Source organism: Ictalurus punctatus, chromosome 5, assembly GCF_001660625.3.
Source record: "Ictalurus punctatus breed USDA103 chromosome 5, Coco_2.0, whole genome shotgun sequence".
NCBI classification, from domain to species: domain Eukaryota; kingdom Metazoa; phylum Chordata; class Actinopteri; order Siluriformes; family Ictaluridae; genus Ictalurus; species Ictalurus punctatus.
In genome coordinates this window covers 23,631,613-23,775,791 of record NC_030420.2, presented here as the reverse complement: position 1 = coordinate 23,775,791, position 144,179 = coordinate 23,631,613, and the positions used below count along the sequence as shown (strand labels likewise).

The window sequence follows — 144,179 nt, the reverse complement described above, 5'->3', positions numbered from 1 at the left end:
GATTCTCCTCCATCAAAAAATGTTTAAAAACACACTTCTAAATAAACTGTTTCCATGCATTTTTTCTTGCATGTGATGGCTAATTGCTTTAAAAAAATGTGAAAACTGGAGCAGGAAGGAAGGGTTTGGATTTGATTTACCATTTAATTCACATAAATAATCCAACCATCTGCATGTCTCAAACCATGGTCATATATAAAGGGTCAGATACGTACTACCATTATTACTAGGCCTACATGATGGAAAATCCTCAAAACCCATAATACAATGGCAATTTCATGAATGAGAGCTGAAAATGGCTAACTCCTCAAAGTGACTGAGTTCATTTGCTTAATCTGGTAGCAAAATCATTGCTGATGGACCTACTTGATAATATTAAATATAAAATGAAGACAATCACTGAATTCTGTCTTTTGAAAATTATATTATCTGGTTAATTTAGCCTACTTCAGAATCGTTACAACCCAACTTGTCCAGGCTGCAATATGAGAAGGGAAACCGACATAAAGGTTCAAATTAAATTAAATGACTGGATTTTTTTGCAATTTGAATGCCCCTGGTTACAGCAAGGCAGCATTGTAATTATCTGCTAAGATCAACAGAATATGTTGTGTACTTCAGGCTGTATTTTGTGCACTTCAAAACATTAGTATTTGAAAAAGATAAAGTAATTAATTATTAAACACAACTTCCTGATCAGGGGTGCATATGGAGCCAATTCCAGGAATACTGGATACAAGGCAGGAATACACCCTGGAAGAAACACCAGTCCATTGCAGGGCACCAAACATACAGTTGTATGCTCATTCACACCACTGACCTTAAAGGAAGCCAATGTAGACATGGGGAGAACAGACAAATCTCCATACAGACAGTAACTGGCATGTAGGTTTGAGCCCCAGACCCTATAGCTGTGAGGTGGCAGTGCTGTCTGCTGCACCAACATGCCACACAAATTGCCGACTTACAATAATGTTAACCTGCCCATGTATACAGTATTTTTTATGACTTCATTGGGGTAGTTATGAATAGGATATACTACATATATTTTCTAAAGTACTGTGCCATTTTAATTAAAGTTATCATAATGAAAAACAATTAATAAATGGTTTACATGTAGTATTTTGTACATGTCAGTGCATTTAGGCTTAACAAATTATGATACAAAAGCATCACCTTGTTCTTGTTCTTGTAACCCTCTCTGGATGGAACAGTAATTAATCCTGCATGCAGAACAAAAGAACAATTCTGTTCACTCTAAGTCTCACCAATGATGTCCCAAAACTGATCAGTTTGTGCTTTATGGAAGCAAAACATTGTATGGCATCCTCGTAAACACACCCATGAGTTGCAGCAGGTTAACACATTTTATATGAAGCAAAATTTCTACATTTCTTTATCCTGTTGTGTGACTACATGCTGATGAGAGTGACATTCATTTACAGTACACTGAAAACAACAATCAAGGGGCCTCATCACTATGCATCAGCTCTAGTTCCAAAACTGCTGTATGAATAATGAGCTAATTAGGCTGATCATGCATTACACACTCGTTCAACATCTGTTAGGGATTTCATATTTTGATTTTTAAAAAACTAAAATAATGCAAGACCTCAAGAACATATGGGAGCGACATAGCTGTACAGACTAGATTAACATGCAGTGCTCAGTCAACATGTTTTACAAACACATTTATTTTTGGACTGCTTAGGATTTAATATGAGCAGAGGTTCACATTCGTGGTGTTATTTTTACCCTTGTTGGGCCAGACAGATTTTAAATTTAGTATTATTTGTGCATGGAATGGACTGCTTCATGGCAGAGCTCTTTTTTTTTTTCTTCCATAAATGTAGTGATTAGCATACCAATCAACTTACATACAATTTATCTGTAGTTATAAAAACACGCTAATTATGACTAAAACCCGAAAGATACATTACTGATTGTAAGCTTTATCTGTCCTGTTTCACCCTTGATTTACTCCTGCTCCGCAATAAAGCATTAAAATGAGCCTTAGGAATAAAATTGTATTGCTGTAGTACACAACTGTTGAATTCACTGCAGGGATACTTAGACCACACTATGATCTCACGCTCTTGAGCTGTAATAATTCATTAGCTAGTAAAAATCCTTGCCTTAGTAACCTCTTCTAGGAGCCTCTCTTTACTACTGTGCAGTAAACGCATTGGAACATGTCATTGCTTTGGGATAAAATACTATGTGGGTGGCTATAAATGGTGGGAGAATGTCCTGAGGTTTTCTCAGTCTCCTCTGTCTCTAGATCTTATTTTTAATTAAAGAAAATGTAGCCCACTGCAGACATCCTTCACCAGCTTACATCGATAGACATTTTTATATTTTGGCCACTATTAGGCTGTAAAACTGGAGCTTATATCTAGCCAGAAAATGGGAACATACAGCACAGTGAAGGATAAAAAAAGGAGTAGTTTCAGCAGCCTCTTTCTCTCACCCTCTCCCTCCCTCTGTCTCTCTTTTCTTCCTACAATCTCTTCGATCTGTCATCCACTGGCATTTACAGCGCATTTCATTCAACCATTCCTTAAGGACAATTGGTTTTCTCCCATGATTCCATTAGCATAAAGTCGAAGCAAGGAGAGATGAGAGCAGTGCAGGAGCAGGAAAGGAGCTTACACCATGCTTTAAAGCACACTTCACTCTAATGGCCTCATGTGCTGATGCCTTTAATACAGCTAAGTGACCCATACAGGTTTCCCTTTGATTCTGACCATAAAGCTTCCCTTTACCCAAGTCTTAATCATTTAAATTATTAAATAAGCAAGCAAGTAAATGAAAAAGAAAAAAAGACAGTTAATAACCAATAACGTTTTTCACTGTCTGTGATTTTGCTGGAATATAATTAATACAAGTACCGTAAAAATAATAATAATAATAATAATAATAATAATAATAATAATAATAATAATAATAATAATAATAATAATAATAATAATAAAAGGCTGGTGCATCATTCAGATGCTGACTGAAAGTAATACTTTGAGTGCTATGAAAACCCGAAATTATGCAACAAATGTCACTACGCAAGTCATGTTTCAATGTTTCAATAAACAATCCTTGTGATTACTGAAAAGACCAAGAGAATACATTTCTAAGTATTGTATATACATACTTTTGTATATATTTGAGAAATATACAGTACTGTGCAAAAGTTTTAGCCACCCTATATTTTTAAGTACAAACTTTGTTATAGATTTTTTATTTTATGACTTCTACATGATCAAGTCAGTACAAAATCATTTTAGATTTCCAAACATTAGTTTTCCAGCACAAAATTAAATGTTACAGAAAAAAATGTTTTTATGTAAGTAAAGAAAGCGGCATATTATGTAAGAGAGAATTTTTCAGCCAAAAATAAATAAATAAGGCTGCTGGGTTTTGCTGCAAAAATAAGTAGCTAGTGTGACACAGTGTCCAGAAGAACTGTTGCTGGTTCTGCAATATGCTCAGCAAAACTCACTAGCTAATCTCCTTATAAAACCAAACCAAAATTGTTGTGTTTTTTTTAAGCAAAGGATCGTCACACCAAATTATGATTTTGTTTCATTTATCACTGTTTACTGATCTTTATAGTATTTTTTTAATGTAGAAACATTTACTTTATTATTTTTGAAGGCATCTTTGCTCTACAACATTTCTTTGCATGTGCCTTAGACTTTTGCACAGTACAGTACTTCAATAAATTTATTCTTAACATACATGAATAAAAATTTCCATGATTGTCATATTAAGATTATAATATTAACCTAAAAGTATTTTTTTTAAGTCAATGACACTAATTCATGCTTTTAACTGGGCACAAGTATAATTAGCTTGTAACCTCGGTTTGAGGGAATTCATTTAAATAAATGTCTAGTCTGTTAGTGTATCAAATACGTTTATTAATATGTCCAAGGGTATATTTAAAATATATCATTTTTAAAAAATTGTGTCTTAGCAATACATACTTAAGTTACCTGCAACATTCCAGTCTAGAACAGGACATTCCTCAAATCTAGTCTGATCTAATCTAATCTAATCTAACCTAATATATTTATGGTAGTACATTTACAAAAGTGGTGTTTAATTCTTCCTAGTTGTTTCTATATAACTGTATACTTAAATATGTATTTTATAAAAGTATACTTAAATGCATTTAGCATTTTTGTATTGACTGTATTCAGGTATACAATATTTAATGATATACAGTTTAAAATGTATTTAAGTATATTTTGTTTGCCGTATAAGTAGTATATGTGTATATGTGCATCAGTACCCCCAGTATTACATCTATAATGTACTTCAAGTGTATAAAGAATTTTTTGTATTTTTTGTATGTGTCTACAAACTAAATTCTTAAAATTACAGTAAGTTGTTCAAGAAAGCATTCAAAAGCACAACTAAAGGCATTTAATATATATTTAACTGTTGCTTATTTATCATTTAAACACAATTACATTGTTCCAAAATAAAACATTTGGTATGTATTAAACTATGCATAAAGTATTAACACTAAATAAATGTACTTTCATATTAGTTACCCTAATTACTTTTTTACAATACACTTTAGTACACTTTTCTTTTACAACAGACTAAACTTAGAGAAACATTTTGCTGCACACTGAATGAAAGTCAATTATGTTAATGAATGTTTTTACATTTTTTCTATTCTTTATAATAAATAAAAGGACATTGCTGATCCAGTTTAGGCAACTTTCACAATGGCTGTTTGTTTCATAGTAATTAGGAAGAAGCTTAGGAACAGGCCATGGAAGTTGTAAATAAACTCTAAGGGTTGCAATAGTAACTTTTAGTGACTGTTTGTCAGAAAAGAACTAGTTTATGAAAAAGGACTGAAGGGTAAATATGTGGGGGGGGGGGGGGTGCTCATTAAATGCTTGCTAAAAGCCAATTAGTTGAATAAGGCTAATTCCATTAACTCAGTAGCTAATTGTGGTTGATACTGAGTGAAATAGTCCAGTCCTGTTCCTTCCTGAGTTTACATTTAATCATAGCATACTGTGGCTAACAGTATTTGGGGGGGGGGGGGGGGGGGGGGGTGATACTGTGGTCAGTGAGCTGATCTCATGCTCAGGTTGTCCTGGACTTAATGGCCACTTGTGACAACACATGCACTCATGACAACCTACTGCTAGAGCTCCCAGCATCAGATGTGGGAGGTTGGAAGTGTGCATCATGGCGGCCATGATGGAGGTAATTACTCAAGGAAATGAAGGCATGAGAGTGAACAGTCTTAAATGCTACAGCCCTTGTACTTTAAGCCTCACTGCATAAGCAAATAACATTCTCTCTCTGCCTAATCAGACACTTTCCTTTCCTGGGAGCTCAAGGAGAAAATGGCCTTGCAGGGTAAAAAATGCTTAATGCGATACAGCTTTTTATTTCAAAGTGGCAGAAAAAATGTCGAGACAAATAAGTGGCTTACCATTTTAATGGCATTCCCTCAGTGTGTGGAGTAAAAATGACACATTTCAATGCATTGAAACATCTTAATGTACAATTTATCTGTCAGCTGCACTCCTGGCCACAATAATAATCTTGCCACTGCACAGGGAGCTAGCAGGCCTAAACCCACTTTATTCCAGGTATTTTCAGTGCACAGTTAAATCCTGCAGATGATTACATAAATATTTTTTATAGTCTGGCTTGTTCTGTAAAATTAGCTCTTTTAGCACTGGAGTTACAGTCTTTTTTATTCTTCAGCATACAGATAATCAGCATCTCTGTGTGGATTTTGAGAGAAATGAGACAATGAGGAAAGAGAGAGAGAGAGAGAGAGAGAGAGAGAGAGAGAGAGAGAGAGAGAGAGAGCATTAAAGAGGGATTGAGAAAGTAAGAAACAGACTGAGAGCTTTAACATTACTCTCTCAGCATTGGAGGAAATTCTCACCATCTCCCATATTATCAGCATGAGATTAGGAGATGAGATCCTTACAGACTAGCAGAAATTACAAATTGTAAAACACATTCCTCTGTAAATTTTATAGTAGCTCAGTAGGAGGAAGCAGAGCAGAGTTGTGAATAATGTCCTTTTTTCCTGAAAGTCATAGGCAAGGAAGGAAAAGGAAACAGGAAACAAATATTAACATTTCAACCTCCAAACAATACCATCTAGACAAACAACGTGGTCTATACATATAAATAAATAAATAACATGTGACATTACTGAATGATTACTTTCTATCAAAATGCTTTGTCTATAACCCTTCAACATTGCTTATGTTCATCTATCTTTCTGTCTGTGGTCCATGGCATAAACAAACTTCACTGACTGGCTCAAGGTCTATTGACAAATCCTCAGTGGATTTGATTGAGTATTTTCGAAAACTGGGCAAGCAATATGAGACCATTGATTTTCTGCCATATTCAAAAGGATTAAGGCTGCCATAAAGGCAACAGGAAAGAACTTAATGGGGTCATGTGTGCGTGCTAAACTTTGATATCTATTACTTTTCTTTTTATTCAAACCCATTCATCACGGTTGTGCTTCGGAGGATGGATGGTTGATACCTGAAGGTTATCTGTCTTATAGATTTCAGAGGCCCAGCTCCTGCCACAATGTCCTCAATAAGAAACGTCCATTATCACAGCTGAGCACAGCTTCACTCAATCACCACACGACAAGGTGAAGGAACTCGATCAAGGTATTAGGTTTTTTAAAATCCAGAGTGCAGTGGTTAAATCTTTGGATTTAGTACACTCTGAACTTTTTAGAGCACCACCTTTTGGCTCCTATATGCTTGGATGATATCGCTAATAGACTTTGAAGCAATCATTAAAACTGTGATGCCTTTGAATGGTTTCAAGAGGCCTCAGCTGTTTGAGAGATACTTCAGATGTTGCTGTTACACCATCCACTTGATATGAACTTTAAGATGTGCCAAGTGTTTAATGCACCAATATCACAGAGGAGTTCCACTTGAGTCCTAATACAGCTATGTCACTCTGAAGTGAGGGGATTTTCTGTGTGTTATAATGCTGAGGCTCTGTAGCTCTCTGCTTGAATTGGTCTCCTTCGGCAGAACACGTCCAATGCTCCATGAGAATTTGTACAGAGTTAAAGGGGATTTTTGCTTGCTACAGGGCTGAAACTGCCCTGCTTTCCTGGCATGTAGTGACATTCACATGCTTATGCTAAACTTCTCGGAGACAGACGAGGACAGGACCTCCCATCCCTGACAACACTGCAGCTGTCATCTGAGAGACAAAACAGCTTCTCTCTGCCTTAGATGCCTGCCCAGATCCCAGCATATGGGAGATAGCACACTAAGCCCGGTGATTTACTGTAAATCTGCTAGAGAGAAAGAGAGAGAGAGAGAGAGAGAGGGAGAGAGAGAGAGAGAGAGAGAGAGAGAGAGAGAGAGAGAGAGAGAGAGAGAGAGAGAAACAGAAGGAGAGAGAGAAACAGAATCAGAGAGAGAGAAAGAGAGAGAGACCTGCGGCTCCCCCTGCAGCAGTGCTGTATTTTGGGTAAGATATGAGAACTGTTGATTTGCAGTATCTAATCCTACACTGCTGCCCCTGCTCCCTTGAAGATCCCCACCTCAGTCCCACACTGCCTTCCATCATCCATACCAGCACACTCCAGTCGAGCTTAAACCACAGAGGCAGACAACTAATATTTCAAATAACTCCAGTACAGTGCAACAGTAGAGGATTCGTTTTTCCATCTGCTGAAATGTCATCTCCTTTTCCAACTCTGACTAGTTAATGAGGGATAGGTATGCCTCTCGGTAATGAAAGAAGCTTAAATTGTGTCAGCTCTGATTTGAAAGGTATCAGCAGCGTCTTTCCCTGGGTTTATGTGGAAGATGTGTGCTCAGGGTATTAGAGTTTTGTTGAAGGAATTGCTCCTTCCTTTTTTCATGGAAAACTCACACACACAACCAGCTGACACCCGCCTCCTGTCACTAACTTCTCTTTTCTCCGCTGCCTTGGCAACTAGGGGTGTGTGTGTGTGTGTGTGTGTGTGTGTGTGTGTGTGTGTGTGTGTGTGTGTGTGTGTGTGTGTGTGTGTGTGTGTGTGCAGAGAAAGACCGAGTTTTTCTAAAGCTGGCATCTATCCTATCAGACCACAGCAGCCTCCATCCTGGTGTGCTAAAACTTAGCGCCTTCGCTCCTTTTTTATTCTCCACATACAGATGAATACAAAAATCCCATTAAAAATTTCTTCCAGTATGTTGCAACATCTCTATTGACCCAAATGGAATAAAAGCCATCAGAACATGTTTTTGCTCCTGTCACGCTCATTTCCTCCAGGGTCGTGCCAAAAAATTACACTGAGATTTCTAATGTGATGACTTCTCCACTGCCTAAGTCCCTGACGAAGCCGCAAAAAAAGTCTGTTGTTAGAATGCTTAGAGAAATCTCTCAAGCTTGTGCTGTGAAGTAGTGAAGAGATTCATATAAGCTTCATGTCATGAAATTAATGTGTAAATTCTGCTTATTTTACTAAATATTCAGATCAGCCTCTCACCGTGTGGAACGATTAGTAACCAGAGACAAATGTTTTTGTGGTATATTTCTGTCCATTTTGTCCACTATATAACTTGAGTTCGACAGAACAGTCTAGCCAGATGGTACAAACATGAAGGTAACAGATAAATCAACAAAATATGTAAGTACAAATAAGTGAACATATGTGAAATATGTAAGTAGAAAATGTGTAGTAGAAAAAAAAAACCCACTGAAATGTGTGAAAATGCTTTGAATCTTAAATTCTTACATCTTTGTATACAGGTGCACTTTGTAGATAAACAACTACTGACTGTAGCCCATCTGTTTCTATGAACAGTTTGTCGGCCCTGCTTTACCTTCTCTAGTAGCCTAGCAAGAAACAAAAAGAAATGCAACTGTTTATGTATGTGTGCAACAAGGATTTCAGTGACAACTGCAAGCAACAAGTATTTGAATTGAATGTTTCTCAAGTCTATGCAGTATTATGGGGTAAAATGACAAATCCAAACAACTGAATCAAATGATTCCTTATTTGGACAAATCCAAACTTAATTCAAACCTGTAATTAGTTCCTACGTAATGCTTGAAGTGCAATAATGGAAGAAAAACGTATAACTGTAGTTTCAACTTGTGATTAAATGTTTATAGAAATATAATGTAATAGAAAAATATACCTTGGAAGGAAGTAACAGATATTAGAGCATCTGGTGAATGTATGTAGTTAGTTTGCATGCTTTACTCATGTCCAAATACACAGCCAAGCACATAACATATAAACGTAACAACCAATCTTCACACTAATTAATGAATTATGTAATGTGTGTTTAACTAGTCATAAAGCTAATAAATAGCTATTACCGTTTCTCATCAACACAAAAAAATAAAGACTGGACAGTGCACATCCACAAACAAGAAAAGTAGCAGTCAGTGTACGCCCACAAGAGACAAAATGCAATCCACACACACATACACACACACACACACACACACACCTATATACATACACCTATATACACACATACACATATACACACCAGACCCAACAATACAGATGAGCTGAAGGCCGCTGTCAAAGCAAACTGGGCTTCCAGAACACCTCAGCAGTGCCACAGTCTGATTGCCTCCATGCCATGCCGCATTGATGCAGTAATTCGTGCAAAAGGAGACCTGACCAAGTATTGAGTGAATAAATTAACATACTTTTCAGAAGGTCGACATTTCTGCATTATAATTTCTTTATTCTAATATTTTGAGACGGGATTTTTTTTTTCCTTGAGCTATAAGCCTTAATCATCAAGATTAAAACAAAAAAAGCTTGAAATATTTCACTTTATGTGTAATGAATCTAGAATATAGGAAAATTCCACTTTTTTAATTAAATTATGGGGGAAAAAATGTACTTTTCCACAATATTCAAATTTTTGAGATGCATACATGTATAGGCCCGGGTCCTGTGTCTGTGCTCTGCAGAGTAGAGGCAGCTCTATGGCAACGGCGCAGCCCGGCATTAGGATTCAGCTGATGTTCTAAGTGCCACAATACAAGCCACAGGTTTCTTGGGGAATCTCCTCCAGGCTGCGCTTCCAAGGTGAGTGTGCTTGCGCGTCAGGAGTTGGAAGCTAGAGATAGCAGCGAGAAGCTATTAAAATATGGGCAGGAATTTCTGTTATCAGCCTGACGGGCAGTAGCGAAGGCGGCTTTGTGTTATTACTAAGATAAAATGCAGCACAGGTGCACAGAGAGGAGCAGCGCAGAGGCAGGAGGAGGAGAAGGAGAAAAAAGAAGAGAAGGGGGTGGTTGGAAGCTAGATTTATGGAATGAGCAAAGCTTAAGTTTATTAAATCTGAAAATTACCAGGGTGTGAAATTGTTCAAGTTTTTTTGTTCTGCAAAGTTAACGGGTTTAGGCGAGTATTAAACAGAAGGAATTACAAAGCAGTAATACATTATTCAGGATTATTATTTCTTTGTTCTATGTCTCTCTTCACTGGTCTTTCTCCCTGTACTTTAATCTGTGAATGAATCTTATGACAATGTTTTTCAATAACACTACTAGGTCTTCAGTCCAGTCTTCAGTAATGAGAATTACAAAACCACATTTGCACTGAAACCTCACAGATCCAACAAATATTGTGGAATGTATCTCTAGAACATAGTTGAAAAAAAAAAAAAACACAGAGATGTAATATATCATACAATTATTATATGTGTACTGTACATGCAATTCCAACAAATCACTGGTTTCAGAAATATCTCCATCCTTAGAATTAATATTTGGTGACACCTGTCCTCGGTTCCTTGGTAGAAAAACAGCACAGAGGGTCCTTCTGTCTTTAAAAAAAAAAAAAAAAAGATGGTTGGAGACAATTGTAGAACATTATCCAATATCCAATTATGCAATATTTCAAATCCAGAAATGCCCGTTGTAAAACACTGATTTTTTTCAACAATTTCTGTATTGATTTGAAAGTCTGACTCATCTTTGTGTGTGTGTGTGTGTGCGTGTGTGTGTGTGTGTGTGTGTGTGTGTGTGTATACATACACACACACGGTGCTTTAAAGTTTGAACCCTTTCGGATTTTCTATATTTATATTTCTACATGAATATGACCTAAAACATCATAAATATTCTCATAGTACAAAAAGTAGACAAAAAGAACCCAATTAAACAAATGAAACAAAAACATTATACTTGGTCATTTATTTATTGAGCAAAATGATCCAATATTTCATATGTGTGAGTGCCAAAAGTATGTGAATCTTTGCTTTCAGTATCTGTGTGACAACGTTGTGCAGCAATAACTGCAACTAACTGTTTCCTGTAACTGTTGATCAGTCCTGCACATCGGCTTGGAGGAATTTTAACCCATTCCTCAATACAGGACAGCTTCAACTCTGGGATGTTGGTGGATTTCCTCAATGAACTGCTTGCTTCAGGTCCTTCCACAACATTTTTATTTTATTATTCCAAAACATTAACTTTATTCTTCTTTAATCATTCTTTGGTAGGACGACTTGTGCGCTTAGGGTTGTTGTCTTGCTGCAGGACCCACTTTCTCTTGAGATTCAGTTCATGGACAGATGTCCTGACATTTTCCTTTAGAATTCACTGGTATACTACTTGGGCGGCTGTGGCTCAGGTGGTAGAGCGGGTTGCCTACTAATTGTAGTGTTGGCCGGTTTGATTACCGGCCGACATGACTCCACATGCTGAAGTGTCCTTGGGCAAAACACTGAACCCCAAGTGGCAAGCTAGCGCCTTGCATGGAAGCTCTGTTACCGTGTGTGTGAATGGGTGAATGAGAAACAATGTAAAGCACTTTGTAAAACTGTTAAGGTTAAAGAAGCACAGACGATTCAGAATTCATTGTTCCATCAATGATGGCAAGCTGTCCTGGCCGAGATGCAGAAAAACAGGCCCAGACCTATGATACTACCACCACCTTATTTAGCAGGGATAAGGTTCTTAATGCTGAAATGCAGTGTTTTTCTTTCTCCAAACATAACACTACTAATTTAAAGTTCTATTTTGGTCTCCTCCGCCCACAAAATATATAACAATGGTAACAATGGTCTTGACTCTCCTCCATTTGTACACAAGCTGCCTGACTGTGGATTGGTGGAGTCCAAACTCTTTAGAGATGGATTTGAAACCTTTTCCAGCCTGATGAGCATCATCAACTCTTTTTACAAGGTCCTTAGAAATCTTTTAAATAAAAAAGGGTGCTCACTCACAACTGCTTGTCATCTCATTGACTGAAAGCATCTGACTCTAATTTCACCTTCAGATTAACTGCCAATCCTAGAAGATCACATTCTTTTGCCACTCACAGAGATTAAGTATTGGATCATTTTCCTCAATAAATAAATGAACAGGTATAATATTTTTGTCTCATTGGTTTAATTGAAACTTTATCTACTTTTACGACTTGTGTGTAATCTGATAATGATTTAAGTCATATTTATGCTGATATATAGAAAATTCTATACTTTCAAGCTCTACTGTAAATATAAATTCTGATAGATTTCTATGATTAGGCATCTTTATAGGAATTAAACAAAAGCTTCCAATCCCAGTTACAGGCCCACAGTCTGTGCGTTCCTCTGCTAGAGTATCCGCTCAGTGTATCATACTCTCTTGCACTAATTCTGCCCATACACACACACACACACACACACACACACACACACACACACACACACACACACACACACACTCACACACACACACATATATATATATATTCCTGACAAACCAGAGAAATACAATATGCAGTGTTCATAGCCATGGAGCATTGGTCACTTCAGATAGAGTATGGTGTTGTACTTTTGCTGGAAGACTATTTTGCATCCAGAGGGCTAATGTGTATTCTCTGACTGCTTTCTAACACAGCAGTTGTTTTTTTGTGTTCTTTTCTTCCTTTTAAATTCAGGATGTGACATGCATGATGGAGGAAGCAGCAGGCAATAAAAGAAGTTCTTCTTGTATTGATTCAAGTAAGAGCCCCAGAACCCCCAACTGTGATCTGTGGAAAGTTTTCATATACTTAAGATGTATTGTGTATGTGTGTTTGGGGGGGGGGGGGATTAAGGCGGAATTTGTTTACATGGAAAAACTCAGGCTGCCATATCAAGATCCACTTGTTAATTTCTGCTGCCTTACTGAAGAGAAAATTCATTAACCCTACAGACATCCAGTCATTTGGTGAAATGTGCATGTTTAATGTGGCTTAAAGGAGCTTTTTAAAGCTGTAAACACAGGCTAATTAGTAGGACTGTAAACAGCCTGCCACATCATACACACCAGCTCACTCCTAAAGAGTTGTTCCTGTCCACACAGTCTGTTCTGTACACGATCCACTAAATGCACGCATAAATACACACAAGAGCACATTTCATTATGTATGCACACAATTTATATACACACATAATCCTACAGATGAATCCAGCAAGTAACTGCAGTATTATTGTTGTTGTTGTTGTAAGGTCAAAAACTGAGCATTGTATACAAAGTTTCCAGAGAAATAGTGTTCTGACTTTTGCATTGGAGTAATGAAGTGAGGAAACATAAGGAAAAAGAGCTCATCTACACTTTGGACTCCCATGGAATTAATGTCATGTTTTGACAACAGCTATTACATCATCCACCATTTCAGACATTCACTGTTCTCACCTCCTGCAGATTCAGAAGTGCTTTGCATGCACAGTTGATGAAGTATTTCTGTACTATGCTAAAATTTTGAATCTACAGTCATATGAAAAAATAAGTACACCCCATGTAAATTGTTGGCTTTTTTGACATATTTCGACAAGCAAACATTTGATCGTCCATGAAACAGTGCTTGAATGAAGTTGATGAAACAGAACCACAAGGAAAATTAGCTTTTTCAGTAATTTTTCAACAGAAATATCAATAGATGTAATATTCTTCAGTGAGAATAGTAAATACAATCTTGGTTTCAGAAGCTAGATTTGCCCCTTTATCAGAAATAAGTTGTTGTAGGCATTTTGCATAATTGTCCTCCAGGCTTTCTGGTATTTTTGACCACAATTCCATGCAATATTCTTTCAGTTGTAAGATGTTTGAGGGTTTTCTTGCATGTACTACCCATTTCAAATCCCCCCAAAACATTTCAATGGGATTCAAATCCAGGCTTCAGCTAGGCCATTCCATAACCCTCCATTTCTTCTTTTGGAGCCATTCCTTGGGGGACTTGCTAGTGTGCTTAGGAACATTATCTTGTTGAAAGGTCCACTTTCAGTTCAACTTCAACTTTCAGACAGATGGCCTCACATTATCTTCACTCCCTCTTTTATATGCAAGCTATCCAGTCCCTGAGGCAGCAAAGCAACCCCAAACCATGACATTTCCACCACCATGTCACAGTTGGTATGAGGTGCTTCTCTTTAAAAGCTGTCTTTAGTCTGTGCCAATCATGCCTGCTGTTACTGTGGCCAAACAACTCTATCTTTGATTCATCTATCCAGAGCACATTCAGAGCCAAAAGGCATGGTCTTTGCCTATATGATCATTGGCAAACAGTAGTCTTGCAAAGGCTTTTTCCTGGCACACCTCCTATGCAATCTCTTTCTGATTGTAGAAGCATGCACTTTGACACCAACAGTTGGAAGACTTACTAGCAGATCCTGTGATGAAATTTTGGGGTTCTTGGAAACTCTTTTTTGCATCAGACGGTCTGATCTTGGGCTGAATTTGCTGGAATGGCCAGTCCTGGACAAATTAGCAGTTGTTTGAAATCTGCGTCATTTGTAGATTATTTTACTTTCAGTGGAATGATGCATTTCAAATAATTTGGAGATCTTTTTAAATCCCGTGCCCACTCATAGGCACCACAACCATTTTTCTGAAGGCCTTACAGAACTCTTTAGATTTTGGCAGGATGACATATATGGCAGCAACATGTGATAATGGAGCTGTGAATTGGAACAGGCCTACATAGCAAAAAAGAATCTAGGCTTCTCTAATAGTATATAATTTTTTTTTTAAATCACATTCAAAGTAAGAAGAATGGATGTAATTTCAGACATTTTGCAATTGCACCTTAATTTCTAAATTTTATGTTTCAAGAGAAAGAATTAAGAATTCAAGAGAAATAATTAAAATGATTCACATACTTTTTACAGTGTAATTCCTTTCTAGTAGATATAACTTTTACATGCTTACTAGGTGGCAAAAAAAACTATTGTAATCTCACGCATTTTGTGTTATTTTTGACTATATGATACATTCCACCATACAGCAACAATTTACCAACTACAATCAAAATTTTTATATATATTGTTATTACTTGAACTAATGCAAGTAATAAAAATACATTTAAAAAAAAAAAGTTTTTTGATGTGAATTAAATAATTCATGCAGTAGAGAGTTTACTTCAAAGTCTGAATACTGGATAAATAACATCTCTGTTTTAAGTCCAAAGTTAATCCTAATCACAAAATGTTAATGTGAACAATTTGGTATTTACTCCTCACTACACCCTGTGCATATCCCAAGAGCTGATTTAAGCATGTTTCTCTTTGACCTCTGTAAAATCATGTAATGCTGTTTCCTCTACTAAGAGCACTTAGAGGAGGTGACCTACAGACCACCACATACATGGTTCAAAACGCTGCTACAGTGGCACATTAAAACATAAATTCCCCACCACTCTAAATCCACTCAGCAAGTGGGCAAGGTCGAACAAAACAGCATCTAGAGAAACAGAGGGAGAGAGAGAGAGAGACACACACACACAGAGAGAGAGAGAGAGAGAGAGAGAGAGAGAGAGAGAGAGAGAAAGAGAGGGAGACTAAAGATAAATTGATGTAAAATGATTGAGATTGTAACAAAAAAAAATCTCTTATTTGGATTTAGAATAAAAAAGTTTTTATCAGCATATCATCCAAGTGTGAGTTTGTTTTAGAGTCCCAGAGAGTGACCTCACTATGGACTAGGGGTGTGGCTTCTTTGATTGACAAAGAAGTCCTTTTATTGAAAAGCTGTCAATATATATGTATTCATTTTAGGATTGCAGGTTGTGGAAGGAGGCTTAGTGGTATAAACGGAAAGAGAATTTCAAATATAATTTCTAATGCATTAGAGAAGACTACAATAGCAACTGAGGTATTTTTGTCTTAAAACGTGTCGGGTTACAGAGTGGCCATCGGGTTACAGAAAGTGGCGTTCTAACTCCTTTATAGTTGGGTTTTTATTTCATTTTGATTGTTTTCCTGAATGTTCTGTGCAGCACATAGAAAAAAATATGTTTTCAACACTGAGTGTCAAAAACAGCAATATATAAAACAATTACTCAGTTGCTATTGCTTACTTATTAGTTGGTTATTTTCTACCAGAAGCTATCGGAGAGCATCTTTGTAGGGCTGACCTGCCATTAATCACATCACGGCATCCAGTGATTGAGGACAAAGTTTGACGAATGGATTTGTGGCAACACAAAGATGGGCTTTTGGAGTTGCTCTTTTAAGAAGCTTAATGTAAAGTCACCAAATTGAGACAAAGTAGGAGACCAGTTATTAAAAACATGATGAGTGTTAGCATGGTCTCAGAAACAATTTGATTCATTGCAAAGGTTAAAGTTAGGGTTAGAAGTATGGATAGCATTTGCACCTTTATTAACAACTTCATTCATATGAAATAGAACAAAATCCAATCACATCACCCTCACTTGTTCAAATTTATCTGAATTTACAGATAAATGTGTCTTGTTAGTAGTTAGTATTTGGTATCTGTAATGTCATGTGTTATGTCTGTAATTGTCTGCTGCTGTGACAACACAATTTCCCTTAGGGATCAATAAAGTTCTCCATCTATCTATCTATCTATCTATCTATCTATCTATCTATCTATGAGATCAGGATTGATTGTGTGTATGTGCACACGTGCGTGCGTGTGTGCGAGTGTGCGAGTGTGTGTGTGTGTGTGTGTGTGTGTGTGTGTGTGTGTGTGTGTGTGAAAAGGGAGATGTATCAAAAGAGGCTGTGAAAAATGTAGGTACACTTGTTTGCAGCACTAAGGTGTATGCGTATTCCGCTATTTATGAGATGAGGGAAAAATAGGTCAAAAACAGGGACTGATTACCACAGTTCTAATTACGCTAATGGTTTCATTACGGGCATTAATTTAGCCCTCATCAGTCTTTTGCCAGTGATTAGTGTGAAGCGGAGGAGATGTTCAGTATGCTGTTCTCATAGAAAATCATTTATCTAAATAGCCTAATTTTTCCAACAACATATTTGCTTTCGAGACAGATTGTCATTTATTAATGTTGAATTCTGTCTTTAATACAGGTATAATTCGCATTATGTTATTATGTAATATAAACAGTTGACCAAAATAGGACATTTGTATTGGTTTAAGTGTGTGAAAGAAGTCCATTCCTTAATCTTTTTCAATGTGGACTGTTTATTGTGCATTCCTGATTCTCAAACATCCTGTCTACTACACTACTTCTTGTCAGTCTGTTTGGCTTTTTTCAGTTCTGCTTCAATTGGACCTTTTAAACTTGAACTGGTAAAAAAAAAATGAATTAACAACACCATGCACACCCATTCACAATGAGTCATTCTGAAGCCTATTCATCACAGACACACTCCTCATATACAGCACTGCTTTAGACACCTGTGGTATTCCATTTTCTCTTGCAGGAAGCTCAAAACGAAAGATAGAGACAAGAGAATGTGCAGAATAAAATCTACTCACACACATGGAACATCAAAGAACTGACAATAAGCCCATATACACATTCACACTAGCCTGTGCAGGTCTGAGAGCTGCTGAAGGGAAGCCTTTTCCCAGCAACAAATAACACACACATTAATGGCTATAGAGATTTTTTTTTTTTAACCCTTTTATAAGGCTTTCTTCATGAATGGTATTTATTCTTGTATTCTTTTGTTGTTTACCAAAATGTCTATATTATATGGACATAATGATTGATATATGATCACATACATAACAACAAGTTGAACAGCATTTTGTTCTCAGTGCACAGTCGAAGCATCTCAGAACTGGAACAGTTGTAAAGATAAAAGGCAAACAGTAATAAATGTGGTGAAAAAATGTCGAGTTTGATCTTTATTGTGGATTATCATTGTTATAGTTCTCACTGCACAGGACAGTGTTTAATAACCGTTTGTATGAAGTACAAACAGTTTTTGGGAAGCAACATTCTTTAGGGTGTCCATGTAAGATCATCCACAACAGCGGGACAATGGAATTCTACAGTCATTAGACCTTTGATGTATGTGCAAGTCATAAAACATTACTAGGTGTGCTGTTATAGAAAAATCATCTGTGACACTAAGTAGAGGGCTGTCAAGTCCCTGAAGTTGATTATTTTCCCATAATAGCACATCTAAATGTGTTTTATTCCTCTTACACCACAGCTAACATTTTTTTATTTATTAAAGAATGGAAAATCATACTTTTTTTATCCAATTAGAGTTATGTTTAATGTTGTTTAACAGTTGTGAAACAAGTTTGTTCCCTTTTTTTAATCTTATTTTATTTCATTTATAATGTTAAATTACTTTTAGTATACTTTCTAACTCCCTGTGCTGCTGTAATGTGAATTTCCCTCTCGGATGAATAAATCGATCGATCTATCTATCACTTATAATAAAAGTATTAAAAAGCAAAACACACCTGATGCACATTCTTTGTTCTTCTTTTTCTAGAGTTTAAAAACTTGCTGTATTTTTTGTAGTTAATAAAGAGATGGTACTTTGCCATCTTGCCCTGACCAAAGTGACTTGAACGCACCTGACGTTATGACTTCCACTAATAAATACAAACTTCCGAGGAGGACATGACTCTGCACAGAACCTATGAATCATATAGAAAGCTAGCCAAACTACTAACAGTCTAATAATGCCACATAATATAATGAAATATGAAGATTATCCTGAAAGGATTATATTTTAAGACTAACCCCAGAAGACACGTTCCCTTCTAGCTCCAATTTTTTTCAAGGTGTTTTTATTTTTAGTCAATTTCTCTGAAGAATTTCGCAAATCCATCCACTCAATTAGATGTACAGATGTAGTCGTCTCTCACCATCCAACCATGCATTCTTTCTAAAATTTCAACAACAATCTAAAACCAAACTTTCTACATGCACTTTGCTCTAAAGAAGGCCCTCAAATCATCCATCTATCACCTTACCCCAGCCTTAACACATTCCTTTAAGCACAACTCCATCTCCCACCTACTCTCTCACTCTCTGCCCCCATACTCCACTCTAAATCCAGATTCATCATTGTCCAGCAAATCAATAATCAATCTGCAGTGGGCTCCTCTGCTCTCAGTCCATCCATCTCCATTGGCCAGTCTGCTCCTCTCTGTCTGGATGGATCATAATTTGGGGGGCTGTAATTGCTAGTCAGATACGGGGGAGGCCATTAAGGTCAACATGGGCCAATGCTCCTCTAATCTCCTCTCTTTTTATTTCTCCATCTTTCCATCTTGATTTCTCTGTCTCTGACACACTTCATGTTTTTAGTGCCGTTTTTTACTCACACTGGCTCTCCAGAAAACTTGTCAAGTATTAGTAAGAGAAAGTCTGAAAGAGAAGTGTGTTTTGGGCAGGCATTATTTCCCTAGGGGCATAACTATGATAGTATTAAATTAATGTAAATTAAACCAAAACATTAATGGTGTGAACCCTGCAGTAATATGCTAACACCCAGCAATAACATTTGTAACTACAATGTAATAACAGTGTAATAGCAAAAAGAAATTTAAAAAATGATCATTCATTCATTCATTTTCTGTACTGCTTATCCTACACATGGTCGAGGGGGGCCTGGAGCCTATCCCGGAGGTGCGAGGCAAACGTGCTAACCACTAAGCCATCGTGGAATGTCTGCAGAAATTGGGTCCTGTTATCAATTAAATTATAGCGACAATAAACAGATGTTCCCTCACTCACATCTCCTTTTCTCTGTCTCACCCAAAAAATGTAGCTTGTCATTTTACAGAGATACTAGACAGCATAAATTCCTGAAAGTCCTGAAGATTTTCCCATGCTGTGAAACTTCATATAGCACAGTGACCCTTACAAGGCTCTGACCGCCAAGCCTCCTTCCATAAATATTAAATAAATGTCTCCTAACAAATAACTTTCCACATCGATGATTATATGTTTTTCTTTGTTAAAAAATCTGTTTATTATTAGTCTTTATTATTATGTAGCATCCTAAATACAAGTCCCTGTGTATGAGCTGTTACTATAGAAACAATAATTCATGAACTTATCGTTCATGTTACAGCCAGAACTACTGTGAGTGGTTATGCAAGCACAATGCACACCAATCAGATTTGAGAGTTCAACTACACTGTAGTGTAATTTTATAAAACACATAGTTTGTAAGGAGAGTTGCTCCAATATGCAGTGCCTTCCACTAATATTAGCACTCTTGGTAAACGTGCAATGAATGCTGTGAAAATTTATCTTTACTATTTAACCTTTTGATCTTTTGTTAAAAGAAATTCACAAATATGCTCTGCTCTGATGGATATCAAACGATTGCAAACACAACTTTTTGGAAAGGTTTATAAAAAATATATGTATCTTTGTTAAATATATTTGTGCAACAATTATTGGCACCCTTTTAGTCAATACTTTGTGCTACCTCCCTTTGCCAATATACCAGCTCTTCTCCTATAATGCCTGATGAGGTTGGAGAATACATAGCAAGGGATCTGAGACCGTTCCTCCATATAGAATCTCTCCAGATCCTTCAAATTTCAAGGTCCATGCGGTGGACTCTCCTCTTCAGTTCCCCCCACAGGTTTTCTATGGGTTTCAAGTCAGGGGACTGGGATGGCCATGGCAGGACCTCGATATTGTGGTCAGTAAACCATTTTTGTGTTGATTTTGATGTATGTTTGGATCATTGTCTTGCTGCAAGATCCAACCACAGCCCATTTTAAGCTTTCTGGCAGAGGCAGTCAGGTTTTCATTTAATATCTGTTCATATTTGATGCCATGCCATCCATGATGCCATGTATCCTAACAAAATGTCCAGGTCCTCTGGCAGAAAAACAGCCCCAAAATATTAAAGAGTCACCACCATATTTAACTGTGGGCATGAGGTAGTATTCCATATGGCTACCTCTCTGTGTGCACCAAAACTACCTCTGGTGTTTATTACCAGAAAGCTCTATTTTGGTTTCATCTGACCATAGAAAGCAATCCCATTTGAAGTTCCAGTAGTGTCTGGCAAACTGAAGACACTTGAGTTTGTTTTTAAATGAGAGTAGAGGCTTTTTTCTTGAAACCCTTCCGAACAACTTGTGGTGATGTTGGTGACTTCGGATTGTAGTTTTGGAGACTTTCTGACCCCAAGACGCAGCAAACTTCTGCTATTCTCCAGCTGTGATCCTTGGAGATTTTTTGGCCACTCGAGCCATCCTCTTCACAGTGTATTGAGACAATATAGACACACGTCCAATTCCAGGTGGATTCATAACATTTCCAGTGGACTGGAACTTCTTAATTATTGGCCTGATCATAGAAATGGGCATTTTCAATGCTTTCTCTATATTCATATCGCCACTTCCCTTTTTGTGAAGCTCAACAACCTTTTGCCACACATCACAGCTATATTCCTAAGTCTTACCTATTGTTAGGAATGGCTAAGGGAATTTGGCGTGTGTTACCTCATATTTATACTCCTGTGAAATAGGAAGTCATGGTTGAACAATTTCCTGTTCCTAGCCACCCATGTGTACTAAAAAATATTTAAATATCAATGGGGATATACTTCAAATATGTTTTTCTCAAATGAATTTATAGGGTTACCAATACTTGTTGCACACCTACAGTATCTCACAAAAGTGAGTACACCCCTCACATTTTTGTAAATATTTGATTATATCTTTTAATGTGACAACACTGAAGAAATGACACTTTGCTACAATGTAAAGTAGTGAGTGTACAGCTTGTATAACAGTGTAAATTTGCTGTCCCCTCAAAATAACTCAACACACAGCCATTAATGTATAAACCGCTGGCAACAAAAGTGAGTACACCCCTAAGTGAAAATGTCCAAATTGGGCCAAAAGTGTCAATATTTTGTGTGGCCACCATTATTTTCCAGCACTGCCTTAACCCTCTTGGGCGTGGAGTTCACCAGAGCTTCACAGGTTGCCACTGAAGTCCTCTTCCACTCCTCCATGATGACATCATGAAGCTGGTGGATGTTAGAGACCTTGTGCTCCTCCATCTTCCGTTTGAGGATGCCCCACAGATGCTCAATAGGGTTTAGGTCTGGAGACATGCTTGGCCAGTCCATTACCCTCACCCTCAGCTTCTTTAGCAAGGCAGTGGTCGTCTTGGAAGTGTGTTTGGGGTCATTATCATGCTGGAATACTGCCCCGCGGCCCAGTCTCCGAAGGGAGGGGATCATGCTCTACTTCAGTAGGTCACAGTACATGTTGGCATTCATGGTTCCCTCAATGAACTGTAGCTCCCCAGTGCCGGCAGCACTCATGCAGCCCCAGACCATGACACTCCCACCACCATGCTTGACTGTAGGCAAGACACACTTGTCTTTGTACTCCTCACCTGGTTGCTGCCACACACGCTTGACACCATCTGAACCGAATAAGTTTATCTTGGTCTCATCAGACCACAGGACATGGTTCCAGTAATCCATGTCCTTAGTCTGCTGGTCTTCAGCAAACTGTTTGCGGGCTTTCTAGTGCATCATCTTTAGAAGAGGCTTCCTTCTGGGACGACAGTCATGCAGACCAATTTGATGCAGTGTGTGGCGTATGGTCTGAGCACTGACAGGCTGACCCCCCACCCCTTCAACCTCTGCAGCAATGCTGGCAGCACTCATACATCTATTTCCCAACGACAACTTCTGGATATGACGCTGAGCATGTGCACTCAACTTCTTTGGTCGACCATGACGAGGCCTGTTCTGAGTGGAACCTGTCCTGTTAAACCGCTGTATGGTCTTCGCCACCATGCTGCAGCTCACTGTCAGGGTCTTGACAATCTTCTTATAGCCTAGGCCATCTTTATGTAGAGCAACAATTCTTTTTTTCAGATCCTCAGAGTTCTTTGCCATGAGGTGCCATGTTGAACTTCCAGTGACCAGTATGAGGGAGTGTGAGAGCGTTGACACCAAATTTAACACATCTGCTCCCATTCACACCTGAGACCTTGTAACACTAACAAGTCACATGACACCGGGGAGGGAAAATGGCAAATTGGGCCCAATTTGGACATTTTCACTTAGGGGTGTACTCACTTTTGTTGCCAGCGGTTTAGACATTAATGGCTGTGTGATGAGTTATTTTGAGGGGACAGCAAATTTACACTGTTACACAACTGTACACTCACTACTTTACATCGTAGCAAAGTGTCATTTCTTCAGTGTTGTCACATTAAAAGATAGAATCAAATATTTACAAAAATGTGAGAGGTGTACTCAGTTTTGTGAGATACTGTATATTTAACAAAGATTTTTTCTTTTGATAAACCTGTGTTGTGTTTGCAATTGTTTGATATCCATGAGAGTAATTATTTGAGTATTTGAAGTTCACCAAAAGAAAAAGAAAAATAGATTTCTAATGAGAATGTTATTCACAAATATAATTGTTCAAATGTTAATTTTGATACTGTTTTATAAAAAAAGATGTGAGTACATAAAAAAACATAATGTTTCCTTTAGTGAGATGTGAATGGGAGGAGCCTCAGGTAGTTTTCTTGCACCTTTCATAATTTCCTCTCCAGTATGAGTTTTTCTGTGTGAGAGACGGTAGGATAAAATTTGTTCTGCACTATAAGTGCTAAAAATAGTCTTTTATTTGCTTAATGTCATAGTCACACACTCATTTTTCAGAAGAAATCAGTGATAAATGTTTTGTGTATGTTTTTTGTTTTGTATTTCAAGTTATATGTGTTTTATTCCTAGTTTAACATGTTATATGTATAGGCTAGCCTTGATAGTCCTGTGTGGTTGGGACATGTGACAAAGATATTTAACTTTTACACGTTAGGATGTGTCTCGGTGCAGAGGAAATATTTAATTGAGCGTTTGTTCCCCCATTATCGAGCTCACAGTTATAAGGAATGAATTGTTTTTGTTTTATTCGTTACTTCTATATATAAAATTATTTAAGTCTCCTGATTTGTGGCAAAGTGAGGACAAGCTGATCTTGGGTAATGTTACGTGGGTAATGTTAAATGTTTTTATATATTCAAGTCTGAGTTTGGCTGTGAGAGAGACGGATGTGTCTTGGAACAGAGGAAATATTTAATTGGGTGTTTGTTCCCCCTTTATCGATCTCACAGATCCCACAGAACCTCTGCCAGCTAAATAAAAGCGGGTGAACTCAAATCGTGACCGGCTGCTGTTATTTATTCGAGAGAGACCAAAAGGAAGGGGTTACAAGAGCAGAGTATTTTTGTGATTTTTTTAAACAAAAGATCGAAAGGTTAAACAATAAAGACAATTTTTCACAGCCTTCTTTGCTCATATTTACCAAGGGTGCCAATATTAGTGGAAGGCACTGTAAATATTTCTGTACTGCAACAAAAACAAAACTGTGAGGTTCTGGCTCTAAGCCTGTGTTGAATGGTCTGCTGGTGGGACTTTAGAATGGTTTCCTCAGAGAGCCATTTTTTCTCCGCTGTGCCACCAGGGGAAACAAAATCAGTGTGTTCTTTCCTGAAGAAGTGAAGCATTCAGCCACAACCAGTGCTTCAGCAGAGTGATGTGCTGTTAATTAATTTACTTGGAGAAAGCAGCATCCCAGCACTGTGCTTTCTCATTGCTGTTGCCCATGCAAACACACAGCCATACAAGCATCAATACGGGATGTGTTATCACATCTACAAAGACTACTGCTGGCCAGAAGACAAATAGACAGTGGAGTGTCCAACATTCAAATGACTTCTTTTTCAACCGCTCTGTTTTCTACTTTTAATATAATGTTTCATAAATTTATATATTCCCTGTTGGCTCTGGTCATACAACCATGGAGATCTCACGAAGTGTCCACATATGCACAGCTTCCAAGCTACACAGACACTAATTTACCACCATTGAGTAGGAGAAGCCCTGGCCTTCACGATTCCTTCACAGCTAATTGGCTGCTACTAAAAGAGGACCCCCAAGGAAAACAAAGGGCTCTTGAAATATTAATGCCCTTAACAACTTTGGAAAAGCACCCACTCCAAAAGCCACCGCCATCCAACTCCCACCCGCTTTTTAGCTCTTTTTCATTCTCTCCAACTCTCCCACTCTCTTTCTCACTGTCTCTCGCTTGTTCTGTGCACAGCTTGGGAACCCAGTGAGTCATAGCAGACCCAGTACTGGCTGCTAAAAAAACAACAAGGTAACATATGCCATGTCAGTGAACTAAGTATACTATGTAGCAAGCCCCATATACAGCATTGTAGACTTTTAGGCTGAAAAGATATCACCATTCTAAGAGCAGTCAAACATTTCTATTTTATTTGATTTCAAGGTAGAAAAATATATTAAAAAATAAAATTTTTTCAATAGCCAAACATTTTTTCCCTATTGTTTAGCACATTTGCCTCACACCTTCAGTGTTGGGGGTTTGATTCCAACCTCCGCCCTGTGTGTGCAAGGTTTGTATGTTCTCCTCATGCTTCGGGGGATTCCTCTGGGTACTGTGGTTTCCTCCCCCAGTCCAAAGACATGCATTATAGGCTTATTAACATCTCTAAACTGTAAATAGTGTTTGAGTGGGTGTGTGTGCTTGTATCAGGGTATCCCATGCCTTGTGCCCTGAGTCCGCTGAGATAAGCTCCAGCCTCCCTGCGACCCTGTCTAAAATAAGTGGTACAAAAAATGGATGCATGGTTGGATGGATGGATCACCTATTGACAGAACCATTGATATTAATCTTAATTTAAATCCCTTCACAGAGCAGGTGTAATGAAAAAGACCTAGTCGAGTAAAGTTCCACTTTCAATCATCAGCTTTATATTCAAATTATGAATTCATCCATGTAACACAATGACATGCGCTTACTTTTTTTTTCCTTTTTTTTAAAGCTTCTTGCTGTTACTCATCAGTGCGTTCTGCTGAAATGTACTGTTTGCAATATGCAATTAATGAGTTGTTGAACGCTTTGAACGAATCCCATTCTAAATGTAATTGTCTCTGTTCCCCTGAGGCACAGGGACAAGCCTGGAGACGAAGCTGTCAGTGAAACAGGGCTGTCTTTAATCTTCATTTGATGACTTTCACTCACATTCACAAGCCATGCTATAATTTAACACAAGAGAGCAGTAGGGGGGTGGGTCGGGGGTGGGGGGCTGTTAGAATGGTCGGGAGTGGTGTGTTTGTGTGTATGTGTGAAAAAGAGTGAGGGAAAGACAGAGTTGGCTATAGGCAGGGAAGATGCAGTGTTTCAGACAGACCTACTTCTGTCAGTCATGCCCCTCCTGTTTTTCACATTCGATGTGGAAAGGAAAGGTTAATTCTGAAAGAGGTATGAAATTGTCCATACCACTTATTGTATGGAGGAGGGGTATACAGTGGGGGAAATAAGTATTGAACACGTCAACATTTTTTGCAGTAAACACATTTCCAATGAGGCTATTCACATGACATTTTCACCAGATATCATTATTAACTCAAAAAAATCTGGAAATATAAATAATTCACAACATTAAAGTCCATGAATAAAGTTATGTGTAATAAAGTGGAATGACACAGCGAAAAAGTATTGAACACACTAAGAAAAAGCCTTTCTCCAAGGCAAAGTAAGGCAAGGAACCAGCTGAAATCCATAAGTAATTATACCCCTATCTGTCCAAATTAATATCAGCTGAGTTCGATGGTCTATTAAAAGTCTTTTCATTACCAAGGTATCACACAGGAAACATCTCATGATGAGTAAAAGCAAGAGCTATCCCAAGACCTTCATAACCTTACTGTTGCAAAACATATTGATGGAATCAAATACAGACATATTTCAAAACTTCTGAATCCTCCAGTAAGCACCATTGGGGCCATTATCCGCAAGTGGAAGCACCACTCCTTCATTTATCGGCCACGCACAGGAGCTCCTCACAAGATTTCTGACCAGAGAGTCAGAAGAATAGTCCGAAGAGTAGCCCAAGAGCCAAGGACCACTCGGAAACAGCTCCGGAAACACTTGGAGGCAGCAGGTGCCATCGTCACAGAGAAAACAATAGGCAACGCACTCCACTGCTCATGCTCACCCCACAAGACTCCATTACTAAAGAAAAGGCATGTCAAAGCTCGTTTAAAGTTTTCTACAACTCATTTGGACAAGCCTATGAAATACTGGGAGAGTGTAGTCTGGTCAGACGAGAGCAAAATTGAACTTTTTGGCTGTCATACTACACGCCATGTTTGGAGAAGAAATGGTACTGCACATCACCCTAAAAACACTACACCAACAGTGAAGTTTGGAGGTGGAAGCAGCATGGTACTGGCAGACTTCATATAATTGAAGGAACGATGAATGGAGCCCTTTGCCAGGAGATTCTTGAGAAGAATCTGCAGCCATCCACCAGGATGATGATGATGATGAGACGTGGGTGGATCTTCCAGCAGGACAATGGTCCAAAGCACACAGCAAAGGAAACTCTTGATTGGTTTCAGAGAAAAAAATTCAGGGCGTTAGAATGGCCCAGTCAGTCTCCTGACTTGAATCCAATTGAACAAGATTTACAGACAATATGTTTAGAGGAATGGGCCAAAAGCACACCTGAATACTGCGACCCATTAATTTCTTCATACAGGAAACGTCTTGAAGCTGTCATTACGAACAAAGGCTTCTCCAGTAAATATTAAATACATTTCAGTTAGCGTGTTCAATACTTTTTTCCTGTGTCATTCCACTTTATTACACATAACTTTATTTATGGACTTTAATGTTGTGAATATAATTCTTTATATTTCTGGATTTCTTAAGTTAATACTGATAAAATTTCATGTGAATAGCCTCATAGGAAATATATTTACTGAAAAAAGTGTTGACACATTCAATACTTATTTCCCCCACTGTAACTGAATATGAATATATTATTCCAAATGAACAGATGTGTCCTAAACAGATATATATATATATATATATATATATAATATGTATGTGTGTGTGTATATATATATATATATATTTATATATATAAAATATGTATGTGTGTGTGTATATATATATATATATATTTATATATATAAAATATGTATGTGTGTGTGTGTATATATATATATGTATATTTATATATATATATATATATATATATATATATATATATATATATATATATATATATATATATATATATATATATATATATAAAAGTGGGCTCAGCCTAAGCCAGAAAGTTTTTTTTTAAAATTATATATATATATATATATATATATATATATATATATATATATATATATATATATATATATATATATATATATATATAATATATATATATATATATATATATATATATATATATATATATATAATATTTTTGGCTTAGGCTGAGCCCACTTCTGGTTTAAATCCGATTATGAATGCAAATGAAGATGCGGCTATTTGGAGCACTAAACACTTACAGATACAGCTAGTGGCATTGTGTTATACCTCTAGTATGGAGATGGGTGTTGGACAGTGTTTGTGTGTATATATGATAATTGGAGAGATGGCATCTCAGCCGCCCCAAAAAAACAACTTATAAGAGACCTTTTTGTAGCCTCTTGCCTTAGTTTCCCAAAAGCATCATAAATTTAAAATGATCTTAACAGAGAGAGTGTACAATGTGATGCTCACTCTACCATTTAACAGTGATCTTTCTGCTGCAATGTTTTTGGGAAACTCAACTATCTTCTTTTAGGAGAAAGCAGGCTGAAGGCTTGTGTTCAGGTGTTCCCTACCTCTCTCTGTAAATTGGGAGGACGGAGTGCTGTGTACAGTGCGATAGAGAAAGAACACAGATGAATGAGGATGTCAGGAAGAGATTTAAGGACACACTACATTCTGGTGTATCTCACTGGTAGGACCTTCATCCCTTTGAGCAAGCATTCATACACACAGGCATGCTAACACACACACACACACACACACACACACACACACACACACACACACACACACACACACACACACACACACACCTCTCCTTATCGGCACCCACACAGTTGACAGTGGTCTCACTCTTGGAGTGAATTAATAACCTCATGCAGCACAGTCACAGCATGTCGTCCATTTAATCCCAAAACTCCAAGCAGCCTCGTTGCTCATGCCTACAGCCCTCCTTATCCAACCCAATGCTGATTTTATGACATTTAGATGGGGTCTGGATTCACAAGGCTTAAAAAAAACTCCTCCAGTAAAGTAGGCATATAAATCCTGCAAAAAATATGATGAAACATAGCAATGAAGTAGCTTCAAATTTTGCACAGTGCCTTAGGGGCTAAGGTATAAAACTACTCTTGCATGTGACTGAATCTGGTTCCAGCCAATACTCCCATGAAAAAAAAATAATAAGTGACCATGATTTCTATTAATTGTCTGGTTATGTTGGCATTCTAATCTGTACTGTGTTTATGTTTATGCAAAAACGCAGTGACAATGTAAGCAGCTAGAAAAGCCCCCCCACGCTGGGAAGTGACAGGGAGAAGCAGACAGGACTTGTGAAAAGACTCTGAGACCGTGATTCATTCATGTAAGACTGAGTGGGAGAATAAAAGATGGATCTCTGCCCTCCTACTTCTGACAGTCTACAAGACCAAAGAATTAAAATTCCACCACTGGTTCTCCGAGGACAAGACTAAAACCCATTTTTATTTTGAACAAATAGCAGTGCTGTACAGTTTAATATTCTAACCCATGTACTTCTATTGATTTTTATCAGACAGTAGTTTGTAAATTTGTCACTGGGTTGCAGGGCTGGACTGTATAAATGGGCTAGAGTTGCTAAGGCTCTCCCTCTCTTTCACAGAAAAACATAAATAAATAAATAAAAACAAGGTCACATTTTTGCCATTCACATCATGTTATTTGTTGTTAACAAATGGCTTGTCGTGGATATATTTCCATTTGGTAGAACCACACACAAGACAGGCAGCAGTTATAAGAAATAGACACACGTATGGGGCTGATTTCTCTCTAGCTCGGACAGTAGATTCAAGTATCCTGTTGTTGACTGTAGATTAAGCATCCATTTTGGCTAATGTATTCATTAATGCAAACATCACTGCCACATCCATAACCTGTTATGACTGAGAAGGCACATATAGCATTGAGTGTAATAAACACACACAAGGTGGATTACTTTTCAGATGATTCTCTTTTTTTCCAAAACTTGCAGGAAATACTAGAACTAAATATACTAAGCAAATGTTGTCCAATCAAAGTACATATTACAGAACGGGCTGAATGAAAGTACGGTAAGTTTTGTATTGTTTAATTTGAATGAAAGAGCTGGCTAACGGCAAGCACAGCTTTTCGGTTCACTCTGCTTGCTATTCGATGACATGCTACAAGATGACACTCTGTGCTATAAGGATCAACCCATAGGTTTCATAATAGCACCTGCAAGTTACTGATGAGTAGTTAAATTTGTTTTAGCCCTCCCATTTAATATTCAACCAGTCGTCACTTCTTCCTTGAATACAGCATTTCAGTCAAAGGTTTATATGAATGAAGTGCAGCGACATACACATCGAACTGCACCATGCATCAGAACATGACTGCACTGTATATCAGAAGGACCAACAGGAGAATTGAGAACTGTGTTGTTGCGTTGCAGAAGACTTCTATTAAGCAAGCCATGTAGTGTGGGTGAAATCAACAGCCCAAAGCATACAGGCATACAGACAGCAGATGTGCTGATGTGATGCCAACCCCACGGGACCTACAGGAGTCATGACTCTGAGCATTGGTCAGGGATGATACACTGTATAGCCAAAAACAGTCTGAAAGCAAACAAGAGACAGATCCAACAAACACTTTCCCAGGGGTTGCATTGAATTACTCCCTTAAACCAATCTATCAAATTACACTCTTCGATCAATATTTGTCAAGGTGTTCCTATAAAAAGATTCAGGGTGCTGACTTCTGTTCAGTTCTACTCGCTGATCTCCTCTCACCAAGGCCATTCACACACCCTCTCTCTGCAGCTTCTCTGAACTCCTAGCAGAAACGATGGTAATAGACACTGACAAATCTCAGGTGAGACCTAAAGCCCTGCTCCCAGTGGGAACTGCAGAGCCTCAGGCCTGCACACAGCCACCCTGTCCCTCGGGACATGGACCACTTTTCCACTATTCTCCATCAAGGAGGGTAAGAAGTAATTGTATTCTTTTTGTTTGTTTGCGTGTTATCTGTTTGTTATTCAGTATGGACAGTAAAGGCAGCTCTTAGAGTGAAAATGGGTTTTATGTAAGGAGTAATAACCTAAATGGATTTCCTCAGCACCAGCAAGGCCTGTGGCTATTTATCTCCCCTCTACACTAATTATTCATTACAGCTCTGCCGGAGGAAAACAGGCAAAAACCCACAGCCAGATAACGGCACGAACAGCTTGCAAAAATTACTTTCTGCTTTCGCCTCTTAAAAAGATTCGCGCACTTCAGCGCCTTTCGTTCCAGAAGAGCTTTCTCAAGGAACGCCCACAGTTGATAACTCTAACTTCTTTTCTCTACGCCGAGAGAAACAGATTTGCATTTATCACACAGACGCACAGGGGGAGAGACACAGTGCTTTTTGTGATCGTTACCAGTAGGCTTAATGTGAAATGCGCACATGCTAATTGCCATCAAGCAAAGTGATGATTTGTTTAACTGTGTTCTAGCATCAGCCTACAGTGTAGCCTGAAGACATTGACAGTGTGCTATCAATCTCCAACCAGAAGGTGGGGCTGCTGCTCTGCATTCATTTGTGTTGACATGCTCCAACATTATGATTAACCTTCACCTCATGGGCCAGAGTGTCAATGTTCTGACACTTTTGTCTGGTCGTGTCCTCTGACCCTTGTGTAACCTTTCCTCGAAACATACAAGTCCAGATACACCAATCAGCTCAGTGCTGCAGTGTTGTCAGGGTGACAAATAGACATTAAGGGCTGAGACTCAGGTGTAGGTCATAGCTCTTCAGAGAGTAATAAGTCTACTGTATAGAGATGTACCTTATGATTTGTTGAAGTTTGTTGACATTTATGTCAAAATGTACATGTGTGGTAAATTTGTAGTTTAATAAACTGTATTTGAAGAACATACCAGATCATAAACATCTTCTGACATGGACATCAAACTGCAAAAGACCTTTAAAAACTTCTCTTTTTTTTAAAGACAGAAGGAAAATCAATCATTGCTCTGTCTGTGACAACAACATTGGTGCCTACGCTGGTTCCAGCCTATCAAACGTAAAATGAATGATTGTATCCTTAAGTACTAAGCTGAATTATATAAAATTTCAAGGAAAGTCTAAACAAACTCAGTATATGATTCTGAGAGTATTACAAAGAGAAACTTCTGGCAGTATGAGTGCTTGAAACCGTGAAATGCAGGAATGTTAGCTGAACACAAGGTTGGGTTTGACCTTGTCTCAAAGCTCTTACCCCAGCATGAGTGCAGCTCTGCAGTGGACACCGAGTCTACAGACTGCTCTCATGTAGCAAGACTGCCATCCAGTGTTTAACGACCGAACTGCAGCCACAGCCTTTACAGCAGCTCTTTTTCTAATCGATGCTTTTTTCTGTACTTTTTTTGTTTGTTTACAGTTTCTCTCAGTTGCATCAACACACATTAAATGTGATCAATATTTTTGAATTACTCATTCAAAACTCATAACAGAAGTGCATTTGGCAATATGTTATTCTTCCTGCTTCAAATCAATAAAAGCCATTTGTGAAGACAATGTTCTCAAAAGGTTAAGGAATTCTAACCGTTCTAACAAATGACGAATTCCCACATAATCATTTCAGCACGATTCCATGTATTGAGAAATGAACAAATATGTGTTTCTAGTAGTTGAGTTCAGAGTAACTTGGTGTTCTCTTCCTTTTTTTAAAAAAAAATAATAATTATTTTTTTTTTTTAATTTAAAAAGATACAATGTACAATGCATGCTTCCTGAGCTGCAGTGAGTTGCCCTGATAATCCTAAAATAGTAACTCAGTAATTCAGTCAAAGCTGTCAGGTTCAAATTGACAGTAATTTCAAATGTTATGTTAAAGCACTTCACAGAAGTACAGCCAAGCACCAGCCCCCAAGTTTCTGGTATGGCTTTAAAACTATAAAAGAGAAACCTTTCCACTAACTTTGAGCCAAATATCTCATAAGGATTTCATCAGACTCAACAATACAAAGAGTCCTGCATAAGAGAACTGTTGCTTTTTCACATGTTACTGAGTTATTCTGTCACATGGATATGTACAAGACCATACTAAGTGATATTTCAACACTGATGTCCATACTGTTTAGTTAACGCACAGAAAGTGGTTTGGGACACCCTGAATTCTCAGTAAATGTCTATTACCTGCCTCTCAGTTGAATCTGCGTGGTTGAGAAGAGTACAGCGCAACCCATATTACGAAATGTTTTTTTCAAGTAGATGGGCACCAACTGAAAAAATGTATAATACTCGTTTCTGATCATATTTTTTATATATATATTTGAGGACATTTTAATACATTTGGATAGTGATTACTGTAAAATAATGTTTCAGTGTAAACTGTAAAAATATATCTAAATGTTAAATGTTAATATTAAATATAAATGCAAATCTCTGGCAACAGTGTCTGCACTGTCGACAGGGCAATTAGCATATGAATGAAACATTTAACTTCTACATATAACATTGACATATAAGTTACATTTATATTTAATATTTACATTTATACATTATATGGCCAAATGTTTGTAGACATCTCTGACCATCGTACCCATATGTGGGCTTTCCCTAATCTGTTGTCACAAAGTTGTAAGTACACACATATACAATGTCTTTGCATGCTGTAGCATTACAGTTTCCCCTCACTTAAACTAAGGGGTCCAGATGTTTTCCAGCATGACCTGAAGGCATGATTTGTTATGTTTGGAGTAGAAGAAATCGAGAGGGCTGCACAGATCCCTGACCTCAACCCCAGTGAACCCCTTTGGAATGAACTGTGTCAGCAACATGACCCAGTCCTCGCCCGACCTCAGTACCTGACCTCACTAATGTTTTTGTGGCAGAATGAGCACAAATCCCAAAAGCCACACTCCAAAATCTGGTGGAAAGCCTTACCAAAAGAGTGGAGCCTACTATAACAGCAAAGGGGTACTAAATCTGGAATGGGATGTTAAAAAATCAGATATGGGTATTATGGACAGGGTGTCGACAAATGTTTTGGCCATTTAAGCAATATCACATGGGCAAGAGTGTGATAACAGCTCGATTGTGAGTGTGATATTGCTTTTATACAACAGTTTTACAAATATCACTGTTGAATAACTGACATTTCAGACACAATATGGCCAAGTCAATACCTTGAACTCACGTGGTACATGTCAAAGTAACATCCACATGAATGCCAGCACCAAAGGTTTCCCAGAAGAACATTGCCTAGAGCATCAAACTGCCTCCACCACCTTGCTTTCCCATAGTGTGCACTTGTGCCATCTCTTCCCCAAGTAAATGAAGCACACTCACCCAGCCATGCACATGATGTAAAAGAAAACGTGATTCATCAGACCAGGCCACCTTCTTCTATTGCTCCATGGTCCACTTCTGATGCTCACGTGCCTATTGTAGGTACTTCCAGAGGTGGACAGGGGTCAGCATGGGCACTTTGACTGGTCTGCAGCTACGCAGCATCATATGCAGCAAGCTATGATGCACTGTGTGTTCAGACACCTTTCTATTGTAGCCAGCATTAAAATTTTCAGCAATTTGTGCTACAGTAGCTCTTATGTGGTATTGGACCAAGCTAGCCTTCACTCCCCTGGCGCAGCAATGACCTATGACTCTGTCACCGGTTGACCAGTTGTCCTTACTTGGACTATTTTTGGTAGGTACTAACCACTGCATATTGGGAGCACCCCATAAGACCTACTGTTTTGGAGATGCTCTGATCCAGTTGTCTAGCCATCACAATTTGGACCTTGTCAAAGTCACTCAGATCCTTACGCTTGTCCATTTTTCCTGCTTCCAACACATCAACTTTGAGAATTGACTGTTCATTTGCTGCGTAATATCTCCCACCCCTTGAAAGATGCCATTATTCACTTCACCTGTGAGTGGTTTTAATGTTTTGGCTAATGCTGTACCATTTACATTTCTATTTAACATTTACATTTAACATTTAGATTTACATTCACCATCCACTTTAATCAGAACACTTCAGTCAATGTTCACATCAAACACCAGAATGAAGAACAAGTGGGATCTCAGTGACTTTGATCATGGCATGGACATTGGTACCAGATGGATTGGTTTGAGTATTTCAGAAACTGCTGATCTCCTGGGGTTCTCAAACACAACAGTCTCTAGAGTTTACACAGAATGGTGCAAAAAACAAAAACACTAAGTGTGCCACAGTTATGTGTGTGTAAATGCCTTATTGATAAGAGAGGTCAGAGGAAAATGGCCAGATCTGTTTGAGCTGCCAGGAAGGATATCATATAATTCACTCCTGTCAGCCAAGAACAGGAATTTGAGGCTATCATGGGTATAGCCTTTTAAAACTGGCCAGTAAAAATCACCTGGTCTTTTTCCAGTCTTCAACTGTTCAGTTTGGGTGAGGCTGTGCCCATGGTCGCCTCAGATTCTTGTTCTTGGCTGACAGGAGTGAACCTCATGTGGTCTTCTACTGTTGTAGCTCATCCACCTCAAGGTTTGAGGTGCTGTGCATTCTGAGATGCTTTTCTGCTCACCACGGATGTAAAGAGTGCTTATTTGAGTTACTAGAGACTTCCTGTCAGCTCAGACCAGGTCATTCTCCTTTGATCTCTTGCATCAACAAGGTGTTTCAGTTTGCAGACTCTCCACTCAATGGATGTTTTTTGTTTTCTATGTACTATTCCATGTAAATTCCCATGTGAGATTCTCAGGAGATCAGCAGTTTCTGAAATACTCAAACCACTCCATCTAGCACCAACAACCATACCACTGTTAAGAGATAACACTTTTTCTTCATTCTGATGTTTGATGTGAACATTAACTGAAGCTCTTGACCTGTATCTGCATGATTTTATACATTGTCCTGCTGCCACGTGATTGGCTGATGAGATAACTGCCTAAATGTGCAAGTGTACAGGTGTTCCTAATAAAGTGGACAGTGAGTTTATATTTAAATTTATGCTGAAACTTAAAAAATGTTATTGTACATGAATCACTTTCTAAATGTATCAGAATGTCCTCAAAGGTTCAGAAAAGATCAGATAGAAGAAAGTATAAAAAAATTTACATTTGCTAACCACACATTAGCATTTTTCTACCAGAGATGGCGAAATTCCATAATTTCACATTCTAAGCACTGAGAAGGATATCAAAAGGACTGTTTACACCTAAGATACATACCCTGTCCAGGATTAAGCAATGACAACAGCTAATCGAACTATTCTGCTCAGAAAACACTTTACACTTATAGGAATGAAGCATTATGTGAATAAAATAACATAAGGGTCCATAAAATTTCTGTTCAACACAACCTGCCTTGAGCCTCTGGTGGTACTATTCCACGAGCAAAATGCATCTTTGGAATTAAAAATCAAATCAGTATGATATATGCTACTCTAACTGGATATAAGGTTAAACCACTACATCAATACAATGCTGCGTGCATAGCCAATGTTTGTGTCATGGCAGACTGGGTTGTAAAATATATTATACAACTTTTAGCAAGCCTCAAATTCCCCATTCGTACACTAGCTGATACTTATGCTTTATTCTTTTTTTCTGCTAGCTTACAGCTGGCCTACCCTATTGCAGTCAGTGAGGGCAACACTGTTATTTATTCATTACTCTATTCATTGCAATCCTGCACAGCAACACTGGATTTCATTAGAAAGGCACTACAATTCTCCGTGCACAGAACTCAATAGTGTACACTTGGATTACAGTTTAATTTAGGAAAACCACAAGGCCTAGACACTTGCTTCTGATGTTATATGGTGCAGGCTGTAATTGCACAGCGACACAACTTTAGTTGTGTTCTATACTCTAGCATATGTATTCCAAATGAAACAATAACTGCGAAGTTAATGTGCAGAATGTCAGCTTTAAATTGAATCTACACACAAATGGTGCACAAAATGTGCACCAAACCCACTCTAGCTCATTATACAGTCTCCTGAATCAAACAACACATCAAGCCGGAGCAGTTCTGTTAAACGTATATCCTTTAAGACTATGCATTTTTAATCAATTAATGATTCATTTCCTTTCTTACTCTCATAATTTAGATGTAGAAAAGTGTCACTGATCTTTACACTACTGCATAAAGTAACAGCAGGGCTGATCTGAGAATCGCAGCCTCTGCATATAAGCGTATGAAGTCTGCCTCCACATTTTTAGTAGGCAGACAGAGCTGACAAGCGCCTGACTGGGCATGGAGGAGGAGACCAGGAACTGTCACAACTATTTCAATTACCAACAGCTTCATCCATCACGTAGCACTAGGACCCCAGTGTTAGTGACTCAGTGTATCTGTATGGAACCCTATTCACAGACAAATTGAACACCTGACTCCTATATCCACTTCAGCACCAATACACAGATTTTAACAAAGTGTACAGAACAAACAAATATCAAAATGTAAGATATAGCAGACACAATAGTGTGCTTTTTTTGGCATGGTATGCTTGAGTGGCTAATCTGATTAATCTGATTGTATTTACGTATTATTAAGCAGCACATTAATACCACATAAGACTGTTTAGATAATTACAAACAAACAAAGATGATTGTATGAGAAATTCAAGCAAATGTGAATGTGGCTTGATTTTGTTGGATTTAATACAAATGAATTTCATATAAGAAAACAAAAGATAAGAACAGAAACCACACACCAAACCATATTTTTTATACGAATTTTGTCATGTGAACGATTAAAAACTTTCTTTTTAGTTTCACAATAAATGTGTAGTAATACTTGTGGTAAAATCCTTAATTTCTTTAATAGTTTACAGAGGATTCCAGAAATACACAGATTTAGCCTGAAGGGAAAAGTGAAAACTGTAAAAGTCATTCTTACGAAAACCCTGTTAAGGTTATTAGCTTCCTAAAAGAATTTTGTATAGAGCCCCTTCTGATACCCTCTTCCACATACGTATACTAACAGACACCCATGTTTGGATAGTGTTATTCTGATGTATGCCATCTCTCCCATCCAGACAGCAATAATTTATACAATGCCAAATCCATATGTTAGGAGACAAAGAAAGCACTTTACTCTGTGTCTCATTCTTCTATTCACACACACCAATGGTAGCAGAGCTGCCATGCAAGACACTAACTTGCCATCAGGAGCAATTTGGGGTTCAGTGTCTTGCCAAAGGACACTTCGGCATGTGGAGTCACATGGGTCGGGAATCGAACCGCCAACCCTACTATTAGTGGACAACTCACTCTACCACCTGAGCCACAGCCGCCGTTATTATATGTCCTGTGAGTGTCATTATGATAAATGGGGAATTACAACCTCATTCCTACAATCACATTAACACCATACTTAATATTCTCACTCACAATTTAATAGTGAGACAGTGAGATGAACTGAAATATGCATGTTATATTTTGTTTATGAATGAAAGAGCAAGCCCAATGGTGTTGTCACAACTACTCACATTTTTTAACTACTAATAGAGTGCTATAGGTGTCTATTTTTATTATTTTTTCTTCTCTCATGTTTGATGGGGTTATATTGCATAACAAGCTAAAGATCTGGTGAACTGTATGTTGTCTTTTATATTTTGGTTTCTATAATCTCTAAGCTCCAATCAAGAGGTAAGAGCAATGCAGTGTAGCCTGAGATCAAGTGGATTAATTGAGCAAATTAGTTAATATTACAGAGGTAGTTTAAAATTAGTTTAGTTCTTGTTTGTTAGCTACATTGTGAGGGTCATAGCTAGCCAAGCTACTTGTATTGGTTCTTGAGATCATTTTGTAAGCTGTTACTGTTTACACTTACAAGGTCATATGACCTTAGCTGGCTGTAGCATTTTGGGGGCTCTAAACCAAAAGTCATTTGGGTTCCCCTCTCAAAGCAACTCGCCAACACCTTTCTCCTCAGTCAGCACAGTACTATATTTACTCATTTATCAGTCCTGAGATATTGTATGTGCAAAGCCTGTACAACTTAGAAACTGGTGTGTAAATAATTAGCAATTATAAATTTCTTTAAAATAATCATTTTTTAAAAATAGCTAAATCATGAGTGAATATATAGTTTAAAATAAAACACTAAAATCTAGAACAGCCAACCCTTATGCCATAACAATTACAATATATGGCCAAAAGGATGTGGACACCTGACCATGGCACCCATATGTGCTTTTTGAACATCCCATTCCAAAACTATCGGCCTTCAATGGACCTTGCTTTGTGCACAGGAGAATTGTCATGCTGGAACATGGAAGGGAAATTGTAATGCTAAAGACATTATAGACAATTGGACAATATGCACTTCTAATTTAGTGGTGACAGTTTGGGGAAGACTTGCATGTGGGTGTAATGGTCAGGTGTCCACACACTTTTGGCCATATAGTGTACATGCAGTGGGCAAGAAAACAGAAGTGGGCTTACTCTAGCTTCTTTGAAATAACATGTGACCTGCGCCTTTGCGATCATTTTCGTTTATTGAAATTCTCATAATTTCAGAGCAGAATCTTTGTTTTCTATCATTAATATTTGATTATGAGTCTTTATTGGTCACAGCACAGTGAAATTATTTTCTTCACATACCCCAGCATGCCAGGAAGTTGGGGTCAGAGCGCATGGCCAACCTGGAGCAGAGAGGGTTAATGGTCTTGCTCAAGGGACCAACAATGGCAGTTTGGCAGCACAGGGGCTTGAATCCCTGATGTTCCGATCAGTAACCCAGAGCCTTAACCGCCAAGCCACCACTGATGACACTATCATGCTTAGCTCATGTTAGCTCCAACATTACCTTTAGTCTCACATTAGGTTGACATCTTATGTTATAATCTATAATTCACCCAAAAATGTCATAATTCAAAAAATAAAGTCAAGAATTTATATATACATATTATATATTTATATATACTCAGTTTTGACAGTTTCATATCTTTAGGCTTGTTAGCAAACTGATATACCAAAAATGTGACATTATTTGGCTTGCAAACTAGCTGACTAGCTACATTGTTATTTGACTGACAAGATACTGCTAGACAGTCAAATTATACAAAATAAAATGAACCTTTCTTGAGGTTGAGGTTTTTCTTCTCTTATATAGGTTTCTTTTTTCCGTGCAAAGAAGGATAATTCTGTTATGACATTCTGAAAAGTGTACAGTGCTGCAGTTCACATATCATATTTCTTGCACAATCATGATTCAAAAGCTGCTGCATCAACTTGATTTTAAAACCTCTTCACAATTTTTCTTAATCTGTCATTCTGGTGCAATATCCACATAGTAATACTTTTATTGTTAGCTTCTTTTTTTCCAGCCTGTGAAGAGGCTGCACGCTAGCTCTGGGCAGCTACTAAGTACGTGCTTTCAAAACATTTCTACTTTTATGTGAGGGAGAAAAATAAAGGAACAAAAATAAAGAGAAAGAAATAAAAGGAAAAAAATAGCAGAAAAAATAGTAAAAAAATAAATAAATAACAAAACTAACAAGGGAGGAAAGAGAAATATAATTGTGTATTACAGTGGCAACAAATCAGCACATCAAAAGCAAAACACACTTTGACAGCAAAACAGGAACAAATACAGAGAGAGAAAAAATCAAAGCGAGAAGAACAATACAACATAGATGTTCTGTTATTATTGTTAGGTCACTAATGTTACAGGGTCATGTTGCATAACTAACACCTGCTTGCTAATGGTTGCTTTTACATCTGATAGAGTGATATTTAACATCACATTATCCTGCTACCTGCCCTAAAATAATAATTTTTTAAAAAATGTATTGGCATGTATACTCTACTTATTTTGTATTCTTGAAACATACACTCCCCTCCAAAACTATTGGAACGGTAAGGCCTATTCATTTGTTTGTGCTATTCACTAAAGACATTTGGGTTTGAAATCAGAAGAGTTTAGGAATTCAACTGTTATTTACTGGCATTAGAGATCTAGATGTCTTAAATGACATAAATCGTGGAAACTTTTGTATCAGACCACCCAATTTTTAGGAGAGCAAAAGTATCGGAACAAATAAGTCTGGAAGTAAATTAACTCTCCTATTATGTTATGGGTCACTTTGACCCATTTCCACATTTGAGATGTCTGAAATACTGGTTAATCTCTGTTTTTCTCTTTAACATTTTTTGACTTTCCTCATTTAGTGTCATGAACTTATATGCAAATATTTCTTCTTATGGCTTGTCTCGGACAAGCCATGATAAAGATTTACTGTTTTAAGCTGTTCTTTGCTTTTTTGTGTGTGTATTTAAACTGTGGAAATCATTTTGACCCATAACATAATGGAACTTTTTTTCCCAACATAATAGGAGGGTTAAAGTAAATAACATTTAAAATTTGGTTACATATCCCTTGCTTGAAATAACTACATCAAGCCTGCAACTCATTGATATCACCAAATTGTTGGTTTCTTCTATTGTGTTGCTTTTCCGGGCTTTTACTGCAGCCTCCTTCAATTGTTGTTTGTTTCGAGGAGTTTCTCCTTTCAGTCTTCTCTTCAGGAGGTGAAATGCATGTTCAATTGGGTTAAGGTCTGGTGACTGATTTCCAGTCTAAAACCTTCCATTTTCCCTCCTGATAAAGTCCTTTGTTGTGTTGACAGTGTGTTTTGGATCACTGTCTTACTTAGATTGGTTGCATTTCTGTGTAAATTGGCAGAATAAATGTTCCTGTAAACTTCTGAAATCATTCTTCTGCTACCATCATAAGTTACATCATCAATAAAGATCCTGTTCCAGAAGCAGCCCTGCAAGCCCAAGCCATGGCATTACCTCCACCATGTTTCACAGATGAGCTTGTATGTTTTGGATCATGAGCAGATCCTTTCATTCTCCACACTTTGCCCTTTCCATCACTTTGGTAGAGGTTATTCTTAGTTCCAAAACTTTTGTTAACCCTAACCCTAACCCTACCCTGTGGTTGTTGCTGATGTCACTGACTGCTGTTTTGAGTGTTTTCTTTACAGGTCTCCCAATGTTTCTGTCATCAGCAGTTGTTATTTTCCTTGGCCAACCCATTTGATGTCTATTGCTCAGTACACCAGTATTTTATTTCTTTTTCAGGACATTGCAAATTGTTGTATTGGCTATGCCCAATGTTTGTGCAATGCCTCTGATTGATTTTCCCTCCTTTCTCAGCTTCAAAATGGCTTGCTTTTCTCCTATAGACAGCTCTCTGATCTTCATGTTGGCTTATCCTTTTTAACAATAAATGCAGTCTTCACAGGTGAAACTGAAGGTAAAAACAAAGAATAGATGTTCAGAGCTATTGCTTAAACAATCAATCTAACAGGACACACCTGGTAAAAAAAGAAATACCTGTCAATTGCATGTTCCAATATTTTTGCTTGCCTACAAATTGGGTGGTCTGATACAAAATGTGCTCTGTTCTATGTCATTTAAACATCTACACATAAACACCTGGAAATAAAATCTGAAATTGTAAACTTTTTTTCGCATATTCATCTATTGATCCCAAACCCAAATGTCTTTAGTCTATAGCAAAAACAAATGAATTGGCCTTGCTGTTCCAATAGTTTCAGAGGGAACTGTATATCTGATTAGGGCACTGTCTGTAGGTCACAGATAAGTGTGGTTAGGTAGCATGTGTTATAAGGAATTAACCAGACAGTGCATTGTAGTCTAAATATATTCTGTGTTACAACTAAAAACAAGTTTTTTTTAGTCATAAAATGAAGGGCACAAGATTAATATGAAAATGTGGGCATGGGCTGTAGAAGATTTGTTTAGAGTTAGATCTGTCTGTGTTTCATCAGCTAAAAGCAGTCAGCTCTTAATTTACTTATACAGTCTGGTCATATTTTTATATGATCTTGTATACAATTCATCACCATGTTAATTAACAGGGTTCATACAAAGTGGAATGAAGATTCACTGATTTAAAACATTGCACTGGTCCATCTCGAATTACAAAATGCGTAAAAGTTGGGAAGCAATCCTGACCGAAAGGACATGGGCATGTCTCTATTAGTAAAGTCTGATACCACACATTCATCTGTGTTTACATGTTCAGTAGCTCATGGACATCAGATACAACATACAGCTTTTAGCTTTGGGTTCCCCGTTTGGTTCTCCACTCTAAATAACTATAACTTACTTTAACATAATGGCATTTAGTCTATTCATGATCTCATATGCTTATACATAGGGCAACAATTCTCACTCACTGTACTAACAAGGCTTTGCAGATGTGAAAGACTCTCAGGGAGATGTAATCCTGTCAAGCAAAAACAAGCTAAAATAAACAAAATCTCTTCATGATCCATGAACTGCACATTCACACACAGTAGTTAAATGCATTTACAGATTACAGATGTTTCTTTTGTTGCTTAGTTTTGTTAAGTGTGCAGGTAGTCCAGCAGGTGGTGCTGCTGCTACTAACAACTATCTTATTTTGACAGAAACCTTTTAAAAAAGGTTTCATAAAGAGATCAAAATTATGCTGTAGGCAGAAAGGGTTGGGGTCAGGATAGGTTGTACTTCAATTCCATTAGCAGATACACCTCCAATGTACTCTCATATCACATTAGTGATGTTTTTGCTAATATTGTTAATATTTTGCATCGTTTAAAAAAAAAAAAAAGGTTCAAGGCAAGAGTAAGGGTAGCTGTGCCTGATTTTCCCAATTATTACATTTTTGTCACAGCAAATCATTTCAGATTAGACAAATAGTACCTTGGTAAACACACACACACACACACACACACACACACACACACACACACACACACACACATATTTTTTCCTATTATGGAGTCATTAACGCTGACCTTAACTGGGACTGGAGAGGGCAGCAGTTCTCTGCGTGTTCTTCTGGGATTTTTTTTTTAATGTTCCTTGACTGGAAAATATATCACATAATCACTTTGTGTACGTGCATATGGTCATCAAATACATACTACTTTAAGTGTGGGTAATGGCTATGTTTCACCACAAGGTGGCAGCACTGTCAAAGAAACCAAACAGGACACGTAAACGCTACGCAGACATACTCGGCTCATGCCTGTCCTAAGTATTCAAGTAGGTTTATTTGCCAGTGAATGTATTGTGCTATATAATTTGCAGGGTTTATCTAATTTAATAATTACCATTATAGAGTAAAGGGGAAAGCAAACGAGTTCATTTGAAAAGTATTGTGTTTTACCTTGGAGAGCCAGTGTTTATTTTTCCCCAGAAAGGAAAACCAGCGTTTGGTGACATAGTTCATTTGTATAGAATATCTATAGAATATATGAACGGTGTAGTGTTTATTTTGAACAGATTATGATAACTGGATCACGCAGTGTCCAGATCAGCAGGTAATGAATTGTAATGTAATACTCATTATGTGTGTTAAACATAACTAACCAACTTTCATACACAATAATTATTGATTTAAAAAAAAATAATAATCTTTCCTTTAAAGGACTCAGTGACCAACCTTTAGATTTATATATTTATTTTAATATATTTTTATATAGGATTTAAATACTAAATTCAATCCTGCGAGGAACTGCTAATTAAAAATGTGACTAGAAGAAGAAGAAGAAGAAGAAGAAGAAGAAGACATGTTAGATTTGCATTTGTATTGAAACGCCAAGTACATTAATCTATATTAAAGGATAAATAACATCCGTTAGATCTATACAGCAAGATTTAGTCGCGTTCATTTTGTTGAAGTTGTTTTGCATGTGACTCAGACGAAAATCAAGAAAACATCTTGATTTCTATTCCTGGCATATTTTTAGGTCAGTGCTGACTTTAGGATCAGTTTGTCAAGCTGACCATAATGAATATTCATTATTAAATTATTCTACCGTAAATCAATTTTTCAGATCTATTGGCCTAACCTCACTTCCAATATCCTTAAAAATAAAACAACACAAAACAACATCAACAACAAAACAAACAAAAACACTTTTGCTGACTGGTTCAGGTTCTGGGCTGCATAATAAAATACTATTTATGTCTCAGATATTTTTTTTTTCGTTTGCAACATTATTGTTAAACATATCCTGGAAAAAATGGTTGGGGAAAAGAATCAAATCTAATGTACAATGAGCACAGTAGGCCTACTTTTGTCTTACTACTTCAATTGCAGTTAATCAAGTGTATATTGCAGGACCTATATTATGCATGGTAGAAGTGTATAAGTTTAAGTAAGTATCGGTTTCCTCTGCCATCGGCGAGAATGAAAGCACACAGTCAGTTTCACCTTGAGGTTTAAAGTATGAAAGTAAACACTTCAGCTCTGGAATGAGGAGACTGACAGGGATTCCGCTTCCATAATATTCCTTGATATCCACCTTCAGTAGGACCACTATACAATCAGCACTGGTCAGTAAAAAAATTATAGTAAGAATTACGAAATGTACAAAACTTGTGAATTACTAAATAAAATAACCCCGTATCTGGTGAAATTACAAACATTTAATTTGACTAATAGGGTATTCTTTTTTTTTAAAAATTATTGGATGCTTTATTGTGCTCGGATTTACGCTAATATAGTAATAATTATGCACAATATTAGTTATGTATAATAATAATAATAATAATAATAATAATAATAATCATTATCATCATCATTTTGTTGTTGTGTAGGCTGCATTTAAATTTTGAAAATAACACCATAATGATTGGATATATAAAATAATATTAATAATAATAGTAATTATTATTATTATTATTATTATTATTATTGTTGTTGTTGTTGTTGTTGTTGTTGCGGTGGTATTTCAATTTAGCTAACCATAATGGTTGGACATAATAATAATAATAATAATAATAATAATAATAATAATAATAATACGTTATGTGTTTAAATTTAGATAATAACATAGTGGTTGGATATATAAATAAAAACACAAGCTCAGAATCTAAGTATAAAATAACATTTATTTCTATCAAAATTCACATAGATAAATGTACAGCAGTAACAGTGAAGCAAGATTTCATTCACCACGAACATGTTTTTTTCACGATTTTCTGCGCAAATGACGTTGAAGTTGATATGATATTATTTCGGAATGTAACATTTTTTGTGGGAACAAACAACATATCATCATAGCACAAAAAGAGTCAGAGAATCTACTTTAGTCAAGATCTTTAACAATAATCTTAACAGAACTGTTCATGTCTCTTAATTTAACATGGCACAATTTTACAGAGTGTCAGCTAAAAGCATGACGTTTGAAGACCGTATATTAGTATAGTCTCTCTTTTTAAATGACGGAGAACATTTTTTTTTAATTGCACCATTATCGCACGGAGACTTGATCCGTTCAGTAAACAATCTAATATAATTGATAGAGATGTGATAGATATGTAAAGAATTCAAAATACGCAATTTACATGAAAATACTGGTTACTCTTTCAATTTAACTTCATGTGATTAGTTTGTTCCAGGACCCGCAAGCGAGGTCTGTTTAAATTAGAGCTTTTTGGTAACCATTATCAGCACAAACGTCAACAAAAACCCCAACACTAGATATGTGTCACTTTATGCTAGTTGAATAATTCTGTCAGGTGAGTAAATCAGAAATCTTTATGTACAGAGAATGTCATTAGAATAAGTATATAAGGGGTTTAAGTCTATTTCTTTTTAGACACAGAACACTTCTCTCGAGAATGGGCTACATTTAGCCTTTTCACCTTTTTGTTCAGTCCTGTTTTTTCCTCAGTGAAATACCCACTCACTGTTTTTCTGGAGTGTTGTTAACCAGGGGACCATAAAGTCCATTTGTGTAGCTCTGCTCCTTATGTAGGAGAGTCCTGTCTCTGATCAGGTCACTGAAAGCATAGTCCATTGGTGGCCTAAATCCCAGAGTGGGCATCAGGCCTGTTGTGGAGTAAGGGGTCATGAAGGTGAGCCCTCGGCCATGTGCCGAGTAGGCCAAGCGAAGTGGGTTCAGGCCCAGGGGTGTGCCAAGAGGGTACGCGCTGGGGTCCGTGCTGAAGTGAGGACCATTGGGTTGCAGTGGAGAGAAGGCTGACCGGTTGCTGAGTGTCATGGTTCCAGGTAACACGGGCCTTGGAGCAGAGGACAAAGGTTGCTGGACGCTCTGGAGCACCCTCTCTGCTGACCAGGTTTCCTCTGGAGGTTTGGCTTGTCCACTGTTGTTGAGGATTTGCTCGATGGCCTGGACAACATCTTTCCCACATCCCTGGAGAACGAGCTCCAGGACACTGCGTTTGTGCGTGGGGAACACTCTGGTCAGGATGTCAATAGCATTCATGTGGCGAGACGAAGCAGAGGAGGGCGATGGCTCTTGTTCATCTTTGTCTGTGTCTGAGTCTGAGCCAAGTGGACTTATCGACGGTGGTGTCTCCTCGCCGTCTTTCATGGGTTTTGGAGCTGGAGAGCTGATGTATGACTCTCCGTCGCCGTTTTCGGACCCAGAGCCATGGTGTACATCTGGGGATGAGATCCCAGGCACTGATTCAGTGTCAGCAGATACAGACTTTCCAGCTGTAGGCTGTGGGGTCACAGATCCTGACAGTGGAGTCTTAGGGAATAATTCAAACTTTTGTATGTTAGATTCTGGAAGAGGAAAAGTAAGGAAGGGGGTGGTGGGTGGGTGGGTAGGATAATCAGGATTAATCAAGATAAACACTGTTTATATTGACACTGCAAAAAATTAGAGACATTTTTATCCATCCATCCATCTCTCTCTCTCTCTCTCTATATATATATATATATATATATATATATATATATATATATATATATATATAAAAACCATGAAACGATGCCCATAATAAAAGTTAAGGATAATGTTGTGATATTAACATTAAGATGATTAAGATAAGATGCAGGTTTACTCACCAGAGCTGCTGTCGGTGCTCACTTGGCTAAACACTTCGTAGTTCTGCCGGGGCGGGATGATGCCGTTGGCTGCGGCCAGCGCGAGTCCCTCTGCTGTGCCGTAAAGGAGCTGAAGCTCTCGCGCTTCGTTTTCTTCCTGCGCCTGCTGTCTGCGGAGCGCCACTTGCGCGGCCATCACTCGCTGCCTCTCGGCGATCAGGGTGCACTTTGCGCACATGCAGTCCTTCCAGCGACAGTAGCGCTTGTGTCCTTTAAGCGCCGACACAACGCCGTGATTACGGCAGCGGGCGCACTTGGGCGTGCGAGGGTATTTCTCTGTAGGGCGCAGCAGCAGCGGCGGGCCTCTCAGCAGACTGCTGGCCATGGACACGGGGATGGAGGCGGCTGCAGCGGCTGCGGCGTGAACCTGTGTGCCCGCCTGAGCGCCAGAAAGCTCCGGACGAAGATCCATGATCTGCCCCCGATGGACTAGCGATTGATCGTCGAGGTTAAACAGCAGCAACCGATTTCTTAAATTCAATCAGAGTCGCACGTCAAAAAAATGAACTGCACAAGCATCCGACAAGAAAGCACAAAAAATGTTCAATTAACGGTGGTTTACAATTTATTTTGATCAGGATTTAAAAAAAAAAAAAAAAAAAAAAAAAAAACACGTCGCCAAAGCGTTTCAGTTTTATTATTTATGTCACAAATCAGTCCATTAGTTAAAGCTAGCCTAGCAGATGGCTTTTCTGCGTTCTAGCGCGTAAAGACTAGTCCAGAGTTATTAAAAACGGCTTTCACAAACAAAAGTTTCCAGCTAAAGAAATACAGCAGAAGATCGATCATTAACGAGCCGAGGAAGTTGATTAAATGTGAGCTGAGCTTGTTCTCCCTGCTCCAGCGTGAGACACTAACTTCCTCGCGAGATCGCCAGTGGATACAGATCCCTCTCTCTCTCTATTGTTGCTCTCCTACGTTTTCATTAGACAAATTTGACAACAATGTGGCGCCTGTCATTGGCTAAAGGAGGACGGAGCAATCTGATTGGCTTGTCTGTTTTTCAACTGTGTCCACCTGCGTCCTTTTCTCAAATAACAAGCATCACGCAGAGCAAAGATATAAAACTTTTATGACAGAAATGTCAATACCACTAAACAGGACAGAAAAAAAAAGAAATCAGGGCAGAAAAAAATCAGAAAATTTTATTTTGCCGCATGTACACATCAATAAATATCACAATTTATAACTTTTCCTCCACTAGAGGAAAAAGAAACTAAGTCTAATCCTAACTCATAATATTAAGATTTTCAAACAGAAACCACGAGCGATTTTTTAATTTAAATTAAACAAAGACGATTTAAAAAAAGAAAAAAGAAGGAAAAAAAAAAGAATTACTCGAAGACCCGACAGCTAATGACGTCAGAGAATAAGGTAAGTTGCAGGCTTTTTTTTTGTTGTTTGAAATTGCTATCTCATATTCTGTTTAATTCAGTACGTTTTGCTAGGTACGGTACATCAATGACAACAGTACCATTTTCATATTAAAATTAAACCATATGAAGTTGCACTTACAATTTGCCCAATATTTCTTTAAAATATATTTAACAAGGCACTTTACCGGCACAATTTACCATACTATTTTTAAAGATGTCGTCTGTATTTTTTTTTTTTAAAGATTGTATATATAATATATTTTACGACACCCTTTAATCTTATAATATATTATATAATATATAATGAAATATAGATATAGACATGTTTTATTCAATAGCCGTATGTTTTGTTATTCTGTCACCCTTTAATTTAAATTGCCTAATTGTGACTGCAGCTTTTATCTTCGGTTATTCTGTTATTTCTATGTTGTGAATATACTGACATGACAGTGATATCATTTGCGTAATTTGTGGTTTATTGTGACAAATATTCCTGCTAAGTGTCATACCAACCCTAAAGCCGCAAGCACAGCTGACTGCACATCGATCAACGGCTTCACCCACTTATTATTATTATTATTATTAGCCTATTATGATGATGATGATGATGATGATGATGATGATGATGATGATGATTGTTGTTGTTTCATAAATTCCCTATTACAATAAATACAATAAAATGTAATAAATACGACAGAATATAATAGTAAAAATAAACAAGTTATAATGTGGGGGAAATACTGTAAATTACAAATGGGGATTATCAGAATTAATCGTTTTTACTGTTAGTCTTTTTTTGTAATCGAGAAATTAAATATCAGGTTAAATAATCACATAACACTAATAAATAAAATTATACAATAAATCATAAAATATCTACATTGTGATACAATTTTCGTCAAGTGTAAATTCACCTGAATAATAAATGCAAGGAAAGGTTTGTTTTTAAATTATGGCTTCAATTCAGGTATTGAAATGAATATATTCATAGTCCAATAAATCTTCAGCTTCTATGAATTTATCGAAAATTCAATTACACATGCATTATTTAAAAAAAGAAAATCATATATATTTTTGGACTCTAGACATTTTATCTAACATACAATTGAAAAGGTCCTGATGTAATCTGTAGCGTATGTGTAAGCCGAACATAGTTTGTGCTTTTGATTATTTGAAGCATATGATATGCAGCACCGCTCCCTTTAACACACTGACGATGCAGAAAGAAAAACGGTCACCCCTAGCCATGCTCAGTGTCAGAAATTTCTCCAACCACTCCCATCTTATTTTGCTTGGCGATAATGCCTTTTAATTTTTATTTACAGAAATATAGAGAGAATGTTTGTGGTTTGCATTCATGAAAGCTGTTTCATAGCATCTTTTCCACTTGTGTATGTTTTTAAAGCCTGAGCTGGATTCTGCACAGTGCTCCACAGTTTCTGCGCTCCCCTGCGCCTCCACTCGCTTCTCTGTGTTTACATACGGAATCACAGTAAGCAAATGCCATCTGTCCCACCGCCACTCTCATCCACACCTTTAATTACTGAACCAGCACCACTAATAGAGACGATATTAAACTAAATCTTTTTGACATTCAAAGTAATTATCTCGGCAGCTCTCTCGCAAGGCTGAAAATAGCCATCCGAAGAAGCAATTCGGTGCTCATTACAAAAACCGCACGTAGGTGCTAACTGTTAAATTGAGTCTGCCTCACTGGCAAACTGGGGGCAGATCTGTTTACAAACACTTATTTACACAACAAGAGTGAGTATGTATGTATTACATAGCCTACATAAAGGTTAGGGAAAGGGAACATTCTCATAGAACAAAGGTTAACCTGACCCTTAATTTAAAATTATTGGCTACATTTTTATTTATGAATGTAGTTATATAACATTTTTACATTTTTATACTTAATTTATTGCATTTATTTGGAACACCACTGCAGATCCCTTCCAGGTTGTAACTGCATTGTTCCGAATGAATATAGAAAATATACGAATGTACGAAGATATTTATTTCTGTATGTTTGTATGCCACTTTTGGCTTAATCAAATGTAAACTCATAAGTAGATTATTTTTTAACAACCTTCGGTTAATGAAAACCTACAAAATGTAGGCCTAAGCGTAGAAATAAATAGAATTTAGATAATTAATGTTTTTTAGATTTCAACAGAGTACAGACAAGTATGCACTGTTGTAGGGTTCTACACAGAACCTTTAAGAGAGACGACCAAAGAACCCATAACAGTTGTACATTTTCTTAGAGGGTGTGTGTGTGTGTGTGTGTGTGTGTGTGTGTATAAGAGTCCGACTTATACGGACTACTTCAAAACTCTGAACTGAATGGGTATCTTTGAATTCCAATTAAATGCCCCCGGGGCAATTAAAAGTGACTGTGAGCACTTAAGAAATTCAACATTCTTTCAAACAGTTCATCAGACCTGTGCATCAAAAACCCATACAGGCCTTTCATCGCCTTTAGAAACTCCACAGATGACTGAGTTTTACACCTTTTTGAAAGCGGCACAAAAGGGATGCTTGACCCAACATATGTAACAGCATGTCTCTGTTCCTCTAGTACCCCGGCGAGCTTTTGTGGCGACCTTTCTCACCGCCGCTGGCCGGCCCGAGCACGCCTGGAGCTGCATTGCCTCCCGGGAACTCCTGCTGAAACGGTGAGAGTGTGCGAAGCGCAGCAGAGGTTAGAGTAGCAGATCCAGGGGGTACAAGAAAAACCGGTGCGCATTTACACGCTTCATCTCATCACCAAGTCCTCATTAGGTTGTTAACCTCTTGTTCACAAGAAAAAAAAGCTGCCGCTCCGCTCAAGCCTCTCACCCGAGCTCAGGCATCCCCCTCGAGGCACAGCACACAGCCATTAAAACTGCGCAAAATAAGCCTTTACAATGGATAACAGTTAAAGAGCGTGCAAGTTCTCTTTTCCCATATTTTATTCAAAGTTTAAAAAACACATTCAAGAAATGAGCAGATCATTTGCTCTTCTCAATGTTTTTTTTTTTTTTTTCAATTACATTATAATAATCGGGCCTATGTGATGTAAACAGCATGATCTAAAAGATTTACTTTAAACACCTACTGACCAGCTTAAACGCAGCACTGCACATTTCAGTGCTCTGTACAGTTGTAGAGTCTTGAGTGATCCTATGATGGCATTTTGAAAGCTTACTAAATTAGCAGCAAGAAAGCTGCGCGCCCGCGTGCGCGCGTTTCAGGTACCAGCCAATTAAAACTGTCCAGTCCTCCACATCTGCCTCCCATTACAAAGCGAACCGAACAGAAAAGAAGGAGCCCGGTGAAAGAACGCTCATTGAGATCACAGATGGACTATAGGTTTTTGCTAGAAATTTGAGAAACACCATTGTCCTCAAATCCAAACTCAATGTGTTCCTGCACAATGGCTGCGGCTTTGAGCTCTGCCGACTCAATTGCCCTTGTTTTTTAAACTTGAAGTGTTCAGCACAAAGACTGGCCTCCTAAATGTCACAACCGCTCCGAGTGGGGCTCCGCTGCGCGATTCGCTCAAAAAAGGGAAAAGAACACAATTATGAAGCAATAATTACTCTGCATCAGTTCGCACGCCACTGCGTCCATTCAAACCTCTTTAGCCCTATTTAATGCTTTATCCACGCCGCCATAATCCGAATACCACAGCTTGATTTTTTTCCCCCTTTCCTTCCGTAGAATTTTCTCCTGAGATGAGATTGGGAAAGGGAACTGCGAGAAACTGCAAGAACTAAAGTTTCAACAGCTATCATTTCAAAGCATATGTTTAGTAGATTATATAAAGACGTCATCCAAAGGTAAAAACACAACCTGTCAGTGAAATGATCCAAAGGGCCGAATAATAATAAGCTATAATAATAATAATAACAAACCCGCTTGACGTCACAGTGTATTAGGTTCACACTAAAAGATTTGTTATTCATTGATTTCAGTATTGTTTATTTTACGTGCATGTATTATGTTATAGATTCATACCGGTTTTTTTGTTTTGTTTTGTTTTTAAATCTGGTACTTTTTTTTTAAAGGAATATCTCAGAAAATGTTAACACACCGAAAAAGTATTGTACCCCATTATTGAAATTATACCTCTTAATTAATTAATAATGAACCACGTTTTTCTGGTTTCAGGTGGACTCACGAACAAAATGTGACTTGAGTCGTTTGTATAAAACACTAACTTTTTTTTATTTCATGAGATGTCGGTCTGGCTATCTGATTAACTGAATCAGGCGTGCTAAATTAGGCGTTAAGATAGTAAATAGAAGAGACTTAAGTGAATAAAACTGCTATTAAGTTAGGGCGTTTTTATATGATGATACACAAGAAATAAATAGCCTATTTAAAAAAAATTTGTGTTGGCAATGGATAAATGTAAAATATTTATTGATACTTTAAAAAATAATCGTATTGCTTTCATACTTGTTAGCTTTAAGCATTTTGCAAAATACAAAAATAAATAAAAGACAATAAATAAAATACAATAGTCCGTTTCAGCTCAAAACTATAAATAGGCTAATAATTGCATGTAGCATTTTTTTGGGATAGAAAAATATTTTTAACTTATTGACAGGATTTAGTAAAAGATCTCTGAAGTAGCTGTAGAGTGCTTTATGTACGTTAAAGTATTATGAAAACGTTGGCTAATAAAATGGGAATCATGTGAACTTTTCCATTATAGGCCTAAATATTTGTGCGTTAATACCGTATACCACATAATGTGAAACTTAGTATGCAGGACAGGGTTAGATTGTCTATGCTTAATCTCAAATTCACCGTTTCCCTGAGGCAAAGCATTTTGTTTTATATCCTAATAGTTTTTTTTTGGTTATTTTTAAGACGAGTTTGGTTGAACACAGATTAAATATTTATTCTGATTTAATAAGGTGCAATGTGTAAAAGCATGTGTAATTTGAGGGAGGGGATTTTTCAGGAAGAGGAGCGTAGTGCTGCATAGTGTGCACCATGGGTAAGTTAATTATTAGACTTTTAAAAATTTTAATAAAAATTATAATGAAAAAAATACTGCAGGAATGTGTCTAAAATATATGTGATATGTTTTATTATTATGTTGTTTTAAAGATGAAAGAAAATAGTATATTTCTCAATATTACCCTGGGACATTATTATAGCTACAGTAGGCTATTTGGCAGCTGGAATGACTGCAGTGTTCATAGGTTTAACTGTAATAAATCAATCAATAACCACAGAATATGGTTACTCTACAGCACGGAGGAATCTTCTATTTAACTCTGTTGTTAATTTGTGATTCAATTTGCATTTTAATGTTACCGTAGTAGAGTTGTTAAATATCATCGCTTCTATAATTTTTTTAAAGCCATTGAATTATGTTTATTTTTGTATTTTAAGCAGTTTAACCATCTGATGACACACATCATGGCCTTTTTTTGTATTGGGTTTTTTCAATTATTGTTAAATAAAGCTTTTTGATGTATTCAGTTACAACATAATATTAAAAGTTGTGTGTTTTTCATACTAGCATGGTGTTGCCATGAGACGGCCAAAATTGGATAGGGTAAAACGAAACATACAAACAAACAATATAATATGTTATTTTTATGTTAACAGACCTGATGCCTAAAAACTGTTTTAAAAATATCAGAAGAACGACACATAGGACAGGCTACATATTGAGATTTGTATATATATATATATATATATATATATATATATATATATATATATATATATATATATATATATATATATATATATATATATATATATATATATATATATATGCGCATGCTACATAGGCCTATAGCTAATCCATATAATCAGCCCATGTCCGACAAGAGATAAGATTGTCCGATCTAACTGGACTGTGACTGGACAGAAGAACGAAATCTGCTTTTGTTTTTTAACGTAGATTTTTTTTAATGGCACAAGGCGACAGAAAAAGTCGTAGAGCAATGGACTGCTTTGTGCTCGGCTGTTTAAGCTGCATAGATTCAGTTTCTTTGAGGGTCTTTGAGAGCCAGCACGTCTGAGAAAGTAAACTTTGAGTGACCCGCCAGGTTAGTTTAGTCTGGGATTTTAGCATGGCGGCCATGCGCGATGCTGTGGGATCAGGAAGCCGCTTCAAAGGGGGGGTGCATGCGTTAGGAACTGTGTTCTCCCACCGAGGGCCAGCATTCTTGACCCTTAAAGACTGTTTAAACATTATTGAACGCTTCCCCTTTGTCATCGGAGCATCGCGCCGACACCCGAGTTAGCAGCTCAGTACGTGCTGCATAAAGGAAGCTGTAGTGTGAGACACAACCTCCTGGTCCAAGTAGTGGGCGGGGCCTCTGTATGATTGACAGACGCCTGTTCTTTGGTGCTGATTGAGATGTGGAAGGGTTTGACTGCTGATCACTTATAATATGGAAAAGAAGATTAAAGGTCACCAGAGTTCAAAGACTGTTTCTCCATAGCTTGAAGGGGCTTCTTGTTCAGCCATTGTGGTTAAGAAGGCAAATAGTTCACACAGTGTAAATAAGTTTTACTTGATATTGATCGCTAAAATGTGAAACTAGAGCAGGTTGTTCATCTTATTGTGTTAGTTGGCTGATAGCTCTGTCTTAGCTCTAAACGATAAACAGAAGAGGCACAAGATGCATTTGCAACAGTTTTATTAGCAAACTGTCTCAAAGTTGTTTGGCTTTGCAAAAAGTGGTCCAATTATTGTACTTCTAGCCTTCCACTGCAATTTATTTATTTTTTAAACTTAAATTGTGAAAGATTCCTTGCTACTAATAAGATCACATTAGTCGAAGCAAACAGTGAAAAGTGTTTACTGAAACCATATTGAAAATGTATGCATATTGTTCTAATCAATCATGGTGATCATATATGCGCAATAAAAGGTTTAGGTCTGTGATATGGGATTTAACATCATTAAAGTATTTGAACAATTTTATGTTTAATTCTGCCTTAATGGTTTTTAACACATCATTAAAAAGTAGATTGTGGCTTTTAAACACCAAGCTTATTATTAGAGGTGTGGAAATATCTGGTCTCTTTTCACTTTGCTCAAAACACACCCTCCCTCCCACTTTCCCACTGTGAATAAAAAAGACAAGTTGGATCAAGTTGAAAGTAACATCATCACTCTATCCCATTATCAGTACTTCCGACCAACCCATTAAGGCTAGTTGTGTCTGTACAAAGCACACGTCTGTGCACATTAGTGAAACACTCAGTGATTGAAACAGTAATATCACACATCACAGGAGCTGCACAATCAGAATTAGTGCCTCAGGTTAAAAGAGTTACCTGTCATTTCTGCACCAGTAAGCATCAGTGATACTTCATCTTGACAAGCAGTGTAGCTTACATGCCAACGCCTTTTGCTCGGCACGCAGACATGATACTCGGACACAGACTCGGACTCCATGTGAACCAGCTCACAGGACTAACCAAGCAAAAGCAGGGCGAATGAGTTCAAACTTAGCTTTTGTTATTTTCAGCATATTTGAGCAAGCAAAAATTCACAACGCATGCTGAAAAACTCAATAACCACTTTTCAGTAAAGAAAAAACATATTTGGAGTGGTCCTCATGCTTTTTGTCCTATAGAGTATCAGAAAGGTCTAGTATCAGGATCTCTTCTCAGCCCCTGACTTGGTGAGATTTTGGCTTCTAATACTGATAGAATGAACAGTCTAATACATTCACAGATCATTTATAATCTTAAACCCAATGTAATTTTTGAGTTTGTCTTGCTGACCTTTTAAAAGAAATATTGAGATATGGAACACTGGTTTTGAGTCATGAGAGTGATTGAGGGAATGTATGAAGGATTGAGACCTGAGAAGTAAGGTAAAAGGTAAGGTAGAAGACTGACACAGTGAACAAATGTTGAAATTCTTTGCATGAGAACTAAGAGTGGTGTTGAGGCAACTCTGGAATGAGATAGACATCAGGAAGAAAGGTTTAAGAAAGTTCTTCTCAATGATGATACTGCAAAATGGCCACTGAAAAATCCTGATTATATAAAAAAAAAAAGGACTAAATCTAAAACTAAAAAGTTATAGGTTATAACCGAAAATTGGTCTCGGTTGCTCTACACTAATCAACAAAGCATTTTGCCACACACTACACAGTTACATGTGTATTTTCCTCTTTGAAAACATTTTTTTCACAAGTCATGCAAAAGTACTGGCACCCTTGATGAAGATGAACATATAAGATATTTAAAATAAAGGACATATATGATCAAGTCAATATGTAATGATAAAGAGCTCCATGAGAGAAATGCTCTTCTGAAAATCAAGAGTAAGGGAATCTCGTGTTTTTAAAAAATAAATAAATAAATAAATAAAATCAGATTTTCAATGAATTTTGGAATTTTAATTCAAATGTATTTTAAGAAAAAGCTTTGTAGCAGTTCCTGAGTTCAGGTTTCACTGTGGTCTAAAAATGTGTTTGATCCCAAATATATGTCATCTATCACCACTGTTGAAAGACATTTAAAAAAATTATTGTCGAGTTGCCTGATAAATTACCAAACAAGAGCCCAGGAGCATGTTGCCTTACCTGGTGAGGGATCTGATTTTAACAATCCACAGGAAAGTGTTAGAAAATGTAATATCTGGTCAGATATTTGGTGTTCACCAATTTTCAACAGGGCTACATCATGACATCCACTTCAACAGACTGTTAGTTGCCTGAAGAAAGCCTTTATTGACAGTTACAAATAAACTAAAGTACCTTGATTGCCTAAATGCCACTGGGACTTTGGCTGAAAGGTTGTAAAATAACATCAAAACTGAACTCCTTTTAAAAAAAATAAAATAAAAATAAATCACACTGGTACACAAAACAATTGGTTTACAATAAATACATTACAATACATGTGTTTTCCTCATATTGTGAAGTGCAGCTTATTCTTACCCACCATTTTTGTTCATCTTTATCAAGAGTGTCAATAATTATGGCCCTCACTGTATGAAACATTCCTTGTAAAATAGCTCCACTGTGTAAGAAGGAGCATGCAGGCTACATTACATTTTAGAACATTTACTGAAGCGTGTGTTGCATGCTAAACAGAAGCATCACCACACACAAGCTAATGTGCAGAATTCCCAAACATGTTTCCCCAACCTCTCTAAGCTCCACACAAGGTCGTTGAGACTGGCTGAGGACTAGCACTCCATTTCTCTCACTCAAACTTCTTCGATTTGGTTGTGCGATGAACGGCGCTGCAGATGGTGCAGTAAGCTTTTAATCTCAGAGCTGAACAGGGAAAATTAGCCTTTGTGGCAGATAATAGACAGAAGTCTGGAAATACACAGCTGAAAAACAAGACAATGAATCAATTTTATCCAACCATTTGTTTGACTTTCATATGGGCATATCGGTCTAAACCCTCCAGCATTACTGCAAAAAATATATATAAGCAAAACTCATTTTAGTTATTCCCAATGACAGATCAGTGCAGTCACTGCAATTACAGGTCATATATATAAAACAAAGCCTCCATTCCAGGTTCTGCCTTATATGAGAACTTAATGTCTTTTTTAAAAAACAGACGTATTTTTCAAAAGAAAAATATTGATGCCTAGACTTGATGAACCAGAAAACTTGCACCTGTGAAGATAGAAGTCACTGCAAATAGAAATATATTATTTCCTGCTAGCAAATCACAAGCCTGTTCAAAATACAACAAAAGAACTTCAAAGATTTCACTTTGCTCATTTCCCAAGTGACACTATTAGATCCTAAGGTCACTGCGTAACTTATGATTGGAATCAAGTTACACAAATGACCATAAGCTAAGGCACAATAAACGTCCCGAATTCTTTGCACAAGTTCAGCCACAGATGGCCCCTCAGTGCATACCTTGTTAATTTGATTGAAAGGAAGCAACATTTTTTCCGCATGTCCAAAATCCAAATTAATGGCGATCTCTAGACTCTTTTATTGTTACCAAATCCCACAGTGCCATTAAAAAAAATAAGCACCATGAAATTGACATGTTCGTATGTACATTTTATAATGTATACAACTAAAACTAATACAGCATCAAACCTAAAACGGGGAGGGAGAAAATTGACCATGAATGTTCTGGGTTTTTTTTTTAAGGAGTTGAGAACATAGCTTTTCATCAGTAAAGAGGAGATGCAGATAGCCGACACTCCATAGGGCTTTGCCAAAGAGCAAGAGAACCAATAGTGTGGGGGGAAAAAAAAAAGAAATAGTCCAGAGTTCTTAACGAAATATCTATTTGCTTGTCACATACCACCATGTTTGGGTATTTTATTTATTTAATTATTTGTTTGTTTGCACAAATCAGGTCTAAAAAGCAGCCATAGTGGATCGTCCTCACCTGTGATGGCATTCTGAGTCTCCACGACTGGTTTGTTTTTTTTTTCTTTTTTTTTGTTACCTTTTCATTGGGTGGAGAAAAACATGACAGTTCTGTGTGTGAGTGAGTGTCACTATCTCTGTGCTTGTGAAAGCTTCAGTGTGAATCATAACAAACACTCATTATTCATGTACAACGTACTGTGAGTGTGTTTGCGTGTGGCTGCTCTCTGTGGACACCATGCTAAAGTTCTTCATTGTTTGTGTGATTTGTCCAAGTGCAGTCGGTCCTACTCTTTGGCCTCCAGAAAGAGGGTCTCTTGAGGGAAGAGTTTGGCTTCCAGCAACGTCCATGCCGGGTCTAACTGAGTTATCTGGTGAGAAGGAGAGAAAACACATAAACTACTGCAATAAAGACAGTCATTCAACAATATTGTAAAATGTCAAGTATGAACAAATAAAGTAAATATCCATTAATCGTGCAGTGGTCATCTTCTTACGTTAGTAGGGACTACTTCTCTCTTAAATGTCAAATGTATGTGTAGGTGACTGCCTGCTGTGTGTGGGCTATGGTGTGCACTGTGTGGGGTCTGTGTCTATGAAACCATGAACCAGAGTCACAGTAATCTGATCACATCACCATGAGCACTGAGTGTCCCCTTTCCCTCAGAGATAGACCATGTTTGTTATTACACATGCTACACATGCACCAATCCAAAACACAAACACAGCCAGATTGAGGGGGAGGGGGGCATGTGGTGGACCTATAACGGTTTATCCCATGCTAACCTACATGACAGCAACACTATAGTGGGGTGCCATGAAAACAGGGCAAGAGAGTCTGAAGAAACATACTGATTTCTCAGAACCAGATCTGAAAGAGAGGGTGAGAGAGAGTCGTGAGTTGATTGTAGTGAGCTAATAGCGTGAGGTTCTCGTGTTACATAGGGCCTGTGTTCACACCTGTGTGTCCCAAACTGTGCGGTCACTGAGAGCTCATCACAGGGCATTAACTGCAGCCTGATTAAGACCTCTATTCCAAGCTCAGCAGACCTCCTAGTCTTACCCCCAACTAGCAATTAACACAGTGGCCTCACAGTGGCAAGAACATGCAGTGAGCAGTAAGCCACGCAAAACCTAATTCTGTACTTTCAGTGTTACAGTTCAGAGTCATAAAGCATCACAGCAGAACCATCAAGGACACCCTGAAGCATATGAAAAGCTTTTTGTTTACCTGACCACAATAATGTACTATATTACTAATATAGAGCAATATCACACCACAGACTTCTATGCTGAATGTAACTAGGCAAGAAATACTTTTGAAATTGAAATGTTTCTCAATTTACTCTGCAACTGTATACCTGTTTATAAAGGGCAAGAATTTCAATGTTTTCCTGTACTGATTAAAGAGTGGAAAACCTGTTTACCCAGTGTTGACACTGGCAGCTATTTTTCACCTTAGCTACAAATTACATAGCTAACATAACACATGCAAAATCCTGCTAAAAATGAAAAGGTCTTGCCCACTATGACCACAAATCATAAATGTATTACTGATAAAAGTAAAAAAAAAAAAAAATCTGTGAAGGCATCAATTGACTACGTTTACATGCACACACAACTAGCCATCGATATTCCTGTATTTATCTGAATTTGGCTATATTCTAATTAATACCTTGAGGCACCTTGAGGCGGACAGGCTACAACAGCAGAAGACCATATTGGGTTCTGCTTGAGTCAGCCAAGAACAGGAAACTGAGGCTACAGTGGGCACAGACTCTCCAAAACTGGAAGCTGAAGACTGGAACATGTCGCCTGGTCTGATGATCTCGATTTGAGCTGCGACATGCAGATGGTGGGGTCAGAAGTTGGAGTTAAAAGCATGGATCCATGGTTGTGGTGGTGTAAGGACGTGAACAGTGTTTTCTCAGCATACATTGGACCGTTTAAGACCGATCAAACATCATTTGAATGCCAAAGCATATCGGGGTGGTGTTGTACATCCCTTCACGGCTACAATTTACCCATCTTAAAATGGTTACATCCAGCACGATAATGCGACATGTCACGACGCACTTCAAACTGGTTCCATGAGTTCCGTGTACTTCAATGTGCATCCCTGAATTTAATAGAGTTTTGGGATGTGGTAGAATTAATGTGCAGCTGACAAATCTGCAGCAATTATGTGATGCATTCACATCAACATGGACCAGAATCTCAAATAAATTCCTTGTGGGATCCATGTCAAGAAGAATTGAGGCTGTTCTGAGAGCAAAGTGGGGTCCTACCCAGAATTAGTATGGTCCTTTATTTAAAAAAACAAAAACAAAAAACAAAACAAAACAAAAAATGCACCCAGTGAGAACAGATTTATTTTTATGCAACACTGAAGCAAAATAGTAAAAAGTAGTTCTGCTTCATGCTTTAAAAAAAAAAGTTCTTTATGTGTTGTTTGGAATGTTTTCTGAAGAAGAAACCTTGTGTAGTGTTTCTATAGAAATTCACCCAGAGAGATAGATAGACATTTTTTGCCTCTCAGAGTTTACACGCTTTCTACAAGAATATGTATTTTATGCACAACTTTACTGACTGATCCAAGAATTGGTTTCTCAGTACAGGGAAATATATCAAAATGTTTGTCCATTATAATCAACTGCACGCACACACACAAACACACACTCATTTGTTTTCTGAACAGCAGTAAAAAGAGTCATATCAAGGTGTCTTATTAAGACAGGGTTGCAAGCCCTCTGACAGAGATGCTGTTCCGCACAGCCCTGATGGTTGTCGGGAAGATCAGAGAGGCTCCCCAGCAGCTTGTGTCTCTCAGGGGACTCAAGTGAAGGTACACCAATAACAGCACATTTGCTTTGTTGCCCCCAAAAGTCATCTGAGTGTGTGATAGCTGCCCTTTGTTCCTGAGCATGACCTGAGGGTGCAGTGCGACACGGGGAGGAGGTGGCACTCGACAGCAGGAGAAGGGTGAGACAACACCAGCACAGGCTGGCAAAGGGGGAGAGAGAAGGATATACGAGAGAGAGAGGAGAGATAGATGGGCAAGATGGCACTGCAAAAAAAAACAAAAAACAAAAAAACCTAACCAACCCACCATTCCACACTTTCTCTCCCTCCTCCTGCGTCCACTTCACAAATACTGCCTATGTAAATGAACCTGAAATGCTGCTATAACACCCCAGCATCAGGTAGAAGCAAATGAGGGTACAGGGTGGCACAGGTGTGGCTGTGTTTTGATGACTGTTGTGTTTAAGAGAGGGAAAAAAAGAGAGAGAAACAAGGTGTCACTCTATGGCAGGAGACAGATGCCATGGGTGATTGTTTACATTGGTATCCAATTAACAGACCATAAGAGCAGAAGCATCTGTCAACAAACAAAGCTGTTGCTTTCCTCCCCTCTACGTGTCTCGCTTTCTTCATCTCCCTCTCTCCTCATCACTTGTTTGTTTCTCCAGAACCTTCTGCTTGCCCTTCACCAATTATATTAGACTATTCTAGGTAACAATGCTCATAGCACGGTAATACACACACACACACAGACAGACAGACAGACAGACAGACAGACAGAGCGAGCGAGCGAGCGAGCGAGCGAGCGAGCGAGCAAACATATGAAGTGAGCTCATTTCAAGATGGACTGACTCATTTCTCTGTAATCCTGTGAAGGGTTATTAAAAGGAAAGAAGTGGCTGTGTGAGTGAGAAGAGTCTTGCATGACTGCTGGCTGTTTTCTTTAGGCTCTGATGATGTTCATGGCAGGTAATCCGCCTAAACCTTTAACAAACTCATCCTGAACGGCCCCACACAGGCCAACAAAAACAAGACAGACAGCCACCCAGGTGACCCAATAGGCTGAGAGAAACAGCAAGACAGAGCTAAAGAGAGAAATAAAAAAAGAAAGACAGAGGATTTGACTTATGCCAGGTACAGCTGCAATCAAAATTATTCAACCCCAACTGCAAACCAGGTTTATTGTCAAAATTTGACAATAGCTGTTTGCAATGAACAAATCAAACAAAAGCTATTGAAATAGTTCAACACAACGAATGCTTTGTGTGGTTCCTCCAAATTCAACTGAAAATGCAACTTACAATGATTTCTCCAGTTTCTCCAGTCCTCACAACAGCACAAATATGCAAAACAGGTGTTGTCTCAAGCACACTTCATGCAACTAATCAAGGGCTTCATTAGGTGCACCAAGTGTGCTTGAGGTGGAACACTTGAAATACCTGAACTGGCTAGGGGAAGAAAATGTATGAAATACCTGGATGGGACAGAAAAAGGAAGCTATCAACTGCTGCAACCAGATTCCTGAGAAGGCAGGTTGTGAAAAATCCTCGAGTGACAGCAAAAAGACCTGCAGCAAGACTTGGTGGCAACAGGCACTGAGGTTTCAGTAAGCACAGTAAGGCGCGTACTAAATGCAGAAGGTTTCCGTGCCAGAACTCTGAGACATACACTCTACTGACCCAAAAGGACAAGAAAATTCGGCTCAAAATCCTATAAATAAGCCACAGAAGTTTTGGGATTCTGTTCTGTGGAGCGATGAAACAAAACTGGAACTTTTCGGCACGATGGAGGAAGAAGAATGAAGAAAGAACAGTCTGTCCACAGTTAAGCATGGTGGTGGCTCTGTGATGCTTTGGGGCTGCTTTCCATCCTCTGGCACTGGAAAACTGCAACATGTGGAAGGCAAGACGGATTCATTGAAATATCAGGAAGTCCTAAGAGAAAACGTCATGCCATCTGTGAGGAAGTTGAAGCTTGGGTGTCATTGGACCTTCTAACATGACAATGATCCCAACAATACCTCGGAGTCCACCAACGCTTGGTTGCTGAAGTCGTCCTGGAAGATTCTACAGGGCCATCACAGTCACCTGACTTGAACCCCGTAGAAAATCTCTGGTGGGATTTGAAGAAGGCGGTTGCAGCACGCAAACCCAAGAATATTACTGAACTGGAGGCCATTGCTCAGAGGAATGGGCTAGGATTCCTCAGGAACACTGCCAGAAGCCATGCATCTCATTTGCAGCATGTCATGACAGCAAAAGGGTGCTCTACTAAGTACTAAAGATGCTTGTCATGAAGGTGTTGAATAATCTTGAAACTGGAGAAGTTGAATTTTCAGTTGAATTTGGGGAAACCCCTTGAAGCATTCGTTGTGTCCGTCATAACTATTTCAAATACTTTTGTTTGATTTGTTCATTGCAAACAGCTGAAAGTCTGTAAATTTTGACAATAAACCTGATTTGCAATGGAGGTTGAAAAATTTTGATTGCAACTGTACGTCAGTAGTAAAAGATTGGGTTATAAGTGCACATATGCTGATTCCTACAGAGTCCAATTTACACAGACAGAGTTTAATTAGGTTCAGCCCTGCTGGAGCTAATTCAGTCCTGCTAATTTTACTGTATAGGCTGTGAAAAAGAGGTTTAATGAAGGCTGTATCTAGAATCTAAACACTGGTGTTAAAAAAAAAATCCATCAAATAATAAATGAGCATGAATATTTGTTTTATGGAGAAAGTCAAACAATACACTTTTATTTTCCAGCAGTGACGTCGCTTACGTGAGGCAGAAACAGGATTGACTACCATCATCCTCAGCTGCCAAAGTGGCAAAATTAATTTCAGTAAAAGAATGTTTACGGATTACCCTGGAACAAACTAATTAAAATCACAATACGGCTCTTTCACAATAAAGCAGGTGGATGTTATGAAGACGAGTCTACAGAGCAGCCTGAGTAAAAAACAAACTAAATTAGAATGGCACAGTTGAAGTGCACAAAACATTTAAACTAAATTAACAATGAACTCAGCAGCTGAGCTCTCAGTGATGTAATTCTGGCTTTGTTTAACTCTGCATCACCACTTCAAAAGGCAGTCAGATAAATATTGCAGTTCATTAGTCCGAATCAAAAGAATTGGCCCATACACTGCAAGGAGTCAGGGGAAAATAAACAGTGCATGGGCAATAAACTGGCTTCGAAACGGGGCAAAACGTGCAGCTGAAACAACGCGTTTGTAATGAAGCCATTTAGGGCCCTTCACCATTAATTAAAATCCAATAGCCAGGTCTGACTTAGCACCGTGTTGTGAAGTGTTTATTTGGCCAATTAGGAAAGCAGTGGGGGATCATTATCAGGCTGCAGGAGGGTAGCAAGGGTGTTAGCGTTAGCTGAAGTTGGTGCACGGCTGAAGCGGGGGTCACAGGCAAGAGAACAGGCAAGAGAACTTGTTCCCTGGCAGAGTGCACAGCCCTGCCTCCTGGCTAGCCTTTAGCACGGCTGCAAGAGAGGCTCTACACATCATAGGCGAAGGGCCAATCTAAACACACAAACAAAACTGCACGCCAACATCAGAGACGCCAAACTTAAAACACACATTGAGTCGTCCTGGGATGGCTTCACTTTCAGACAGCGACCACAGCTGCTAAAGAGGAGGCGAGCCTGAGGAGAACCTTTCAAACCGCCATTACAGAAGTCGTCAAAAATTGATTAACTTATACCGATTCCCAACATCACCCTAGATCACTGTGCCATGGTATTGAAGACAATATGAATAGTGTGTGACAGCCTATGGAACTCTGGCACTGCATTAAAGAGGATATGAATAGATGGAGAATGCAGAAGCTAGTGCTAATCCCTCCTCTAGCTCTCCCCCAACGAAGGCAGGTGCTCAAAGAGAAGGAAAGAACAAACAGGACCTGACAAAGGACAAGCTCCAATGCCGCAAGGATGGATAGAGAAACAACAGCGTTCGGGTACTAGGTTCTTCCCCCATCACAGACCCCATCTCTGTTTGTTCACTCACTTATTGCTGGCAATTAGCTCGGGGTTTTTGGGTGTGGAGCCGAGAAAGAGAAAGAGGGTGAGATGAAGTTTGTGAAACATTTGTGCTGAATTACAAACGCAATAGTGCTGCAAGCTCTAATCCTGAGGGAAGGATAGGGAGTCTGTGGAAGAGATGATTTTAATTACAGCAAGGAGAACTAGAGAGAGGGAGAGAGAGGAGGAGGATTAAACTTGGGCACTGTGTTCACAGTGGAAAATACTGCCAGTCTTTTCCACTCTCAACTCTGTAAACTCACTCCAATGCTGGATACACTTTTCACCACACACAGCTCTACTCTGGTTCCTAAACATAAAGCTCATGTGATCCATGAAGTGCTGGTTTAGCTTATTTATATACATATTTGCTCGTGGTATATGTATATTTATACAAGTCTTTGGCAATAGTGTTAATATTTTGCAATATGATACTGCATGTGCCTAATGAGAGTGTTTACGTGTGCTCTTATTTCTTTCCATGTATGTGTGTGGGTTTTTTTTTTTTTGCGGGGACCATCCTCCAGGTCCCCATGGGCTCAGATGGCATGCTGTCTGGGCAGGCCTGCACACTTCTCCTGATTAATGGAAAGCCCATTTCTGTTTCCATGCTGTTAATTAGTCAGGTCGTTAAGGGCAGTGCTTGTTATCTACCTGCCGCAGAGCAAGCACACCCAGCTCTCTAATGACCATGCGGTAGAAAAACCGACTCACACAAGAGAAATGTGCTGACTGTATCCTAAGTAGCCAGTGTGCTTTCCTGCATCAAACACCCTAATTAATATTCTGAAAATGATGCATGTACTTCTGGATAGATGTATAAAAAAAGAAATAAAAAAAGATGAAAATACTAATTAGTGACGCACAGATTTTAATTAACGTGCAGGTGTGTGAGTATTTGTAGAGTCCTATAGTAGAGAAAACACATGCCCGAGCGTGCGCACACAAACACTAAGGGATTAAAGTCGAGCAACAAACTCTAGCCACATGGCGGAATTAACTAGCCAATTATACACTCTATTTTTCCTGCTGAGCTGTAACACTCACACACAATGACCCACACACACAAGCGCGCGCGCACGCGCACACACACACACACACACACACACACACACACACACACACACACACACACACACAATCTAGTGTCTGTACTTTAATTACTGCCCCAGAGATGGACAAGAATTCCAAGAATTAAAAGTCACCTTTTAATATCAACATCAAGAATAGAAAATCTGTTAAGGGTGAAGGAGGACTTATGGCTGGAGAGCGATGGTGTGTCTGCGTGCGTGTATGCAGACTCACGTTTCTACGGGGGAAAGTGGTGAGCAGTTTGAACTCATCTGATGGATAGCCTTTGGAGGCCACAAAGTCAAAAAGGACCTGGAGCTTGCAACTGCCAAGGAAACGCCTCTCCAAGAACTCTCCGCTGGGCGTCCGGATACGCAGTTTACTGATTGGTTCTCCGGTTTCCTCCTTGGGCTCTGGCGGTAAGGTCTGCTCCAGTGAAAGACGGATGGCCTGGAGATTGGCATTAAGACAGGAAATCTCGATTACTATATGATCAAATATTGCTGCAAAATTATCAAAAATAAAGTCATATAAAATAACACTCTCAAAGGTGAGTCTGCTTTATTACATACATCATTATGATTTAAACATGGTTATTTAGAGCACACGCTTCATCTGGAATGTATAATATGCAATATATTCAGATTGAAAGGGGCAAGTTAAGTCAGAAAGCAGAATTGTAGAAATTGAAAACACTAAATAAAGATGAGAGGAAATGTGATAGAGAGAATGGAGGAGGTGTGTAGTTGGGTCTCCTGTGGCTTGAAGCAGGACCTTTGCTCGCTGGGGATTTTCACCTCCAGCTTGTTGTTCCTGTTGTGACACTGGGTAGCATATGCTGTGACAACATGCGCCGCCTTTATTTACCCACCGTAATGCAATTATATTTCATCAAAGTGTACAACAGTAGCTCATTAGCAGCTGCAGGCTTTGTGTTGTGCGCGTGCCGGCCCTGCTCCCTCAGGTAGTGGCCCGCGTGGTAAGGGCTCTTTAGGGGGCGAGCAGTATCCCTCCCTGGACCTAACCCTCAGCATATGTGTGTGTGTGTGTGTGTGTGTGTGTGTGTGTGTGTGTGTGTGTGTGTGTGTCTGTGTCCGTCCACCCAACCTTGCACACAAAGAGCACTTCGGAGCATCTCTTTCAATGCACAAAACAAACAGAGCATATCTGTGTGTGTTTGTGTAGCACCTGACATAAGGCAGAATAACGACATCACCACTCCCCTCTTCTTTTTCCTTCTTTCATCCACATCGGACACAAAAGACTCCGAATCACAGACAGCATTTCCCCTCTCTCTTGCCCTACAATGTTTGCCTCAATCCATTGTCACTGCACATATGCAGCAAGGGGGCCGCAGTGTGCATTTGTGTGTGTCTGTGTGTGTGTGTGTGTGTGTGTGTGTGTGTGTGTGTGTGTGTGTGTGTGTGTGTGTGTGTGTGTGTATGAGCGCTGGCAAGTTTGGAGAGACTCCAGGTGGAGAGCATCATGCTGCTTTTGTTTATTCATGCACAATGTCAGAAAAATGAAGCATTAAGGTAGCCAGAATGTGCTCACACACAAAAACACAGTGCCTAGAAGCAGCTGCTGCCCACTACACGCTACGCAGACTCCCTTTAATATCTTCCATCTTTATCCCTGGCACCAGAGATAACCCGAGCAGCAGAGAAACAGATTCTAGTACGGCTGGTTTATTTCCATTTGAAGTGATGCACGTTAAATGTACACAGGAGTAGTCTTGGAGCATGTGTGAGTTGACAAGCAGGATTATTATGTCACATGAACGAGGCCCAGAACGGCGAAGTAGGACTGTGCGATTAATCGAAGATTCGAGGTCAACCGCTGACGATTATGAAAACAAAACAAAAAAAAATCGAGATAAAAACGATTAATATGGCACATTCCCTTTCACAATGTTCTCGTTTTGTCTTTTTTAAAAACCGCATGACATTTTTCTTTACAGCGGTGCGTTTTCACCCCTCCCTAAAAGGCCAAACTCAATCCCTGCCAGGCTGTGGCATTTTTAGTTCAGCTCGAGCCAAGATGACTGAAAGAGAGCCCTTGGTCGACAAGAACGCTTAAACCATTTCAGCCGTTTGGAAACAATTTGGTTTCAAGGAGTCCGATGTGGAACAAAAAGAAATAATGTTTGGTATCATTGGGCTCATTTCCTCTAGTGTCATGACAGCTGGTCTAAATACAGTCATTTCCTTTCTAGAGCTCACTAATAGTGAGAAATTACAGGCTGATCTAAACCAGAGGACAGAATTTCAATGGCTAAGGAAGTTTAAAGTTCATTTCTGGTGATGCGATTCGCTGAAATGCGTCACATGACGTGCTCCACTAGCTTACAAGAAAGACATCAATACAGTAGAAAGAGATGCGGAAAAATGCAGAAATTTCGTGCACAAGCATAAAAAAATGAATGCAAGTAGCTAATGATCTAATTTGTTTGACATACATATACACACACACACACACACACACACACACACACACACACACATATATATATATATATATATATATATATATATATATATATATATATATATATATATATATATATATATAAAAATTTGCTTTACATATTTTTTTCAGTTGAAAAATACAATAAAATGGTTTTTTTTGGTTTTTTTTAAACAGTTAATGAGTAATCATGCTTAATAATCGTGATTTCAATATTGACCGAAATAATTGTGATTATGATTTTTTTTTTCCCATAATCAAGCAGCCCTACGATGAAGAACAGAAAAAACGAATACATGCGATTTCAACCATTTCACAGTCCAGGGATTTCGCATTAAAAGGTATGAAACTGATGGCACATGTGCGTGACCACACAATATTTCACAAAACTGGCAGAGAATAAATAACTACTGCAGGTGCTGGGTGCAGGTGATTTTTATCTGTGTGTGCACGTGTGTGTGTTTCCTCTGTGGTGTGCACTGTAGTGAGTCTCTTAGGGTTCATTACAGACAGCAGGTGAGCAGCCTTAAAAAGCCGCTCTCTCTCATTAAACCGCATGCACACATATACACACACAAACGAAAAATGACCTGCCACAATTACTCCAGTACCATCTTTGTCTACATGCTTTATACATTAAAAGCTTAATCGAAAAAGGTTCTAAAATCGAGCTAATGCAAGCCATTGTGCGGTATCATATATCTGAAAATACACTGTTGCTTACAAGGAGTTGAATACACCATGGCAATAGAGGGAGCACTGAATGTAAAAGAAAAAGAGAGACTGAACTGGACTAAGCTAATTATAAGTCTTTGTGAAAGCCTGTTTAACTAATGTGACAAATCATCTCATATAGCAGGTTCACATCGGCGGACAACACGCTTTATATTACTGAGTAAACAGACAATAAGCAGGCCATGGGGAGGGCCAGGAAGTCTGGGTTATCAGCTTTCCCTTTAAACTCAAGTCTGCTTTGTGTGTGAGTGAGTGTTGTGCTGCCATTGTGCAGCAGGGATTTAATATGAACCTGTGTGTTGTGCATTTCAATTCACTAAAGGGACAATAACATTTGTGTGTGCCACAAACAGTAGAATGGTGGCTTTCTTGGTCTGTACGAGCTGCTTTTCCGGCCACAAGCAATTGCCTGAAAATCCTTTTTAGTCCCGGCTTTAATACGTACATTTGAATGCTACTATCTTTAAAAGGAATGTAAACAACCGGAGAATCATATACATTTATACATATAGAGAATATGCTGTCACAGTATATCCAGCCCTCTGTAGAAATATTTTACATTACATTTGTCAGAAATTTAAATTATCCAAATATGTCACTGAGTTGGCATGCACCCATCATACACAATCCACTTGAGAAAAAAGCACAGATTGTATGTCACAGCCAGGAATTCTATAAATGGATGGTAACAATCTTATTTCATGTACTGCTGTGTATTACCGTATACAGACAGGTGACAAAGGGGAAAAAAACTTGTATTTCTGTAGCTGTAATGCTGTAGCCTGGCCTGCAGTATCTACTGCTATTATCTAGACTTCACAGCAGACCCATAGAATGGTACATGTAGCGATGGTACATGTTCCAGATGCACTGCTGTAAAATCGACGACTATCTGCTGCATTTGAATCAGACCCAAATCTCGAAATTGATCACTTTGCATATAGACCTGTGAATATGTTGAAAAAAGGAAAGTTGATGGAGCGTGAAGATAAGAAAGATGGGTGACTAATGTACATTCTTAGCAAAGATAAGCCTGCGTGAGTTCTTCTTAATTCTCTTTAAAAAGAGAAAGAAAGAAAATTATATATATGTGTATATATATATATATATATATATATATATGTGTGTATATATATATATATATATATATATATATATATATATATATATATATATATATATATATATATATATATATATACATACACATACATACACACACACACACATATATATATATATATATATATATATATATATATATATATATATATATATATATATATATATATATATATATATATATACACACACACACACACTCAATTTTTTTCAATATTATATATATATCATCTATAATGTAAATTTGACAACTCTGCTTTAGAGATAAGTGACTGAACACCTTTATTCTATTATGAAACTTATTCTGAGGAGATACAGATGGAGATTGCTCTTTTCTAAGATGACAATGCCACCATTCATAGGACATGAGGGTTCACCAAATGACTTGATGTGGATGAAAATTATGTGAATCATATGCTAGGGCCTTCAGAGGCACTGGTTCTAAACACAATTGTACACATATTGGCAATTATGAAGCAGTGTGTTAGACGTCACACTCCACCACCATCACCAGTTGAGGAAATACATTTAGGAAGAATGGTGTTTATTCCTCCAGTATGGTTCCAGATCATCTATGCCAAGGTGCACTCAAGATGTTGTGGCAGTTTATGGTGGCCAAAAACCTTACTAATACATTTGAATTTAAAGAATTCTTAATTATGTATTTTTATCTAAACTGTACTAAATCAGTTATTTAAACACAGACATTGTCTTATGCTTAATCTTGAATGGGCCAAAATTAAACCTAACCATGGCATGCTATTTCTTCTGTGGTGGTAGACATGTGCATCTGGACTAGCATCTTGCTGGACCCAGTGGAGAAAGGTGTGACTTCAGCGGTCAGAAATAAATCTCAATCTTACTACTTTCTTTAATTAGCCACCCTCTTGTATTCTGTCAGCTTGAACCTTTTGAGGTTCATTAATTTACAAGGTTAAAGTTCACCTAGACGGTGAACTCAGCACAATGCGCAATTAACACTGCTAACAGAAGTGAATTACTCCTCAACAGCTCCGGGTGCACAGAAAAGTACCCACTCTGCAGAAGGAAACAAAAAGGGTCCTGGAACTATGACCTCAGTACTAAATTCAACATTGTTAGAAGAACCTTTAAAGTTTCTCAAATCATTCTTGGGTGAATCCACGATTAAACCATGCTTAACGGGTACTGCACGGTCTACCTTACTACATAGTAATACAATCTAGAGCTTAGCTCTAAGGACAGTAACTGAAAATATGAAGCCAGTCCTTACCTCCCGTTCCTCTTCCTGCTCTTTCCTGATTCGTTCTTGACGTACTTGTTCCGCCTCTTCTCGCTCCTGTGCTTCTCTCTGTGAAAAGGTCAAATTCATGGATTCTTATAACTTACACCATTATATAACCACTTTCAGATAAAATGTGTTTTGTAGCTGCATTCACAAACCTTTTTGCGATCAGCCTCTAATGACAAGCGATATGCTTCGTCCTGCTCTCGCTTCACCATTTCTCTAGCTTCACGCTCATCCTGTGATGAGAAAGTGGGACTGTTATTTCAAACTAGACAAATTACAAGAATTCATAATTGTTCATGTCAAGACATCACTCACAAAACCATTCCTGATGGCAGAACACATCCGAGCAATAAATTATACCCGAGGTACAAGACAGGAATCAATGGGACCCTTTCATGTACGAAGCAGCATTGTGTGGTTGTACTGCTCACAATAGCGAAAACATCTGAGTGACAAACTGAAAAACTGAGGACGACTGAAAGAGTATCATATGGGTTCCACGACATACACTAGTGGGCCCTTTTATTCTATTGTGTGCGTGTGTCTATTGGAAAGATTCCTGTTTGTTAGAGGCCACCCAGCTGTGTGTCGGCCTGCTGAGTTGTAAAGAAGTGGAAACTCTACTGTTGCCTTCGTGTGGTCAAGCCCCTGCCATTGTTTCTGGGCTCATGAAAAGCTGGTAGGTTGGTTCTTCAAGCCCGACCTTGTGGTGATATGTGAAAGAGTGCGGCTACAGAGGACTGAGGAGGAGGAAGGGAGCATGCTGGGTGATCAAAGACCGGGCCAATACATCCCGAAGTTTTACTAAGATAGGGGACCATGGCATGTGTGGGTCATTTTTTTCCCTTGGTCAATTCAGTAGGGCAGGAGATCACGTCATGAAGTAGATACGGCATGTTAAAGGAGCTTTTTAGTGAGCCAGTAATTAAAAAATGTGCCATTGACAGTCTCAATAAATAAAAAATCCAGTGTTTTGTAGAAAGTCAGTTTCTAAAAAGGAGACTCCATATACAACTTTTCCTTTCAATCATGTGTGATAACCTATGATGCAAAGCTAGTGGAAAATTCCCAAATCAAATGCTCTCACAAAGACTACAGTGGCAACAATTGGAATGGGTATGTGCCTTGTATCACATAATAAGCTCTATTAATTGGTGCAATGGACATTATGGTATAACATGCAGTCTAATTTGTGTGTGTGTGTCATTCTGTTTCAGGTCCCACCCATCAACACGTCAAGCCAACTACCTGTACACTCCTACTATTTTCAATTTCAGAGTTCTCATCAATGTTGCAAAATACCATGTATTTGCATCATTCTCATAACCATCAACACGTCAAACAAACCTACCTGTTCTCAACTCCTTCTCTTAATTTCCCAGTTGTCATTCCCTTAAAAGATACAACATACACTAAACACCACTAGAACATTGCTTGTGAAGTGTGTGTGTTTTGACTGCCATGATTGTTCCTTTTACCAGATTTAGAGAATTCACTTTCTCTTCAGGTTAAGAAAACAATTCTTCAGCTGCGAATTGCACTGTACTGGTTTTAATGTTTTAGTACATCTCTTCAAATATAAATGTTGCTTCTTTTAATCACACAGACATGTGCATGCCTCACTCATATTCACACAATGAAATGCAGGAATGCAGCTGTGATTTTGGCAGGTAAGTGGGTGCTGTCTGGTTATGTTAGCTGGCACTGTTTGCAAAAGTCTGCGTGTGCCTGTGTGTGTGTGTGTGTGTGAGAAAAGGCTAGACATAAGCTCGACATCCTGAGTCAGCTGAGCACCACGTTACTCATACACACCCATACAAATATCTATCAGTAGTTGCTTTTTCCATTTCAAAATACGTGTATATCGATGTTTTACAACTTTTATTAATTTTACGTACTGGTAAAAGCTGTACTTCAACTCTTCTGGAATGAAGAGTTAGTCCCAAGCAAAACTGTCAGACTGCAAATGTCATCAGTTCACACCCAGTGCACTTCAGAGTTCAACTCCCAGCTGAAGCTGGACTGAATGTGGCAGCTATAGGATGTGCTGGAGGACTCTTGCAATAATTACCTCTGCTCCATTACCCAGATAACACTCCAGCACCTTCTCTATCACTTCACATTCCCATCCCAGCCAACTGAAGCCATTAATTACACCCTGAGAGACTGTGCAGAGCCTGGGCAAGTGGAGCTGGGTGTTTCCATCACAAACCATCCATGTATCAATGTGTGTCAAAATCTAACTGCACTCTGAGGAAAGTTAGCCTAACAGCAGGGCAGCCAATATGAGCTTTCATTGGCACTGGTGTTAATGGCTTTAATGTTAATGAATAACAAATACTATAAATAAAAATAATAATTTATGCCGTAATATAATTTTTTACAGCGATTTTTCTGTACTGAACATCGCAACTTAGTAAACCAAATCTAAGCATTTCAAAACGAGTGTTTAATTCAAACCTATGACAACTTCTCCTGGATCTGCAACATTAAGGAAGACCTTTAAACAAAATGTAAATCATGTAATGAAAAGAAGAAAAACTACCAGTGCAAAAAAAAAAAAATGCAATTATAATTTCATTTCATTTCAACAGCACGGTGTATGATAGACAGTTATAGCTGACTTTCAAAATACCCATTAAAACGCATATCCACTTTTATTTTTTTGTGGCACAGCACACCAGATTTGCCCACAGCCACTTTTTATTTCATTTTATAATGACAGTGTAAGAGATTTTATGGAAATGTCACTCTCGAAAAGATATTTTGGTACACAATCCATCGTATCCTGTGTAGGTTGTCATACCATGAAAATTTCAAACCATAACACTCCTTAACTTCAGTTGTACATCCCCAATTCTGAAAAAAATTGGGACAGTATGGAAAATGCAGAAAAACAAACAGAAAGACTCATGAGAAAATTCAATTCAACCTGTACTATATTGAAAACACATTATTGACACATTCTTTGATGTTTTACTTTGTGAAAATATACACTCGTTTCAAATCTGATGACTGCAACACACTCTAAAAAAGTTGGGACAGTCGACTGTTTACCACTGTGTAACATCACCTTTTATTTTAATAACACTTATTAAGCATTTGTCCTACTGATAATACTGATCCTACAAATCCTACTGATTTGTCTTTGGGGAATGTTGTTCTCAATGTGTTGGATTATTTGTTGACGCATCTGATGGCAGATTGGCGAACCTCGACCCATCCTTGCTCTTAAAGGTCTAGGCCTTTTTTTTTTTTGGAGGCTCCTTATATACTATGATTAGACGATCTCCTCACCTGTTTCACATCACCTTCTTATTTCAACTTGTCACATCGCTATTAGTCCTAAATAGCACCTGTCCCAACTTTTTTGGAACGTGTTGCATGCATAAATTTCAAAATAAACGGTTATGTTAAAAAAAAAAAACTATGCAGTTGATTGGGTAAAACATCACATACCTTGTCTTTATACATTTTTTGGTTCAGTACAAGTCAAAGTACATTTACAAATCACTCATCTTTGTTTTTATTAGCATTTTCCATACTGTCCTGACTTTTTTGGAATTGGGGTTGTACAAAATTAGAGCCACAAAGCAAACATGGCTTCTGCTACTTTTCATGTTTAATGACTGTCTGAGAACTCAACCACTGTTGAAGTATTTAAGACTGAGAGATGTCATCACAAATCGAATCAGGCAAATAGCCAGAGGGCATGACTAACCCAAGTTTGTTATGTGAATTTTTCCCAGTAAACCACAGACAGCTCCAGTCAGCCGCATGGTATGTAGACTGAATGAAAACACCTGTGTGCTTGTGGGTGGAAGCACTTAAATGAACAAGACGTTTTCAACCCATGCTGCCTGTTTCTAACTGTGACTTAGTTTCTTAGTAATATTGTCCAAGATGCATTTCAGATGACAGCAAAATGTGGTGTTGAAAGCTGTAGTAGTGTACGTAAAGAGAAGGGTCAATTACTCTTTGTAATACTCCTCTTATGTGCAACAGACACAAAGGGTAAAACCGGTCCTTTAAAAGCCCTTAATAGTTTACATGCACGACTTATCTTTTTGTGAGTTTGTTTGCACAGAGCCCATTGATTTAAAGCAAGCGTTGTCCATATGCAGCAAATGCATATAGAAATGACATCCTGTTCACTTTGTTATCACTACAAACCTGCACATGATACCAAAGTAGCTAATGCATTGTGTTTCTTAATACTCAGATGAAACACACACACACACACACACACACACACACACACACACACACACACACACACACACACGTGCTTTCAGAGCTTGTATTCTTTCCATGTATGACTGGGACAATTCAAATTCTTAAAACGGTTGCTCTTTGTTACAACATGCCTATAAAGCTTCCTTTTACTATACACTTGTATGCAAGTGCAAAACAAATAGAAGTATCTGCCTTCTGTTCCTCAGTTACAATAACTTTATATATACACAATATATTCAGACTCATTTAGAACACTCTTGTATTCAATCATCAATGGAAAACTTCAGGAAGGACATGATCGCTGCAGGGTCTCTCACCTCATCTCGGATGTCCTCCTGCTGCTGGGCTGTGAAGATCTCCATTGCACCCATCAGTCTCATCATCAGGTCATCCACTGTAGTGTTACCTAAAAAGAGAGAGACACACACACATTTAAGTTAGGCAAAAACATGCACCAGTACTGGTGCTGAAACAATCAAATACTGCTCTCCCACAGGATAATGAGTTACAACATAGGACATTAACTAATAATAATCCAGCTAATAACGAATCAGAATACCCTAGTCGAGTTTGTGCAACTTTTTCCCATCACACTGCAGTTTAAGGCCTGTTTCACCTTTTACTTGGAATTTAGTTTATGTAAAGAGACATAATGCATTCGACTAAACAGAACTACTCAACAAGAATGTTATAAAACATTACCACTAAATATTTCTAGACTGTACTATTAAGTAGAAAGGTGATTCTAACCCTAACACTAGAGTTCTAGCTAGGAACTCCTATATCCCTGCACATTCATAGAATTATCCAATCAGCCAATCATGCAGCAGCAGTGCAACAGGTACGCTCATGCAGATACAGGTCAAGAGCTTCAGTTAATGTTCACATCAAACAGGACAGCTGAAGACTGGGAAAATGTTGCCTGGTCTTATTACAATGACAGTTTTTGGTAAGCCTGGGCTGACTATAGCCTCGGATTCCTTTTCTCGGATGACAGGAGTGTAAGCCGTTCTGGACTTCTGCGGTTATAGGCCATCTGCCTCAAGGTTCAATGAGTTGTGCATTCTAAGATGCTTTTCTGCTCATCACGGTTGTAAAGTGGTTACTTGAGTTACTGTACCAATCCTATCAGCTCAAACCAGTCTGGCGGTTCTGCCCGACTAGAACCAAGATCTATGCCACTGTCAAATCAACTGAGATCACATTTTTACCCCCATTCTGAAGTTTGATGTGAACATTAGCTGAAGCTCTTGAGAGGTATCTGCATCATGTTAAGCATTGCGGTGCTGCTACATGATTTACTGATCTACGGACATTTGCATAAATAAGCATGTGTGCAGGTGTTGCTATTAAAGTGGGCAGTGAGTGCCTGATGACATACTATCAAGACTGTAATAAACTGTCACTTTTCTGTGATATCGTTTACATTTTTTTTTTTAAAGAAGAGAATTAAAGTTTGACTGGAAGCATCTAATTTTATTAAAATTTTACCATTTTGAAATGTTAATTTTTACAGAGTTCTTTTTTAAATTTCCCCCTTTTTCAGTGTTAAATATATATTATGTATTATTTGTGCCAATATTAAATACATGTATAATGGCACTGAGTTGTTTTTTTTAAATCCAGCACTACTGTTTTGCTGGTAGTTTGATAGAAAACCTGAACATAAATCTATATTATTACATATTATGCATCACAGAAAAGTATCGTGATATATTTTTGTCATATCACTAACCCCTAGATATTCGTAAAAAGTTATTTACTTGGTAATAAAAATAATGGTATAATGTGGGATCAAAGATTTGTTACTGCACTGCTTTTGTTGAAAAGCACTGATACACTTTTTAGTAACCATGTTTTATATCATATGGAAATATATAGAAAATGATTTGGGCTTGCTTGCATGAGAAACCTTTCAGCACTATTTATCCAAAGTGCACAGTTACCTTGAATAACGTTTAAAACTTCATTTGATGTCCTTTTGCCCATGACTATCAGTAGCAGGGGGAACTGGTCAATTTTGTACGTCCTAATGGTCTGCGCAACGACACTTCCAAAATGCCGCGTGCACATAGTCAGTAGCCTGTAAGGGAAAGCAAGATAAGAACAGAGATGGATATACTCTCAGAATCACTCTTGGATAGGTGAAATAAAGGCAAGCAGCTATATAGCAGTAGGACCACATAAAAATCACACACATCGAGAAGAGGGCTCATTGTATTAAATAAAACTATTCTGGCTTTTCTCTTGAGTGACATCTCTCTCCCTCTAAATACACCACAGAGCCGAATTAGTATTCTGCTCCTGCCTTGTTGAATTTGATAGGCCAAGGAGGATTTCTTATTCCATTACAAAGACAGAACTTTAAATTAACATTTCACTGAAGGAAAAGGGTAGCGTGCAGGCTCGCAGAGCTCACAGTAAATGTCATAATATTAATGAACTGCTATAGACTGAATGCAAATATAGATTAGATTCTCTCTTCCTTTAATAAGTGCAGCCTTAATAACAAGCTGGTAAAATAGACTGATGGAACAGAGAAGTACGAGGGGTCGGGAAAAGAGTGAGAGAACAAGCAAAGTGTACTTTATTACGGAGATGAATAGAAAGTCGGATGAAATCGGCAGTGCGCTGAACGGGAATTAAAAAGTGCACAAAAAACACCAGAGAAAATGTCATACTTCCATTGTGCAATAGTGAAAAGGTATCGTAAAGAACCATTTGATCTACCATTTTCTTTGAGAACTGTGGAGTATCATTTCTGCGAATGAATGGAACTTAAACAGGCACTGTATTATATTAGATACAGTTTGCAGTAAAAAAAAAAAAATTATATAAAAAAACAAAACAAAACAAAAAAACAAGCCATCATACAAATACACTTGCAATATTTCCAGGCATGCCATCCATTGCAGAATTTTCATTTTCAAGACAGCAGAAGAAATATGTGAGAATGTAAAGAGTTTTCATAGTTCCTCAGGGTGTCTCTTTTTTTTCCCCCCAGCACTGGCAACACCTGGCATTTTAAACGTCTCACCATGCATGACTTCCTAATGGAAATGACATCTTTGCTCTCTCTCATATTCTCATTTCTCAGTTTCATATTTGAGTGACAATTGTGCCATGAACACTTTTCTGTACTATTGCATGACAGGGAGAGGCCAATTACCTTATGTTAAAAAAACAAAACAAAAAAAACCCAACAACAACTAATGAAATAATTCAACTGTTCAAAAATATATAAGTGATACAAATAATAAAAACAACTTACTAATATATCATAACAAGCATTGTCTCAGGAGTGTTAATTACACAGGCATACACTCAGCAGATTTATGCATAATTAATCTGTGTGTTAAAAGAGGCAGGTAGAAAAGCACAGCAGCCGTTCTTACAAAGATGAAACACTGAGCCTCAGACTACTTCTTGTGTATACGCAAACACACACACACACACACACACACACACACACACACACACACAAATCACCAAAAATCACCAACAACTGAGAACACTGCCAATCATCACTCAGTTAGACTCAACTCAGGAGCGTGAGAATGTGCAAGTGTGTGTCTCAAGAGATGACTTTGTGTGTGCACACAAAAACACACAGTCGTGTGTGAGTGCGTGTCACCGTTTGCTTCATGAATAGCCCCAGATGTTGTCCGCCTTTAATCATGCGGTAGAAAGGCTCAGCTGGGGCAAAAAGCACTAGGGGAGAGCGGGAGGAATGAAGGTAGGGGCCCTGCTGAAGGAGCTCCTGCAGGAGAAGGGTCACTTGCTGCCTTTCGGTGACAACCTGCTCCGGGAGGAGGCCTTTGGGGTGAAGCCTAGTGGAAGGAAAAGCTTGGGCCTGCCCCGCAGCAAAGCCTGCTGGGGCCAATCAAGACTCCATCTGCTGCCTGACCAAGCCCTCCCTCTCTTTACCTCTCTCACCTTCCTTCTTCTCCTTCATCGCAGGAGAGAAAAATTAAAATGCAAATCCTACTAAATGGTAGTACTGCCAGTAACTAGTTGTTAGACATTTGATTTACAATTTAAAGGGGACACACTCTAAAGTAGCTGGTGCTAACTCATTAGACTCAGCCATATAATAATAAACAAGTCTTCTCTGCTGATCCAATTACCTGAAAGTTATTTGTAGCACAATATAGTTAAAAATGATGGCGCTTCATCGACAGAACTATTTCCATGGGCGACAAGCTGGAAGAAAGTGCTAGTACATTGTTTTTGGTGAATGTGCCAATAATTCTTTCAGATCTCTCTCATAGTCTACTGGTCTGAAATACTTGCTGCACACCACTGAAGAGAGATCATTTTTCTTCTGCATGTTAACATTCCTTTCCCATAGCCGCAAGCTCTTCGTCAACTTTAGTTTTTGCCGTTCGTACTTACCACACACACCATCTGAATTGTTATTTTTGAGAAAGATAATAAGAGGCCTGCCATATTTTTTTTACTGTAACCTATCAGATCCTGTCACTTCTCCTAAACAAGCTCTGTAGTGCTAATGACTGGTTGCTCATTGTGATGATTTCCAAAAATTGAATGACGTATTTGCATAACGTAACATGGGTAGTGTAAACTGTACATTATAAACACAGCCACGATTAAAAATATTGGATTCCGCTAAATAATGAAGGTCAGGAAATAATACACATAATCTTCAACCACGCTACAATTATAGTTACAATTTCAAATCTGTGCCAAAAGAAGAAGAAGAAAAAAAAACATCGACAAATCATTCAATCATTCAAACAAATCATACCAAGATACCAAACCGTATCACCCTCCTCCACCCTTACCACAAGGAAGAGATTCACAGCAGGGCACTGAATAAGACCTAGGAGTATAACTGACCCTTTACTGGAGCAGATTAGTGCAGATTGCCCTGTCGGGGCCTCGGAGAGTAAACACAACGGCTTTTGTCAAAGAACCGAATAAGAAGGGAGAGAGGCGAGAGGATGGGGGGAGGGTAACATCTCTCATTAAGAGATCATCCATTTCAGGTGTGAAAATACTTCCGATCTCCGGTTTTTGAATGGGTCATCAACTCTGAGGTAGAACGAGTGTCAGTGCTTGTGTTACCTGGCTTTGTTAGCTTCTTTAGTGACGTCCCAGGCCCATGTAATGAAATTCTGGCTCAGATATGACACTATGGACTCTGCGCACATCATCTGGGAGCAGAAGACATTGCTGAGAACACTGTCATCATTGTGGAGGTAGATGGCCAGCAGCTTTCTCTGAGGAACAGAAAAAATACAGAACAATAAAAGTCTCTCATTTATAGCAGTCAAGGTGAAGGACTTTCATTTCACTAAGACCCTGTAGAGTGCGCCAACCAATGAAAGCCAACGTCTCAGTGGGCCTATGAAGACACTGCTTTCTCTAAGCCCGGCTCAGCGTTCCTCTTATTGTAGGAAGGTTTTAAACTGCATTGCTCTGAACATGGCGCACTAGCATCCATATGCAGACACATAACCCCAGAACCCACGGAGGCCAAACAAAGAGTCAAGCTAATACCCAAACCAAATCAAATCAACACGAGGTAAATAAAACTTTCTTCAAAGGTGCCGGCGACAAAACAAAAAGCGAACAAATCACTTTATTTGTTTTGCATCAAATGCCAGTGCCCTTCCTCTGCGGCGCAGGTTAGCGGAGAGTGCTGCACACAATATTGACGGACACTGGAATCCGCACATGTTTACACCATCATGCGACAGACTGGGCAACTAATTAAAAAACAAACACCGTCTCAAACATGAAAGGTTTCCCGGGACGATGCAAGGGAATAAAATACCGCCAAATTACAAAACACTGGAAGGTTTTTTCTCTCGCTGACCCCCTGACGTTTTCTCTAAGTCACCGCTGAGGGATTTCCGAGCAGCGCGGTGTGGAAAGCAGGAATAGCCGAGATACGAGGGAGTGTGAAAGGAGAAGAGAAAGTTGGGGTATACAGTGGTGTGTATGGAGCGAGGGCTAGAGAGTGCTGCTGTGTTTGCACAGCGATTAGTGCTTTAGAATAAGCAGCATGGCTCCTAGTGGGAGAGAACTCGGGCCTCTTTCACTTCTTCAATTCATCACCCTGAAAAGATTAAACACTCATGCTGGGCAGACAAGCAAAAGCAGTCTGGATGGAGAGAAAGTTTTTACACACACACAAAAAAAAAATTACACACACACACACACACACACACACACACACACACTCTTTGCATCTTCTCTCACACTTGCTGCCTCCAACGTTTTCCTGCAAACCAAAAAGAATTACTTACAGAGTGTAAGAGAATGTGTTCATCTCGAGCTCTGAAGATGTTTTGACCTATTGAGGCTTCTAAGATTTCCTGAGCGGAGTGAGAAAAGGTATTCTCTCTAATAACAGTCTTTAGCTAGCTCCCTACATTTCACACCCCTCTATTAGGACCGGCCCCCCTCACCACTTTCATCACATTGTTGTGCCGCACTCTCCAAGCTCATCTTTTGTGGGGCTTTTCTTAACCTGTAGAAATCAGGGCTCCGGGAAAATTACTAGGTCTGTGCAAGGCTAGAAACTGACCCAAAAGCTCTCCTCCAAATCCTAACTTCCCCACACCTGCTCATGACGGCGCAGGTAGAGGGGCTGAACAAGATAATGGAGGGAAGAGGGAAGGAAAAAGGGAGGAGAGGAAAAGCGGAAGTAAACCGATCTGTCTTGTGAGCGGGCGAGCACTCATTTTCACACACAGCTGCCGTCCGATAGTGTTCACTTCCCAGGCCCCTTAATGGCGGGCACAGTAAAACTGCCAGCGGCTGCGCAAAGGATTAATCCTAAAACAAAAACTCACTGCCAGGAGACTTTGCACCTTGAACACAACTTATTATTATCTGTAACATGAGAGTGAATTCTCTCGTAACGGCACTCAGGCCAGACGCACCAACTTAGCCAACTAATTTACAGCAAAAAAAACAGTAAGTGTTTACATGCAAAGGCATTCCGCTTTCAAATGTACACTAAATAGTAACCTGTTTATTGTAATTGTTAACCTTTACTGATCACCTGTTTTATTGTTATTTTTAATGTTATTGCCAGTCTTGGATAAATCACCCAAATGCAGAGTATATATTTAGCCTTATCACTAGAAATGATAAATGGAAAATAGATACTAAACTAAAGATTTGTTTTCACACAAAAACACACATACTCACACACAAATCTCTCTTTTCTTTGACAGGTATCTATTTTAACGCACTGCACACAGAGTTGAGTCAAGGACATGTTTAATTAGTCAGCACAGTGCAAAGGGAGAAGGGGGGGGCTAGGGGGGAGATGATCGGCCTCTGCAAAAGCAAACGGTGGAAAATGAAGAGTTCGTATTACTGCCATTTCATGACCTCAGACCGGCGAATACGCACGTCCTGATCGACCACTTTAACAGATGCGTCTTGGAGCCGTCCAGGAGAAAAACAAACAAACAAAAAAAAACAGTGATCAGCTAATATTTAAGCATAAAGGCTTGGTCAGTACAGATGCAGATATATACCTCAAGCATATCAAAGCAGGGCGAAGACTCTGGTCAACAATAAAGTTCTATTGTTATTAACGCAGCCGTCAAACAAGATTGAAAATCCCGTCCCGAGGAATTGCTTTTTCCTTCATCTGCCCTTACAGCTCTGTGAATGCAGAATCGTGCCTCATGTATAACTGAGGCGCTGGAGGAGCAATGAATTTTGATGCGTGTCTTTGTGTAAGCGAGAGTGGGGTTACTGTGATTAGCTGGACGTTAAGGGGATTTGGGAAGAAGCCTGCCTGCTGATGGGTGGCCTGATAGGAGAGCCTTACTGCTGATCCCCAAGGCTGAACTCAAGGGCCCTCAGCGTTTTCATTAAGGGCGGATTGGGAGCATCTCTGCCTCTTCAGAAACACTTCATCAAATGTAGTGTTTTACTTAGTGATTAGCTTCGCCATCCTTTGAGAGCATGACAATGACACCCACACGCACAATATATCCGTTTAATGAGCAATCGGAGGAGGACGTGGTCTCTTATTGGGGGGGGGGGCTGAGGTGAAAGTTATTACTAGTTGTCGAGGGGAAGCAAAATACTAGAGAGGAATGAGAGAGAAGAAATTTCAGGATGGAAGACAGACAGGCAAGCAGAGAAGCAAAAAAAAAAACCCCCCAAAAAAACGGATAGATGAAAAGAGATAGATGATGAAATGGAAAATGATATAAAGGGTCAGAACACTAATATTTTTCCCTTGTCGGGTTTATTTTCATTGACACTATGTACAGTTTCCTGAAAGAAAGCGGCGACCATATTGAGGGCACTGCAGGAGTTCAGCTGGGTAGCGGGCAAAGCGCCAGTCTAGCCTCCCCCTTGTGCTCTGAAACCCCCCTAACATCTTGCTGCTTCCTCCCTGTCTAATAAAACTGTAATCCACACAAGCTGTCAGTTGATACAAGCCTCCTTTTGAGACCGCGGCCAGAGAAGCAGCCCTGAGCCGCTATAAATAAAGCTTCATCTGTTCAAAAGGGAAACAGGCAAGTTTTAATGGGGAATTATAGCGACGAGAGGGAATTGCTGTCAATCAAACCATCAACGACGGTTTATACACCTTAAAAGGTTAAAAAACTCCATATGTGTGAGGTGTAGGGATTTGAAAATATTTGATATTTTTTCACTAAAGTTTGTGAAACACAGCAAATGAGTCAGTCTCTTATCATTGCTTGACAGGTTTTCTCTGTGCCACATTACTAGAACTCAGCCTGCATTTCTTTTTCAGCTAAATACTGTTACAGAAAAGACTGAGATGCAGCACTGAAATGAAAACTGAACCTTCAGTCATTCAGTAGAAATATAAAGTAAAGGTTTTTTTTCTGCATCACAACCACTCTGTTATCCATGATTACTTTTTTATATATTCCAATTTAGTTAAGTTAAACACCACTTCAGACCGAATGCTCACTCTTACTCAATTTCTCAGCTCTCTCAGGCTCTCAAGATATCATGATGTACTCACATCTCTGGCTTTGCCATAAAAGGCCTCCTGAGATGCTGCCTCCAAGGAACCAATGAAGAAGACTGGATGGCATTCTCCATATCTAACACACACACACACACACACACACACACACACACACACACACACACACACAGGTGAGACCCATGAGCTTTTAGGCTAAAAATGGTTAGTAAATGTAACATTTAACAATAACAAGACAAACATTGCCTAGTAACAGAAATGTGTCAAATTCATGAGATTATTCATTGGAGACATTTTTGTCAAAAGCCATTTGTATATAATAATTCTAAATACACAAAGTAATCCAATAATGTTCTTGCTCTTTAAATAATATGAATTGCTGCTCAATCAAGGGCAGCGGAATTGTTATACGAGATGGTAGTAGCTTTTTTGTGCAGTGAAGGGTATGGAATTTAAAAAAAAAAAAAAGAGAGTAGAAGTAAATAAAAAACAACAGAAGTCAATCGAATCTAAAGCTACAGACTACATACTTAAATTTGAATATATAGCTAGAGATAACATAATATATCCAAATTCATAACCATTTTGCTATTTGATATTACACAAACATTTTGTTTGATCAAATGTGACTGCATATATACGCAAATGTACATCAAATGTCAAAAATTTGTACTAGGACAAACAAATATGAATCAGTACATAAGTATTTAACAGTGCAATGCCTCTAAATAATGTATCATATGTCCATTATTTAAGATAATTTCCAAACAACCGACAGTAAAACTGCTGGATGCCAGCTTCTTCTGCTGACTCACCTTGATGAGAACTCGGAGGTAAAGTGCAATAAAGCATCGCCCTCATTTTCACTGTTCTCTGGCACTGAGAAAACAGAAAAGGGACAATTCATCTTACACTGAGATACATTAAGCCACCAGCACTGATGTTACTCAAAGAGAGGATCTGGGAATTAGAATTTACTCATTGGCGACTTTCGACAACTTGAGCTTCCCATGCCAAAGATTTCAGACTCGTCCACTCCAAATTCAGGAGCATCCTCAAAGTCGTCTCCTTCACTGTCGCTGACCATGTGGACATCTGTGCACTGTAACAAACAGTCGTCTACTTATTGACAGCATTATATATCCGTTTCTATTTGCATTCCTAAGACTCATTTTTGCTGCTGTATCATATATGCTCTAATCTATTTTTAAACCATTAGAAAGAAAAAAAAAAAAAGAAGCTATACTTGTATTCCACTGACATCCAATGGCCACAGTGGGGAAAAAAAAAAGAAAAAAAAAATTTATTCCACAAGCTTTAGAGACTCTTGGGGACTGTAGTGTGAACACTGTGCAACTCAACTGTGACTACATCACGTGTGTTACGCCACCCATACCTGCAGTAAACACACTTGTGTTCCCACTATCAAAATGGAAAGGCAGTCTTGGTGCACCCTATACTAAAACAGGACAAGTTGTGTACAGGTCCAAATAATTGTGGAAGGCCCCTTGTCACACACAAATTTAGACGTTCTAATAACTGTTTTACCAGGGCGCACATCTGGTAATGAACACAGTGTGGTAAAAGCACAAACAAATACACAGCTGGTAGGGGCAATACCTGTGTTTTCCTGAAGGAATATTTTGGAACGAGTGAATAATTCCAAAAATAAAACTAGACGGATAAAATTTAACTTACTTCAGACAGGAGTGACTGGAGTCAACAGTATCTGCTGGTAGTCTTTCCCTTTTTACTAATTTCAAACTTTATATATCAAGTCACTTCCAATACAAACATTAGACATTACAGCTACAAAGTAATACATTCAACTGTATTCATGATGAAAACTAATGGGGCTTGACACCATGTGTATTTCTGCTTCAGTGTACTATTAAGTAGGACAGTAAAGCAAGAATTATAACATATTTAAAGAGAGGCAAGAAAGAAAGTTTTAACTCACAAGAATGGGGTATTTTACCACACATGGACATCTGAAGTCATTAGTTTAAAATTTATTTAAAAATATCTCATCTTAAAAGAATGCAATCTCAAGTTATGGAATCCTAAACTGGTAGATCAATTGTCCTGTTACCTAGCAACCAGAGACGCAATCAAAGCTGTTAGACCGAACACCACAAATTTAAGTCATGTCAAACTTATCCCCCCTTAATATAAAGCAAAGTACAAAGAACGCAATACTCCTAGAAACCAAAGCTAGCAATTAGCATGTTGTCATCAAAACACAAATACTGACAGATTTACAAGCATTTCAGGTATTAAGTGGCTATTTTTATGTCTTGTAATATAAACAAATGTAAAGCCATTATGCATATAAGCATGCATATACATATAAGCTAGATACATATACCACATATGTATATAAGTGGAAGCTCTCCTATACCCTGTTTATTAGTGATAAGGGACCACAATTGGACCACAGCTAAACAGATATTATTTGGTGGTCACTTCTCAGCACAGCAGTGACACTGACATGGTCGTCGCTGTTGCAATGGTAGGACTGTATCGGGTGCAACAGTGTAAACACCTCATTATCACTGCTGGGTTGCCAGTCCACTGACTAAAAATATTTAGCCAGGCAGTTCTATGGTCACAAACTGAGCACTGATGAAGGGATAAAGCACAGACCAAACAAATGCACCACAAGAAGTGTAAAATGCCAAAAATGATGCTGCACCTAACACATTCATACCAGCACCACTCACATTATCAAGCCACTACCAAGTTGGTGTTATTGCCGTGCTGAGAGTGGTCCACCACTTGGTCAGCATTGATGGAGGAGAGTAGAGGAAGGCCAACAAATTGTGCATATAAACAGATGGACTACAGTCTGTAATTGTAAACTTAGACAAGTGAACTATCCTGAGTAGCATGAGATTATGAGTGCCAATTTGTCATGATTGTCTCTATCAGAAGGATAACAATCCAAAACATATGTCCAAATCCACACAAAAATGGTTCCATGCCCACAGAATCAAGAGTTTGACATGGACATCCCAGTCTCTTGACCTAAACCCCATTAAAAACCTGTGGGATGAGCTGAAAAGAGTCCACCTGAGAGATTCTGCATTGTGGTGTGCTGCCATGCTGGTAGGGGAGGTTACACAAAATATTAAATGCAGTGGTGACAATAATTGTGATATGCTTTTGTTTTTTTTAATTACCAAGAGTGTCAATAATTCTGGCACTAACTATACAGTATATTGTGCACCTGATCAAATGACCAGATATAAACTAGGACTACTAAAAACCTGGCAACTGTACGTGTAAAGAAACCATAAATGGATTTTTTTTTTTTTTTTTTAAATTAAAACCAAAATTAAATCATAGAGGTGTTGCTGAGTGAGTGTTTTTGCATTGCACCTCCTCAGTTGGTTCCAGAGTAGTGGCTGGGGAGGATCTCCTGCACACACTCAGCCGATGACATGGGTTGCTGATCCCAGAGGAGGCCAACGTCATCTACACACAAACACAGCATCACAGTCATTAGCTACACTGTAACACCAAGATGAATAAGCAATCGAAGCTCAAGCACAAGCCTCGGGCTTAGAGACTGAAAACACTGGGGGTAACCAATCGATGTGTTAGATGACAACGAACTGACAACAGGTGGCCAGAGTCATGTAACCAAAACCATACCCTTTAAGTGAATGTTACTTAGGTACTTGTTTACAGGCTTGGTTCTGCTAGAATTGTTTGAATTAGAACCTTTCACTTTATCTTTGTTCTCCGTGGAGGTGAACAGGAATCCTCTCTCTGATGATTTAAAGCGCAATATTTCTATCAGCTGGTCTGCTGCTAGAAGATTGAGGGGTGGGGTGGAAGTCTGGTTGTCTTATTAACTCCCCATCTGCAGTGGAAATGTCAGCAGGCCGGCACACTACAGGGACTCATTAAGACCTGTCTGCCCTTCACACCTCCCCAGCACTGCGAAACAGAACGTTTCATCCGCTCAGCTCACATCAGCTTTATCAACACTTACCTGCCATTATGGTTTATCGGCTTTAGCGACACTCACCTGCTCATTGTCAGAACTCACGTCAGCTTTCTCAACACTTACGTGTCTCTGTATCGTAACTACAGAACAAGCCTAATTAATTCTATTGATTGCGAGATCAGCTCTGCCATCGAGCTCTCATCTAATGACCTACCTGTACAGCAAATGTCCATCAACCTGTATAAAAGAGTAAAAACTCTCCCCAATTCATGCTTGTAGGTTTAACTATTTAAAAGATAGCTGATAGGCTGACCGATTCCCATAGGGAGAGGTCAGATCCAATGGTGCAAATGAGAAAAGAATGGATGGACAGCAGACAGCATGGGGTCGTAATCAGTCCTTTTGTAAAGCGCTTCAGCTAACATGGGCCAGCTGGGTACAGCAGAATCGGGAAGTAATTACAGCAACAGCAAATTAATTGCTGGGTTTGAACTGGAAATATATGAAATCTACATTGTGATTTTCTTCTGTGACGGCCAAAAGGTATCAAACACAGTATACAAGAGCTCTGTAGAGTATTTTGTTGCTGTTGTTCTATGAAGAACAATTGTAAAATTGTAAAAGAACAAACTGAATTTGGTATTCAGAGGAAGTGTTTCATGTATCCTACCTTTCAAGAGTAATAAGTTCACTGTACAGAGAGGACCTGGACAGTGCAACAATCTATGTTGGTAAAGTACATTTTAGCACAGGGGGAGCAAACACTTAGCTCAATTGACTTATTTTCTAAAAAACTGAGCTCTTTTTTTCCCCTAGGACTGTCATTGTGAAGCAACCCTAAGCAGTGATTATACTTGAGTAAAAACAGTTACAGGAGTGTGTTGCTGTGGCATATTAAATTGGACCGAAATTTTAAGAGCTCCAAATGGATGTCTGCCCAATAATTACTCCTATTCCTAAACAATCAAAATCACATGAACACTTGCTCAGGCTTCTCAATAGCAGGCTTTCACTCCTACCTTCATAAGAGTTTAAATCAAGTTTCATCACTTCTCCACACAATAGGGATTGAAAGAAAGGGCAAAAGGAGCTGGGTATATTGGAGACAGAACATATGAAGTAGCGTCATGCCCATACTTAGTGGTCCTTTCTTCATCTCGAGATGCTGTGAGACAAGCACCACTGGCTTGTTGTGTGCTCCGGAGCCGCAGGCTACAGAGAGAGGTCACCCTTCAACCCCTTCTCCTGAACCCCCGCTCCAGTAGCACACAATGAACTCTCCTCCCTTTGGATTCTCTTAATTACCACTTGCATCAAAAGCTCATGCACTGGGGTGCATGCAGAAGAAGATTTCTTTCCCCCTCTCTCCAAACAAACCTTGCAAACCACCTAATTCTTTTACTTTTCCATTCTTCTCTTTGAGTTTCTCTATCTGGCAGTAAGGATGAGATAATTGCTGTGGACAGCTGCACTTGTCTGATCTTGAGCCCTACCAACACCTCACCCGTGTTCTTTCAAAGGAAGGCCACAACAGACTGTGGACAGCGAAAAGAGAGAGAGAGAGAGAGAGAGAGAGAGAGAGAGAGAGAGAGAGACATGAAATGGAAGAAAAGAAAGAAAGAAAGAAAAAAGGATGATGTCCCACCCAAAACCCCTGTTGGGGCCTTTCGGTTTGACAGTTGTGGAAGTGGTTGTCTTTGATTTAGCTGTGGACTAATCAATCTACATTCAGCCGTTCGTCACAACTGGGAGCTTTATCACACCTGACCTCTCAATCAGTCAGCCCAACAGAAGCCAATAACCACTGCCTATTAGGCAACCAGAACTGTAATATGGGCTGAGAGGCAAAGCCACTGTGGGAGATCAGAAAACTTCAGCATGAAGCTTGGCCTCAGACACTACCACAACATGCAAAAGGACATGTAAAGCCTGTTCAAAGTCACATGGCGCAGGCAAAAAAGAAGCGGCTGGTATGGTGGTGAGAACGTGTATGAGGAAGTGTCTATCACCCTGCAGACAGCAATCTCGACTCAGGGCTCTGGGCAGCTTAGTGCTGAGCCCTGTCGCTAAGGCAACCAACAGGCCCAATAAGCCTCCTACTCGAGTCCACAAGGTGAAGATCCCATAAGAGGAGAGTGGCACATAACCCCTCTGAGAGCAGCCGCAGTAATACATTAGCAAACACCATGAAACACTGGATAAATGTCAGCAATTATGGTGGAAAGTACTCTAATAAGGATGTACCAGAGTATGTCAATCATTCTCTCAGGTGTTTCATAAGACTGTCGGTCAAAGGCGGGCTGCAGTGGGAGCTCAGACAGAGACATAACCCTGGATCACATGACACTTCGACTTGAAAATGAAAGCTAATAGTCTGATAAAAAGTGTTCATCATTGGTAGTCCTCCAGAAAAGTTTTATTTATTTATTTTTTTTTTAACAGCTTAACCCACAAATCTGTTTTTTGTTGTTGTTTGAAAACACACCTTATTTGGGAATATTTTGTCTTAAGAACAACAATAATCAATATGACTCAACGTTCAATAATGCTGGATCGAAAAGTAAACACATGATGTACTATGTATTTCTCGGCTCAGACAGAGCTGCAGCAACAAATTATCTTTCTACATGAACATACTGGACAGTTGAACCGATGCCACAGGTAACAGGGCACTGCCAACAAAAATGTCTGCAATATCATTCTCCTACTACATATGTGAAATAAGCATCTGCTGATACATTTCAAACAATCCATGAATACATGTTTAATGCCAATAAGCTAATGGACTGGGTTCCTTGAAGAAGAAATGGTCCATATCATATATGACCATGTGCGATCGATTTCTTCTTTTTCTTTTTTTTAAGTCATCATACAACCTATTTTTGTGAATCCAGCTTTTCATTATTTCTATTTTTCTAAGTATCAACTGCAGCTCAAAATTAATCATGCAAGTGAATAAACAGACCAAATGAGTTCAATCAAGTTTTCTTCTAGCAAATAAATATTTGTTGAGAAGATAAACAGATACTAAATGGTTGGAGTGTGAGTTCTCTTACTCCCAGCAAAACTTATTAGAAAACATTGACTGAATTATAACTATGTTTAGCTAGATACAAAAATAATTACAAAATAAAATAACTAGAAAATAACTGTTTAACTAGATATAATATTAATAATAAAATAAAGAAATCATTTGATGACTAAATTTAAGGAGGGAAAACTAATTTTTCAATACATTTTTCCCCTCCAATTTATCTACCATATCAGTGAAAATAAAGTAAAGAATAAAGCTAGAAAACAATTAAATGCAATTCTAAGCCATGGCTGTGCTGTGTATTGGTACAAATCCTGGGAGATGAGACTGGGTTAATGAGATATGCACTGAAACAGCCTGTACGCCACACAGGAGCTTTTCACTTTAATACACGGCCGGTTATCTCATATATGAGCCTTGGCCATTATTAAGGGACAATGTTTTTAATATCTTCTCCTAGTCAGTGTGGTGCAAGGTGAACCAGAGATGTGGCCAAGCACAAGCCTGCCACACATAACCACTTACCAAACAGAGCCGGCATTAACGGTTTAATGTGGCCTAAAGAGTATTCATGAGTGGCAGGCCTCTTCACTCAAGCCAAGCTTGTGGCTTCAGGCCTTGACTGAGCGCACTTCAGCCCCTGAAGTGGCCAGGTTGAAGTGGGCAGCTTCTGTGGTAAAAGGGTGTATACTAAATGACCTCATTTTCTGCTGTGCCTTTTGCTACTAGATGACCACTTCACACACTTTAACAATACATACCAAAAAAAAATTATACAGGTAACAACGAATGTTAGCCAAAAGAAAGGACATGTAAAAATAACAAACCATCCATTCATTCTAATTATTTGAATGCAAACAAAACTAAATTCAGAATGAAACCTTGATAGCTTCACTTAGCAGGGTGCGTTTGGTTTCGCTATACTGTTTTTTGAAAGTTCATACAAAATATGTAGATGTCGAGTTTAGGGTTGTTGGAAGAAGCAAACCTCAAACAAACTATTCGGGGGGGGGGGGGGGGGGGGGGGGTAGACACAGTGCATTTCACTTTAAGCTAAAGTCTAAAAAGTTAATGAAATATGTTTTGCTATATGAGTAGAAATTCAGCAAGTATTTATATTACTGTTGCACATTATGGATGTTCTCTAAACTTAACTGGTTAAGTGCATAATGCCAGTTGGCACAATTAATGAGGAAAATGTTCCCATGGTGTTATATGACTGATTGTCCTGGTTTCTCCGAATGTAGTGTTAAGGCGTCTTCTGATCAGTGGGATTGTGTGAAATTGAAAGGCAGGGAGCAGTGCCCGGGGTGGGAAAGGTCAGTGACACTCCACTACATGAGCTTAAATGTCCACAAGCAGAGGACAACAAGAGGGGAGAAGATCTGTGACATCTTAATTAGTCTCCTATTGGAAGATGCCCAGAGCAAAACAGATAGTTAAAAATACCAGACAAAGTAAATTTAATTTATTTTAGTTTTTTTTTTCATTAGTACGTAAATTAAAACGGATTCAAACAATGCTAATTATGCTCACATAGTTGACATGTATTACTCATAGGATTAGAAGAAAGTAAAGAAGAAAAAAAGTCTTACCGAGTCATCTAAGGCTGAAGCAGGCCAGCCATCCCACTGCTGATGTCGTACTGGGATGTTTGTCAAATCAGAGACGTTCCTCTTAACCTGAGAACATTGAGCACAACCAAATCATGTGAAATTGGGTTAACCAACATATTTATCCTGGATTGTGTACATTTCTAGGCAAAGTACATAAGCAGCAAAAAAGTAGGTCGCACCTCACAGGAAAGCATGTTTTTTGCTTTGTTTTGTTTTTTTTAAGTGAGGGATGAAATGGGAGACCAGCATTCCATGGATACCTTGCTAAATACCAGACGCCAACAGCCCAATCTAAAATGGACAGTATTGCTCTTTGGTGTGTATCTGCACTTAATAACATTGCGTGCTTTTAAAGAGTTCGCGTCTGCTCTTGCCCGAAATGCCACTGTTGGTTTAAAACCCAATGCCAGTCTGATGAGCAGCAGGCAAAGGTGATCAAAGCGTGTGTCGCTTGGATCTGGACTAGTGAAGATTTGACTGCATTCCCCCAGAGAAAAGAGTGTAGAAGCAGAGTAAACTGGCCATTGTGCTGGAAATCCCATGTTGCAAAAGACCAAATCCCAATGCAGGCACACAGAGTGGACACTGAACCTTAGCCAGGACACATACTTGTGTCAATGGAGGCAGAAAACTATGATCACATCATGGTTGAAAAAACAAAGTATACGAATCAGAATCTGGTGTGTGGCTGCCTGGAAAAAGTTTTAGGGGTGCATTAAAGCAATATCTCAGTGCAAACAGAGATCTAAAAATGTATATATAGGCTTCACTGTAAAGTGAAGGTGGACTGCCTTTTTATGCTAATTCATAATGCAAACTGTGTATACCCAAAGGCATGAGTGCTTTGGTCAGGTACATACACAAGTAATTCTAAAATTGAGTGCAGCATCTCAAGTTAATGCCTGACCCACTACAGACACTTAAACAACCAGAAGACCACACACTGGGCTGTGAGCAATGCTTTATGAAGTGAGCAGAGGTCAGCCAGGTTGGCCAGTGTTATTACAGAGTGTAATATCTGTGTTTGACCAGAGGGCTACAGGGATTTGGCTGCCCAGGCCTGACCGGCAGGCAGCAGTGAACACCCGCGCTCGGCTGTAATGAAGCGTTTGGGGTCAGAGGGCATCTCAGCCCAGGAGAAAGAAGAAACTAATGCCAAAGCTGAGGTCTTGGCTGAGAAGAGTTTAGCCGTTCAAGAACACAAATCCTCTATGGGGCTCTGCCATTTTACTGCTCACTTCCCTAGACCTCTCGTTATGAGCACTAGCCCACTGTCAATATTGCCTCTACTTCCTCTAGCGCAGGCTGTCCCGATCATGATAAAGACCCAAATAAAAGCTGGTTATTAATGTTTGATTTAGGGTTTTAACATGGATGCAGGTGTATCAGATTACAGAAACACACTGAAAAAGCTAAATATCAAAATATGTTCAGGTGTGGAAGAGATTTGATGCATATTGGCTGACTGAGAGGAATTTTCCAAAGGCTGTATGAATTAAAATTAAACTGAAAGTGAAGGCCATTTGCCCATTACTGCTGGTATATTCACAAGCAGCAATATCATTAGCTATTTCACCTCTTTTAATAGACAGGAGAATTTGATATTTAAAAAAAAAAAAAAAACCCACACATTACAAAGCTAAATGGGAAAATCTCTTTCCACTTCTCCATCTATATATACAAGGAAAGATAAACAAACAAACCTACGATATTTATTTACCACTGTTTCTTAAAATTAAAGAGGTATCTGAATGAGATATTCTGAGCAGCTGACATTTGTATCATGTCCTAAAGCATTTTTCCGCAGGTCACAATGAGGTTTGATTAAAGCGTAGAAGAAAAGAGCCAGACCTATTCAAATCTAGCTGCACTGACATTTCATTTTAAATGTCAAAATAGACTCTTCAGTAGTGGGGGGGAAAGGGAGGGGGTATCAGGTAACCACCACGTATTGGGGGAAAAAATTAAAAATGAAAAAGGCTGACATTATCTCATAAATACTGTGTGATCTCCTAGATAAAGACATTTCAGCTAGCATCAAGAAATTCCCTCTTCACACTGAATGCAACACCAGGGCTTTGTGTTGTACATGTTCTCATCCATAATAGCACCATTTTTAAAAATCCAGAAAATATTCTGCACCGTAGCAGATAATTAAATATACACTGGGTATTCAATCAAGAAATTTTGAAACTCTCTTTTCAGATGTGTATAAATGTTCAATGATAAGAGTTGTGCACGAAAATACATACATTTAAATGCCATAGCCTGTTGTCTTTTACTGCCCCCTAACTGACAGAACCAAAACTACATTTTTTCACATCTTATTGGGCATTATATGTTTCTTCGCATTTCTTTATTTCAGTGAAGCAGTGTGTGTGTTTGTGCGTGTTTGTGTCTGCGCACCATAAAAAAAATGCATACTCAAATGTCATACATCCATATATAGGGATATAGAATCTAAAACCTGAAAAGCATGTTATGATTGTTTTCTACTAGGAACATATAGAATTATAGTAAGTCTAATAATACAAACAGGAAATCTAAAACAAACAAAAAAACTCAACAAAAAATTAAAAAAATAAAAACACAAACTCAGAAATATCTAAACTAGTGTACATTTTCCACTCACAGGCAAGTAAGTGGATCCATTAAAACACACACACACACACACACACACACACACACACACACACACACACTAATGATCCAATCTCTCTAAATGCCAAGTACTGGTAATCCCTGGCTGGAGAGGAATCAAAGAGAAGAAAAGGTTGCCGTTAAACAGTCACAAGCTCTTCACCACCAGATGCCTTTTATTCACACTCTTTTACTCTCCATCTTTCTTTTCTTCCTCTCGGCTTGTCTCTCCAGCTGCGGGAGGGGAAAAAAACAGCAGTGACGGAGAAATCCCTGGGACAGCTCGTCTGGTCACGGACTGTGAAGCCCGATCGGCCGGCCCTATTCTCGCCACCACTTTTCTGGCAAACATTTGCTCTGAGGCTTAGCTCGGGCCGACACTTAGGGTTTGGGAATGCCAATCAGAGGGAGAGAGAGAGAGGGGCCCGGGGACAAATGGAGGCAGGGAAAGGATGCGTTCCCTGGGAGCCACAAGGCAAAGCAAGAGCCTTTGGCAAAGACAAACAACAGGACACTCTGAGACTCTCTCTCCTGCTATTGATATGCACAAGTAGAAAAGCATCGGCTGGTCTTCAGCAAAAAAACAAAAGACGAACAGAGAGAGAAAAGATGGCTCACGGGAGCCTCCATATGTAGCTGTGTGGTGGTGAATAGACATGAGGGCAAAGCTAGGGATTCAGAGAGCTCTGTGTTGCTGTTTTGTTGCTTTTTCACACAGGTCTTTATGGACAGTGACTGTAAAAAAAAAAAAAAAAAAAAAAAAAAAAAAAAAAAAAAAAAAAAATCTCCTTCTCAAGAGTAACTTTTTAACATCAACAAAATCTTTAAGTGGAGCATCATGAAACCCTGCTGAGCTTTTCTCTTTTTTGAAACATTTATTTTCCCAGATTTTGTGTGTTATTCTATTTTTTATTAAAATACAAAAAAAAAATAATAATAATCTCGTTTTCACTTTTCTCGTTAACATTGAGACTGGAACATAATGATCCCAAAAGACTAAATCCAGGCAACTACTATCAAAACATCACAAGGCAGTATACACTTTCCTAAGGTGAACACACGATACATGGTTGTAGTCACATGCCGAAAGCCATTACTATCACAAGTAAGTTCTGTACACATGTGTTCTCTCCCACCCCGACACCCTCCAATCCTTATCCTTCTTTCAAGGGGTTTCAAGCTGGAAAGCCTGAAGACTACTGCACAAGGCTGGAGCAGCCCATTTGATTCTGCTTTGTCCAGCAAGGCCAGGTCCTCCTTTCGGGGCAGGCTGCCCTCCACAGTTGTTGTAATCCAGGCAGCAACACTTAAGGTTCACAGTGGGTGCTCATCAAAACCATCTGCTGGGGGAAGGGGAGTGCTCGCCGCTCACACTTTAATCTCTTCAATTAGCACCATTACAAACCTGTCAAATTGTCTGATTACTGTAATGGTGACCAGCACCATCAAGGCGAGCAAGAGATGCTACGGGTACACAGAGTTTGTTTTAAATCTTATAATGGGACAAACCAACACAGCAAGTGAGAGCGAGAGAACTTGAATATGTGTTTACCCATAATGTTATCAGTAGTGTTTTGCTTGATTGTTTCATACTTCATACAAATAAGAAGTCATTTAATTTATGAATTAAACTATTACAGTATTAAACAAGACATCTTAGATGGATTTAGACAATGCTGCCTACATCTGTTTTCATTTCAGTTAACTTCTTTAAGAATTCTCTACATGTAAAAAAGTAAATCTGAAATTTCTTAATCCCCAAATGGATTTTGTGACAAAAACGTCCACCATATTATCAATGTCTTCTTGCCAATTCAACATAAAAACAAACCCAAAACCTGTCTCAAATGAAGTTTAAGAAAACAAATGAACAGCACACATTGTGTGTTTCTTTCTGGTGGCAGTGTGTAGGCCCAACGTGACTCCCCCTGCACAGGAGGGGGCTAAAGCGGGCCGGTCAATCTGTGGGGAGCTTGTTACACTTGACGTAGAGCGTGCTACCTGCTGTGAATAATTAATGGAGGCACTAGCTAAGCGCGGCATGCAGGTTACTGGGGCAGGCTGAGGAGAATTTGAGGGAGCCGAGGGTGGGGTTGTGTACTTGGAATAGAGGCAGTCAGGTTTTGTGCTCCTCACACACCGACTTTAAATACTTCACCGCAGTCTGTTAAATGAAGACTATGAAAGACTGTTGTCCATTCAGATCCAATGTGAGAGGGAAGGGAGTTGATTAGCCATTGGGAATGGGGGTTTTATGGTGCGAATCCACCTCCTCCTCTAAGTAGCAGCTCTGGCAATAGCAGCCACAGTGATGAGTGAAAGGCAAACACAGAACTGGAGTGCTCCAATGTATTGATGAATATTTCATCTGCTTCCAAATCCACTGTTTAATTTCACATCGAGAAATTAAGCATCTCTCTTGCAGCCCTACTCCACAAACACATTCACACCAAATGTCTCCCCTATAGGCCAATTTGTCCTGTGATCAAACAGCTTTGGGCCATTTAGACAGATCGGGGCTGTGTGGACAGACTAGAGAGGAAAAGCTGACCAGGAGAGAATCTGCTCAGTCTTACCCACATGGCAGGCAGACATACTGTTCAGAACTGCCAAGCCAAACTAGACTCATGTAGGGTTTTATTAGATGGGGAGAGTTCCCACTTGACGTTTGGAACAAATTTGTTATTATTATTAAAAACAAATGATTTAAGATTCGTCTGTGTGCAACTGTATTATACATTAAGTGACAGCAAGCTAGAGAGGCATATATACACACAAAAGAAAGATCCAGTGTGAAACAGATGTAGAGATCAGAGGGGTGTGTGTTGTTCTCTCACCTCCTGGATGGTTCTGCTGCCAGGGAAATTGAGGCTGTACTCTCTCTGCGCTTCCCGGTGGCTGATGATCAGCAGGTAGTTTTGATTTAATGACTCCTGCTGGACGCTGCACAGCAGAGGGGAACAACAAGAGAGAGAGAAAAAAAAAGTGAAAGTGAGTTAGAGTCAAGCAGAGGGACGAGTCAGGGCTCGCATACTACTTTTCCCTGCCGTGAGGAGAGCTTCCCTCCATTTCCCAAGAGCCTGTGTGCTCAGACACGCCCCAGGTACCCTGCAGCTCTTGCAACCTCGCCACCATAACCATGGATACCTGCTGCCTGTCAGCCCCAGCTCAGCAGGGGGTTAAAGAGCTAGGGGGCAATGCTATGCCCCCAACACACCTTCATCATCAGGGCCATCTGGAGCACTGCATCATTGTATTGATCCAAGTTAAGAGGCCTAAACACCTCACAAAGTGCCAGAGGGCCAGAAAGTGAGTCATAGATTCATAAGGGACAGTTAGTAAGCTCCAACAGAGGTGGCAGGAGAGCACTTGGCTAATCACAAATGGTGGAGGTCAAGCAGCATTTGGAGCAAACGCCCTGCTTGTGTGCATGAATATGAATCAACATCTTAGAGACGTGGTGGCCAGCTAATCATGGTTCAAACGCAAGCGGCAAACAAGAGGAAAGTCAGGAATTAATGTGTGGCACGCACATTAATTATGCAACCACTGCCTTAATCTGAGGAGCTTTGGACACGCTTATGTTAACAGAGGCTCACATTTACTGTAATGACAGCATATTTACATTGACTAAAACTGTGGAATCAATATGTAAATGTAATGTTTGTTGTAGCTAGCAGGGAAGATTGGAAATTGGCACATTCAGAGGAGCAAATGCATATGTGATGATGCACAGGCTGTGGAGTAAGAGCCAAGCCAGAGCTTTTTCAGACAAAGCCGGAAAACATAATAATACCTGGCTGGAGGATCGGTATTTGGTATCCAATTATGAAGTGTAAAGGGTTTAATGGCTGATAAACCCTAAAATCATAACTGCACAAAATAAAAGAAAGAAAATCATCTGAACTTGGAACTTCAGCAAAAAAAAGTAATTTAATTATAGTACTATTATTTCATTATTGTGAATATAATCATAAGCACCACAATTGTAACACACAAATTAATTAATTATTTAAATTTAAAAATCTAAAAACTAATTTAGTAATCCAACAGATGTCTACACTTAAGACATTCCTCTAGTCAAGTTTAGATTTTGTATATATTTAATCTAAAGTTGAAGTGTATAAAACATTCAAAACCTACATTTAGTACTGCTTTTCCATGTTAACTATTTTAGGGAGAAAGTAAACTATCCCAGCTCCAACTGAGCAGTAGAATTTACCCACATATTTTTTCGTCTGTCATCCATTTCTAATTTTAAAATAATTCAGTTTCATATCTGTGTCCTTATAACATGTTCAGCTTTTAGGTCTTGTGGAATCCCACTTGACCAGATGATGCGTTTCCATTTTTCAGAAGCCTGACCAATATAGCAACAATAGAGGCCTTGCCTAAACAGTTATGGCCAATATCCTAATTACATTCCAACATTATGCAAATTACAAAATGGAAATGTTCTAATTCAATATGCATCTGTGTTCGAAATTAAAATCGTCTAGTGGACCGTAATTACTGTAAAATTCGAAAGAATGAAAAAAAAGGTCTAGTGCCTGTTATTCCTCTAGCGAGCAAAATAAAGCACTACACTCAGGGTCATAAACTCAGCTACTATCCAGAAGCGTTAATGATATATAATTTGTCATCAGCAATCTTGATGCTGTAACCATGTCTTTCAGGAGGAAAAAACCTAACAATTGAAGTGTTTCACAGTGAGGGTGAATTTGTATTTATAACTTTTAAGTTTCTAATTTAATATTTCAACATTATGCGATATTGTGTGTAGATTTAGGACATATAATGCAAATATATTACATATTATATTAAATATGAAACCAATTATGTCCATTTCAGTTTCAGGCTGTAACAAAACGTGGAAAAACAAGTATGTAAAGCCAAGAACAAGAATCTGAGGCTACATTGGGCACAGGCTCTGGACAGTTGAAAACTGGAAAAAGACCAGAGAATGTTTTTCTAATGTTCACCTGTCCAGTTTCGGTGAACTTGTGCCCAATGTAGCTTCAGATTCCTGCTCTTCACGATCTTCCTCTTCTATGTTGAAGCCGTTCTGCATCAAGGTTTGATGTGTTGTACATTCTGAGATGCTTTTCTGCTCACCGCAGCTGTAAAGAGTGGTTATTTGAGTTACCATAGCCTTCCTGTCAGCTCGAACCAGTCTGGCCATTCAACTCCGAGCTCTCTCATTTTTTTTGTGGTGGTGGTGCTAATGAATTGCAGTATCGCAGTCTGTTTTTTAGGTAACATAGGAGTCATGAATTTAAATTACAGGTGTCCTAATATAATAAAACAACAGATACCTGATAGTCTGTCAGAACTATTTTCCATGGCCATGGTATAATTAGTTATAGACAACAATATGTTCAGTTCTCTTCTCCCAAAAGCTCAAGAAGCAGGTTAATCTGTTCAAGCTTAACAAAGTTCAGCCCTCAGAGCTCCCATCAGCACCTGGTCCTGAAAACCCCCACCACCACACGACGTACTCTTAGCTCCTCACAGACCATGCTGGAAATAAAAATGTCACTGGCTGTTATAGACAGAAAACAAGCCTCTGTGTAAATGAGGAGCAGTCTTAACAGATTTTATTTACAGATTAAAAGTGGAGCCACCATCAGTGCATAGAGTACCACACAGGAATTGACTTCATAAAGCTTATGTCTCTCATTTCGCTTCTTCACAAAACACAGTCGGACTCTGGTAACAGTTACGTAAAGATACAAACATATACTGCATCTTATTTCATCTCAAGCTACCTCCTAAATGTATTATATTGCTTCCGTTGTTGTAATAAAACAAGTCCAAATACTATCTGTTATTAAAGTTTATTTTTTTTGCCAGACCACCAGATTGCTCAGCCCTCCCATTCTCAGCAGAGATCAGAGTTTAAAAATTGAGAAATACCAAATGTTCAATGGCCCATTTGTATTGGAAAAATCTGGAGTTCAAATTAAAATAACCTTAGACACACACATCATCTGGAGGCAACAGAAATAGATGATTTGCTTTAAATTATTCAGCAGGCTCGATTATTCATGCTGGAGATTAACGCTTTGGATAATGCTCCATTTTTTGATATGGGAAAGGGAGGTGCATGTTAGCATGGGCGGGTGTGTTCATTATGCTTGGCTCTTCACTGGATTTCTGTAACTACCTTGGACAGAGTCTCTCCTGAAAGTCTCACAGCCGGTGCTTTATTTGCATTCAAACAGAGGAGAGAAATGAGCAGTCTCAGAGATGCGCGGATATGTTTGATTAATCTGTTTGGTGACGGCGGACCGAGATGTGCTTTGCGGTAATTGCCTACAGTGGCTTTTATTTGTTAAGTAATGTCCCATTTTCACAGCCTGCACCCAATTATAACAGCGAGATGCTGCTCGTGATGATGAACTCTAAACAAGCTGAAAGAGTAACGGCTAATTTGCATGCCGTTACTGTGGATGCGACTGTGGATGCTTAATGCTGCGCGTGCCGGAATTTCATATTAGCAAACATATTCGAACTCATCGACACTTTTTAAGGACGTGACTTTTCGAGGGTCTACAAGGTATTATCCGAAACACTGCCAGGTAGTGAAGAAAGGCAGTCGACAAGCAGGTTTTGGGTTTAAGCTCCAGCTGCGCCATCTGCTGCCCATGGCCAGACACCCAGGAAGAGGAGGAAGGACTGATCTGTTTTCACATAAATCTTTATAACAGACAGTGCTACTCATAATGTTGCAGTATTGACTATTCACAGTATTGTTTGAGTGTTTTATGGCACTAGACACCAGTGTAGTAGATCAAATGTTTTCTACGGGCAGTAGATAAGAAGGAAGAAAGAGTAATATATAAAAATAAATAAATAAATAACATGCTATTTACATTCAGATTGTGCTGACAAAACAGATTTCACTTAATTACCTTAGTCTTTGGTAGTCACCCTTTCCCAATTATAAGTAGCAACAACATGATAAAAAGGAGAAGTTCTTTTGATATGAAATTGATCGTTAAATTTGTGAAAGATGGCCCAAACCACAACCTAGATCTAATTTTTATGGCATTTACACACACAAAAATGTGATAGGCAAGAAGGTTATTGAATCATTTTTAATGAATATATACACATTTTTAATCTACCAAAAGTACATAAATATTACTTTTGCAAACACTAGATCTAAGACTTGCGCCATATTTGGCTCAAATTTATATTATGCAGGAATTTTTGTGCTCCCTATGGAGGGTATAACAGGATGGTGTACACCATTTATAGTCCACTACACCACTAACAGAAGGCCATTTGGGTTTAAAACATAGAAAAGCACAAACTGTAAATTTGAGTAAAACTACTCCCTGTTTAATCTATTCATTTATTCAAAACGTTTCTTAAGTAAATTAAGATTTTTCAACAAATTTACACAAAATGTCGGACTGCGGTGGTCAGCTTGTATAAAACCGATTGCTACCAAACTGTTCTATATCAAGTCCTCCTCAACTCATCCTCATTGATCCTCCTTGTCATGTTTATTGCAACGGTCTCTACAGCACTGATCAGTTTGGAGACTTAGAGCCAACAATAGTGTGTTGGGTTGCTGCATTGCCATTATTAAGCAGATATAATCACAATAAATATATGATTAAAGCTGCAGCCGCAGGAGTGCTACAGCTCAGCACATCACAACACCCATGACTCATCACAGACACTCACTCGGTCATAACCGGTTAGTGCCCACAGCTGCAGGTGCTGGTCCGGTGCAGAAGCAGGGGCAGAGCTCTTTCACAGCTCCAGAACATCATCTCGCGGTCTCTCTATCTGGGTGTGACAGTTATTTATAATGGCAGCTAACAGTTTGCTTGCTCACTCGGCTGGAGGTCCTCTCCTCACTGCACCCCAAGGCAACACGCTTACTGGTAACAACAGGGCCACTTACACATCCAACACCTATGCGCACGCACACACACATTCTCTCCATATATCTGAGATCCCACCTTGACTCCACAAAAATAGTGTGTAGGAGATAATGAAGACCTGTATCTTGCACAATGTCCAAAATGTTGGAACAGGAAGCATTAAAACCTTAAACTAATAACATTTAACAGTACTAACACTGAACATATTTTATTTTAAAAGGGCATAGTTATGGAAAATGATTATATTTTTTTACCCTTAAAATATATTGATGGCACTCGCTCTACGACAGAATAATAATTTAGGAATTACAATTTGTGACATTTTTTTTTGTTCCTGGTAGTAAGTGTTATTTCCAAATGACTATTGCTCCCCCCAGTTCCCCTATACGAAAATGACTATTACTCCCCCCAGTTCCCCTATACGAAAATGACTATTACTCCCCCCAGTTCCCCTATACGAAAATGACTATTACTCCCCCCAGTTCCCCAATACGAAAATGCTACCCCCCCCCGCCATACGAAAATGGCTATTACTTCCCCCAATTACCCTATACGAAAATGGCCATTATTCCCCTCAAACACTGCTTTTGTGACCAGAACATTGCTATTTTTAAATTTACCTATTTTCATTAAGAAAACGGGTGAATATCAGTCCATACAGTTTTTCTGTGATTGTTGCTGCCAAAAACGTTTGATTTTGCTGCGGTTTTTTTTGTTGTTGTTGTTTTTGTTTGTTTGTTTTCGTGGAAAGCTACTTGAAGTGGTGAAATGGCAAGTGCATAAAATTGTCTTTCGCAGTGATGTTTGTTGGTAAATGAGAGCTTTTAGCTGTACTCATATTCGACACATGCGAATCGAAGCAGGCTTTGACTGAATGCGCGTTGTGATGAATTTGTCTCGGCCCAAATCTGCAGAAAATCTGAGGTAACTTTGAGAAATTGCAAGCTTCTCTGAATATTGTGCCGTTTGCTTACTTTTCTGCGATCTCAAAATCGTGAGATCCTGGAGGGACTGGAATATGCATCTTTTCCTGTCAATGTCAGGGGAAAAAAAACAGGTACATTTCAAAACGTATTGTCGGGAACAATATAACGAGAACATGACGGGAGACTTACAATATAATATAATCGTAAATCATAATCGTAACCAGATTTAACAAGCAACTAACAACCAGCCACTAATAAAGACTACACTTATGGTACAGCAGCACAAAATTCTGATCCTGATGGTTCAAGTTACAACAACATCAGAATCTAATCAAATGTTTAACACCTGACAAACGAGGCAGAATATGTGAACATGACTTGCTGACATGTTTTTGAACACGGCATGATTATCAAAACATTATGGTTAGAGCGCATTATTAACTTTTCCTCTCGTGTCTGTTCACACGTCGGAGTACAGTGTCCACACAAGTCGACAGAGACGCCAGTTTACACATAGCCACATGTCGCTACATCGACCACCGTCTCCCGCTGGGACTAACAGCAGCGCTAATCAACACAGATAATTAAACAGACACACGCATACACAAAACACACACCCACAAATCTGATGTCCTTCTCACACCATTGCTCATGCTCCTTTAAGTGGCTGGAGGGTTAATGACACTACTCGCTATTTTCAGCTTGCAAAATATTGTCTTTAATGACCGCAAACAAGTTTCCAACAAATAATAACTGTGATAAATAATATTAAGATTTTCAAATCCGTAAACATAAAGCAATCCTGGGAAAAGTTTCTTTAGGCCATATGAACACCTGTGATTTATCAGAAACCCGAGACCGACCTTAGTATAGAATAACAAGCGCAGATCCGCTTCAGCTGACAGATATGCATGATAGATTGATGGTTTACTTCTAAACAGAATAAATTAATAAGAACTGAATTTGGTACACCAGTCAAATTTGAAATTTTGATAAATATTTATTAAGGGTTGTGTATTTGATTTACAGTAAATATAAAATATTTATTTATTGATTCATTTTCTACGACAGCAGCTCGGACAATAGTGTAGACTGTAAGTCAAATATGACTTAAAACAATATCAGGTTTCTGATACTGAATATCAGAAGTCCTAAAAGTAGAAAAAGGTCCAGATTTAACAAACAACTAACCACTAATAAAGTCTACAATTATGGTACAGCAAGACAAAGTTCTGATCCTGATAGTTCAAGTTACAACAGTAACTCACAGAGACCGTTCATGTAATCTAAGACTAATAACAAACTGATTTTTAAAAAGTGCTGCTATTTAATAAAGAAAAACATATAAACACTGATTACGTGGAGCTTTCTGTTAAAAATAATAATAATAATAATAATAATAATAATAATTTATTTAACATTTATAGATGAGGATCCAGTGTTAGCGCATCACTCAAAGGTAAAGCTGTTCATTAAGTTTCCACCATGGGAAAGTCTTCAGGAGAGAGGATGGCGTGTTGTGTCTCGCTAACAAGCTACCTTTTAAGTCTCCAAGTCATAACAGGAACTTGTTTTGCAGTGCCTCCACATTTTTTAAATGTGACTATATGCAAATAGATGTTCCACAACTTAAACGTAACTAACTGGTAAAAAAGTATGATGCGTCTTCCGTAATAAATATGTAAAAAGTTGCATTCATTGGCAAATATTAGTTTTGACATGATGAGATAGAAATAAAATAAACCACTTTGCATCACACCATCCTGGTGTTGTTTATTTTCTTATTACAGCATGCCCTCTCATGTTTTATTCCTATTATCCCACAATTTGCCTATGATTCCATTGTTTTCTTTATTTTTATACATTTCATTTATATAACCTACATTTTTTATAAAAATACATTGCTGCCATCTGTAATAAAACATTTTGTAGATTTTTGGTTTACACGTATATAACAACAAGTACTTTTATTATATTTAATTATTATAAATATACACTATACAGCTTAAAGCACATGAACAAAAATCAAACCTATTGTGATTTTCAACAGTCCTACATGAGGAAGATACTTTTGTCAGATTCTTTTTATTTTATTAGGTATGAAAGCCACATTTAAATTAGTTTTTTTTTTTAATCACATTTAGCAAAAGTAATAATCTCCACAAGGAGACGCTATTAACACACGAATACTTTTGCATGTGTGCATTACTGTAATGAAGAAACCTGATATGAACCAGCAGGATATTATGAATGTATGCTTGTTTACATTCTAATATACAATTAAACCATGCCAATATTAAAACCATATTGAAACCAAACTCCATATGTCAGTTAGGTCATAGAGATATTACAGTGTATAAACAGTGGGCACCAATAATCTGAGACCACACTTAAATTTGCTTAAATTTAAATAGTAACCTCGAAATTGTGCAACATCTTGTATACTGAATAGACTAGATTTTGCACAATTTCAAGGTCACTATTTAAATTTAAGCAATTTTGTGATACTGAACATGTTAACTCCTTTGTGGAAAAGGTCAGACTTTCCACGAGTCTTACCTCCTCCATTCAAGCAGTGTTCAGACGACATGCCGATGGATTTCATTTAACATAGATCATCAGGTTTTATACAAACTTGGGGAGTCCATGCCAGCTCGAGTGCTCACTGTCATTAACGCAAAGAGTGGATGTACTAATAAGAAATTCATGTAAATATTTCTGAGTCGATTTTTCAATCAAGTTATTGCTGATAATCTCGTTTGTAATGAAAACATTTGTTATATTGAAAAAGAATGCCAAACAGAAGCATTTTCTCACACACACACACACTGTAACACGTTTTAGCTAAATGTCTTCCAAAATAGTACATTTTTATAGCATATCCCAGTTTATATTATATTCGTCGTATAGCACATCTTAGTTTATATTATTATTCTTTTTTTCCCCCTCAGATATCCGACTTTGACAAAAGAGGAACATACTGAAATCATTCTCATGGCTGGATCAGGAAGCTGTCTCAAGGTTACGATGGACTTGCACAGGAAACAGGACAAACACATCACACAGGAAACTGTTGCCAAACGTATTAACAAGTTCAAAAAGACTGGAAGTGTTACGACCAACGGAGAAGTGGACGTCCACGAACATCCACTGACGAAGGCACAACCGACCTGGTGCTGGCAAACAAAGTCCCCTATATATGAAGACTTTTGGGATGCCCTGTATATGTATATATGATAACCGAGTTGCTTTGCATTAATGACTCTGTGTGTCCTTGTTTCGATAAGGGTCAGAATATTATTTCCAAGAAATATCTACATAGCTGACAGTTGTGACAGAGCAATTTTTCTTTGGCTTTTCTCCCAGTTAAACACAAACGTGACTCAGAATAACCGCTGGTTCTGTTCCACGTCCTATTGCAGAATGGATCACAGAAGTATTAACTGATGCAACACTGACTGTCTCTTGCATGAACGTGGACAGAGATTGTGCACTATGTGTCAGTACAGTGCACACAATGTGACTGATAATCACTACAAAAAAAACGTTTCCAGCACAGTCAATTTTTCTCTTCTCTTACAAAACCAACATGACTTCAGCTCATGTGTGCTACACTTCATTAAATACAATAAAACAGGATTAGAGGATAAGAAGATAAGTTATTGCTTATAAGTGTTCAGATCCTTTAAACTGGGCATGCAGTGCCATCTAGTGTTACATAAGTTGCCATTCAACATCCCTTGCGTACAAAAGCACACTAGTAACTTGACACTTTCTAATGAGCTTCTAATGAACTAATGATTTCATAGGACAAGATAAGCAGCTAACATGACTGAAAGGAGTCAACAGCTTAATCATGAATGACTAGTTCATGGCAAAAATAAGGAACATCATTTTGAACTGCTTTTACAGCAGCGCTTTTTTTTGTTATGACTTTTCTTTAGCATCCACTGAAATACTTTGCTGGGACTGCCAAATGATGAACCCTAAACTAGATCCAAAAAAAAAAAAAAACTAAATCAAATGAAATAATCATTGGATCAAAACATCTGTCTGTTAAACTGGAAAAAGGAGGGCTGTCTCTCCAAAAACCATGGGATGAGCATAATAAAGCTATAAGACACTCGGCAAGCATTGTCTAATCTGTCTATATGAGTTGAGTTGTATTGATGCAGAATGTCCCATTTCGTTCACTGCGCTCTATTGATTTGTCATTCACTTTTAAGAGACTTTTCTGTTCAAACTGAACTCCATCAATCGATTTGTTCCCATTTTCCATTAATAAGGAGTCTGTTGTTATAGCAAAGACCTAAGGAGAATTGATGTCTCCTGTTTGTTTTAAGACATGATGTTTAACAGCTTTAGGTAGTAACACCCTCTCTACAAATCCAGATGATTTATGCAAGAGAGTGGGTCACCAATCCACTGGCAAATGTTTCTGGAAAGACATGACAGCATTTTTTTTTTTTTTTTTAACACTGTGTACATCTACACAAAGTCTGAATGAATCTAGGGTCCAAAAGATAAATCCAAACAAGAAATATCCTGATCTAGAAAAGTGGACTATAGATTTTGGTGTAAAATTTTGTTATGGCAAGTAGAATTAGTAAAAAGGTTAGCATTAGTGCCTAAAGCAACAATATGCCTTTACTTCACCCATTTCTCCAAGTGAGTTTTTATCAAACAAAAACAATAATGTTTATAACGTACTCTGCTGCGACATACAGGAAAATGCACTGAAGGGTACAAAATATACTGCATATTATCCAAGAAAATATACTTTAAAAAAAAAAAATTTCTTACACAAACCTTAGATTCACTGTGATTCAACAATCATAACTTTCCATATAAATAATTGTAGTCAAAACAACAGTTATTCTCAATTATTTTCTTAATGTATTAATACATGTAATTATTAAATGTAATGTAAATACTTTATATAGCCTTAATGTAATTTTTTAAAACTGGGGTTGTAAATGAGCGGATGCAGTACAATAATAGTGTAGAAAGGTCCATTATTTTCTCACATAAATAATCTGTTTAAAGGAGTTATTGTCTGGTACGCCAGGTGTTCATTTCAGCAAAATGTTTTCATATTAATGTTATGTTATTAACTTACTCTCATGTTTAGGCAGATAATTGGGTGATTATGTGCAGTATTATACTACAACAATGTGTATATTACTTTTTTAATTTTTTTAAAATTCATAAATCACACTTATCCTACATCAAGTACGCAACACACTTTTTCTAAAGCTTATGCCACATGCTGTAATGTCAGGAACTTTAAAGACTTGCTCCCCATTTTGCCCCTACAGCAGGAGAGCTGTAGTTTGGAGTCCTAGTGGTATCTCTAAACAATTCCCACTGTTTCACTTGTGGCTGTTACATAACTATGATAAATACCCAGTCACGCATGTACATACCTGCTCTGGCTGCTGCTGGCAGAGGGAGCAATGTCTGGGGTCAATACATACAGGCTGTTGTTCTTGGGCAGGTGTAAACTCCTCAGTACCGTCTAAAAGGGAAAAAAGTAAACCTAAACTCACTAAGAACATACAGGAGAGTAACCCCAGTAAAACGGAAACAGTGTTATAAGAGTGGGGCGGTAAAGATTCTTAGGCATTAACTAGATCAGTACTAAAATAAGGCTTTAGCTCAGCTGAGTCAGTGGTTTTAATCTTCACCTGAAAAACAGGTTTGATATGTTTCTAACGAGTTGTGACCACAACTTATGACATTAATTTTATGTTAAAGAAACTCACGCTGTCAGAGACATCTGCACCCTTCCAGCCTTTTAACTGCATTTTGGACACAGGAATCTGAAGCTCTGTCTCCAAAAACGTTTTGATATCTCCTGGAAAAAAGGAAATACGTGTTAAGTTCAACTCAACCTCACAATGAATTACACAGCGCAACCAGAAGGGGGCGGAATCAACCTTCACATATGAGCTTGATACAACAAAACTGAGTACGGGGAATAGCTGACTCCAGTTCTAGATATCCAAAGCACTATAGATACAACAGTATTATCAATGACAATATAACCATTATAATATGGTTATTTTTCAGGTTATACACAGTTCAACTTTATTTAGAATCAATATGTGGTCTTCAACTGTGCAAAAGATTCACTTTATGATTAAATGCTGGGTCGACTTTTTTGGTTTCAACTTCTGTCATTGACAAGTCTTTCTATTTTCATGTTTTTCTATTTCAACGGTTTACTACGTTACCGCAATGCTTTTCGACTGCCAACTGTATCTGTGGGAATTGAGCTGCATTCGACTCGAGGTCACAACTTATAATTCCCAACCTCCAACAGGAAAAGACAAAGAAAACGTTCCCTCTACTTTAAATACCTACGTATCAAATTGTAGTGGGCATTTAGGTGGCATTTAGTCGGCTCCTTCCCAGTTTTTATGGAGTGATGTCAAATCAACATAGCTGAAGTAAACAAAGTAAGGTAATAGATTTTTTTGTAATAGATTTGATTGTTTTATAAGTAATTGATTGTTAGATTATTTTGTGTTTTTTTTTTGTTGCTTAAACTGACATCTTATTGAACAGTTGTGATATTTTATATATCGTCAATAACTGCACCTTAACGTGTTATAGGGGGAGATTCCATGGTCACCATTGGTGGGTGGGAAGGAACTTAAAAAGATTGCTCAGTGGGTTACAACTTTATTTTATACCAGTGTATCATTCTACATTAACATTGTTTGCAATGTTAAAATAAAAATCTGAAGGAAAAAAAAAGGAAACAAAGTAGAATTTACATGAGTCATGCTGTATATGCAAATATCTGTCAGATCAAGCAGCATATTATTTTGTTACATCTAAAACACTGACTATACAGTTTGCTCAGTGGTGGCTGGTGGTTGTTAAAATAATAGAAAAACTGCACCAAGACAGTTAAAAGAACCTTTTTTTTTCCACTCCCTGACTTTTCAATTAAAATCTTGGTCTGTCCTCTTGTTTAATTTTCAGTCTCTCCTCATAAGTAAGAGCATTAGAACTATTTTTCTAAACTCATATCAACATTAGCAGTGTTTGCCATTTCATGCCAAAAAAGCAGCTAAAGAAGGAAGTGACAGCTAGCTAGCTAGACTCATTAACAAGAAACTTCAGAAATGAATGCAAATAATCAAACAAAACTTCATATTTACAGCACATTTACAATCTTTTTTTATGTAAATGGATAAGTATATGTTTAAGTATGAGATGATAAGTCATTCCTGATTTACTGATTGACAGGTGGTTATGAGGGCCTTCCCCTTTGACAGAACGCCCCGCCCCCACACTCCCATTCACTCCCAGTGCAGCCGTGGGTCCTGGAGGGACTCAAAATGACACGTTAAAAGCCTGATGTCCAATAAGCATGAATCTTTCATCCCGGTAAACGACTGTTTACACGAACATGTAACAAACACCAAGAGACACACAATAACTGTGTATTTAGTGGTATTTCAGGGGCTTCGAAGGAGATTTGCACACAGTTAAATGAGCGAACATGAATAGCAAGAATGAATAGCAAGCAACGATTTTGATTGACACTGTTTAACATGCACAATTTTACAGTTAAAGTTATACACATAAAATCAAAGCTATCTAAATAAGCGCCTGCATTCGATGTTTTTCCTTTTAAATGGAATCCATCAATGCATTTGCCTGAAACGAACTGAAATAACAGCTCAGCAGGCATTATCGCAGCTCTCTGACTCTAGTCAGTAGCAGAATGACTGAACCTTATTGAAGCTGCTCCAATTCAGAGAAATACAAACACACACACACAAAATGCACCACTAAGAATTTTCACAACACGTGCCTCCATGCCCTTGATGAAAAGAAAAAAATAAAGCCGCATTAGCCAAATACCATGGTGCATCGTATTACTCCTCTGAGAGAATTGCAAATGTGAAACCCGAATGAAAACTTTAGGTTTGCAAGATAAAGAAGACATCAAGAATGAATCCATAAGCATTGGATTTAAATATGTGTGGTCACCACCATGCTTAGATTACAGGCAGGGAAATGTTAACATTGCAAGATTACGAACTTTTTTGTCTGAATAGACCAAAAATCACGCATCAGCTTGCATGATAAGTAGGTTAAACAGTAGATAATACTAAATAACAGCCAATCCCACACCAGCCTCTCTTTTTACTTCTTAACTAGCAACATGACGAGCATTACCATTATTCAAGTACCAGTAATCAAGAATATAATCCACAGATTAGTCGGTTACTGAAATAAACATCCTGTATATATTTCAAAGGGGGAATCGCATACTAGGATAATTAGGACCCAAGAGTTGAGACTACTCAGAAAAACCACACTGTATTTATGTGATTTCTGAGAAGTAAAATTCATTGTAAGTGCAGGAAGCTCTTAAGAACCTGAAAGTATTACAGGGTGCGTGGGCAACAAAAACAAAAACATGGGCTACGATATTATATTGTGAAATTAGAAATAATAGAGGAAACGAATTTTTACAGAAGTTATAAAATAATTCCTAGAACAAAGAAAATGGGTTATATCAAAATATGTATAGATGCTGTTAACAAAGGCACATTTGGAATGAAAATAAGTACAAATAAAAGATACAGATGTGAAAATAAAGATTTTCTGTTATATTGTGTGATATATATATATATATATATATATATATATATACATATACACACACACATACACACACACACACACACACACACACACATATACACACACCCCCATCACCCACTACGGACAATCAGCCTACAGTGCATGTTTTTCGGCTGGGGGAGGAAACCAGAGTGCCCGGAGGAAACCCCTGAAGCATGGATAGAACATGCAAACTCCATGCATGCGGGGCGAAGGCGGGATTTGTGCCCCCAGCCCCGGAGGGGTGAGGCAAACATACTAACCTCTAAGCCACTATGCATCAGTTTGTGTGCGTGTGTGTGTGCACATACCCATACTCACCCACTATGCTAGTATCCTCTAATACCACATCTACTGAGCGTGTGCGGTACTCTACGCGGAAGTTGAGCATGCGTGGCTGCCGCTCAACAATTTGCCGGGAGGGCAGGACAGGGCAGAAAGCAGAGGAAGAAGACGACGGCGGTGAGGATGATGACAAAATGGCTGATGGTTCTGTTGCTGCTGACTGGCTGTCAGCTCCTAACGGGCTCGTTGGAGAGCCCTCACTGCTGAAATTGCTGCAGAGGACACAAATCACACCTATTACTTCAACGAGGAAGACATTTGAAAAAAGACACATTTAAATAAATAAATAAATAAATAAATAAATAAATAAAATAAATAGAAAGAAATTTAAAAAACAGCCTATAAATCCCTTATATTCCCCTACACTCACTAAGCACTGTATTAAGGACACCTGTACACCTGCTCATTCATGCAACAGTCCAATCGGTTAGTTAAGCAGCTAAGTAGGGCAATTAATAAAGACTAGGAAAAAAATATATGTTTTAATGCATCAACTGTATTTTACGTTTCTAATACAAAATTTCCCTACATCTCTAAAATACAGCGAAAAAAAGATTCTTCTGGGTGTTCCCCTTATTTGGTTTGTCATTAGGCAGAAACGTCACGAACGGACAATCGGAAAGAGGGAAGAGGTATTTGAACAGTACAAGACAGGAGAAAACCACCCTGCCTCTGTCCCCAACTTCACAATGGCAGCAACGCAACTATCCAAACAGTATCCAAAGTCAATGTAAACAAGCTTTACTGAAGGGATAATATGTGCTGTGCTCAACAGAAGCTCAATTGTTTAACATAGAGGAAATCTCTTTCTCTGCTTTTTTTTTTTTATTCCTTTCTATTCACACTGCTTGTGTCTGGAGACACAAAACAGCTTTTTCTGCCTCTCTCTTGATGGCTGATGGTAGAATTCCCCCAAGCCCCCATCCCCCTGTAGCAGTAAATAATGTCTTTTCTGTGGCAGCGGGTAGGACAAAAGCTCTTCTCTTCTCTTCTAGGGTCAGCACATATCGCACTGAGAAAAATAGCAGGGTGCCAGGAGCTGTGCACAAAGCATGGATTTATTCCACCTTATTATAATACCAAAGGTTAAAGACGTTAGGGTCCTGGGGCAGCCAGGGCACAAAAATATAAACCCACAACAACTGTGATTTCCACTACATTAATAACGGTCATTACATTTTTTGTAACGTACTCTTACAAACACAATAATTAATTAGGTAATATCTGAGTGAAGTCTAAGTGTAACTTTATTGATATCTTCCTATTTACGATCATTTCCTAACTGCTGGTGGTGGCAAAACACCCAGTGTTTATAAGAGGGAGGAAGCCCAATGCACTATCCCATTTCCCCCACACTAGGCCAAGCGCACAGCAGCATTTACACGCCATGGCCAGCTCGTGAACTTTAAACAACTGAGGCACATTTTCCGATTATATTAAACCGTTTTACAATTTTTTTTTTGTTACAATGAATAACAATGGAGCAAAATGCATTGCCACCTTAAAATATTCTGATCGAAAAGCTTACCTCTACACCAATCGGCCAATCACGTGGCAGCAGCACAATTCATAATTCTTGATAAAGGTCAAGAGATTCAGTTAATGTTCACATCAAACTAGGGAAAAATGTGATCTCAGTGACTGTGGCATATTTACTGGTGACAGACAGACTGGTTTCAGTATTTCAGAAACTGCTGACCTCTTGGGATTTTCACACACAGACACACAAAACAGTCTCGTCTCTACAGTTTACACAGAATGGTGTGGAAAAACAAAAACAAAAAAAAAACATCCAGTTAGCAGAAGTTCTGGGGCAGAAACGAGGAGAGAGTTCAGAGGGGAATAGCCAAGTTGGTTCGAGCTGATAAGAGGGCTATGGTAACTCAAAATAATCACTCTTTACAACCATGGTTAGCAGAAAAGCATCTCAAAATGAACATGTTGAACCATGATATGGATGGGCTACAACAGCAGAAGACCACATCAGATTCCACTCCTTTCAGCCAAGACTATGGAATATGAGGCTACAGTGCACACAGGCTCACCTAAACTGGAAGGTGAAGATTTCTGCTGCAACATGCAGAGGGTACGGACAGAATTCGGCACCAAGAGAAATTGATCCATGGACCCAGCCTGCCACATGTCAACAGTTTATTTGGTGGTGGTGGTGTAAGGATGTGGGAAATGCTTTCTTCACACATATTGGGCACTTAATCCAACTCCAGCAGTGTTTGAATGCTCAGTAATGTTGTTCACTGCATTTTTCCATGGCCATAACTGACTCCTCTTATAAGGGAAACTTCCAGCATTATAAATGCACCATTTCCCAAAGCACAAGTCATCTCAAACTGGTTCCATGAACATGAGCACCGTTGGAATGCGGTAGAACAGGAGATTGACAGCATGAATGTGCAGCTGATAAATCTGCAGCAATAATGTGATACGATCATGTCAACATGGACCTTAATCTCAAAAGAATTTCCAAACTCTTGTGGAATCAATGCCATGAAGAATTTCTCTGGCTTATTAAACACTGAGCACGTACATGCTCAAGCGCCAAGCTGAAATATAATGGATAATGGTCCCATGCCTCCCTTTAGTGCACAGAAATCCCATTTATCTATTAAAAATGGATCCAACTGCTATTGTACTGCAAACTAAAATACCACTAAGGTAACAGTGAGGTATGAGGTTGCTGCTGTACATGTATGCATATAATGATACACGTGCCTTCAAATCTGAAAATGAGAAAGCAGAACTAGAATTCAACATACAGGCAACACCTTTTTTTTTTCTTCAAAATACAAGGGAAGTGAATCATAGATTAGATAAACACTCCATTATCTTGTATGTAAGGTCCATCTCAGAGCAGAAACCTACATAATTTATCCACTAGTTCTCCTATATTAGCTATAAATATAGCTGTAATTAAATTAGCTGTTCATTTAAATAGGATAAAAAATTGGCGGTAAATATTTTAAAAATAAAATAAAAAAAGAAAGAAAGCCACACAACAGACATGATTACATTCATCCCATTTTCCCGAATATTTAACAATTCTTTAGTTAGGGATCTTTATTTAGTGCTTCATCCATATTAATGAAGGACAATCATTCAGACTCATCATTCAGTAAAAACCACAAAAGTATAAATGTCAACCCCATGCCCAGAAGTGCGTTTTCGCCCATCAATAAAGAGCTTTGTGATGTGTAAACGATCTCCAACTGCCCTCTGCACAACTGCCCACTCTTGGCTTATCAAAGATTCTATTTAAACATTTTGCTCCTTTAAAACAAAACAAAAAAAAAAGGAATCCACAAACGGTTGTTCCATTGTGTGCACCTAGATGGCAGCCTCCACCCACCCAAAGTTTGGCAGTGGGAAGCATACGCCTCAGAGCTCAGAGTCTGGAGCCAGCTGGCAGCATGCACCTCAATGGGGTCACTTCAGCGAGTCATGCCACCCTCCAGCCTGCAGCACTGTGCCAGCCTCCAACTAAAGGAGATGGCTGGACGTCGTGCTGCCAGACTCCATTCATAATTATGGGCCTTAAAGAAAAAACATGTTCCTGTGCCCAGAGCCTTTGCGCACACACACACACACACACACAAATATAAACCGTCAGACAGTGTGTGTACTGCTTGAATATATCTGTTCTTAAGACTCCGCTGCATTCACGTTGCACTGGCCGTTGGAGAGAGACACGGACTGAGTACACAAGGCCCTCACAGAGGCTGCTTTTGTCGCCGATAGTTTCAATTCCCGTTTGTTACTGCTGCTGTCCATTTCTCTTCTGAGAGGATTGCTCATTCAGCCTCATAAGAAATGCAAATCAAACTGTCAAAATGGCTTTGAAAATTTTAGGTGTCAGCAGTTCCTGTTGGTCATAACTGTGCCAATGTGGGTGCTCACGTAACCTTTCAGAACACAAGGAAGAGTATACAATCATCTTGTCGAGCAAGTCACAGAGCCAAGCTTAACATTTCCACTGACAAGGGCCTGAAAAACTTGTGGTTTAACCCCAACAGACACCATGAAAAAGGGAGATGCAGTAGGGAGCAAATATTTTTCATATATATATATATATATATATATATATATATATATATATATATATATATATATATATATATATATATATACACACACACACACACACACACACACACACACATACACACATACACACATACACACACATACACACATACATACACACACACACACACTCTCTCTCATGAACATATGACATATTCAAGGCACACTGGTACAGTACAGTGTGACCAGCTCCATCAAGCCCTACATCAAGTCAAGGCCACTTTGTTGTTCCCCACCATTAACAAGATTATCAACTAACCCTCATATAAAGGTCCACAGCAAATCTGCTGTGTAGATTTCTCTTTGTTTAGGTGCTGACATGTTGAAGATGACGGCAATTAGCAATTAACAGCCTACTTCCGAAAGGGAAAGTGGCCTCGGGTTCTGTGGCTCAGAGCTAAACGCTTATATTTCCTCTCCATTCTCTCACTTTTATACTTCCTCTACACTATTGCCTAGATGTTTATCCACTTACTTTATACATTTGCTGTTCTCATGTACTCCTACACGTGATTCAACCGTTCAAGGATCCAACAAAGAGACTAATGAAGAGCTTTAACAGCACTCCAGCTTTAGATCATCTTTTCAGATAACAGCACAGAGCGTTTATTCCAGTCGCTGGAGAATGGGACAGTGTGTACACTGATTAGAGAACACCGTGACTCCATTACTTGCAATCAAAGCCCACAGCTGGACGTTATTTCAGTAAGAGTAAAGAAAAAATAAATAAAATAACTGCTGCCATTTTTAAGAGGAGGCTAATTTAATTTCTCATGCATGCAAATAGTAACCACCTATTTTAACGGAGAGTCGCGGCATCTGGTCGGATTAAATTAAATGTTATATTACTTCATGCGCATAGATGCTCATACACTGCCTTCATAAACAGGATTTACACTCCATTCTCTTACTCTCCCTGTGTACTGAAATCATAATAATACAGTGTATTAAAGAAAATCAACAAAATTTGCATAAGGATTGAATTCAGCAAAATAATGATTGTTACAGGTACCTTTGCAAGATGCCATTTTCTTGTGGTATCACACCGTTAATGGCTGCCTGTAAAAAACAAACAAACAAAAAAAAAACATTTGCAATATAGTTACAGACAGCAGCATACAAATAAAACATCACATTAATAACCAAAATGAGTACAGGATTTTGATGGGAAACATTTGCGCTTATAAATCCACAGGAACTAAAATACTGTCATTAAACTCCATGAAGCCAAATTCACTGGGAACTTTCATTTCTGGGTAACACTATAAAGTGGCTCTGCTCTTCTCACATTCAGAGCACGTCGGTTATTTGAGTCAGTTGTTGCCACGATGAGGCGAGCTTTACTTCAATATATTTTTTATTATTCGTTATCGTAATAATAGCCATCGAAAGCCTGACACCACTCGTACAGAACACTTCCTGTGTTTTGTAAGTATTCTGACTAATCCCCAGAGCTTGCCTGAGGGTTGGTGTAACCTTAAAAATGATCAAAAAATTGTTAACGCAGGCCAGTCTTTAACCGTTACACATCATAAGAGAACAAAAATATTACAAGCTAAATAATTTATTTACGTTTTTAATACTTATCCCACAACAAAAAAAGTGGACAAACCGATAAAGCAGGGTTATCAATTTACAATTAAACAAGAACCTACAATGAATTTGCATATATGACCACAAACAAATGAGAAGCCTGGTCTACAGTACAAGAGACTGAATTAATAAACACTAAAAATCAGATACTCTGTCGAGTGTCTATTCAGCACACAGATTAAATATGAGCAGAATGCAGAGACGTGGGCTGCACATTTCCTTCCCATTTCAAGCCGGAATGTGCCATGACGGACTTCTGCAAGTGTGTGTCTGTGGGTGTGTGTGTACACGTGGGTGGCTCGTCAAGTGTAGATTAGAGGACATTTAATGGCAATTCTAAACTAGATTCTAATCAGTAATAAAATCTTTTAGATCACATAAATTACTGAATCGGGACTATTTCTGATCTAATAATTGTTTTATTTCGTTAAAAAAAAATTTTTTTTAAAGAGCCTGTACTTTTTCCGCATGCAGTAATAAAAGTTTACTCATTACCTTACTTATACAAATGGATGACAAATTAAAGGGGAGAAAAACAAAACATGGCTCTCTTATGCTGTAGGGGGCATTTTTCTGTCACAGTTTAAGTCCATTTTCCCCCTTACAGGGAAAGGATCACTGCTAATCAACACAGGGTTATTTACCATCAGAAGGAATATCATTTGGAAGGATGGTGTTCATCTCTCCAGTACAGATCCAGAGAATCTATGCAAAGGAGCAAGTTGTTCTGGCACTTCATGGAGGCCTTGTCTCTCGTCGATATCTTCATTCAAAGAACTGTTATGAATCATCTGTGCAATATCAGCTTTTCTCGCTTAGCAATCGCAGGTTCCCACGGCTGTTCGAAGCTCTACTTTCATTTCATTTATTTGATCTATGGCAATAAAAGACTTCCTAATAAGAATCATAAATGCACAAAATGTCACAGAGAGGCTAAAGAAGAAAAGAAAATGGAGATATGAATAACAGAAAACCTCTGTTATCTCAGCTGCAGTCAAAGCTACCACACTCACTAAATTATAAATGATAATAATAACATAAAAAAGGTAATCGTGTACACCATTTAAAGCTCATATGATTATTTGTATTTTCAAATGCTTCATACTCAAATTAATCTGGAGTGCTTGAATTTTTTGTAATCAGATTACATAATCTGCATTACATTCAGTCTGTATACATGTTCATACTTGGGTATTTCAGGTGTCTTAAGTATCAGAACCTTATCAGGATTAAGGATTATCCACAAAAATAGTAAAGGGTGTAAAACTTGCACAAGATGCTTTTAGAATAAACTTAAATTGGACTAATCCCACATCAGGAAGTCTGGGACTTCTATTAAACAGATGTATCTCAAAGCCACATATGAAAACAAAACCCTTCCTAATACGTATTATGATGCACTATAATCCTGCTAGGATAAGGAACAATGGCACAGTCATTCATTCCACTTTCAAAGAACATCTGGGTAATGTAATGAAAAGAAAAGGAGCCAAAAACATGATAAAAAACATCTGACTGATAGGAGTTAGGTGAAGTTAGAAGGCTTACAGGTTATATTTGCTCTGACATGGTTTCACACTAGCTATAGTACATGAAAAAGGTCTTAAATCCTACTGGGATTTACCTGGAGTAAGATTAAGCAGTATATTTCCTTCTACAAACTGACCAGTAGGAAATAACCTGAGGGAATATATATCCAGTCCGAAATGTTGGTAGAGACCCTGTCATACCTGCGGTTTTTACTCAAAAAGCAGAATAATAAAATATGGAAAATAAAATATAGAGAACATTTCAAAGGATGTCCAAGGCTACTGAGTAAGTTGTTGAGTTCCTATCACAGGTACAGCGAACATACTTGTTATAGTAAAAAATTAATTAATTAATTAAATAATTAAAAATAAAATAAAAACTCAATTATGGTCAGGTAAGAACATTTTTATTAATAAATAAATGAATAAGCCCTCATGTGACTCGAGAACATTTAAATTATATGTATGTATGTATGTATGTATTATATATATATAATATTTATTTATTTATATATTTGTGTGTGTATGTGTGTGTGTATATATATATTTATTGTTTCACAGTATACTAGAGAGCTCACAAGCTCTTAGCAAAACAGTAGTTTTGCACAAAAAGTATATAATGCATACAAAAACGTATTCATTTAATTTTTTAAAAATTGTAAACATTTTTACATTTTAAACATTAAGTACAATATTTTAGCATCAAATTTGCCTGCTTCCAGTCAGTTTGTAATATATTATTATTATTACTATTATTATTATCGTTATTATATTGTCTTTTTTCAAGGCCTATAGGCATATGACCTACTAATGATCAAGCATAACTCGTGTGGCCACAATCCCTACAACAAATGCTTATAATAAAGGTCAAGAGAAGAAGTTCAAATTATTAAAATGTGTACGCATGTGTTCACTATGAAGATACTCCCATCTGTTTCATTTATACAAAGATTACTTATCATTAGTACTACAGGCGTCCTCCAGGAAGATTATGAAACAAACACGTCAGTAAAGCGTATCCTGTCTTAATAGTACTTTAGTCGGTTAAAGAATCAAAATGCATTGCCATTAGCCTGCTGTCAACAGTTACGTAGCTACTTGCTCAAAATGCTGATAACCTTCACGTATAAATAAAAGGTATGGGTACACTGGCTAAGTAGTTAGCTCATTCAAAGTTTCAGTTCCAGCTAGAAATGTCTGCTCACTAGCTAGGACTACCTGACTGTTTATAATAATGAAGGTAGCAAAGGCTAATTAGCTGATTAACTTCACTTGCCCAAAAGAAATGTAGAAACAGTAGCAACAATAATATGATGGAACTTCTGAGATGGGAAAGTTTGTTTGCTTGTTTATAATTTAATGTCATGCCAGCTACCATGGCTATTTTCATAGCAGGAAACAGGTTAAAATCTAGCAAAATATGAAGAGTTTATCTTCGATTTAAAAAAAATCTAAAAGTAAATCTGACCTCATTTCATTAAAAATCTTTTCATATGAATCAATCAAATTAAAAAAAAAAAAATCCTAGGAGTTGAAACCTATCACATTCCATTAAAATATCAGACCCTCCAGCCAAAATAAATGCATTGGCTTCTGCACTAAAAACTGAACTGTTGATGGGAATATGTATTCCACTTTTCAGAAGGTTGACCACAAAAGCAGCTGACACACAATCTCCAGATACTGATCCATCTGTGTAGATCGGCGTGTATGATGGAACTTGTTGACGGTAATCATTGATTACGCAATACACTTTTCTGAGATATCGTTGGTATGGTGATGTATTTTTTTTTTTTTTACACTTTTGATAATTACCAACTAAATGGTACTGAATTGATGCCGTTGATTTCACATATTTAATTTTACTTAATCTTTCTTTTTGTAGGCATTAACGAAAAGTATCGCCGTACTCAGTTTAACGTTTTGTTTTTGTTTATTGTAGTACTGTTTTGCACACAGTTTGTTAGCTAAATTACATATCGAGTTTGGTGAAGGCCAGCAATGTTGCTGAACGGTGTTCAACAGCCGGATATATGATTTCCCGGCTGAGCCACAGATGGAGAAGCTGCAGCTAACTTGAGGTAACTAATTTTATTCAGGTAATAGTGTTTGACTACCTTTTGTATACCCAGACTTTCACGTGTAAGCTTCTCTAAATAAAAGAAAACAATTAAAATAGTTTAATTTTGTTTGGTAATATTATTAGAAGTGAATCATGATTAGGAACACTGCTTTGATGGCACCGTGCAATTGTCTAATAAATGAATGCTATCTCTTTTTAATATATTTTTCCTTCCTTTGCACAGGAAGGAAAACTAATGTACTTCTGATAAACGGTGGACAGCTCTGCTCTACACTGACATCAGACCATCTTTACACACAAGCATTTTAAACATCCCATATATATATATATATATATATATATATATATATATATATATATATATATATATATATATATATATATATTTATATATATATATATATATATATATATATATATATATATATATATATATATATATATATATATATATATATATATGTATATATATATATATATATATATATGTATATATATATAAAATTTTATTTTACAAAATATTTAATCCGGTACTATCCATGTGTGTTTTCCTGGATGAAATTTGAACTACTTGTCCTATTCCTGTACACAGGGGTTCTTTTGTATGTTCCATGAAGCTTCCAGCTCCACACACAGGAAGTCATCACATTTACAGGTGCAACTAACCACTACAAGGGCACCACCGTGGCTGTTTGAACAGCTGCCAAGAATACTGCTGGCTTCTTGCTAAATATAGTGAAACACCACCCCAGCTTACAAGAACAGCTATTTTGTGGGGGGGAACGCCATGATTTTTTTTAAATCTATTTAAAGCTGACTCTTTCGATCTTCTCGAACAGTGCACATAAACATAGGTTAGGTGGAACAAGCAGAAATAGTAGTAGTGGGGTTTCAGGTTGAGTGCAGTTGTTGAGTCACTTGTTACTAGAGGGAATATTCATCTCTTTGCCACTTCATATCAGTCAATTTAAATCACAATAATGACACACTGCATCTGTTAGCAGTGACATTTCTGATAAATAACATATCTAGCATATAGAAGCATTGCCCAAATAACTTCACAATCACAAGTTGCTTTTTGATATACTGTAATCGAGATAATCAGTTGTGTATGTCAACAATGGCTGGTGGCCAATTATAAACACAAATTTGCTTTTGTATCAGGTATCAATGGCGCTGTATTTAACAAAACGTGAACCCGAACTTACGTAAGGCGGTAGGTAGAATGGTAAGTCACGCTGAATACGCTCTTTCCTAAACGACACACTAAAATGTGAACACTGAATAACTAAAATATAAAGAATACACAACTGTATTACAATAGCATACAATAGTGTACCCCTTGTAATTTTCAGTTATTATTTCAGGAGATCAGGTTTCACAACAAGGGCAGCTTTCACATGTTTTTGTTGATCCATGTTTAAGATAATATATAATATGTGTGAAACTTTGGTTTAATTTCTGCATTCTCATCAACTAAAATGCCACTGACAAGTATTCAAGAATAAAATGAATAAATATGATGAAGAAATATTGTCTACATTTAAAGAATATTTTCACCCGAAGCCAAAAACTATATTGTGACATTCTAATTCCAGTCTGTGAATACTCTTAAGAATTAAAACTTAATTGAAAGGGTGTACTTACATTATTATGCTATTATATTTCATAATATAATGGTCTTAAAATGACAATATTGTTTATCGCAATTATCTGTGGCACAATAGATCATCCAACAAACGTAGTGATCATGATAGGCCTAGCATCTCAACTGTTCAGAGTCCGTGGTGCTAGTCATAAGAGGTAACATGGAGCACTTTCAATTTCTAGCCACAGACTAACCATTAAGGGTTGATCATTAAAAGATAACCATATTGTTAGTTTATAAACACACCAACTTAGAGCAGATAACCTATAAACCTAGACCAACCTAAATGACTGCATCGACCAAATAGAAAACCCCAAACAGTCAAAGTTGCTAGATGTTTGATGCTATGAATCGGGGCTAGATTTATAGATCTAGGCCTCCCAGCCAGCTCCATCAAACCCCTTGAGATGATTCAGAATGCTGCAGCGCGCCTCGTCTTCAACCAGTCCAAGAGAACCTATGTCACACCCCTCTTCATCTCTCTCCACTGGCTTCCTGTAGCTGCCCGCATCAAGTTCAAGGCCTTGATGCTCACCTACAAGACCTTGTCAGGAACAGCACCCTCCTACCTCAACTCTCTCCTGAAGGCCTACGTTCCCTCTCGCAATCTGCGATCGATTAGCGACCAACGTTTAGCGGTTCCAACTCAGCGTGGCGCAAGGTCCCTTTCTAGAACCTTCACACTAACTGTTCCTCAGTGGTAGAATGCACTTCCAATCTCAATCCAGACCGCAGAATCTCTCACCATCTTCAAAAACAGCTAAAGACCCACCTCTTCCATGAACACCTAACCAACTCATTTATATAAAAATAAATAAATAAATAAAATAAAAATAAAAATAAATTTTTTAAAAATTGCACTTACACCTCTACTCTGCACTTTGCTTCTTCTGGAATTCAATTAATAGATGTTGTATGGTAGCACTTCTTGTATTGTTCTCTGCTTGATATATCGCTTTGCTTGTATCTTTTCTCATTTGAAAGTCGCTTTGGATAAAAGCGTCTGCTAAGTGAATAAATGTAATGTAAATGTAGATTTAAGGAAGTTAAAATAGCACTATAATTATTTTCAGAAGACTACTGAAGCAGCACTATTGTTGTAATGTAATATGCGTATGCTTGTGTATCACTAAACCTTGGACGAAAAAACAGACAAATACACGAATCCAAGCGAAAATATTTTAGCAGCAGTAGGAATATGGTGACATGATTTTAGGTAATTGTCTGTAGCTGGAAATTTTTGAGACATACATACATACATACATACATACATACATACATAGGAGGTCGACCAATTGATCAGTTTTGCCGAATAATCAGCACCGATAACCGATTGCTGCAACTATCGGTTACATGCAAAAAATCCACACCGATAGTTTCTCCCAGGTGCCTCCACTGTGAGAGGAACTGAGAAGGGTACGAAGGGTATAGTTTAAAAAGTACAGTACATTTTCATGTAAAACTATCAGTTGATTAATGGGTTATCGGCAGGTACCGCCCAACTTAGTTATCTGCAGGAGCATAATCTGGGCTGGGCATTCGGGGCCCCGAAGATTTTTTTCTTCAGATCTGAATAATTCTCCATTTGGAGCAGTCTGTCACTACGTATCTGAACGTCAGTAAAAGATGATGTCAGTGTTGTAATTTTGTATCTTCAGTGAACGGAGGAAAGACCAATCAGACAAAAATACATGGAAATTTTTGTGTCATATTAGCTGACAGGTCTCAGTTCTCAAACATGCTAGCTCACACAGTCAGTGAGTATAAAGGGAAAAATGGATATATACAGATTTGATTTATTTATTGTTTTTTTTACACAGATAAAGAAATTGAAACCAAGACTCAAACATTATCTGATGCTGAGCAGGAAAACAAAAGTGTGTAAATGTCTTCAAGAGTTCCAAGGTGGAGCTTGGAATATGATAAGATCAAACATGATATGAGCAGAGCATAAGGACAGCTAATGTAATTTGCATGGCACTGTAGCAGCCCCATGCAACCCATACAATGATAGTTTAATAGTGCCTCCCCTTGGCTAGCGACACCAAACTAGCCTAGTCTCATGTTAGATAGCCAAAATGATGGAGGAGAGTCTGGGCTCAGCCCCAGATGATTAACAGCCCAGCTAAAGCCCCTGGTTATCGGTATCAGTAAAATGCCCTATTGGTCAACCTCTAGTATGTATGGCAGTTAGATACACATTTACTGACTGGAGGCCAGCTGTTGATATTCATGCGAGTATGTATCAGTGAAAACGTGATGCGTCTTGCTTCTACAGACAGGTATGCTGAGACCACTACTCTTCAACTAAACTTTTCATAATATTATCAGTATTTTATATGCTTATCGCAAATTGATTGAGAGGGAATGTGTTGGTAAGTACTAGCTAATCAAGTTCGTTACATTTCCAGACATGCTTGTAACCTTGTTATATTATATGTATGTTACATAGTCAGTAAAGGCACGATGCCAAATAGACGGAGATGGCAGAAAATGAAAGGAATAAAACTGAAGGAGGAAGCGAAAGGGACAGCTTCCTTATCAACATGGGTCCAAAAAGGTGAGCTAATATGAGACAGAATAGTTGCAAAAAAGGCATCATATGTTTACAAAGAGTTAGGCTTGGTGCGATATGTCGGTGTTACCAGTGTCACACAGCGTTCTGTTCAGCTATACACCGATTACCCTTGCCCCCCACGGCACCGCCCCACTGTCGTTTTGCTTTTTCATATAAATAAAAACCATTTCGTTCAGTTGGAGAATGTTCAACGGTCGCTATAAACTGAAAACATCTGCTCCATTCTGCATGAGCTGCAGCGTCGCAGCACAGAATAATAATGAACCCACATTTCAAGATCACATATACATATATATATACATTTTATATATATTATATATATATATATATATATATATATATATATATATATATATATATATATATTTATATATATATATATATATATTTATATATATATATATATATATTTATATATATATATATATATTTATATATATATATTTATATATATATATATATATAATATGATAGATAGGGTATATAGTTGTATATTAGTTATACTATGTACATATAGTACCTTGCTCCTTGTTAACTAATATGGTAAATTTAGTCCTGCAGCCTAAGTGATTTGAAAAAAAATTTAAATGTTATACAAGATCATTAAAATCTCAATTTACTTTTTTAAAATTACATTTAGAAGGCAAAAATGACAAGCTTTGAGACTAAAAAGCCAGTTCAGCAAGCAGTGCTGGAGTTTTATGGAAATCAAAGTGCTGCTGGCAAATGTAAATTTAATTGTGAAATAAATAGATTTACTGACTTTACAGTAAGTGACATACAGTGGGTGTGTCACTCCATTTGCGGATTGTAATACTATAGGTTGTTTTTTTTTTCCATTTCATAATGTCGAAATTTTCTTTTAAAGATTATTTGGATTCATCTCTCCACTAAAAGCTGCCGTTTTGTTGTAATTATTTCTATAAATGTACCAAATAAAATACCATTAGGTTATGTTAGTAGAGTCATTCTTATATTCATTATTGTGAGCACACACATTCTGTTCACAATGTCTACCAGGGTGAGACGAATATGCAGTTAAATTAAAGTTAGAAAAGTAGTTCAAAGTAGTAAAGTCAGCTCTTTGGCGATATAGCCCTTTTTCACATTTGAACCCCTGCCCCTGAGGAAATTCTCTGTACATCCCTGACTATAAGACTATTTATGATGTCATGTGAAAAAAGATTAAAATTCATTTTATGTACTGTAAGATAAATATGATCAATCTCAGAAGAATCTGCTGTAATCTTTGTCATATTGCTTATTATTTGGGTGGCGCATGGTTTCCTGCACAGCAAAGACACTACATGTTAATGTGGGCGTTTCTGTGGAATTAATGTATCAAACACAGCAGCATTACTACAGCTTTGAAACACTGTCTTCTTACTGAGAACTTTATTAGATATAAAGAGTTTGTTGATGTACTGCTAGAGGTTATGGCATCGTTATCCCACGCCTAATGCATGTTAAAGGTCCTCTACCCTTCCAAAAACAATATTATAACCACATAATATTGCTGGTTTGATATTTTTGGTTGGTGAACTGTTTTTCAAAGAAGCAGTGACTAATGTCTTTAAAAACAACATTGTTGTGACTCAGGCGGCATATGCAGTACCGTGCCGTGTCACCATCACTGTTGTGCTAGGAACAGCCCAGGACTCAAATATCATCAGGTCCCAGGTTGGGTCTATGGTGCTTCCCTGAGCACTTTTTGGGAGGTGGGGGACAAATTGTGCATAGCAGTGAATAGCAGAATGTGTGTGTGTGTGTGTGTGTGTGTGTGTGTGTGTGTGTGTGTGTGTGTGTGTGTGTCCACTATGAAAGATCACATACAAATAAAAATATTGCAAAACTAGACATGATGGTATCATACAACCAAACTGCTTATATGTGCTATAAAACATGGAGTTGTGCTTCTGCATACGTCAACACATCACAGGGTGGATGTGAAAAACTGTGCTAGAACTTCCTGTGCTCGCACACACAATAGATCCATGAGATAGTCATCTCAACACAGTGAACACTGAGGCTTTGTTGCGCTGTGGCCCTGTTCAGACCTGGTATTAACGTCCTTCTCGAGTGTTCTGATCACAACTGGACAGCTGAGACAAACAACTGCTCACACCTGGTATTACAATGTGTTTTGAGTGCATCTCGACAAACCATTTGCGATCGCTTTTTGACCGGGCTGCCAAACCTGTTGTACAAAACGAAACAAAAACTCGAATGATGTGCTTATAAGTCTTTGTCTCATAATTCAAATCAACAGGCGCTCAGTTTAGTCAATAAAATATTCAAAGAATGGGTTAGCGTTTGAGGAATAGGATTTTGATTTCAGAGTTAAAGGATTAACAAAAAATCTTTACAATGCAGTCCGTTACAATGCAGCTCTTTCGAACCTGACCACAGGGCACACAGCTTTAAATTCAAATACATTCTTAATATATATTTGATATTTAATAATGTTCCTGTATTTGTGTTTCTAGAAGATGTCCAACTAACAGCAGATTCAAGCTCATGTATGGAGATTTATTTGTTATTTTATATTTTGCATATTTATTTATTATTTTATGATCATTTAAGCCCTTGATGGCTTTGGTACAGCAAATACTATACTATATTGCCAAAAGTACATGATTACCAGAACATCACACCCATATGTGCTTATTGAACATCCCATTCCAGATTTAGTCCCTGCTTTGCTGTTATAATAACCTCCACTCTTCTGGGAAGGCTTTCCACTAGATTTTGGCACATGGCTGTGGGGATTTGTGCCATCAAGAGCATTAGTGACATTAGGCATTGATGTTGGGCGAGGAGAGGTGTTCAGTGGGGTTGAGGTCAGGGGTCGGTGCAGGCCACTCAAGTTCTTCCACGCCAACATTTGCAAACCATGTCTTCATGAAGCTCGCTTTGTACACAGGAGCATTGTCAAGCTAGAACATTTTTGCACCTCTTAGCTCCAGTGAAGGGAAACTGTAATGCTACAGCATACAAAGACATCCTATACAACTGTGTGCTTACACCTTTGTGGCAACAGTTTGAAGAAGACCCACATATGGGTGTGATGGTCAGGTGTCCATATAGTTTTGGACATAGTGATTCTAACTGTATAATGTTTCCTTTAACAGTGCTGTCCAAATGTACCACCAAACTCAAAATCTTCCTCTTCGAAACCCTATCCATGTTAAAACCCATCAAAACCATCAGCGCAAAATTATATTAAAAGAGGCACTGTACCGTTCGTTTTTCATCGTTAAGTAGTGTTAAGAACACAGCGTATTCCTAAATAGGCTAGTTATTTCACAAAAGTGCTAAATAGTGCTGTAAGTGAAAAATAGCTGTGAGAATGCGGCACCAAACTCAGCAAATAGCCTTCATCTATAGTAATGAGCAGAGCATATATTTTGAACAGGAATAAGAAGCAGGAGACATTGTGTGTCTTGTATACACATTTAAACAATTAAAATTTAAACAACAGAAGTAATAGAAGAGCTTTGGGCAAGAAAATCAATCTCTCACATGTATCAGCAGCATGGCGAAGGAAACTCCATTCCCCATGAAAACCGCATACTACACCACTAGATGATCTATTGATGCTGTCGCAGATGCACAAGGCGCATTGCCATTCACACGACAAATGTACACATGCATCCCAGACCACCTCCACAAGTGGTGCAAGATGGATGTTATACCAAACTTGAACAGAGCCTGTGATCACACATTCTCTTAGCAGGAAACATTTCTCTTGCTGCAGTGATTCTGCATGTTGAACTGGCCACACTCGCAGCTTTAACTCCTAATGTATTACAGTAAGTGTGGGAGCGAAACTTACCACCAAGTCCCAATTGTTCTGTTCTAGGAGAGTGATTGCCTCTGCAATATTGTCGATCCCGGTGCATGCCTGAAACGACAAGCAGATGTTACTTCCCAAAGTACAGCAGAGATCAATAAGGGATTTCATCACTCTTAGCACACTTTCTAGCAGATAACAATAATAATGATCTACAGTTGGGAATTGCACAATAAAACCCTGAACTACTCAAGTGCGAGTTCTAAATAAAACATTTCATTAAACCCGAGTACTTCATATGAGCAATACACGGTTAGAACTGATCGTTTATCTATGAAGCGTGTGGTTCAAGTTAACAGAGAGATAGGGAAACCTGCATCCTGCCTTTTTCCAGCCTTTACACCAGTTGTTTTGATGTGGTCACGTGACCGGCTGTCGCCTTTTTCAATACCGTGAAACCTTGTCCAAATATTACGACACGGCCATTAATTTCAACCTCCCACACACGCTCAATTTATCAGGGAGATTATTAAAGAACTATTATTCCACCCAAGGAGCAAATTCATCTTAATGAACCTGTTCAGAGAACAGCTCTGGACGCGTAAACATAGACGTCTTATCTAGAAGTAGTGTTAGAGCTGCGCTAGCGAAAATGTCCAGTCATAGCAACAGAGCTAGCTTCTGTCATTTTACTAGACCTTCTCCACGGATTGAGTGAAAAACAGGTGGTGTTGGTGATGGTGTATTATCCTTGAAAGCTGCAGAAAATCTTTACTGCAAACTAAAATAGCTGAGTAACGCTGGTAGGTTCACCGGCTGCTGTCAAAGACCAACAATGAAACGGTTAGCCATCAACGCTAGGTACAGAGAGAGAGCTCTTTGCGAGTCAATACTCTTTAAGTATCTGAATTTGCATTTGGCTTGTTGTGTGATGTGGTGAAGAGGCACAGTCTTATAGTTTTATGAGTGGCAATGTTTCGAACGCTAAAAGAAAGGGTATGTCAAGAGACGTTAGCTTGATAGCTGCTAACAAATGAACTGTCAGTGACATAGCATCTAGTTAGCTGGTCTCTTCGCACAGTTACTGTCAGTGTTAGCTTACTACGCGGACAGTACTGCGCGCTGAAGCTATGATAAACTACTTGCTCAAAGTCACCAACCGAGCTTAATGAACGTTTCCGGTCAGGAGAGAAAACCTACCTGAAAGTCGGCCAGAATCATCTCTCTGTCCATGTTGCTACTACTGTCGGAGGCCATTGCAGTGACTGGCTAACGCTAGATAGCTGTTCTGTAGTGCCGCTACAGCTGTGCTCAGCTCTGCTCGCTCACTTCTTCGGTCCCTTTAGCACACACACAGACACGGTCTGAAACGCAAAGGGTGAACAGGGAATGCGAAAAAAAATAACGCCTTTAAATTTCAAACCACATATGACCCGGAGGTTGAGTTTAGCACAACAGAGAACTCGGGAGCAAAACACGCACTTTAGGTCCCAGTTCTTAATCTGTAGTTTTTAAACAGGTTTTCTGTTACAGTCACTTTTTAATCCAAGCAACGGAAACAACATACGGCAGTCGCGAAGAACTGTCGTAAAATGAACCAAGGCCCAAGACAGAGATGTTCGATTAACCCAGAGATCATCCTTAAATGCTGAAGATCCTCAGTTCTTAAAATGATTATTCCTTTTTCCTGCACATGCAGAAAACAAATGGTCCACATCAGAATATATCCATTTATAACATATAAAATTGCATATTTGTTTGCTTTACTTGCATGCTTTAAGACAGGTCAATCACTTTTATTAAAGTAGGCCTTAACCTGTCTGTTAGCAAGACACTGACTACTGTAATAATTCATTTTATGGAATTATTGAAGGTAAAAAATTCCTGCCTAATTTTGTTTGTATAACATTGCTTTCTAAATAAAGGTGTGTTAAATAATCTCAGGAACATTCTGTTTTCATTTACATATAGTCTGCTGTTAACTGTAAAGACTCCCCTGTATCTTACATTTGTAATATTCCCAAAGCCTATGACCATTTGCCAAACTTCAGCCAAAAGATGTATGAGAATACAGTGGTCATGAATTACCTAGCTATATAGCTATGCAGCTAGAATTATCATCCTTTCTACCCTTAGAAAAATCCTCTATGGTTTTACTATGGTATGTCGTGTTAACCATGAAGTTATCATCATTTTATGGCACTTCATACAGAGGGTTATTAAATTTAAACTTGATAGTTGCTAATATAGTTTTATTGTACAACTATGTTGATTCCATGTTTAACTATAATACTATTGTGGGTTTCCTGTAGTGCTTAAAAGCCATGCTTGTTAGTATGTTAAACCAGAACACTACCATGAGTTTACTACAGAGCATTATGGTGACTACGTTTATTCCATATCTAACTGTGATACTAGAATAGGATTATTCTGGTGCTTTATGATAACTGTGTTTAATATTTACTTAACCATGATAGTATAAATGCTTTACTACAGTGCAGTATACATATTACTATCATTATTGTATATGTAATTAATGCAACAACCATATTACATATTTAACCATAATACTACCATGATTATACTATGATGTATTTTGGTCAATTTCATTACACATTTAACTGTTAATTACATATGTTACTATAACATGCCAATGCCATTGTCTTACCACAGTGCATTATGGTAATTACATTCGCTACATATTTAACCATGATAGATATTACAATAGTTTTACTCTGGTGCATTATACTAACTATGTTTATTACTTATTTGACCATGATTACTATTAAGGTTTTACTGTATGGTTAAATATGTATTAAATGCAGCTACCATGATTTTATTATATATTTAACCATGGTATTACAATAGTTTTACTCTTGTGCACTATGTTTATTTCTTATTTAGCCATGGTACTATGAAGCATTTACCTCAGTGCAATGTACAATGTAGTACCATGATTAAACATTCTATGTAATAAATATAACTACTATACATGTGTTACATATTTATCTAAGATAATGAAGTGTATTACACATTTAACTATGATACTATTTTCATCTTGTGTAGTAAGGCAGTCTGCTTATTATTAAATATTTTAGTTTACTACAGTAGTTTTACTCAAGTGCAGTATGTTATTTCGCTTATAACACAACAGTAGATTTACTCTGATGTAGTATGGTAGTCTGTTTATTAAATGTATAAGTATACTACAGTAGTTTTACTCTGGTGCAATCTGTTACATATGTACATATTTAAGTAAACTATAATACTTTTTCTCTGGTGTAGTAGGGTGCTCTGCTTTAAATATTTAAATATACTACAGTAGTTTTACTCTGGTACAGTATGTTACTCTGCTCATAGTAACATATTCTACTTATTTTATATATATATATATATATATATATATATATATATATATATATATATATATATATATATATATATATATAATAAGTAGAACACTGTATTACACCAGAGTAAAACTACTGTAGTATGTTTAGATATAATTAGCAGAGTAACATATTACCCTGTATTTAAGCTACTGTAGTATATTTAGATACATAATGAGCAGAGTAACATACTGTACCAGAGTAAAACTACTGTAGTATATTTCAATATATAATAAGCAGAGAACTGTACTACAGCAGAGTAAAACTACTGTAGTGTGTGTGTGTATATATATATATATATATATATATATATATATATATATATATATATATATATATATATATATATACACTACAGTAGTTTTACTCTGGTGTAGTACAGTTCTCTGCTTATTATATATTTAAATATACTACAGTAGTTTTACTCTGGTATAATACAGTACTCTGCGTATTATATATCTAAATATACCACAGTAGTTTTAATCTGGTGTAATACAGTATTCTACTTATTATATATCTAAACATACTACAGTAGTTTTACTCTGGTATAATACAGTACTCTGCTTATTATACATACTACAGTAGCTTTAATATGGGGTAATATGGTACTCTGCTTATTATATATCTAAATATACTACAGTAGTTTTACTCTGGTGTAATACAGTATTCTACTTATTATATATCTAAATATACTACAGTAGTTTTACTCTGGTGTAATACAGTATTCTACTTATTATATATCTAAATATACTACAGTAGTTTTACTCTGGTGTAGTACAGTATTCTACTTATTATATATCTAAATATACTACAGTAGTTTTACTCTGGCGTAATACAGTACTCTGCTTATTATATATACTACAGTAGCTTTAATACAGGGTAATATGGTACTCTGCTTATTATATATCTAAATATACTACAGTAGTTTTACTCTGGTGTAATACAGTACTCTGATTATTATATATACTACAGTAGCTTTAATACGGGGTAATATGGTACTCTGCTTATTATATATCTAAATATACTACAGTAGTTTTACTCTGGTGTAATACAGTACTCTGATTATTATATATACTACAGTAGCTTTAATACGGGGTAATATGGTACTCTGCTTATTATATATCTAAATATACTACAGTAGTTTTACTGTGGTGTAATACAGTACTCTGATTATTATATATACTACAGTAGCTTTAATACGGGCTAATATGGTACTCTGCTTATTATATATCTAAATATACTACAGTAGTTTTACTCTGGTGTAGTACAGTATTCTGTACTACCACTAGGCTACTATGTAAATGTAACAGTTTGTTTAAAAAAATAATTTAAAAAAAAACAACACACCGCTATTTTAAAAGCAAATCGACATTTTGCTCAAACCACAATGGATGAAGGATTTGCTGTTTTTCGGGTGGAAATGAGCTTCGTGTGAATTCGTGTTTGACACTTTATCTTCCTGAGACTTTGAAAGGCAACAGTGAAGTGCATCTCAACGTCTCCTTGACGTTAGTACAGCGCTGAGTCCCGCCTCCTCTCCCTGTGTCTGTTAGTCAAAGTGGGCGGAAGTTTTCAGTCCTTTATTTCAAAAAATGAGTGATGTCAAACAACAGGAGCCGACTCTCTCTCTCTCTCTCTCAACGTCAAATGCGTAAAAAGCAGCTTGTCGAATTAGCCACATGAAGAACCTGTAAGGACGCCACGCCAGTGTAGGTGATATGATGCTTCATCTCGTTCAGGTGGCCGCGGCGATGTGAGATTTCAGATGCCTCGGCACGGGACAGCACTGCGCTATTCTCCGGGTTGTGTACCGTAGTGAGAGCACTGTGACCCAGCGAGCATTGCGTTACAGCATGAGTCCGTTCTGCAGTGACGCAGGACAGGTTTCACGTCATCTGTATAGTTTGTTGTCTGGAGACAGTTTACCTGCTCGACGCTATCAGCAAAATCTCGTTGCGCAAGTGTAAACTCAATCGAGTGCATCGCCGCTTAACGACACACTCAACCGACTGCGGCTCAGTTTGAAATGGGCGGGAAGCTGCTCTCACAGCTCACGGCTCGTCCTTGCTGAAACTCATTGGTCGGCGGCGCTCGTTGCCTCATTTGTTCTTTCAGACGTGAGACTGGAGGCATAGAGAGGCTCCTGTGAACTCTAGATGACAGCGACTGGATCGCAGAGGGTTGTTGTTGTTGTTTTTAACAGCGTGCACCTGCATATCAGGACTATCTGAAGTGTATTTGTGGCCCGGAGATAAGCGTTAGATCTCGCAGCGCTGCCCGAGGGACGCCAATACTTAATCTTCTGCGTTACTGCGTCTTCATCTGGGGCGATTTGTTTGCAAAAAGGGTTTCCAGTAGGGGTTTTTTTGTTCTTTCAGAGATCATCAAGCGGATGCAAGACCAGCACGCTTGTCCTAACACGAGCCAAGCTGCTGCTGCGTGTGTGTGTGTGTGTGTGTGTGTGTGTGCGCGCACCCTGCGATTCAGACACTAGGAGGGAGGCAAGACAAATCGTCATGCTGAAGTTGGCTCGTGTGTGATTGTACAGCACGTTTTCGGCCGGTGGTGACTAAAACCTCCTCCTCGGTTAGAGATGGCGTGATATCCCTGTTTTTCCGCGCTGAGAGCGATCGCTACAGTGGGACGATATTAAAGCTGAGGTGGGCGGACCTTGGCGTAGCACCATTTTTTTGGAGGGGGGCTGGAAGAAGAGACTATTTACTACAGATCCGTGCTGATTTGCGCTACAACCAGAATTGGTCTTCAAAAGCAACATCACAGGGTTTTAACAGAATCTGTTATAGATCTGGGTTGTTTTTATTTATTTTTCCCCCCTTCACTCGCTCAACATCTTGTGAAGATCATGGCCGAAGCCCCAGATGTAAACAGGTTGTCCACTGCTGCTGTGAGAGGAGACTTGAGAGAAACTGAGAAGATACTGGAGAGCAACATTAACGTGAATGCGAAGAACAAATTCGGCAGGACACCACTGCAGGTTGGAGACGATCACAAACTATTTACATTTAGGGGTTGTTGTTTGTTTGTTTTTGTTTTTTTTTAATGCTTTCATCTTACTTTTCTTTCCCCTTTTTATTTGATCCAGGCTGTCAAGTGTTTAGTATCCTGTTAACTTTTATTTAAGCACCAGGCTGAATTCACTCGAAGCTCTTGCTACTTAACTGATTAAATAATCATCTGAATATTAATATTAAAACTGAATATTAATCACAGATATCGACCTGCACTCAGTAGCCTGCGGAATTATTTGGCTATGGCTTTTGTTATGATCAGATTTTTACTTGTCACGTTTTGTTTCAGTTCTAAACGCTGAAAAACATTATTAAATATTAACATGCAGGCTAATGTAATGTATATTTTCAAGTGAAAATATTGTACTTTGCATTTCTGCTGATTTTAGACCATAGTGCTAAACTGCAGAATTGTTATCAAGGCCGTATGTTTCAGAAATATCCTCAAACATTAACAATAGTGTTTTCCACCTGTAAAAACTACCACGTATGAATAGAAAATATGATTATGTCAGTGGTTTTGATATAATTAATTGTTGTTGTTTTGTTGGGGGTTTTTTTTTTGCTTAGTTTGCTTGCGGCCTACATTAAAATGATGTAGAAGAATCTCCCAATAAGAGCTCCACCACAGTCCTTGATATTATAATTGCCTACTCAGAATATATATATATATATATATATATATATATATATATATATATATATATATATATATATAAATGGTAAAAGTTAATATAGGATATTCATTTTCATGTATTATTAGTATAAAATGAAAGAAAGGTCGCACGTGCCCGACCCCCCTATATTTTGTTCATAAACGCTGGTCAATATGAAATACAGTTGCTGCTTACTCATATTTATATACTATATTTCCACAAACGTTTTGTTTCAGCTTCAAAATTACTAGATGCGTAGGCACATGTATTTAGGGGAAGCCCGCATGTCGAATATGCAGTTTATGTAGGCTAAGCTAACATTGCTAACAGCATGTGATGTAGGCTAATAATCTACTTTAGATTATAAATTCATTAGTTATTGGTCAGGTTATATTGTTTGGTTGTTATTGGGGTTTGTTTGTTTTTTTTTGCAAAATTCTCAAGCATATCTGTGTTTATTTTTGTTTTGTTTTTTCAAACTGAGGAACACTCAGGAAAAACAAAATCAGAATTTTTGTTTAGCCTTTAAAAATAGCCCAATGAATAATAACTAGAGTGGGGCTTTTAATTATTGCAGTCTACTGTATAAGCGTGTTTTATTAAGCAAAGTTAGAAAAGCCTTTGATGATTTGAAAATGGCTTTACCGGAAAATCCCCAGGATCTGTGTAAGATTTAATAAGGTTAACATTTTACATTTTGATAGGCCTACCAGTATATCCAGAAAGGCCTACATATTGTGTTTGTAAGAAGTGACCTAATTATGTTTTTAAGTTAGGACCATAAAATTTTAAGACTAGGCTTTAAAAGCAGACCTACTTATTTCCTGGTGAAATCGGTGCAACTTACATGTCACATGGTCACATATAGCTAGGCCTTTAAACTTATATGCATGATTAATAAACGTAAAATAAACGTATAAATACATATTCGTTTTGGTAGGCCTACGTAAAAACAGCATTTAACCAGCATCTTTCTTTTGCAAATAAAAGCACGTGCAAAAAGTTACTAAGGTCAATAATAGGCCTATGTTTAATACAGAAATGCTGCACACAAACCCAGCAAGGATTTGTTTCATTCTCATAAAAAAATGGTACTTCCTTTGGGTGGAACACTTACTCTGGTGGTAATAATTTTTTTGCACTATTAGTGTGTAAATGTGCATGAGGTGTACTGTTAAATTATTACTCTACACGCTAATTAAACGTACAACAGTGGTCTCAAATGTACTTTAAATATTTTTACTGCCCTAGTGACAAGGAAAGTACACTTTATTTTTATTTTTTTTCTGACAATGTGAATATAGGAGGTTGCATCACACACACACACACACACACACACACACACACACACACACACATATATATATATATATATATATATATATATATATATATATATATATATATATATGTATGTATGTATGTATATATATGTATGTATATATATGTATGTATAGGAAGAGGCATCACATATAATTTCGTTTATATTGCTTTAAGTCTTAAGCATGGTTGTGCTGTAATATCTGTGCTTGTATTAAAGGTGGTGAAACTCGGCTGTCCTTTTGTAGCGGAAGCGCTGCTACGCGCGGGCGCTGATCCAAACGTGCCCGACCCGAGCGGCGGACTGACGGTGACGCACGACGCGGCGCGCGACGGCCACGCGGACACGCTTCAGGTGCTGCTGAGTTACGGAGCAGACGTCAGTCTCCAAGACGACGCTGGTAATCTGCCGCTGCATCTGGCGGCGCGCGAGGGACATCAGCCCGCAGTGGAGCTCCTGGCGCCCCGCACCGCACACCCGTTTCAGCCCAACCATGCGGGTCTCACGCCCCTGCAGCTGGCATCACAACATCACAGAGACGATACGGCACGCTGGCTGGAGAACTACCGCCATGTGCCTTCACAATCAGAGTAGGTAGAGGATCGCCCGCTTTGTGCTGTGACAGAGGTAGGTGTAGAAATACATGCTGAATTATCGTTTTGGTAGTATTTGATAAATATTCAGCTAACTACCTCTTTTTATATATTGTGAAATCTGGCCAATGAAGCTGGGAGGAAAGAGCTTGAACGAATGCCATTTTGTGGCGTACACAAGGCCAAACGTTTTACAGGCCTAGGCTGCTTTCTCTTAGTGTCCTGTTACATATGATAATCATTCATCACAGTGTTTCAATTGGTATGATTTTTAGAGATAGACTATTCAAATGTATTTGTTTGTTTGGGGGGGGGGGGGGGGGTTGTTTTATTTTTATTTTTTTTTGTGAAGGTGTCACATATATCTATTAGACTACACTTGCACTCCTCAGAAACAAAGTTACCAAACTGCTCTTTTCCTTGTAGGTGGTTGGTACCATCGAAGGTACATGTTTTCTACCTTTACTATGTATATTTTACCCCAGAAGGTTCAATGTAATTTATTTAGCTTTTACAATAAAATAGTACTGAACCTTTTGTTGTCGCCTGAGTGGTAGCATTAAGGGTGCATTTTGCTAATATCTGTCTTTTGACCTTGAATTCGCTGTATCTTTAAAATGGTTTAAAGTAAATAAAAATGGACCGTAATTAGTTTTTAGAGTAAGGTTTTAATACTATGCACGTTTCCAGGTAAAATATTTATGGTTTGCAGGTAACACATACATACTGAAGGTGCAAAACATGTCCCTTTGATGGTACCACTACACCAAAAAAAAAAACCAACACAGAAAAAAATGACAGATCAGTACCTTTATTTCTGAGAGTGTACAGAGTGTATAATAATAATAATAATAATAATAATAATAATAATAATAATAATAATAATAATAGCCATTATTATTATTATTGTTATTATTATTATATGGCTAATAATGGCTCTCCCATATCCTTCAAATAACCAGACAATTGTATTCATTTTCAACCCTGTTGTTAATTTTGTTCCAATAACTCAAACCCACAGGAACTGGCTTTTCACTGTATAATGACCGAAAGTATCAGTATGTATGAAAGATCGGAACTCAGTCCCGCTTCGAAATATTTTTCTCCACTGTTTTACTGAAATAATTGCACTATAGGTCTCTGAAGGCCAGAAGCATTGCTCCTTTGCCGGCGCTTTGATGTCTCGTCCTTTTTTATTTTGATTTTATTTGCTTCCGTTTGTGAAATAAATTGCACTTTTGCTTGTAGATAAATACTGCATTTTTTTAAAAATATTTGTAAAACTGTAACTGTGAACGAATGTGTATTTTCTCTAAAGAAACCAAAGACAGTCGATACACGATTTCCAAAAATAGCATCCTTAACCTGTGTTTAGACTGAGTGTATTCCAGCTTGTCTTATTTGACTGATCTGAGTCCCAACATTGGAACATATTAAGTCAAAATGCCATATATTAAATTGGATTAAGCCTACTTGAACGTCACTAATGGCTGTATCAATAAATTATATGAAGAAATAAAACGGTCGTTTTAAACGTGTTTTGGTGTGATTATTTATTTCAATATAATTAATATCCATCTTGAAGCTGGTGAGGATTTAGTATAAGCTATGTGTGCTGTATCTTACATGGCTTACCACGATAATAACTAATAAGCATGCTTATTTATCCAGTAAAGTTCAATATCATGTTTTTATTATAATATGGTGTGTCATGTGTGTATCACTGAAATACCTTGCAGTTGTTTTGTTTTGAATGTGTACTGAATCAGATGAAGATTCTAGCCTGTAGGATAATAACTGAAACGATGTGTCACAGTTTTGTTTTCACACACCACGGCTATTTAAGCGGAGATTACTTTTTATTTGCTTACCTGAAACGAAAACAGCTCTAAATGAATTTGTGTGTGATTTATTTCTCTCATCAAAACAAACCAAAATTTACCAAAAAAAAAAAGGCAGCAGTGGTCATCCTGCAGCTGATACCCAATAACTTTCCCAATTTGATCTCAAAACGCAGTATATCTTTACCTCACATGCGTCAATAGCATTGCCTTTTTATATATCATTTCAGCCTGTTACTTTACATTTTATAGAGTAAAAGCCAGAGAGAGAGAGAAAAAAACGGAGTGAATTTGAAGAAGAAGAAAAAAAACCCCGGCAGTTTCTGTGTAAGGAAG

At 38.1% G+C, this 144,179-nt stretch overlaps 3 protein-coding genes and 1 long non-coding RNA gene across 5 annotated transcripts; 2 read left to right on the top strand and 2 right to left on the bottom strand.

The window, feature by feature from the left end:
* Positions 1-46,225: 46,225 nt before the first annotated feature.
* dmrta2 (DMRT-like family A2) lies at positions 46,226-48,956 on the bottom strand. Its single transcript, XM_017468365.3, has 2 exons — positions 48,176-48,956; positions 46,226-47,890 (listed from the first exon to the last, which is right to left on the bottom strand). Exons 1-2 carry the CDS (start codon positions 48,624-48,626, stop codon positions 47,043-47,045), a joined length of 1,299 nt encoding a protein of 432 aa, XP_017323854.1. The 5' UTR covers positions 48,627-48,956; the 3' UTR covers positions 46,226-47,042.
* Positions 48,957-49,268: 312 nt separating this feature from the next.
* LOC108265730 (uncharacterized) lies at positions 49,269-53,971 on the top strand. Its single transcript, XR_001812741.3, has 3 exons — positions 49,269-49,588; positions 50,996-51,082; positions 52,172-53,971. It is a non-coding gene; the product is annotated as an uncharacterized LOC108265730 (long non-coding RNA).
* Positions 53,972-58,824: 4,853 nt separating this feature from the next.
* faf1 (Fas (TNFRSF6) associated factor 1) lies at positions 58,825-134,591 on the bottom strand. 2 transcript variants are annotated; one of them, XM_017468366.3, is made up of 20 exons: positions 134,497-134,591; positions 134,215-134,378; positions 133,057-133,125; positions 120,803-120,849; positions 115,669-115,904; positions 112,464-112,555; positions 112,125-112,216; positions 100,709-100,814; positions 95,211-95,297; positions 90,008-90,103; positions 87,605-87,728; positions 87,442-87,505; positions 86,663-86,744; positions 82,753-82,907; positions 79,611-79,747; positions 77,982-78,070; positions 73,581-73,661; positions 73,411-73,488; positions 68,070-68,285; positions 58,825-60,298 (listed from the first exon to the last, which is right to left on the bottom strand). In XM_017468366.3, exons 2-20 carry the CDS (start codon positions 134,269-134,271, stop codon positions 60,215-60,217), a joined length of 1,992 nt encoding a protein of 663 aa, XP_017323855.1. In that variant the 5' UTR covers positions 134,272-134,378; positions 134,497-134,591; the 3' UTR covers positions 58,825-60,214. The 2 variants fall into 2 exon arrangements, with proteins under 2 accessions (XP_017323855.1, XP_017323857.1); XM_017468368.3 differs by having other exon boundaries at positions 134,215-134,354; positions 134,497-134,515.
* A 3,141-nt stretch (positions 134,592-137,732) lies between these two features.
* On the top strand, positions 137,733-143,540 carry cdkn2c (cyclin-dependent kinase inhibitor 2C (p18, inhibits CDK4)). Its single transcript, XM_017467052.3, has 2 exons — positions 137,733-139,398; positions 141,629-143,540. The coding sequence occupies exons 1-2, from the start codon at positions 139,267-139,269 to the stop codon at positions 142,001-142,003; spliced, it is 507 nt and encodes a 168-aa protein (XP_017322541.1). The 5' UTR covers positions 137,733-139,266; the 3' UTR covers positions 142,004-143,540.
* Positions 143,541-144,179: the final 639 nt, after the last annotated feature.

What these genes read in the sequence shown, in the direction of transcription:
- dmrta2 (XM_017468365.3), bottom strand. Translation starts at nt 48,626, where the DNA reads ATGGATCTTCGTCCGGAGCTTTCTGGCGCTCAGGCGGGCACACAGGTT. An exon ending in GAGCACCGACAGCAGCTCTG is followed by an intron (nt 47,891 to 48,175) that starts GTGAGTAAACCT and finishes TTCCTCTTCCAG; the next exon opens with AATCTAACATACAAAAGTTT.
- cdkn2c (XM_017467052.3), top strand. Translation starts at nt 139,267, where the DNA reads ATGGCCGAAGCCCCAGATGTAAACAGGTTGTCCACTGCTGCTGTGAGA. An exon ending in TCGGCAGGACACCACTGCAG is followed by an intron (nt 139,399 to 141,628) that starts GTTGGAGACGAT and finishes CTTGTATTAAAG; the next exon opens with GTGGTGAAACTCGGCTGTCC.
- faf1 (XM_017468366.3), bottom strand. Translation starts at nt 134,271, where the DNA reads ATGGCCTCCGACAGTAGTAGCAACATGGACAGAGAGATGATTCTGGCC. An exon ending in TTGTCGAAAGTCGCCAATGA is followed by an intron (nt 87,506 to 87,604) that starts GTAAATTCTAAT and finishes CTGTTTTCTCAG; the next exon opens with TGCCAGAGAACAGTGAAAAT. An exon ending in AGTTTTAAACGTTATTCAAG is followed by an intron (nt 78,071 to 79,610) that starts GTAACTGTGCAC and finishes CTCTCTTTTTAG; the next exon opens with GTAACACTACAGTGGATGAC.